At 32.5% G+C, this 122382-nt stretch overlaps 16 protein-coding genes and 1 pseudogene across 23 annotated transcripts; 8 read left to right on the forward strand and 9 right to left on the reverse strand.

Annotated features, from left to right (window-relative positions):
- Positions 1-6540: 6540 nt before the first annotated feature.
- On the reverse strand, positions 6541-7346 carry LOC114408745 (MFP1 attachment factor 1-like). Its single transcript, XM_028371897.1, has one exon. The coding sequence runs from the start codon at positions 7257-7259 to the stop codon at positions 6774-6776; it is 486 nt and encodes a 161-aa protein (XP_028227698.1). The 5' UTR covers positions 7260-7346; the 3' UTR covers positions 6541-6773.
- A 2693-nt stretch (positions 7347-10039) lies between these two features.
- LOC114408746 (WD40 repeat-containing protein HOS15-like) lies at positions 10040-16413 on the forward strand. 2 transcript variants are annotated; one of them, XM_028371898.1, is made up of 14 exons: positions 10040-10174; positions 10707-10852; positions 11331-11694; positions 11806-11900; positions 11985-12031; positions 12737-12887; positions 13056-13119; positions 13233-13391; positions 13489-13610; positions 13795-13869; positions 14215-14268; positions 14348-14421; positions 14771-14845; positions 16022-16413. In XM_028371898.1, exons 1-14 carry the CDS (start codon positions 10114-10116, stop codon positions 16239-16241), a joined length of 1707 nt encoding a protein of 568 aa, XP_028227699.1. In that variant the 5' UTR covers positions 10040-10113; the 3' UTR covers positions 16242-16413. The 2 variants fall into 2 exon arrangements, with proteins under 2 accessions (XP_028227699.1, XP_028227701.1); XM_028371900.1 differs by having other exon boundaries at positions 10098-10174; positions 11323-11694.
- A 1475-nt stretch (positions 16414-17888) lies between these two features.
- LOC114408747 (putative cyclin-A3-1) lies at positions 17889-20182 on the forward strand. Its single transcript, XM_028371901.1, has 8 exons — positions 17889-18322; positions 18401-18633; positions 18731-18806; positions 18927-19003; positions 19082-19115; positions 19215-19364; positions 19467-19601; positions 19689-20182. Exons 1-8 carry the CDS (start codon positions 18047-18049, stop codon positions 19752-19754), a joined length of 1047 nt encoding a protein of 348 aa, XP_028227702.1. The 5' UTR covers positions 17889-18046; the 3' UTR covers positions 19755-20182.
- A 3230-nt stretch (positions 20183-23412) lies between these two features.
- On the reverse strand, positions 23413-25777 carry LOC114408748 (putative cyclin-A3-1). Its single transcript, XM_028371902.1, has 9 exons — positions 25351-25777; positions 25003-25235; positions 24834-24909; positions 24667-24743; positions 24542-24575; positions 24301-24450; positions 24060-24194; positions 23769-23969; positions 23413-23641 (listed from the first exon to the last, which is right to left on the reverse strand). The coding sequence occupies exons 1-8, from the start codon at positions 25627-25629 to the stop codon at positions 23904-23906; spliced, it is 1050 nt and encodes a 349-aa protein (XP_028227703.1). The 5' UTR covers positions 25630-25777; the 3' UTR covers positions 23413-23641; positions 23769-23903.
- Positions 25778-28185: 2408 nt separating this feature from the next.
- LOC114408749 (putative cyclin-A3-1) lies at positions 28186-30839 on the reverse strand. The gene is made up of 8 exons (XM_028371903.1): positions 30507-30839; positions 30172-30398; positions 30006-30081; positions 29813-29889; positions 29703-29736; positions 29455-29604; positions 29220-29354; positions 28186-29131 (listed from the first exon to the last, which is right to left on the reverse strand). Exons 1-8 carry the CDS (start codon positions 30780-30782, stop codon positions 29066-29068), a joined length of 1041 nt encoding a protein of 346 aa, XP_028227704.1. The 5' UTR covers positions 30783-30839; the 3' UTR covers positions 28186-29065.
- A 1412-nt stretch (positions 30840-32251) lies between these two features.
- On the forward strand, positions 32252-35242 carry LOC114408750 (putative cyclin-A3-1). Of its 2 annotated transcripts, none has more exons than XM_028371904.1 (8): positions 32252-32667; positions 32755-32984; positions 33275-33350; positions 33468-33544; positions 33639-33672; positions 33761-33910; positions 34506-34643; positions 34721-35242. In XM_028371904.1, exons 1-8 carry the CDS (start codon positions 32446-32448, stop codon positions 34778-34780), a joined length of 987 nt encoding a protein of 328 aa, XP_028227705.1. In that variant the 5' UTR covers positions 32252-32445; the 3' UTR covers positions 34781-35242. The 2 variants fall into 2 exon arrangements, with proteins under 2 accessions (XP_028227705.1, XP_028227706.1); XM_028371905.1 differs by having other exon boundaries at positions 32254-32667; positions 34509-34643.
- A 1039-nt stretch (positions 35243-36281) lies between these two features.
- LOC114408751 lies at positions 36282-41461 on the reverse strand (annotated as a pseudogene).
- Positions 41462-43859: 2398 nt separating this feature from the next.
- Positions 43860-46824, forward strand: LOC114408752. 3 transcript variants are annotated; one of them, XM_028371907.1, is made up of 8 exons: positions 43860-44042; positions 44148-44374; positions 44485-44560; positions 44655-44732; positions 45574-45794; positions 45893-45959; positions 46045-46378; positions 46467-46824. In XM_028371907.1, exons 1-8 carry the CDS (start codon positions 43946-43948, stop codon positions 46543-46545), a joined length of 1179 nt encoding a protein of 392 aa, XP_028227708.1. In that variant the 5' UTR covers positions 43860-43945; the 3' UTR covers positions 46546-46824. The 3 variants fall into 3 exon arrangements, with proteins under 3 accessions (XP_028227708.1, XP_028227707.1, XP_028227709.1); XM_028371906.1 differs by having other exon boundaries at positions 43861-44042; positions 44461-44560; XM_028371908.1 differs by having other exon boundaries at positions 43887-44046; positions 44461-44560.
- Positions 46825-51657: 4833 nt separating this feature from the next.
- Positions 51658-55676, forward strand: LOC114408754 (metal transporter Nramp2-like). The gene is made up of 4 exons (XM_028371909.1): positions 51658-52278; positions 52491-52627; positions 52759-53411; positions 54967-55676. The coding sequence occupies exons 1-4, from the start codon at positions 51734-51736 to the stop codon at positions 55186-55188; spliced, it is 1557 nt and encodes a 518-aa protein (XP_028227710.1). The 5' UTR covers positions 51658-51733; the 3' UTR covers positions 55189-55676.
- An 11409-nt stretch (positions 55677-67085) lies between these two features.
- Positions 67086-70425, forward strand: LOC114408755. The gene is made up of 2 exons (XM_028371911.1): positions 67086-69022; positions 69896-70425. Exons 1-2 carry the CDS (start codon positions 67219-67221, stop codon positions 70003-70005), a joined length of 1914 nt encoding a protein of 637 aa, XP_028227712.1. The 5' UTR covers positions 67086-67218; the 3' UTR covers positions 70006-70425.
- Positions 70426-74106: 3681 nt separating this feature from the next.
- On the forward strand, positions 74107-79220 carry LOC114408756 (cytochrome b5-like). Its single transcript, XM_028371912.1, has 6 exons — positions 74107-74241; positions 74323-74367; positions 76076-76108; positions 76778-76929; positions 77948-77998; positions 78728-79220. The coding sequence occupies exons 1-6, from the start codon at positions 74202-74204 to the stop codon at positions 79061-79063; spliced, it is 657 nt and encodes a 218-aa protein (XP_028227713.1). The 5' UTR covers positions 74107-74201; the 3' UTR covers positions 79064-79220.
- A 1107-nt stretch (positions 79221-80327) lies between these two features.
- LOC114408757 lies at positions 80328-83353 on the reverse strand. Of its 2 annotated transcripts, XM_028371914.1 has the most exons (5): positions 82960-83351; positions 82526-82640; positions 81827-82444; positions 81534-81717; positions 80383-80823 (listed from the first exon to the last, which is right to left on the reverse strand). In XM_028371914.1, exons 1-5 carry the CDS (start codon positions 83034-83036, stop codon positions 80798-80800), a joined length of 1020 nt encoding a protein of 339 aa, XP_028227715.1. In that variant the 5' UTR covers positions 83037-83351; the 3' UTR covers positions 80383-80797. The 2 variants fall into 2 exon arrangements, with proteins under 2 accessions (XP_028227714.1, XP_028227715.1); XM_028371913.1 differs by having other exon boundaries at positions 80328-81717; positions 82960-83353.
- Positions 83354-84297: 944 nt separating this feature from the next.
- LOC114408758 (protein arginine N-methyltransferase 2-like) lies at positions 84298-86758 on the forward strand. Its single transcript, XM_028371915.1, has 3 exons — positions 84298-84637; positions 84812-85207; positions 86141-86758. The coding sequence occupies exons 1-3, from the start codon at positions 84361-84363 to the stop codon at positions 86452-86454; spliced, it is 987 nt and encodes a 328-aa protein (XP_028227716.1). The 5' UTR covers positions 84298-84360; the 3' UTR covers positions 86455-86758.
- An 883-nt stretch (positions 86759-87641) lies between these two features.
- On the reverse strand, positions 87642-90636 carry LOC114408759 (subtilisin-like protease SBT1.7). The gene has a single exon (XM_028371916.1). It carries the CDS (start codon positions 90189-90191, stop codon positions 87879-87881), a length of 2313 nt encoding a protein of 770 aa, XP_028227717.1. The 5' UTR covers positions 90192-90636; the 3' UTR covers positions 87642-87878.
- Positions 90637-100809: 10173 nt separating this feature from the next.
- LOC114408760 (transcription initiation factor TFIID subunit 4b-like) lies at positions 100810-108879 on the reverse strand. 3 transcript variants are annotated; one of them, XM_028371918.1, is made up of 17 exons: positions 108746-108877; positions 106997-107075; positions 106738-106873; positions 106534-106639; positions 105876-106402; positions 105642-105737; positions 104656-105546; positions 103649-103767; positions 103457-103544; positions 103224-103359; positions 103045-103100; positions 102909-102965; positions 102684-102824; positions 102473-102538; positions 102109-102361; positions 101409-101582; positions 100810-101284 (listed from the first exon to the last, which is right to left on the reverse strand). In XM_028371918.1, exons 3-16 carry the CDS (start codon positions 106774-106776, stop codon positions 101410-101412), a joined length of 2748 nt encoding a protein of 915 aa, XP_028227719.1. In that variant the 5' UTR covers positions 106777-106873; positions 106997-107075; positions 108746-108877; the 3' UTR covers positions 100810-101284; position 101409. The 3 variants fall into 3 exon arrangements, with proteins under 3 accessions (XP_028227719.1, XP_028227720.1, XP_028227718.1); XM_028371919.1 differs by having other exon boundaries at positions 106953-107075; XM_028371917.1 differs by lacking the exon at positions 106997-107075 and having other exon boundaries at positions 108746-108879.
- A 4275-nt stretch (positions 108880-113154) lies between these two features.
- LOC114408762 (LOB domain-containing protein 39-like) lies at positions 113155-114084 on the reverse strand. The gene is made up of 2 exons (XM_028371920.1): positions 113782-114084; positions 113155-113702 (listed from the first exon to the last, which is right to left on the reverse strand). Exons 1-2 carry the CDS (start codon positions 114014-114016, stop codon positions 113380-113382), a joined length of 558 nt encoding a protein of 185 aa, XP_028227721.1. The 5' UTR covers positions 114017-114084; the 3' UTR covers positions 113155-113379.
- Positions 114085-118522: 4438 nt separating this feature from the next.
- Positions 118523-119568, reverse strand: LOC114408763 (zinc finger protein ZAT10-like). Its single transcript, XM_028371921.1, has one exon. It carries the CDS (start codon positions 119446-119448, stop codon positions 118747-118749), a length of 702 nt encoding a protein of 233 aa, XP_028227722.1. The 5' UTR covers positions 119449-119568; the 3' UTR covers positions 118523-118746.
- Positions 119569-122382: the final 2814 nt, after the last annotated feature.

The following is a 122382-nucleotide window of genomic DNA, read 5'->3' on the forward strand; positions in this document are numbered from 1 at the left end:
AGGTAGACCATAAATTTCAAAGGGCACCTTCTTAGTTGTTAACTAGGCGACATGCAAAAAAAGGAACACAAATGTTTAAAAATTTATATACGGACTCAGCATGCACCGCGTAACAAATTGCCAACACAAACATATCATCGATGAGTCAAAAACCCATGTGAAACTAATGGGTTGAGCGTGAACTTATAAAAGCAAAACCACGAGCTCGTAGACTAGAGACTTCACTAATTAACCTACCTTCCCTTTGCATTCTTTCATTGTCAATCTTTTTTTATTATTATATATCCTTCGCGAGCTGCGACAAGGACTAGCTAGCACATACCCTTGATCACTTTTTGAGTAATTATTGGTGAAAAATTGAGTACTACTTGTAGTGTTTATTATAAAGTCAAATTGGAACAATTGAAGAATTTCAAAGCAAGGATACGCAAGTGAGAAACCATTATATTCCCACACGGGTGCCACCACAATTCTTCGAAAGAAATAGCACAAGATGGTTAAAGTCAAATCGTAATGCAATTTCTAAGGGTCCACGTGGAAAGCGCTTCACCGTCCTCAGCTGAGTTTTTTTTGTATATAAATTATCCAAACTAGTGGCTCCTCGTTCAGCCCAAGATACAACTAGTTTTGAAATACAAAAAATACCAAGAGGCCCTTAAAAATAAGGAATATTATTATTATTCGTCAAAGGGGTTGTTTTTTTGTGAAGAACACAGATGCAGATGAAGAAGAGCCTTTGGATTGCGTTGGTTACCATAATGCTTGTGTTGTCATCGCAGCTATGTTTGGTGCATAGCCGAGTTCTTCGATCGAAGGTGGTGTTAACAGAGGTAGCTGATGATTGTGTAGAATTGAAAGAATCAGGTTCTTCTCTATGGAGGGATCAGTTCTTTGTTGTTTCTTCTGAAAATTCAAGCACTCGTGTTTCAAAACGCAGCTTGGCATTTAGACTAGCTTCTGGACCCAGCAAAAAAGGACCTGGACATTAACTAACTACTTTAAATTCAGCACCTATTACATTTTTTTTCTCTTTCGATTTTGATTTCTACAACAGTTTTTTTTCTCCATGTTATATGTTCTTTTTGTTTTTATTTTTTAGAAGAAAAACTTCTCCCCCAGACATTGATCTGATACGTGTATGTAATTTGTATTTTGTTGAGTTCTTGCTCGATCATAGTAAAAACAAGGCGTGACACAATACATGTTTGATGTTTTTATCATGACTGTATATGCAAAACGCCTTTTGTGTATTTGAGTTATTAGAAATAATTTTTTTATAAGAAATGTATTTATATTTTTTGGATTAATTATTAAATTGATCGATGTAGAGAAATTATAACCGTCCACGTTTTTTATTATATATTCTAAACATGAGGGGATGGCGCAGGTTGTTATCTTAGTATCTGTCAGCACAGTAATTACAATTAGGGGCTCATAAAGCATAAGACTAACCGAGGACACGAGAAACCAGCTTCAACTTTTGATCTTTTGTTTGGTCTATCATTATTACTATTAATTGAAAGTCAATTTAGATTCTGACTAATCTGAATTTAGTACTCAATGAACTCAATTATAAGGTCAAAGCTTTTTTCCAATTACTATGAGACTTGATACCTTGTTAAATGGAGCCAAATTCCTAGACACTTCTATTAATGAGCATTGATTGTGATGAAAATTAAAATAAGAGAGAAAATAGTACTAAAACCTGGTCTAACAAAACCCTTACGGAGGTGTAACAATCAACTTTTGAGTTACACTGTTTTCACTGGGCAATGTCAAGAGTGTCTCGAGGCTACAGACAATTTACACACCTAATCAAATCTCCTGAATTCAAGTCAAAGATAAGATCATCTCTGAATGAGAGTCACTGCCTCAAAACTTGACCTTGCATGGCTGCTTGTTCGCTGTGTGTGTGTGTGTATATATATATATATATATATATATAATAATATCACACGGGACAATATTTGGTGTTTCTACATTGGCTGGGATATGAAAAAGACTTCCCTTTTTAAGATCAATGTAATACTTGACATAAGGGAAAATGGATACGAGCTATAAAGAGGGGAAAATATATAGGTTTTGATTTCATATCTTTAGTGAATTACTTATAAAGAAACTCACTAAGGTCACTTAGTAACAGGAGGTTAATCTTGTTGTTGTCGTTGTATAGAAGAAAATAAACTGAATTATTAGTGAAATAAGTATGAAGAAATGAAGAATTATACGTCCCCAGAATTTTACACTGTTTATTTTAACGTTTTTTACAAGTAAACTTGGCAGACCTTGGGGGCTTACAATGTGTCACACTAGCTAAATCAAATACTACAAAATACAAGTAATTAGCATGTTAAGTTGTTAACTGAACCTTTGGCTCCTTTGAAAAGAAAAAACGGAACCTTTGGCTTTGGCAATGATACAACGTTTACCAAAAACTCGTTCCAAGCGTCTTATTACACGGCATCAGCCATCAGTTTTCTTAATTATCTCTTTTTATTTCTCTGTTAAATTAATAATAATAACTTTCCGTCCATATATATGCGTTCTTATCTTCAGCTTAATTGCGCACAAAAGGTCGCGTTATTACTTTAGTATCAAGCATGCATCAGCGATTACAATTAAGGAAATGATTCATTCACAAAGCATATGACTAATAAGTAAAGCATACAAATTTTGTATGTATAACTTTCCTGATGAAATTTTCTTAACATTTAAAAAAGAGACATGATAATGAGAAGTGCTCGAAATTTACCAAAAAGTACATATCTATTGTATATATATCATGTTTACTTTGTGATTCTTAAGCAAAAAAATGTTTTCTGTTATTACAATCAAAATAAACAATGCCTACCGTTATTCAATTAATAAGTCTTATTTTAGTCTAATTTGTTTCCAATGGTGTCTATTTTTTAAAATCAATGTTGTCCACCTAAAAGAATATTAGATTTTTTTTATGTTGCTTTTCCGTTGATTTAACGAAACAATGACTAAATGGTATTTTAGTCATTGTCCTTAGTTCCCTTCATTTCTATGTTAAATTAATAATTCTCCATTGAAATATTTTCAAATTTTTTAATGGTTTAGGTTTGGGAAAACGATTATTAGACACCCTTAGTTGTTTACACCTCAAAAGAGATAAAAGGAGAAAGAAAGATAACCAGTAAATATTATTGATAATGTATTGTGACAAGAATAAACAGATTGAAAAAAATTGAAAAATATTAATGAAATATACATGATACATGTTTGTATTTAAACGAGTGTCTGAAAAGCATTACTCTTAATGTTAAGTTTGATGTACTTGTGAATATAAATTTTTTGACACCATTCAATAAAATGTTGTCATATCATTAATTAAAAGGATATTTTTTAAGAGTAATTTTGTTCACTACAAATAATAGAGTGCTGTACTTATTATGCGATATATGTAAGAGATCGATGACGTGTCAAAATAAAACTTTTAATCTAATGTGAAGCTCCATGTAAAAGCCTAAAAGGTGAGAACTGGCTGTAGTAGCATGTGAGAGTCGTGTAGTAGTAAGAAATGTTGGGTAGGGAGAGTCTTCAAAGTTCAAAGATGCTATGTAGGATTCACACAGAGACAGACAGGACAGTAACTTGGCCGCCCATGTCGCCGTAGAAGAAAAACAAAAACCACTTTCTCTTAAGTCCTAACACTGTGTTCGCTAGTAAACTTGCATTAATTGACGTTACCTCACCTTCACCTATCTCTCATGTCCAAGAAGCTGTCACGAAATTAAATACTACTGCCTTTTAGTTTAGCAATTAATTCTGAGTGTTTACTGAAGGGCAGAATTCGGTGAAAAATTTAACTCGAGGGAACAAATTGAGGATAAACGCTTTTTTTTTTTTTTTTTTATCTATGCATCATTGGAAAATTTTGCAAAGTTGCAGTGGGTGTATGCCAAAATTAATGGATGATAGAAGCGAAACCCAGGCAGGCAATGTTGCGTTACTATGAGACAATAGCAACCAAATACACATTAATCCTTTATTACTTACTATTCACCAATCCTTGCTCACTCATCAGGTAACGAAGATAAGAACTCCTTTCAACCACCTTTTTCTTGCCTACATAAGTTTTAAGACCATACCCAAAACCAATCGATTAAAGGATCATATGTCCAAATGATTTTAGAATGCATACATAAAAATTCATCTTATCAATGTTTCCTCTCGTTGCGTTAACCAAAAACTGCAATCAAATGAGTAATGCGGATGAAAATAAAGATAAATACTAATACAACTGAGCCACACATCTTCAGAGGATGAAAACTTATTAGAAAATCCACATAAAATGTAACAATACGAAGGAAAGATAAATCAGGAACATAATATCATGGACTTGGAACACAGATACTGATACAGAGCATTGAACAATTATTCAGCAACGTATCACCACAAATTGAAGTAAAGAAAAGGATAATAGGGCAATAAAAAAAATTGACATATAATCGAATGAATTGGTTTTTTAAGGAAACAACATTGTTGGTTGTTGATTAGAAAATAAACGTAAATCCAAGATGCTGTATTCTCATGGTCAAAAGACACAACCTCTATATAAGAGTTACCCAAAACCAATATGAGTGGCAATACTTTGCTATCGACTCACAAAAATGAGGCACGGAATCATAATTCAAACGCAGATAGCGAGTAGCATAAGATTAAGATTCAAGCGTTTACATTCAAATCAAGGTACTAAACACCACCACATAAATATCTATCTCAGCTTTTCAGACAGGGAGCATAAGTAACTCTACAGTCTCTAACCAATGCAACGAGGACTACTATCGCCTGAGACGACAACAACAAAGCCTTGGATGAGATAGGGTATATCGATCCCATGACATCATTCAACTTGGTGAAAAAACTTGGGAGGTAAAGATAAAACCATGACAAGCCAACAATTTCCATAAAGTTAATCTTCAATTGTAAAACCCCATTCATCTAAGATATAAGTTACAAATATCATTTTTACATGAGAGGCTAATAGAATAGAACCTTATGCCCAAAAAATGCTGGATCTTTTCACTTTGGGCTCATAAAGATCCCAAGGCTAATAAGACATCAAACAATGCTATGACGTTTCGACAATAAAAACAGAACAAAGCATAATGAATGCCTTGCATGCAAACCAGTTTGCTGCTCCTTTCGTAACAGAAAAAGAATAATGAAACAATAAAGGATATGAAGCACTTTCAGTTCTTAACCGAAGAATCAAGACTACATAGTATACAGTAAGTGACAACATACATTCTACAATTTAAAGATTCCTTATTTTCTTTACAAAATAGTAAAATACATGTCATCTAATAAGAAAAAAACTCAGTTTAGGATGATGACCCATTACAGCTAAGTTTGTATTTCTACTGAAAGTATAAGCTCAGAATGCAATAACTAGTAAGTAGTAACTAGTAAGTAAGGAATTAATAAAAAATGTGTCCACAAACAACCCACATCATATATAATACAGATGATAGATTCTCACTACATCTCCATAAAAGATAAAAGATTATTAAAATATGAGATGCCTTCTCTAGTTCTGACCACCAGAAGCTACCAATACACGATAGCATAAAATGCTCTAAACAAAATATTAGCCAAGGTAAATATTTTATTTGGATAGGCAAAACGGCACTATGTCCAATCAGATTCTGATCATTGGCACACATGGAAATATAATAGCTCAATAGGAGAATGTTCACAAGGTATAGACAGCTTCTGTATACACGCAAATAAACAGTTATCAAAGCATATATAAAAGCCTGGAACTTGCTCAAACATACTGCACAGGTCACTCCAAGATCCATAGACTTGGCAGACAAAAAAATAGAAAGTTGAAATTCCAACTAATATAAACAAAGAAATTTCTTTCAGAGAAATGCCTGATAATTGAAAGTTGAAACCAAAGCAGTAATAGTAGATTTTAAATCATAAAATTAGTGAGTAAGTAAGACCATGAAATTGGAAATCAACAAGGGTATGGCCCATATGGTCAGATCACCTGAAACAAAAAAAAAGAACATACATATAACAATGGATAAGAAATCGTAATTGTTAAAAAAAAATACATATAACAATGAATAATAAAGCATACTTATTCTCCAAATTGAACATTAATTAAATGTAGTCATAGGCCCAGCCTGCTCTTTAAATCCCTAAGCAAAAGCAACACCATTACAAGGATGACATATCATACCAATTAGGGTGTGTAGTGTTCGTAAACATTTCAAATGTCGTTGAATGGGAATCCAGCAACTTTTTTCAGTCACGCTAAACTTTTGGAAGGTGGAAAATGGAGGTTGAGACCGCTAAACAAACACACCCTCAAATAAATGAATAAATAAATAATAAACTCTAGTTCTAATATACCGGGATGCCTTTCCTTGACTTTACAAAATCCTCCCTTTGAAAAAATGTAATTCTCAACAGTCCTTCTTAACTTCTTTTTCCACTACTAACGTGATTGATGTGTTCCAAAGCAAGTAATAGTGACTAAATCAATGGTAGCATATAACATCAAGGAACTAAAGTGAGAATTCACTTAAAAAAACAAGCAAACAAACAATAATTACACACGCGCAATAATGTTTCCAGGCAAGCAATAAAACAACAAGATGTTCAAGGGAATAATTTATAATGAAGATTGGCAGCACGAGAAATAAACAAAGTTATACAAATGGAACATCATAATATTAAAATATAAACCCTCAAAAGGGAACCCTAATTTAATATACTATAATCCCGAATGATCAGGTTTCGGACTCGGCGCCAGCGGCGGAGTCGCCATCTGCGGCGGGGGCAGGAGCAGCATCGGAGGCAGGAGTCCCGATATCGACGGCGGCGGAAGCGGTGGTGGATTTGGCCTTGACGGTGTCGAGCATCCGTTTGCTAATCTCCTTGGAATAGACCTGGAGGATCTCGATCCCGTCGTTGTCGGAGGCGGCGGAGCTGGCGGCGACGGAAAAGGCCTCGTCCTCGATCTGGCGGGCGGCAGTGGAGGCCTCGTCGGGGGACATTGTCCCGTAACGTTTGGAGAGGACGGAGGGGGAGGATAGGGTTTCGATGAGGCGAGTGATGACGGCGTCGCGCGTGCGCTGAGTGGGGGGCCATATGCTGAAGGAGACGCCGGCGGGGCCGAGCTTGGCGTCAGCGGCGACGGGTTGGTCTTGGGCGGGCGGTGGCGAAGAGGAGTCTTGCTCCGATTGGGGCGCGGGTGTGTTTTCCGGGTCGGACATTTCGAGATGGCTGGATTAGGGAATCCTGCTATTAGATTGGAGAGGCAGGGCGTAGTAGCGAAACTTTTGACCACGAATAAATATATCTCCTCATATTCTGAAATTTATTATAATACATAATTTAAAACGAGTAATTAGATATTTTTATAATTAGATATTTTTATGACCTGGTTACTTTTTTTATTTACTGATACTCGTTTACTTAATTTGATAAATCCTTCTTTTATTTGAATAATTCCAATTCTTTTGCTTCTTCTTTCATGTGTAACGAGCAAAAAACGACCTGAGAAAGAAACAAAGAAACTATCTCACAAAAGAAACAATTGACATATCAGCCAACAAATGCAAAGAAAGAAAAGCATAAGGAAAATAAAAAATTCTACGACCAAAAGGAAAACTCCTCTAGCGTAATCGGTCAAGGCATCAACCACATAGTTGGCTTCTCCAAAAACATATCCAAAGAAGGAGAAGATTGAGGACAAACATTTTGCATGGAATGGATGGCAGATTTAAAATCTGACTCTATGATGATTTTATTGAGTCCCCTGGAGATAGCTAGTTGTTAATCATTTAAAATAGCTATCAATTCAAATTGCATGATAAGGAACAAACCCACAAACTTGGAATATCTGAAAATGAAGACCACCCCATCGACATAGGAGAGAATGGAGCTAGCAGATAAAGCCCCATCATAGTTGAGCTTAACCCAACCCTAAGACTCACAAAAATGTTGGTGACAATGTATCTCCCTGTAGATATCACACCTATCTCAAATGTCCATTCATTAGCAAAAATCCATCTATTCCTTCTATCCCAGATACTACTTAAAGTAACTCCAAAATAAATAAGCCAAGGAAAACCATGGAGTCATCGTTAACACTGATGGAAGGGGAAACATGGACAAAGATTCTAAGGCAGATTGATGAGGGCAACATCTGGTACAAGTGCTCCCTTTCCCGAGAACCACCGCTGCTGAATACTTAATGTGATTTATATTTTTGAGACATTTTATTTTTTTATTAGTTTTCATTGAATTCTTTAATGGCAGGAGATTTGTATGAAATACTCCCTCTTTTCATATTTATAAGACACAATCAATAATTTTTTTATTTCTTATTATAAAACTTTGTTTTCATTTTGTTTTTATTATGTATTAATTATTTTTTAACTATAACACCTTCAATTGTCTTTTTCTTTTTTCTATGAAATCCGAAAAAGATAAATAAATTTTCAATAAAATTGAGGATAAATATGAAAAAAATTATAATTATAAATAAATTTAATATTAATAATTAAATTAACTAATTTTTAATAAGTGTAAATTAATTAATTGTATCTTGTAATTAGGAATAGAGAGATTATAACATTACTCTTTCTATTTCTATTTCTCACTTTTATGATTTTTAATGAACTATGGATATTTGAGACGGATAAAATGGCTATAAGCAATAAAACTCTCTAGATATTTATTTAGGACTTGAATTTGAAATCATTGATTAACTCATGTCAATTTAATAATTTTATGTAATTGATCAATGTGATTTTTACTTTTATGTTTGGTTAGAATTAGAAGTGAAATTTTAATAAAAAATTTAGAAGTGAAATAGTAAAGAAATAAATGTGAATGATAAAAATACAATAAAAAAGATTATTTGAATGAATAAATAAAATAAAAATTATCTCCATTTATTTGCAAGTGAAAGAAACCTAAAAAATATAAACAATATAAAAAATATTTTATATTAATTAGAAACATAATTTTTAACACAAAAAAAAATGATTGTTTTAAAAATATCTTATTTTTGTTTTAAAATAAAAAAATAGATACAACATCCAACTACTTATTCTCCTCCATCCAAACAAATAAAAGTTGTGCAATCTCTCTTATTTCAAAGTTTTGACCACTCTCGCATGCTTTTTTGAAATTTTTAAAAAAACATCATTTATCTCATAATTGTTTTAATCTAAAGATGCTTAATTATGAAATTTATAAGCATTAGATTATTGAAAAGTAGACATAGATAATACTAATTAATATTTTTAATCTATTTTTAACTATATAATCTCATATTTATATAGTCTTTAAATCTCTTTCATTAAAGTGTATATTCAATTCATTCTTGTACTCCTCTTGCATACTCCTTGCTCGTGCATCATCCCTTTTGCACCCACAATCACTCCACCCTCCTCAGCACAGGTAATTATATATTTCCTTCTTTAAGATATCCAATCCAAACACAGTGTCAATTACAAAATTACTTTTTAAAATATATTTTCTTTTTCAAGATTTAGTAATATTATTTCCTTATTAATCCTAAAATTGAAATTATTATTTTCTTATTAAAACTGGAAAGCTGTGAATGGGTCAGCCTGAAGAACCAAACAAGAGTAAAAATTACGAACAAGGAGAAAGAAAAGTGAAAGGAGAGAGAGAATAATGAAAAACAACCTTTCCTCCTTCTTGTTTGTAGAGAACATACCGAAAACTTATTTTTGGCTACTAAAATCTTAAAAGTGTAGTCAGAAATAAGTTTTTGGAATGAAAAAAAACGTGTCCTGAAAATTAAATTTCCAAAAAAAAACTATATAATTCCAAACAGGTGCAAAAAGAAATTTATAATAAACACTCGAAGGATGGGCTCTGGCTTAAAGCCCAAATCTGATGGCGAAATTAGAGGTCAAGATGTAAAATGAAAGCCCAATGATGTTGACAAAGCATGAAGTTGCTGGTTCGGGTTGTAGTGTATATTTGATTTTATTCCGACCCGAGTATCAAAACCACCTCACCACCTGCTGTGTCTTCCTCTAATATGTGCAGTTTTCTCTGCAGTTGACACTTGAAACCACAATCACAATGATCTCAATCACTTCTACTGAATTGAACTACTTAGTCTTCCGTTACCTCCACGAATCAGGCTCGTCCTATCCCTATTCATTTTCCTTTTTCGCACATTACATTACAATATTACATTACATGCTCATCAATATCAACATCTATTACGGATTCTTAGTTAGGAGTAACTCTTCATTTTTCTTTCCATTTACATCACTCTCTATACCGAATTTTTTTTATCCTCACTATCCGCCAACGTCTTTCTCTCTTTAGACCGCATTATTATTATTCCAAAACCATGGTTTCTACAAAGTTCGTAGATTCTGTAATGTTTGCGATATTAGGGCTATTATTATTCTTTTCGCTTCGCCTGCTTAAATGATTACATATCATATCATTTTTTCCTCTAATATGATTTTTATTAAAGAGGAAAATGTGACGAAGATAACGTGATTCCCTGCCTGTTTGAAAATCGATCGTGGATGTGATTTTTGATATCAAAGTGAACACTACTGATTTTAGATTCTGCGTTTTTTACATCATGAAGATTTTTTAGGTGGAGACCGTGTTTCCAAACAAATTCTGAATTTCTTCTGATGGCTGCTTCGTTTCAGGTTTTACTCATTCTGCATTTGCATTCGGGTATGAAGCAGGGATTGATAAAAACAAAAATGATGATAGTGTGGTTCCACCGGGTGCTCTTGTTACTTTCATACAGAAAGGAATTCAGTATCTTGAGCTGGAAGCAAACTTGAGTGGTGTAAGCATTTTTTTGTTGTTGTTGTCTATGAAGCACCAGACACGACAGAGACATTTTGACACTGCTAATGTCTAATTATAGGACATGGGGACACCACATACCAACACAAATAGAGAGATTCTAATGAAATGAAATATGAGTAACATATAGCAAAATATCTAATTTGATGGTATATTTATCTTTTTAAAACAACCTTCTATGTTTTTTCTAGTTTATTAGGTGATTGCTTAAGTGTTCAAGCCAATAAAATATAGTTTTTAAATTGGACACCTAGTAAGATGTGTCGAACAAGTGTCAAGGTGTGTTGGTATCGGAAATGTGTCCAACATGCCGACACTTTGGACAAGAGAGGTGTCCGTGCTTCATAGGTTCTTGTATTGTATGTTATTTGATGTTCATATCATTGTTGCTAACATGCACATAATGAATGCATTGGTTGAGGACCTTAAGCTGATTGGTGTTTGTGTTAGGTCTCCAGAGTGATGCTGACATGGATGAGGATTTTTCATTTCTACAACCTCTGGATCTTATCACAAAGGGCCCGACTGAACTACACAATATAGTAAAAGCCAAAAAGGAAAATCTACGTCAGCATAAATTTGAATCAAATAAAATAATGAATGACTTGAGTCAGGATGACTCAAGGAGGGAACGAGTTCAGGAAACAGACAAAGAGATGAAAGAAAAGGAAAATGAACACAGACTGGAAAAAATTAGGTTAGAGAAAGAGAAGGAGCAACCAAAGCTTGAGTATAAAGAAACACAACACATTGATCAAAACCATACAGAGAAACAAGAAGATAAGATTACTGTCGAAAATCTAGAAAATAGAGCACAAGGAGGTAAATATTGATGTATTAATGTTTTGTTTATCTTTTCTTTCCCATTGGCTATCGATCTTTTTCAATAGCATATTATTAGACAAGGGACAAAGTAAAACTTTTATGGCATAGGGGCTGAGCCAATGGAGATCTCACAGAGCTCTATGTTGTCGCCTGATGATACTCCATGCAGTGATGTAAAACTTTTGAAAGGCCATACATCAGAGGTTTGGACTCATCTTTTTTCTTATCTTTCGCATAGGTTTTCTTCTCCCACTGTGGTTTATTGAAATTTATTTCATTTGTGGCAGGTTTTTGCTTGTGCTTGGAATCCATCAGCTCCACTTCTTGCGTCTGGGTGAGTACAAGCCACTTTGTAAAGAAATCATATTTTTTCTCAAAAGTATCTCCTCCCTGTTAATCCATTCTATTTTGAATTAAGATAATAGTTTTTTTTCTCTTTCCGTTCATTTTATTGGCCGTCCTTTGTTCTTCTATTCATGAATTGTTTTTAAACCATGTTGTTTACTTGTTCCATACAATTATCTTCATAATAGGGATGCACAGAGTAATACTGTAGCCATCCAAGAATTTAAAATTTAATTTCTAACTGCTTATAAGTCTAAGGAAACAATTATATTAATCGACCATTGGACATGGTCGGCTGGTTATGACAAGCATTCTCTTGATTTTTAAGTTTTACCATGGGTCTGTACATCAAATTGATTGAAATCCTCAAATTTAAATACTTTGATTTGATCCAGTGTTGAAACCATATTTAATTCTTCTTTTCTAGCATAAAAATAAGATGTTGTATTTATATACACTATAAATTTAACCTGCTTAGAAAACTTAGAGTATGACAGTGTAATTTGGTCTATAGGGACAATATAAAATGTTATCTATCATAAATTAACAGTGCAGTAAATATTTTCTGTACTAAAATCATCTAAATGGTGAGGTGGCACAGTTTCTGACGCTAGTGTTATCCTTTTTCTTATTTTTCTCTTGACCAATTTAAGTTAAAAATTTGCCAATATGTTTGTATTATTAACTATTCCAGGTCTGGAGATTCAACAGCTCGAATTTGGAAAATTGCTGATGGAACTTGTGACTCTAGTGTGCAAAATGAACCAGTAAATGTTGTGGTGCTGCAGCACTTTAAAGAAAGCACCAATGAGAAAAGCAAGGATGTGACAACACTGGACTGGAATGTAAATCTTTGTAGCATTATTGTGAATTAATTTTACTCTTTTATGTGTATCTTGATATGTAATGGGTCCTGCATCACTTAGCTGAATACTATGAATTCTGTCTTTCCCCTGTGTTTCAATCTTATGCCATAGCTGATATCTTTTGCTATGCTTTTTATTACAACAAAGGGGGATGGAACACTGTTGGCAACTGGTTCCTATGATGGCCAAGCAAGAATATGGAGTATAGATGGTGAGCTGTTAAGATATTTTATTTACGAATATGCATTTCTTGGCATGAGATGTTGTGACTTCGGGCCTTTTATTCTTTGCTGTTAACTCAAGTTTTGTTTTGAGGTTCTTTAGGGGAGTTGAATTGTACACTAAACAAGCACAGAGGTCCAATCTTTTCTCTAAAGTGGAACAAAAAGGGGGATTATCTTCTTAGTGGAAGTGTGGATAAGACTGCTATTGTATGGAATATAAAGACTGGGGAATGGAAACAACTATTTGAATTTCACACTGGTAAGTTTTTGTTTTTTTTGTACATCTTCTGGTGAAAAAGCTTGTCCTTTTCTGTATGGCTGTCCTTGTAATCTTAATTATCAGAAAATTGTTTCAGGCCCAACTCTTGATGTTGATTGGCGAAACAATGTTTCATTTGCTACATGCTCCACTGATAAAATGATACATGTTTGCAAAATTGGAGAGAATAGACCAATCAAAACTTTCTCAGGGCATCAGGTATCTCTTCCTTGTCAACCAGTTTGCTAATGGATTTTTTTTTAATATTCTAACTTTTAATTGGAAAGGAGACAATGACTTTCCATCACAAAACAGAATAATATGCTCATTTATAATCTGCTATGAGGGTATTCAGTTACAGTTTTAATCATTGCTCAAACATTCTGAAATGCTTTTGTTTCAGGATGAAGTTAATGCCATTAAATGGGATCCATCAGGTTCTTTGTTGGCTTCCTGCTCCGACGATCACACTGCAAAAGTAATCAACAGGAATTATCACTCGGGTTCACTTAGTAGTTATATAAAACAGAGATTCATTAGTGGAGTGCAGATATACATTTTCTTTTTAAAATATAATGGATATATAGTATAGATAAGGGTTTTGCAGAAAAAATTTGGTGGTGTAACTTCAGAAAAAAAATCTATTAAATTTAGTGTTTTATAAGAGTATATAACAAGCATTTCTAGGAAATATGACTTTTTGGTGCTTTTTAGGACAAAAAATATGGATAAGAAACTGTTTCTGAAAGTGTAAACTTAACTATCATTATGCTTTTAAGTATTTGTGAGTGTCCAATTGACTGTTCATGAAACTATGATGCAGATATGGAGTCTAAAGCAGGACAACTTTTTGCATAATTTGAAGGAACATGTCAAGGTTTGGAGAAATGTTGCCATGTGTGCTTTTTCTTTCTATTTGCATTTATTCTCTTTCTAAGAAAGTAATGATCCTTTAGGGGATATATACAATCCGATGGAGCCCTACAGGCCCTGGTACCAACAGTCCCAATCAGCAGTTAGTACTAGCAAGGTAAATATGTCAACTATAATAGAATTGGCTGTAATAGTAAGATATGAAAATGTGGCTCCTTGTGAAAAACCTTTTGTTTTGAAACAATGGTTTTGTTAACTTGTGCCCTAAGGGTAGAGCTTCAGAATTAAAAATGTATATTATTAAATGAAAAGTACAAGCATTTGATACTTTTTTTTTCGAAGTACTTAAGGTACATAATAAATGTTACACTTGTACTCGAACTGTGGCCCTAAAGTTACACATTAACAAAACCCTTAAAATAATCATTGTCCAATATATTTGAAATAAACAAAAAAAATCTGTTTTGTATTCCCCTAATACTTTGGCTTATTTTTCTTTTAAGCAGTGCCTCATTCGACTCAACAATAAAGCTCTGGGATGTGGAACTAGGGAGTGTACTGTACACCTTAAATGGCCACAGGTGCAGAAAATAAATCAATGTGCTTTACTAGCAAAATACACACACTCATGCTTATGGATATTTAAGAATCGATGGATGCATTTGTCAATGCTAATATATGATAATTAATAGGAAATGACAGCTGAGGAATTGATGATTTATAGGCATTTTGCTAATTAATAGTATTATAGGAAATATTAAGCTAAAGAGAGAAATAAAAGGAATATTGATTCATTGAGAAAAGTTGAATTTGATCTCAATACAAAGAAGTCTATAAATACAATTCTGTTGCCATGTTATCAAGACCAACAATAACTGAAAAGATAACGGAATAATTGTAATCTAACGATAACAAACTGTAATAACGGATTGGATGGTGTTATACTCCCCTATACAGTTGGACTGTGTGGATGAAGATATCTAGGAATCCTATCTTGGACATAAGCAGCCTGAACAAGCTGCTTAGCAGAGCTTTTGAGGATATCTGCTTATTGGTGTTGGGATTTAATGTGAAGTAGTTATAGAAATCTAGAGTAAACATGTTGACAGATTAAATGGCAGTCAGTATCTGTGTTTAGAGTGCTGATTGATTATCATAGAAAACCATGACTATATATCAGTAACTAACTCAAACGATCTAAGTAGCTACTATAGCCATAACAATTCAGTGGTAACACACACCATGGCTCAGTACTCGGTATTTGCTGAAGAGCGGGACACCAAGGGTTGCTTTTTTTTATTTCCAAGAGATCAATGCATCCCCAAGAAAAATGCAGAATCTTGTGGTCTATTTCTTGGTCACATGGCAGCTTCTCAGTCCACATCTGCTAGTGCAGATAACTTTAGGGAAGAACTGGCTTGGAGAAGGAAACCTGGTGGACTGAAGCAGAAAGACGAAGAATGAAGGAGCAGAAGCAAGGATAAAAAATCTTCTGATACCATATTAAGCTAGAGAGAGAAACAGAGTATTGATTCATTGAATTTGATCTCAGTACAAAGAAGTCTACAAATACAGTTCTGTTGGAGGGTAATCAACAACCGACAATAACTGGATTCTAACAGTAACCAACTGGTTTGTGTGATAGGAAATGAAGGTCTAATTTTCTACAGCGTAGAATTTAAAAATTGTCAATGTTCGAGCATATTTATATTATATATTTAGCATATTAATGCATTGCTTTCTGTTGTATCACTCAGGGATCCTGTATATTCCGTTGCATTCAGCCCTAATGGAGAGTACCTGGCCAGTGGCTCCATGGATAGATACCTGCATATATGGTCCGTGAAGGAGGGCAAGATTGTAAAAACATACACTGGAAAAGGTGGGATATTTGAAGTTAATTGGAACAAAGATGGTGATAAAGTTGCTGCTTGTTTTTCAAACAATATAGTCTGTGTTATGGATTTCCGAATGTAAAGTATAGGGTAGGATTACATACTGCTACTATTCATCTGCTAGGCGCTAGTTGTTCAGCTTTTTTTTACAGGGCTATTTGCTACATTTCCCTACTTCCAATTTACCCGGTTTTACTTGGTGTTCGGTTTATTTACCAGACGGGTATTTTTATTTCAAAATTATTGAGATGGTGTAGGATTTGAATTACTTATTTAAAAAATTATAAATAATTATTCATTATTAGTATTATTATTATATCAAATTTGTTATAATTTATTAAAATCTTCTTTATACTTATTTTTTTAAAATGTTAATCATGTTGATCTACATAAACAGTCAAATTAAAATTTATAATTAAGTTTATTGAAAAATAAATTATGTCTTACTATAAAGTATATTTTTAAATAAGGTCATGAATGTTATATGGAACCTTAAAAATATATTTGTATTATATAAGTTAGTTTTAATTCTTATAAAGTCTTAATGTATATATTTTTATTTTTATCTTAGTGTTAAATATTACAAATTAGGTTTTTAAAATAAGTTTGTAGGTCAAATCAGGCTTTTATGTAGATCAAGTTTATGTCCTTAAAAGGTCTTTTATGTGTAAACAAGTCAGACTCATATTATATTTTTTTAATTCAGGTCAAGCTAAGGCATAATAAAACTTAGTTTGACTCAGTTTCTTTTTACCCTTAATTGAAATGATATGTATATTGTGTCATTTGGTTGTTGATAAATCGCGGTAGACTTGAACATTTTTTTATGTTAAAATTATATAGGAAATTTTATCAAAATTTTAGTAGATTTGAAGTATAATGTATTAAAAAACTTATTCTACTAAAAATGTTTTTTTTGTTAGTATGACTTGCTGCTAGGTTAAATATTATTTTAGCTGATTTTGTGTGCACAAATTATGGTTTTGGTCTTGGGTTGAGACAAACATGACATTTTATGATGCTATATCACAATGGGATCAAGTATGGAAATTCAATAATTCCCTTTGCCCGAATGATTAATCAATCAAAAAATCTTAAACTTCTTTTTACGTGCATCTTGGCTTGATAACCCAATTCTTTATGCTAATAATTAACTTAAAATTCATATTAATAGAAATTTTTACTGATTGATTATATTTTTTTATATAGTACACAACTTTTAAATTCATACTACATATTATTTGACATTGTACAAAAAATTAGAACTTACATCATTAGCGCTATTGATAAAATTTCACAAAAATTAGGTGAACCTTATTAAAACAAGTTTTTTTTAGAAGTATAAAACAAGTAGTTATATGCTTATTTATTTAACTAATATTATTTATGAAAATAAATTTATTATCTCTATTTTATGTTACGAGTTATTTGTAAATTAAAATAAAGAAATTAAAATAGTATAAAACATATATCACACTTTCCACTTAAGGTTAGCATATTTTTTTATTTATAAAAATAGTATAATATTAAATAAAATAATTAAATAATTTAAGTTACAAATAAAAAAATTATTAGAGTGTTTTTAATTGGATGGGATGGCGGAAAAGTAGCACGTCCACCCGCCATATGAAAAATTCTCTTTCATTCCAAAATAAATCCTAAATCTACACTACACATCTCAATTTGGAACCAAACATTCTGAAAATTTTCAAGACACGCCAAACCATTTTCATTTTCATTTTCGAAACCGCTCTTTTTCTTTCTCTATCCATTATACATAAACATGACAGCACTCTCTCACTCACCCAACAACACTTCAACTCCATCTTCTTCCATCCATTTGCTCTTTCACAGTCTGTTCCAAATTTACAACACACAAGGAAGAAGATGGAGACTCGTGCCGCCGCAAAGAGAAAGGCAAACGCCGCCATCGTAGTGGTTGTCGAAAAACAACACCCCAAAAGACAGCGGGTTGTGTTGGGTGAACTTCCCAATTTGCAAAACCTTATTGTCTCCAAAATTCAAAATCCGCGCAAAGAAAAACTCCAATGTCGGAAGAATCCCAATGCGAATAAACCATCACCCACAAACAACACCCTTTCTTCCCCTCAGCTCGACGGATCTTATGTTTCGGACATCCACGAGTATCTTCGTGAAATGGAGGTAAGTCTGATTCTTTAGTGTTGTCGCTTTGTTGAGGTTGCTGGATGTCTCAATTTAAAAAATTTATGGTTTGATCAGATGCAGAAAAAGAGAAGACCAATGGTTAACTACATTGAGAAATTTCAGAAAATAGTTACACCAACCATGAGAGGAATATTGGTGGATTGGTTAGTGGAGGTTGCTGAGGAGTACAAGCTTCTCTCGGATACTCTTCATCTCTCTGTTTCATACATCGATAGGTTTTTATCAGTTAATCCAGTCACTAAATCAAGACTTCAGTTACTGGGTGTTTCGTCCATGCTCATCGCTGCGTAAGGCTTCACTTCCTGTTCTTAATTTTGCAATGCTTGTTAATTTTAATCTGCTTAAACATTAAAATTGCATTTTTTGCTTCTTCTGAATATGCAGAAAATATGAGGAAACGGACCCACCAAGTGTGGACGAGTTTTGCAGCATCACTGATAACACGTATGACAAGGCAGAGGTAAATATGCAATGCTATTTTTATTTTTTGTGGGGTACAAATGCCAAATTACTTTCTTGTTTGTTATTTGTCAGTTCTTTTCTCCTCACTTTGGTTTTCATGGTTATTGGTGATATATAGGTTGTGAAGATGGAAGCTGACATACTCAAGTCCCTAAAGTTTGAAATGGGAAATCCTACTGTAAGCACCTTTCTAAGGTAAGGACTTCATATTGTAAAATGTGAATATTTAGCCTCTGTCAAAATGAAGCTAATTGAGTTTAGCTATTGTTTCAGGAGGTATGCTAATGTTGCTTCTGATGTCCAAAAAGTAAGTTGAACTGCCCTTCCTATGCTTCTTCATTTGCTTAAGAGCTTTATTGTGTTGTTTACTAATTGTTTTTCTTTTTCTTTTTATTGTTATTTTCAGACTCCAAATTCGCAGATTGAACATTTGGGCAGCTATATTGGTGAGCTAAGTTTGTTGGACTACGATTGTTTAAGATTCTTGCCTTCTATTGTGGCTGCCTCGGTTATATTTCTTGCCAAGTTCATTATCTGGCCTGAAGTGCATCCTTGGGTTAGTATTTTTTTTTCCTATGCATATAGTGATATATTTTGATCTATATAAGAATAAACATACCTGTGTTTCAAGGCACTTAAAGTTGAGAACCTATTGCAGACTTCTTCCTTGTGTGAATGCTCGGGTTACAAGCCAGCTGAATTGAAAGAATGTGTCCTTATCCTGCATGACTTGTATTTGTCAAGAAAGGCAGCGTCCTTCAAAGCTGTTCGGGAGAAATACAAGCATCAAAAGGTGATTGTTTTTCCATTTTGTTTGTTATAATATTCTTTAATTCTCATTATGACTAATTGACTGACTAGAAATCTTCTACTGGAACAGTTCAAATGTGTGGCAAACCTGCCTACCCCTCCATATGTACCGAGTTGTTACTTTGAAGACCAGTGATACAGTGAATTCCTTGATAAATGGTCGAATTGACCATTGTTTGCATGGGCATGGGTTAGAAATTTGATGCATAGGTTTGTGTCGTTGAATTGCAAGGGCAGCAGGATCACATTAGATACGAAAGTTCAATTGCCTTTCCTGATGAACTATCAGGGACAAGGCCTTTAAAGAAGGATCAATTAACAAGATCTTAGAATGTACAACTGCATAGTTATCATTGAGGCATAAGGGTGTTACAGTGCTTCTTCTAGGCAGCAAACAAGGGATCTTGATCTTATAGGAGACAGAAAGATCTTGAGATGCAGAGAAAGTTCAAAGAGTTAAAAAAGAGATTATTCAAATGATACTGTCCGATTGTATGGGTTGCGTTTGTTTTGATGCAGATTCTAAAATAATTTATTAAAAGTGGGTGTTTGGGTTGGGACTCACATTCACGGCTGAAGCTAGTTTTTTTGTTCACGTTAAAGACGTGGTAAATGCGGCTCTAAACATCAATAAAACATGCACATCCATATAAAACTAATAAAAAGGCAATTAATTTGTATTTTAAAACTTTAATTTTGTCTAAGTAATATAAATTACATAATTTACTTAAATTTATTGCAAGCTGATCTCCGATCGATTGAGTCATTGGTTTAGGTGAGTGCGGGTTGGGTGGGTTGCATCGGTATGTACCCAAAGTGCCTTTGTTTGTCTAAACATTGCCAAACCTACCATTAGTGACAACAACACATCACGATCCCAATCACAATCCATTAAGTAAAAACATTTTTGTTGAAGCAAAATAGAAATGAAGAGAAGAAAATGAATGTTTGAGGGTTCGAAGGAGTCAGATGATGTGAGATTGCAAGGCTAGAGAGAGTAACACGATGTCATAGGGCGTTGCGTTCTAAGAAAATGTTAACAGTGTTTCTATAATTCAATCTTTTCTCACAAGATTTTCTATTCAATGGACTTGGGATGTTCGCAAATGAATGTTAAGTGGAAATCCAAACACACTAAGTTCTTAGGGTTTCGGAGACTACAATCGGCACATGTTTGGGTTTGCACTATTAGCCTATTAGGTAATATTAGTATAATATATATGGGTTTTACTTTTTTTTATTATCTAAGTTTGGACAGGTTGGATTTCGGTGAGTTTATAAAATAAAGTCTAAATTATGTTTTTCATTCATGTAAATATGCTAAAGTTTGGTTTTAATTCTGAAAAAAAAAAGTGTTTTGCTTCCATAAAATTATAATATGTCATTTTTTAAATTTGGAATTAAATTCAGTTATATTTAAACTTATATGATGTTCTTTTTTATTTTAAAATTTAAATACAATTTTATGATAGTTAAAAACTATCACAAATTATAAAAAAAAATATAAGAATAGGATTTGTGACGGTTAATAGTCACAGATTGCAAGAAAAAATTAAATAAAAACACAAGAATCAGATTCAAAACCCAGATAGAACAAAACAAAAGCAACATTTAGTTTAATAAGCCTATGTATTCTCTGTATATTCCCACACAAGACCACTTCCCTCCTAAATGAATCCCCACAAGAGTCCACGTGTTCCATCGAGGCGAATTTAGGTTGTTAGCCTCCAATAGTCCCATATTATATATATATATATATATATATATATATATATATATATATATATATATATATATGTAAAAGTCATCTAGTATTCCATCAAAACAAGATAAAAATAAATCTTAAGTTATTTAATTAAGATTTTTAAATTTTTTTAATGTCAATAAAATGCAGTGATATCCAATTAAATTTTTTTACAACTTCAATTTTTTTTATCTAAGATATAAAATCATATAAATTTTGATAGATTCTTATTGATTGGATTTTTGTGACCTTTTAATTGTATTCAATCCATTAAACAATCTTACCTAATTTCTTGAGACTTTGTTTTTTTCATCCTAGACATTTTTTTTCCTTCCTCTCCTTTGAAAACAATAACATTGGCAGAGTAACCTCTTTCTTTCAACTTAACATGTTTTTTCTGGGAAAAATGTAAATTATATTAAACCCGAAATGATACAATAATAAACGGGCATACCCCGCAACTAGAGAAAATCAAAAGTTTCCCTAATACAAGAAGGTCTATATTAAGATGCTAAAACAAATGCAACAAGTGCGCTTTGTCTATACATAAGAAACTTAATCTTGCTAATAACCTCTATTACAGAAAATTGATAATCTTCGAAAATCAGCCTTGTTCCTAGACATCCAGATGCGATAGACTGTAATTGTTATAGCCAGACAACATAATTTTTCTTAAACACCTGATGTGGATCTGCCCCTAATTAAAGAGTCATAATACGCTGTAAAGAAGTGAAACGCCTGCGAAAAAGAGCCAAATCACGAATGTGAGTCCAAACTTGGAGAGATTTCCTGCAAAAAAAAGAACAAATGAGCATTTGACTCAGACTCATTTGAACATAAAATGGCAGAGGAAACCCTTATTCAAAGAAGTAATTTTATCAAGAGTAAGCAGCCGATTAGGTAAACAATTCTTTCAACTTTTATTTTTGGGCTATTGCTGTTAGGTTAACGGGAGTAATTGATATAAAGAGTCAATAAAAAAAAAAAAATATAATCATTATTACGGCGTGGCTGGAATTTTGTTCCCGTGTACTTGTGGCTGTGGCTGTGGCTGTGGGTGTGACTGTTAGTGAATTTTACACAACCTACCGTGACGTTTAAAATATAAAGTGTAACTGACAGATTGTGGTTCGATGGAAATTGGTTCAAATAATAGTGGAGTCTATGTATCTACAATGAAAGGAAAAGAGAATTATGAATCTTTTGGAACATAGTAATTTTCAATATTTTTTAAAAAATTTATTAAGTGCTTTAAAATCATACAAATTCACGTAATCTTTTTTAAATCTTATGAATTCATAATTTATAAATTTCTTAAAGTCCAATCTATAAAAATCTTTGAAAAACTTATTAAAAAATATTATAATCCTAGAAAGTCTTTTAAAAATTATAAAACTTTTTTATACAAAAAACATTTAAAATTCTAATTGATACATCTAAAAAATTTGAAAATTCTGTGATGGTAACTGCCCTTAAAGTTTCTAAAGCAAATATGTTCTTGATAGAATCATGCTAGATTTTTTAATCTTGTTTGTAGTTCACGAATATCTAACTATTCGATTAGAAAATATCAAACCATTTTGGAAATAAAAACTAAATTGAAACACTTATTAAAACAATTCGATTAATCGAATCATTTTTAGAAAGAGGTTCAATTCGTTTAAGTTGTTTAAAAAGATTGATCCATATATGGTTAAAAAAATGAATAACTGAATTAAAAACTAGACCGAACCTAAAAAAATAAACTGTTTTTTAAAAAGCCAAACCAATCCGCTTTTATAAAGTGGATAAAAAAGGAACCAGTTCAGATTTTTAAATAAAATCCAGTTTTTGCCCAGCCTATAATATACATTATTGCTCCTAAACCCATGCATTCTTCTTCCTCTTATCGCAATAACATTGAAAATTTCTCAATCAGACTAAATCTAAGATATACCAATGAGGCCTGTAGAAAAATAGAACGAGAACATTATTTATTTTCATTGTAAAAATTATAAAGATTAGTAACTTCAATGTATAGAGGAAGGCAGAAGATGATGTTACAAAAGAATAAAAGCTAACCACAAAGATATTCATGTTAATTGATACGGAAGTTAGGAACTACCAACAAATCTGATACCTGATCATAGTTACAACACTTAATTTAGTTCCCTAATTTTAGTACTTTCTTTCCTTCAATACACAACTTGATAATAGAAGACCTTTGCCATTGGTAGTCCAACTATATTAGATTATCGTCGAACAAGCAGCTCGCAAAAAGCATCAGTGATTTGAGATCCCTGCAGTTCAAAGCAATGAAACTGTTAGTTAAAGGTGAGGCAAAACTTCAAAAAAGCCCGGCTTCTCTACCCGAAACCCATAATTTGAGAGATAAATAACAAAATGTAAAAGATCCAGAGCATGTACCTATCCAGATACGTTAATTGCCAAAATGCTGTTAACTTTTGCACAGATTCTAAATTAATAGCCATAAGAGTAAACTACTTCAAAAATAGTCTATTTGTCAACATGAGTTATATTTATCAAGAAACTCCCACTGCATCACTGATCTTCAAAGTAATAACTTGGTACAAATGGAGGGGAAGGCAGGTTTGCCACGTATTTGAACTGTTCCAGTCAAAGATTTGAAGTCACTCAATTTGTCATAATGAGAATTGAAGCATATCATAACAAAAAAAAAAATGCAAAAATAATCACCTTGGGTTGCTTGTATTTCTCCCGAACAGCTTTGAAGGACTCAGCCTTTCTTGAAAAATACAAGTCATGCAAGATGAGGACACATTCTTTCAACTCAATAGGTTTGTAACCCGAGCATTCACACAGGGAAGATGTCTGCAATAAGTTCTCAACTTTGAGTGCCTTAAAATCGGGTAATAGCTTATTCTTTTGATGAGAAATATATAGCACAATCCACAAAACAAAATATGAAAATACTAACCCAAGGATGCACTTCAGGCGAGATAATAAACCTGGCCAGAAATATAACTGACGCAGCCACGGTAGAAGGCAAGAATCTTATACAATCATAATCCATCAAACTTAGCTCAGCAAGATAGAAGCTCAGAAATTCAATCTTCAAATTTGGGCTCTGAATATTAAAAAACAAAAACAAAATATTAGCAAACACAAATAAAGCTTTCGAGATAACTAAGAAGAATGCGAAGATAAGTTCAACTTACTTTTTGGTTCTCAGAAGCAACACCCAAAAACCTCCTGAAACAACAATTACACCCAATTAGTCAAATTAATTTCATTATAAGGAAAGCTAAATATTCGGATTCACATTCACATTTGCAATATATACCTTAGAAAAGTGATTGCAGTAGGATTTCCAATTTCAAAATTTAGGGCCGCAAGTATTTTAGCTTCCATCTCTACAACCTATGTTATCACCAATAACCATGGAAACCAAAGTAAGTGGAAAATAACGAAGCAAAAAAAGAAGAATAAAAGAACAGCATATTTACTTACCTCTGCCTTTTTATAAGTGTTATCCGTAATGCTGCAGAATTTGTCAACACGGGGTGGATTAACTTCCTCATACTTCCTGCATATTAGAAAAGAACGCAACTGTGAATCTGTGATGCTTCAATAGATTAAGGAGAGAAAACCATTGTAAAAGTTAAAAGCAGAAGCTTACGAAGCAATGAGCATGGAAGAAACACCGAGCAACTGAAGCCTCGATTTGCCCATAGGATTAATAGACAAAAACCTATCAATGTATGACACAGATAGATGAAGGGTTTCTGAGAGAAGCTTGTACTCCACAGCAACTTCCACTAACCAATCCACCAATATTCCTCTCATGTTTTCAGTAACCACGTGCTGAACTCTGTCCATGTAGTTAAACATTGGTCTTCTCTTTCTCTGCATCTGAGAAATGGTAAAAAATAAAATAAATTTAGACACCCAACAATATCAACAAAACGACAACCTTTTCGGTTTGGACAAAATGAAGATTGAGTAAACATTAAAAAACCAGAAGTACCTCCATTGCACAAAGATAGTCGTTGATGTCGGAAACATAAGGTTCATCAATGTGGGGGGAAGAAAGGGTGTTGTTTGTGGGAGATGGTTTCTTGACATTGGGATTCTTCCGACATTGGAGTTTCTCTTTGCGCGGACATTGAGTTTCGGGGAGAATAAGGTTTGGAATATTGGTAAGTTCACCCAACACAACCCTTTGCTTTTTGGGGTGTTGTTTCTCAACCGTGACTACTACGGTGTCAGCGATTGCCTTTCTCTTTGCAGCAGCCCGAGTCTGCATCTTCTTCCGGTTGTGTTGTGTGTGCTGTTAATTTTTTGGAACAGAGTAAAGAAAAGATTGAAGAAGATGGAGTTAGAGTGTTGGGTGAATGAGAGAGAGAGTTGTCTTGTTTTTTACAAGACCAAATTGCGATTTTTGAAATGGCGTCTTAATTTTCAGGGTTTGGTTTCATTCCAAATTGTTTTGGATTAAAGGGGTTATTTTCAAATGGCGGGAGGGCGCGCTTCTTTTCCGCCATGCCGTCCAATTAAAACCATTCAAATATATTTTAATGGGCTCATAATCTAAACTATTTAATTAGTTTATTTGATATATATTTTATTAAAGAATCAGTATTTTAATTCATATGTAATTTTATATTCATTAATATTTTTAAACAAATTAAAAATAATTATAAAATATTTAGAGTAAAATTTAAATAAAAACAATCAAAATATAAGTAGACTTTTTAATTTATTAATTATTTATTTATATATTTTAAAAAAATTCCATGTTAACAATGTTAAATAAAAAAATATATTTATAATGTTAAGAAAAGTGCTTTTATTACTTTCATATATTTTAATGAAATAAATAAAAAATACGAATTTTGATATATTTAAAATTTTTTATAATTTAAATAAAGTTAAAATAAAAAAAACTGCATAGAAATAAAAATAATAGAAAAACTTTTATACTTCTCTCAACACTAAACAGAAAAAAAATATATAAATAATGAAAGATGGAACAAAAGCTTAAGAACAATATTCAGTTTAATAATAGTATAATACAGCACACGTTGAGCAAGCTGAAAGACCAATGGAGTCAAGTTGAAACCAATACAGCACCATGTGAGAGGTAGGGGAATGAGCACACTTTTATTTTAATGATAAAGAAGAGAAATGTATAATACTAGCTCTTTTTCTCATAAAGTTTTATAATTTTTTATAACTACTGATAAAAGGAAAGAAAAAAATGTTAAATTACATGAATTACTAAAAAATAGAGTAAAAAATATTATACTCTCTTTTCCCCCAACACTTAAACTAAAATATACTCGTAGCTCTTTCATCCTGAAATATACCTATGAATATTTTTGAGGAGAGTTGTCTATGAAGTTCTTAAACTTAAAAATCAGTTTATGATCCTTGTTTAAGGAGAGGTTAAGGTCATAGACAACGAGAAATTACAAGACTATCGCGTTAACTATAACCCGACCAATAAATAAATAAATGACTAGTGTTCAACTTAGTCAGTCAGGAAACAACAACACAACTTAAAGGCGTAAGCATTAACGACAATCTTAAATCAACGCTTAATGGAGAGAATTGCCAATATCGTGGTTATCTTATTTTTGGATATCGTGTACAGATTCTTATCACGGAGTAGGAAGGGAAATACCATAAAGAAAAAAGTAAACGCCGATCGAGCCACGTCACACCTTATGCATGATTTTCTTTCATTTCCTTCTCACTTTGAACTGATAGGTTTGTGTTTTTACTTGTTCTATAGGGGCTGGATTTTCTAGAGATGTATATAATATAGGCATTGCTATATATTTCCTCTACAAAGCATTTAATAGAGTTATATATAATATAATTGATTAGAATCTGTTTCTTGTTAGCTAATTCTTCTAAGTTCTAACCATGACTCTTACACCAACAGATGATATCAAATTCATTGAAACTTTTGATCAATTAACAAACTGGGCAATCATATTTGCAGAGGCAGGACATTACTTTTCTCTTTAAGAAGCAAACAAAGATTATTATTGATATCAATCAACAAGAATGGAGCACAAGATAAAATTTTCTGGAAGAGAGACATACAACGGGAACACAGAGCATCTCGATAAAATTTTCTATCGTTCAGGAAGAGAGACAACAACAATTATGTTTGGAGAAAGATATTTATGCTTATTTTAATTAAGAATAAGAAGAAAAATACGATTTGACAGTTATTCACTTATTTGTTGGATATTGATGGTAAACAACTAACCCGTACTATTTGTAAATGCCGTTAGCCCTTGTTTGTGCCGTAATTATGCATCTCTCATACAAGAAATCTGTCATTCATTTATTGATCAGGACCACAACTGACGTAAAAGTCTCAGACCATAGTATACCTATCCCAACCGTATTTAGTTTGTCTCTAGTTTTATTGTTTACTATTATATTTTTGCAATGCATTTGATTTGTTGTGTTTAACTGAAAAAACTCTACCCTCAACTTTTAAGTGCATGTTTGAAAAAAATTCACGTCACTTCTGGATTGAAACAACACATTGTTGCTTCTGTATCATTTTAATGTTTTGATGTGGTTTTCTTGCCTTAAGGTGATCTGCAACATGTTTTCAAACACACTAAGTTTCCTTGTCACTATTAAGTTTATGAATTCCTTAATCGAGTTGGGACTGGTTAAGCTAGGATCCGAGTACCATCAAATGTTTAACAAGGCTCACGAAATAATCCATGTGATACTGATAACTTTCACTTGACTCATTCTTGTCTCAAGTTTACCTCTTTCTAACACTTGATGATTAATATCTTCAAGTTTGTTTTTTTTTTCAATTTCAATCTTGATCGCAAACATAAACTTGGCAATTTTATTAGCTCACTAGAGTTTCTCAAATAGTTCATCAAATTTCACCTCATTCTCGGAGGAGTTAATGTGGATTATATTAAACTACATTTCCAAATTAGAAGAATTCTAAATTTACACCAACAAGATCAAGATCCCTTCTCTGCTTGGAATTTGTTGACAACGACATCTCTAAATCCCAAGATCAAGATCCCTTGTATTCTGCTTGGAAGCAGTGTAACACCCTTGTGCTTTCTTGGTCGAGTTGCCCAGTCTCCCCCACGAGATTGCAACCAACATCATTTGGATCAATGTTGACAAAGATATCTGGCAAGATCATAAATACCATTTTTCACAAGGTGACTTTGTTCAAATCCTCCAAATTCAAAGTGATATTTTTTATATTAAAACAAGCTGATATGTCTATTACCAGCTACTGCACCTCATCCTATGCCGTAATTCTCCAAATGCACAATGTTGTTAGACTGCCAAAATTTTTCGGCAGAGTCCAGATCATGATTGTATCTTGTGTTTCCTTCAGGGCCACAATGATAATTGTGCAGTAGTACCATATAAGATCTTGTTAATTGGGCTCTTTCCTTTTTAAAGGCCTTTCCATGATTGTTCAACAGGAAAGGCAATTGACATTGGTATTTGACCTGATCCTTCTGCCATTGCAATTCAAAGACACAAACCTTGCCCGTCAATTTTTTAAGCCAGGCCATTCAAAACAATGGCTGAACAAACCACACTGTTCAACACATGACATGCTTGATCAAGCATGATTTAAAAGATACCAAGTTCCATAAGAGTAGATCGCTTCAAAAAGTCTTCTATTTTTCCAAATGAATTTTATCTATCAAGAAATTTCCAGTGCATCACTGTTCTTCAAAGTAATAACTTGGTACATGTGGAGGGGAAGGCAGATTAGCTACATATTTGAACTGTTCCAATAGAAGATTTCTAGTTACTCAATTTGTCACAATGAGAATTGAAGTATATTTATGACAAAAGACATGCAAAATTAATCACCTTGTGTTGCTTGTATTTATCCCGAACAGCTTTGAAGGATGCTGCCTTTCTTGACAAATACAAGTCATGCAAGATGAGGACACATTCTTTTAAATCAGCCGGTGTGTAACCCAAGCATTCAGACAAGGAAGAAGTCTGCAATAGATTCTCAACTTTGAGTGCCTTGAAACACGGCTAAGAGCTTTCTTTTAAAAAGAAGAGCAATATATCATTATCCATAACCTAATATACTCACCCAAGGATGCACTTCAGGCCAGATAATAAATCTGGCAAGAAATATAGCTGATGCGGCCAAAATAGAAGGCAAGAATATCAAACAATCATAGTCCAACAAACTTAGCTCAGCAAGGTAGCCAATCAAAAATTCAATCTGCAAATTTGGAGTCTGAAAATAATAAGAAAAAAAAAACTTAGTAAACAACACAATAAAGCTTTTAAGACAATCAAGAAGTGTAGGTAGGGGAGTAGAGCAGTTCAGCTTACTTTTTGGTTCTCAGAAGCAACATCAGCAAACCTCCTGAAGCAATAACAATATCAATTAATCTCATTTCAACAGAGACTAAATATTCACATTCACAATATAAAGTCCTTACCTTAGAAAGGTGTTTACAGTTGGATTCCCCATCTCAAACTTTAAAGTCTTGAGTATGTCAGCTTCCATCTTTACAACCTATAAATAACCAGTAACCATGTAAACAAAAGTGAGGGAAAAAACCGACAAATAACAAACCATAACATAATTTGGTATCATCATAAATAATAGACTAGTAAAGCATATTTATTTACCTCTGCCTTGTGGTATGTGTTATCAGTGATGTTGCAGAACGCATCAACACGGGGTGGGTCAACTTCCTCATACTTGCTGCATATTAAAAAAAAAATGCAATTGTTATGCTTAAGCAGATTAAAGAGAACAACTGTTGCAAAATTAAAAAAGGTGCCAAATCCTTACGCAGCAATGAGCATGGATGAAACACCTAGCAATTGAAGCCTTGATTTACTAACAGGATTAACAGACAAAAATCTATCGATGTATGAAACAGATAGATGAAGGGTATCTGGGAGAAGCTTGTACTCCTCAGCTACCTCAACCAACCAATCCACCAATATTGTCCTCATAGTTGTCGTAACTTGTTTTTGAACTTTCTCCACGTAATCAATCATTGGTCTTCTCTTTCTCTGCGTCAGAGAAACCAGAAAATCTTAAAATTAAGACATCCAACAACCTCAACGAAACGACAACGGTGTCGATTTGGACAAAGTTGAAAATTAAAGAACCAAAATTACCTCCATTGCGTGAAGATACTCAAAGATCTCGAAAACATGAGATTCATCGATCTGGGGGAAAGAAAGGGTGTTGTTTGTAAGAGATTGTTTCTTCGTATTGGGATTCTTCCGACATTGGAGTTTCTCTTTGCGTGGATTTTGAGTTTCGGGGACAATAATGTTTGGTAGATTGGAAAGTTCACCCAACACAACGCGCTGTCTCTTGGGGTGTTGTTTTTCGACTATGACTATGGTGGCGGCGTTTGCCTTTCTCTTTGAAGCAGCACGAGTCTCCATCTTTTTTCTTGTGTTTGTGAATTTGGAACAGAGAGATAGAAGAAGACGGAGTTGAAATATTGGGTGAGTCAGAGAATGCGTTTACATGTGTATGTATAATGGGTAGACAAAGACAAAAGAGCGGGTTTTCAAATGAAAATTTGGCGTATCTGAAAATTTCAGAATTTGGCTTTGGTTTCAAATTCAAATGCTTAATTTAGTTTTGGGTTAAAAGAAAAACTTTCATATGGCGGGGAACAGAAGAGAGCGCGCTTCTTTTCCACCAAGCTGTCCAATCAAAATTCTAAAAAAATATTTCTTTTTAAGATTAAAAATAATTTTTTATATATTTTATCCTTAATAAATATTTATTCATTAATAATATTTTATCTTGGATTGAATTTTTAATTAAATAATAATTATATTTTTCTGACACTTATTTTAGTTTTTATAAATTAAAGAATTTTATATTTATTTATTTATAATTTTTTTTTTATTAGTTAGGATTAAAACAAAATTTATTAATTTATCAATAATAAAACAAAATATTAAAGATAATAAATAAAAATTTTATTTTATTAAGAACTCAATGTAAAATATAAATTTATTAGAAAATAAATATAAAAATAAGATATTTATTAAGAAAAAAATATTCAACAAAAAAAAACACATATATACTAGTTTAGTTTCCTTATTTTATTTTAGAAATAGAATGTAACGCAGAATTCAGATAATATTCATAAATTTATTTTCATAAATAATAGTTAAAGCAATCACATATAACTAACTTCATCACCTGTATTTCATGTGCACACAAAATTATTATAAAAATTGAGTTAATGATCATATGAAAAAACTTTACATAGGAGAAAATATTAAAATAACTAAAAAAATAATCATGAAAAAATTCAAATGAAAAGAACATGCAAATGAACACAAAAAAATTATCCAAATATTTGGGTTGACCCTAACACCGATTATTTAGGAAAATTAATAAATGACATTGATTAACATTTTAGGTTAATTTATTTTTTTAAGCAAGATCAATAAAAAATAGACAAAATAGATCATTTTACACATATCTTGTTTTGTTAGTAAAGAAAAAAAATCTTTTGGTTATTAAAAACAAAATTTCATTAACAATTTCTAAATTGAATTTTTTTATTTTCACTTTTGAGTTTTTTTTCTTAAAATGCGGATAATTACTTATTTTAGCCTTTAAAAATACTTATTTATTTCTACGTCGGAGAAGAAAGAGCACGATTAAATAATTTGTGGAAGCATCAGGTAGATTGGAAATATGTGCATAAATTATAACTGTAATAACAAATAAAAATTAACTGATATAAAAAAATGCAATTGCAGACTGAGAGATTCAAGATATTAAGATTTTTTTTTTGTCTTTATTAACAACTATAATTAACCTAAAAAAAACAACTAAAATTGAAAATTTGAGAGTGCAGATGTTTTAACTTAATTTAGTTTTGGGCGTTAGTGATGGCGGAAAACGAAGGCGCCAATGGAAATGAACAAAATTTCACTGAAAACTCAGATTTTGAATGAAAAGGGAAAATGGTGAAAAGTTTTCACAACGCCCGCTGTGGCATTCAATTTCAAACTGTTTTCGACTTTTATAAAATCTCAATGCCTCATGCCGCCGCGTGACTGACAACTAGAAGCCGAGATGGAGTCACGCGCCGCAAAGAGAAGGGCCAACCAACCCCAAAACGAACCCCTCACAAAACGACGCGTCGTGTTGGGTGAACTTTCCAACTTGCCCAATCTCATCGTTCCTCAACCAGCGGTCACTGACAAGACCCTCACTGTTCACAACGGTGTTTCTGCAGAATCAAACGTTAATGCTCCTATTGTTTCCGACATCTATAACTATCTTCGTACAATCGAGGTAACTTGTTTGGTACTGTGTTTCGCTTTGTTGTTTGTGTGTGTTTCAAATTGTACTGATTCTGATCTGATACATCTTGTATTTTAGATGGAGAAGCGAAGGCCAATGGTTGATTACATTGAGAATGTTCAGAAAGAGGTTACAACGATCATGAGAGCAATATTGGTGGATTGGATAGTAGAGGTTGCCGAAGAATACAAGCTTCTCTCTGATACCATTTTTCTCTCTGTTTCATATATCGATAGAGTTTTGTCTATTAATCCTGTCAGCAAGCCGAGGCTACAGTTACTGGGTATTTCTTCCATGTTCATTGCATCGTAAGTTTTAACAAACTATTCATGATTTTACAAATGTTGTGTGTGTTTGTTTTCACCCTAAGAAGTACTGAATTGCTTTTCCCTCTTGGTTTCGCATTGAGATTTTGTCAAAGATAGTAAATGTTTAGTTATTGACTATTGTTCAGAAAAATGATTTTTTTTTTTGGGTATAACCAAGTGGTATTTAGGACTTTCATGATTTCTATTTATTCCTTATTAATTTTGCAAATGCTTGTCTAAAACAATCATGTTGTTCTGCTGATCTGCTAATGTTCATTGTTAATATACAGTAAGTATGAGGAAATTAGCCCGCCGCATGTGGAAGAATTCTGCTTTATCACTGACAACACGTATGACAAGGCAGAGGTAAATAAACTGTTTTTATAGCTATGAAATTAATAATTATGTTGTTGTGTTGAATTGGACAATTTTATTTTGTTAACGGGCCCTTACTTTGGTTCTCGTTGTTGTTTACAATTTAAGGTGGTGAGTATGGAGGCTGACATACTTAAGGCCCTGAATTTTGAATTGGGCAACCCCACTGTTAAGACCTTTTTAAGGTAATAATGATGAGTTCTATTTGTTTTATTATTTTCGTTAATATGAAACACCGATTATAATTGAAATGACAATGGACTAATTGTGTGTATGCAGGAGGTTTACTGGAATTGCCTGTGAGAATAAAAAGGTGGGTTTGATTTTGAGGTCTGCATGCTTTGGTTTTGTCACAAGCTTTTGTAAAGTTTTTTAAATTATTTGTTGTTTTGTACTTTCAGGCTTCAAGTTTGCAATTTGAGTTTATGAGTTATTATCTTGCTGAGCTAAGTTTGTTGGAGTATTGTTGTTTGAAGTTCTTACCTTCTTTGGTGGCTGCATCTGTTGTATTTCTTGCCAGGTTTATCATTTGGCCTGATCTGCAACCTTGGGTACGTATTTGTTGTTGGGGGGTAATAAATCTCTTTCTATAATAGAGTTGTCAAATTAAGGCCTGTGGTTTACGGCTTCTTGAAGTTGTCGTAATTATAGTTACTACAATCTTATGATTCAGAATTTGAATAGTAAAGTATGATTTCATGCAATTCAGTTAGTCATTGATTTGTATCATGAGATGAGTTTCAAATAATTATTTTGGATCAAGACAATTTTGTATTATTGACACAAATCATTTGATTTAATGTTTTGTTATTTTTTTTTTTCATTTTTTTACTTTTCTTTTATCAATTCTTATAAAAGAAATTGAAATGTAGTATAAGCTTAAATTTAAAGAGTATTTTTTTAACTTAGTTTATTTGTCATCCACTCATTTAATATAAGTACTTGATTTGGTTATTTCATTGCTTACTTTCTATTCTAAAAGAGGTTTCACAAAATCATATGTAACTACTAATTTTATTTTGAGTCCTATGGTTAAGTTGTTTTATTTATTTTTAATTTAAAATTATTACTTTCAACATTATATATCATGATCTATTAACTTGGCCATTCATGACTTGAATTTCAATTTAATAACCTTGGCTGTAGCAGACTTCAGACTTGTATGAATGCTCTCGGTATAAATCAGTTGAGTTAAAGGAGTGTGTTCTGGTCTTACATGACTTGTACACGGCAAGGAGGGGAGGGTCTTTCCAAGCTATTCGGGAGAAATACAAACAGCATAAGGTTTTTATTTTTACTTGCATTTCTTTGACTTCCAATATGGCCAACATGAATGACTTGAATTCTTTATGCTGTAACAGTTTAAGTACGTAGCAAACCTGTCTGCGCCCCAAGTACCTAATTATCTATTTGAAGAATGATGCAGCTAGATGGAATCTGCGGTCTTTTGAAGTGGTCCAATGTTTGATGGAATTTGCTCTCTCTTGCACAAGAGCATGCTAACAATGGGTTTGTTAATTGACTTCACAATGAAGTCATTTCAATATAGAGTTTCAATTTTGGAGATTATACGGTAAATGGCAATGAACTTGATTGCCAAAAATTGTGTCAAGACACTCTAGAATTTGTTTAGCTAGTGTAAAGTTTCACTTTAATATTAACTAATTTGCAGCCTGAAGTGTACAATTAAACTAACCTTCAATCCATGACGTTAATGTATCTCTTTAGGATAAAAATGTAAATGCTTCTGGGTCTGCCCCTAAGCAGTTGCTGTGAAAGCTAGTTGCACGCTGGCTTTATGATAATTCTTTTGTATAATTTGACTTGTAAATTAAGTTGTCAACTAAAAACAGCGTACAATCCTTTTGTCCTTGGGGGTCTAAAAATTTCCTGATGTGTCATTAATCTTATTCATAATTAGTAAGTTCGTAAACACTTTCAGAATCGGGCATGGCAATGTATATTTTCCTTAGTTCGTGCACGCTTATATGTTTAGCCATTTACAACATGTGAAGTATGACTTGAAAATGGGAGTGATTGGAACAACACGATTACACCAAAGAATTTCACGCGCGTCGGCAATGGCAGTCATGGGTCATAGCATGAGATATTCACAAATGATGTTCATCTATCTATAACTTCTACAATGTCTCTTTTACTATTCACTTGGTAATTGACACATTAAACCCTCACTATTTAATTGTTGTAGGATTTTACAATGTATATTTTGTCATTCAACAAGAAACTACAATGCCCTTTTCACTATTCATAGATTTTTTTTAGTTTTTAAAAATTTCAATCGACTTTCTGATTCACTTGGAAAATATGAGTTTGCTATTTTTTTTATTCTAAATCAACGTAGAACTTTGCTGAGACAAATATGAAAAGAGACTTTTATATAATAATTTTCTTTAACATAAGTAAGTTTACTATGATTTAAAATCATTTTATTTTATATCATATTAACTTTTTATTGTTGGAAAATCGATAAGATTAAACATTGGAAAAATTTACACTACACCAACCAATAGATCATTAACAATAACACAAATGAACACGATATATACTATCCTTTAATTTCAAAATTTTAAGTTATGAGTTTTCTTTTTTACTTTTATGTTACTCGATTTTTTTTATTCCTATTTAATGTGAGCTTTCAGCTCACTTACATCATCTGTAATCTAATATTTTATGTTAAAAAATAAAAGAAGAAAACCCTTACATTGAGCACGTAAGAAAGTTTCCAATTAATTAGTTATTCTTTGAGTGATGTAATTCATGCAATCCCATGGTATCAGGTAGAGCCAAACCAGAAGCCGAAGAAGGAAGATTCTGCAGTACATGGAATCCCAATCCCATGGTATCACGTAGAATAGAACCAAACCAGAAACCGAAGCAGGAAGTTTCTGTAGCATGTAGGTGTGCGCAACTTCCAAAGCCGTGCGGATCCCACATCTTAAAATTTTAATGCATAATATCTACAAGTCATAGACATTGAAGCCAAAAAAAAAAAAACAATGACGCATTGAAAACATTCTATTTCATCTGGTGTTAATTAAGGAAATGAAAATACATGTTCAAGTTTTGCCTTCTTTCTCTGTTCAACAACTTTCTAGTTTTCCAGAGACCATATATCATGATTGATGTTGATCTTGATTGTTCAGGTATTAAGATGTTTGACCGGGTAAATTGAGAAAAACACTGTTCAAGAGTTGCACTTCCCTTGTCTCTGCAATCGATAAAGTTCTACTCCCTGCACGTAGTTCAAAAATCAGTATACAGCACCACAATGGCTCCAAACCTATAATCTCGACGACTATATTAATTTCATGATCTGATCATCAAAATACATATACCCAACCAGAATAGAAGAGAGAAACGAGATCAATGACCACTAGGGTTTGTATTGCATAAGTCAACTTAAATTACAAGAATGTAAAGAGTAGCTGTCTAAAGTATCCTTAAATGAAAATAAATAACAAAATCAAGCCACATTATCTAACTCCAGTAAGTACCTAAAGGATTAAGATGCTGCCAAGAGGACGAATTGGTGTGAATAGCTTGTCCAAACTGGGGATGTAATGTATTACTAATGCCAGCGTCTAAACTACTCCTCGGATTCATTTGGCCATTCAGATCCATGTTTGCGGAATGCAGAAGGGTCGAAGTTGGTGTTAACATATCAACAACCGTGCAATGATGTGATTGTTGATCTCTGAGTTCCAAATTAAAGAAGAGGGATAAACAATTTTACTCAAATTTAATTAGTAGGGTGTGACAAACGGATCAATGCCAATAAAAATTATAAAGTACCTGACAAGAGCAGTGTCATAAACATTCGCAAAGTTCAGAGTCTGGACATGTAGTGGATCACCCTGTGGAAACCAATCTACTGGGTTCTTTGAGGCTCTGGAAATAAATCCATTTACATCTACAGTTTTTGCAGCATGTACCTAATCATAATAATTAAATTATAGTTGCAAGTTGCAATCCATAGTTCTAAGTTTAATAACATGATCACAATTGTTGTAAGTTGTAACCGTTGTAATCGTGTGCCATGCATGATTATAAATAGTACCCCGCCTCCCCCCAAATATTTGTTTTAAGAAATACAGTTATAGTTATTAGAGGGGTGTTCAACATACATTTATATGTTCATTCAGGGAGTGTAGGATTTTAAAATATTATTTTAACATATAGATTTAAAGATTAGATATAAATATTATCATTTATCATATTTCTTTATAAGATTTTTATGATAATATAAATTTTAATGGATTTATATCATAAAAGTTTGAATTTTTTTTTTATAAATTTGTAAGATTTGAAAGGATTCTCTAAATTTTTAAAAACGCATTCAAAATTATGAATTAGTAAAATAATAATGATGAGATTTGAAAAAAAAAACTAATATAATTTTTTTAATCTTTTAATAACTATATTGATTCTAACTTTATATCCTCCTATATTCACATTTCTTGCAATAGTATCTTAGACATGTCTAAAATTATACATTAACTTTTTTATTTTTTTAATTATAATAATTATTTCATAATAAATCTAATGATATGTTTAAATAGGGTGTATTAATAAACATATACTAAAAGGAATAGTGAGGATGGAAAATTAGTAGAATAAATACTAAGTTATGTGGATGACAAAATTAGGAGTGACAGTCACGAAAACATTTTATCAAACATGTGATAGACATAGTATGTATAAGAAAAACATGATTAGTCTTAGATATACAACAAATATTTATTTAATTTAGAAAACAAAGAAAAAAAGTATAAAGGAGAGGATATTTGACATTTCTTACTTCAAAAAAATAAAAGAAATATATATGACACATATCTTAAAGAGTATTAAAAAGAGGAGAAAGTATATCTGATGAGAGAAAAAAAAAGTCTAATAACAATTAGAAAAAAAAAAAAAATCTAACAAAATCTTAAGTGTTTAGATGAGATTATTTGATAAATGTTTTATACTGAAAAGTCTTATGAGATCCATCAAAATCATTCTTAAAAATAATTAATTTAAATTTGTATATTTTTGAATACCCAAAGACTTTTTATAATTTATAAGAAAATTTAATTGAATATCATCAAATTTTGTTGTCTCTCTTAAAAATCTTAAAAGTTTTAATTAAATACTAGAAGATTAGGACTCTTTCATAAAAATCTTTTAAAATTCTAATTCAATACACCCAACATCTAAATTCTAAAGGAATTGTCTAGATAACCGTGTTAATAAATTCTATTACAAATCTAATTTAAGTCTTATAATCACTTATAAGAGAAAAAAATAAAAATTAAAAAATAAACTTTTCTCATAAACTAAAATAAGTTAATTTGTAAAAAAAAAAAAAAGTTAACTTTTCTAAAATTAATTTTTAACTTATGCATAGAATAATTTTAATTTATGAAAAAACTTTATTTTTATTTTTTATAATAATTTTATAGCATATGAAATATATCATGCATGATCTTAAATATTACTTTATTTTTATTTATATATCCAAAATAAATATTTTTGTGTATAGAATGATGACAATGAGGTTTCAAACTACTCAAATCTCTTACTACAAGACCAATCCTAGTATGAGTTTATATATCCAACATATCTAAGCAGAAAAAATATATCAGCAAATTGAACAAACTTCTTGTTGGTAAGATTTTTTAAGAATACATTGGAACGATGGTGGTTAGGAATTGTTATAAAGCTAGTGAGCCTAACCATATCTTTATATACCTGTGGAGAATGAGTGGCATGAGAATTGTACTCCTCCAAAACACACTGTGCAAGCCAAAAAATTTGTAAGTTGTCTTTTAATTTGAAGACATTTCATAATTTATTAGTATGATGTACATAAAAATAATAGCAGGTTAGAAGTAGTAGTAAATTTATTGTGTGGCTACAAGTAATGGTAATTAAGCAATTGGAGTATTGGACTTACCTTTCGCAGTTGCACTTGTTTTAGAGTATCCCGAAGGACATATTCACGATATTCAGCCTCGCTGAGCGTTGTGATCTCTGAAGGATCACCTTCAAATATCCTAAAAAATAGTGTGAAACAATGGTGAATTAATTATATTCTCTCATCAACATACCAGAATTTGGTTTTGGTTTTGATTTAATTGATTTGTAAGCAATGATAAATTCAAAGGAACCTTAGTCGCTTCTCCATCTCTTCCAATTGAGACTTGCAAGTGAAAATTTCTCTTCGAAGATCCTGAAGCTCGCATAAAACAATCAGTCGAACACAAATATATAAGATCAATTGAAGCTGGAAATAGATTTATCAGATTATACACAGTGTTTGTTAACAAATACCTCAATTTGGGAATCTGAAGTCATTGAGCTGCATTACAACACGATAAAATTGTAAATAATCAAATGCCAAACAACTTCATCAGTAAATAATTAATCAAAAATACCAAATAATACCTAGGGGCTTGACATATTTGACCAGCTTCATCTTTCAACTTACTAAGCAACTTTTGAATGTGCTACAGAGACAATGAAAATTTTAAATTTCAAAGTAATACTTCTAATTAAAATCGATGTTCAGTTCAAAACCTTATGTGATGCAAGACTAATTAAAGTACCTCTTTATTATGCATCCTTTAGAGTTTCACGGCAACAAGAGTTTAAATTAAGCCCACATGGTCGATAAATCAAAGGTGGCAACATTAGGATAAACTGATTAACTAGTATCAGGTATCAGAAGTTAAAAATACACAAGCTCTTACCTTCCGTGTTCACCCTCCGAAAGATTAACATATCGTTCTAGAATTTCTTCAATGCTTTAAAACATATATTTCAGAAAAATAGCGAGTCATTAGATTTTTCAATAAAGAACAAAGCTTTTGAAATAGAATAGACAAAATCAATTAACGAATAATCTTCTAGATTAACTTAGATTTAACTCCACCTAATCGAGAAGACAAGTAAAATATAAAAATAAAAATGAAAAGAAAAAGATATCCATCTTTAGCTTAAATTAAATATCTTACAAAATTAATTTTATAAAGATACCTTAATTACTATGTGCTAAATTTCGTAAATTTAACTCATTTTAAGATCTGAGATGTCCGATCTACCTTCATCCAACGGTTAAAATTCAGCAACTGTATATGATTGCATGGAAATTTTGACAGCACCGAATCCAGTTCCCACACACACAACACAACACATGCAATAGAAATAAGCAAACCTTTTGTTGCCAGAGAAGAAAGTGGCTCTTCCTGATGGGGAAAACATGATGAGAGCCACATCAACATCACAAAGAACAGAAAGTTCGTAAGCTTTCTTGATGAGTCCATTCCTCCTCTTGGAGAAAGTGACTTGCCTATTGGTTGTGTTCTCAATCTTTTTGATCGGAAGCTTCACTCTCCCCATATTTCACCTGTTCTCACCATAAATAAAAAGCCTATCAGATAAATATATAGGAAAAGGAAACACAACCCCTCATAAATGAGAGGTTGAACCAAAGGCGGTGAAAATAGAAGAAAACAAGGGAAAAAGAGGAAGAAATGCAGGAGATAGGTTTTGTCTGTATCGGGCCATTAATAAAAGGTGACGCAAGAGGGTTAAGAGATCGCGGTTTGTATGCAGATAACTTGAAGAGCATATTAAGCACGTAATTAATTTCTATTAATCTTGAATCTCCCTGTTAACATGTTTATTTTCTTACCTTGGTGCCTAGTGCTGCAACATGCATCTCACAAAAACCGATTTAAAAGAGGTGGTGAGTGTCAAATCAATGAATATTGCAGCGAAGAGGAGTGGAATATAAACACCACTTTCAACTTTTTTATTATCACTTTATGATATTTATGCTTCTTTCACTTTCTCTTCTCAGGTATTAAATAGGATGATGAGTATAGCTGTCATAAATACGAGAAGAGAGAGAATTTGTCCCGAGAAAACTTGCACAAGAAGCTGTAACACTAGCTAGTTCATGCTGAGAAGCAAAGATCAACAACTTTTGTTTTTTTGTTACTAGTTACGAGTGAAGGCCATGGCAGAGTTGGGTAGATGCCAAAAATGGGACTGCTTGAGAGGGTGAAAGGGACAAGCTTGCGGTGGTTTAAAGCGTGATGGAAGATGGAGGACGATTGCGCGTAAGTAATGGAAGATTTTTTTCAAATAAATAAGAGTTACAGAAGAAGTCATTGCCACGTCTTCAATTTTCTTGTTTTCTGTGATGTGTGATGCTATTCTCAAATTTTCGCACTTACCGTGCGTCTCGCTGTTTGTTTCAGTGGGGCCGCCTATTGGTAGTGACTTCCCTGGGTTTTATAGATTTTGAAGGGAGTGAAAATCATGATGCGGTGAATTTTTTTTAAATTACGGGTATTTAATCTTTTTTTGGGTGATTTTTAAAAACAATTTACTAAAAAGAATTGATCTTCAAACTATTTACTTGTGGAAATTTTTTGTCACATCAGATGTGAGTGACATGAGTTAAAATAACATCATCAGTTTATGTTTTGTTATAAATAATATCATCTTAATTTATATCATTCTTTTCAGTGGACTTGTCAGACCACATGTCATGCCATAGGTTCTGATAGCCGAAAAAAATAACAAAATAGGATGATATCACCCACTACATAACAAAAGATGAACGGTTGACATAGAACAAGATGATGTGACTTGATCTCATAATCTCCTTTCAACCCTATTTGTGTTTCCACATCTATTGATTTTCTCACTTTTTTCTTTTTCCTACCCACAACTCTGCCTTCCATTCCTCACCCAACAAAACTTAGGACATGTTTGATAATACAAGAAATGAAAAATTATAATTTATTTCATTATATTTTTTCTTTTATAAATTACTTAAACAATGGAAATGATATTTTAATTCATTTCATTTCAATTCATTCTACTCAATTATATTCTGATACACTTTGTTCTGTTATTCATTATCAATCCAAACATAATCTTATATTGATTGTTTGGCCATTATTATTTATTTATTTTATGTTACAAATATTTATTTAATTGAAAAATAAAAATATGTGAAGTTGACATGTTGCTTAATTGTGACGTCACTATCAATTTTGTTCCATTTCACCACATTATATTGTTGAATAGAATTTTTTTTAGCAGGGTCTATACAATTTTTCTCTCCTTTCACCGTATACCAAATAACTAAAATTTCTCATTTCAATCCTACTATTGTTCTTTCCCATTTTATTCTCTCGCAAATCCAACCAGCCAAATGTAGCCTTTTAGAGAAAAGAAAATAAAGTAAATAAAAAACACGAATTGACTTTTATTTATCATTGAATCATTATTTATATTTCCTTTTTTCTCTATTTTATTTTATTTTAATTTATTTAAAAACCAATAAAGATTGATTGAAGAATAAATAGAATGTTTTGTAAATCTAAAATCATTGATCTAAACATGCTATCAATTTAAACAAAAATAAAGTTGAAGTATGATCAAAATGAGTTAATTACCTCCCACCATTAAAAAGCTTATGTGTTCAATTTATAGATTTATGTCCATCATAGAATTCAATTCAAAAACCTTTTGTTTTGGATACATTTTTCATTAAAAAACTTATGAGTTCAATTCATTCTTAGATCCATTTGGTTTTGGCTTTACTCAAACTCTCTCGGTAGTGTGTTTTCTGAAGAAAGGAACAGAGGCACAATAATCTAAAACAAATTATGCGTTCAATTTATAGATTTATGTCCATCATAGAGTCCAATTTAAAAATCTTTTTGCTTTGGACGTGTGATTTGAAGTTTTAAACCTTTTCACTGTAAACCTTTAAGTTTTAATTTATTAAATTTTATAGTATTTGTTTATTTAGCTTTTAACTTTTATAATTTCTCTTATCTTCTCAATCCGATTTGCTGCATATTTGCAGCATGTTTCCCTATTTCTTGTTTGTACTTGCAAAAAATATCTTAATTCTAGGTCTATGTATTTTAACGACAATTCTATAATTGTGATTTGCTACTTGTTGAATCTTAGGTTTGTCTACTTTCCTTCATTTTAATTGTGAGCTGAAATTTCCTGTATATTTGTAACGCATTAACGTTGCTCGTTAATAACTTCAGTCGAAAACTTTTTCTAAGTTGATTAATATTTAGTTGGTCAATTAATTTTCTTATATTGGACCCATGGGTAGGTTGTAAATAGTGCACTCTTATTTTTTTCATTAGTCATAACCGAAAAACTTGCAATTCTTTGTGCCCACGACCACTATCGACACACACTTATACACATGACACATGATATATGAACCACGGTCCGCTAGCGGTGGAGTGTTTGGAGTAGGACACATGATATCTTAACACATGACATGACATGACATATTTTAACGGTTTTGCCCCCAAACAGGAACATTAAAAAAAAGAATTGCAAAACGGATATGGAAAATAATTAAAATTATAATAACGACCACCAAATGTTCAACATACCTGTCATTCAAATACCCGTCAATCACACCAAAGGGTTATCTTCATTAAAGAACAGTGAAACCTTCTAGTCTCAACTAAAGTAAGTGATCTACTCTACACACACTTCCGTTTCTTTTCATGCTACCTTGAATTGAATCAATGGCTCTGTTACACCGAGCCATGCGCACTATACCATCCCAGCATCAGCGGTGGCAACATGCTTGGATGCTGCCTCCTCTCACCATTTGGATTTGTGGCATGTAATTTTTCATCTTCTTTATGGTTCCCTCCCTCCCTTGATCACTCTTTCTCACATATTGCCTTTTTCTTTTCTTTCTTTCTCTATGTTTCTGTTTTACAGTTTCAATCACACTTCGTTATGGTTATTACGGCGATTCATGCATCCTGCTTGGCCCTGCCTCGTCCCGTTTGATGAAGACCAGTTCTGTTTTTGTGAAGCAGCTTCAAGTGTCAAACGAGGACAATAATCAAGTTATTCTCCATGCCTTCAACGAGGAGCCCGAGTTAAGCTCCCAAACTAATTGGACAGTGTCAAATTTCTTCCTTGTTGAAGCGTATAAAAGCAAGGTAACATTGTAACAAGGTTAGGTATGGTTTGGTTTAAAGCAGTTACCCAGAGAATGCTTTTAAAGAAATTGATTTTTCAACTTCAGGTAATTTCTTTGTGGTTAAATCAGGGCTCCACCATCCGTATGAGGTGGGAAGCACACACTACTAGTAGTTTGGATCAGCTACATGGGATGGTGATCAAAGGTTAGTTGAGGGGAAATCTCATGGCTATCTCTTCCTTTTCTTTTCTGTGAGTATGAATTTCAGGTTTGTCCCAAGAACCATTCTTATTTCGCAGGAGAAAAGAAGTTTGAACTACTACAGCCTAAACAAACGAGCTTCCTCAATGCAATTGCTCTTCGCAAGACTGTTAATGGTAATTGATTCTAGAGTTTCGCTACTTTTTACCTAAAAACTGAGTGAAAGGCTACCTTAGTAACATAAGCAATTAAGCATTGGCTACAATTTTGAAGCTTTCCATTAGAATTTGGATACTTTGACTCTGCAAAATCAGTTTGTAAAGTGAAAATAGCTCAAGCCGTAAGCATTACTTGAGTTTTATCTTTTAGTCAATGAAACCGGATTCACCTCCTCACACCTATCGGAGTGAAGGTGTATGAGGCTGCATATTAAGGGTGGTCATGGGTATCTGCAATTAAGGCGGCTTAACACTTTCTATTCCAATTCTTAGAATTTGATGAGGATTATTCTCCACTTGTATACATTATTTTGACTATATTATTAGTTGGCGTGAAATCTCTAATACACTTTCCTCATGACACATGCTGAGAGCACGACATTTGCAAGTGATTTGGAATGCCTAATAGGTCCGATAACAATTTTAGAATAAACTTTGATACCATATTAAAATTTTAATTTAGGTTTAACCTAACTCAAAAACTAGTTCCAGAAGTGAGGGTTGACCCCATTTACTATATATTGTTTTAATCATATTATTAGTCAATATAGGATCTCTAACATTATTGTGTGAAGTGCGTGTATAGTTGATTTTATTTTAAAGAAATAATATCACTTTTGTCTAAAAGCTTACAGCAATTATTATTTCTTCCAAAACAAAATTGTTACCAAATATGCATCAAGATCTCTAATTCTATGATTTTACGCCAAATTATCTATGATTAGCATAGGGCTAATTAAGTATATGGAAATTTTGAAAGAGGCAGGAACATAATCTTGACTTTTGTGAACATTGCTAGGTAAAGAAGCTGAATACAATGTTGAGGAAGATAATATATACCACATTGGGGTTCTAAACATGAATTCCAGGAACATAATATTGACTATGAAAGTTAATGTTTTGGCAAAGGTATATGATACCACCAAAGGCAAGAAGATGTGCTCTACTGCAAATGGATTCTGTAGACTCAGTTTTGTCTTCCCTAATACTCAGTATGTTATTCTTACGGCAACTGGCAAAGTAAGGCATGGCTAACCTTGTCTGACTCATTTATCTTTATGGATCTTCACCAAAGTAATTCAACAATACATGATTACATTTGCATCGATTGATTACAGGTTGATGGGGGATCGTATGTTGAAATTTCTTTTCTGGCTCGTGTGTTGACCTACATATTACTTTTAGGTACAATGATTAAAATTTCTCTTCTAAAGCCTTTGGTTTAATTATACTTTTTGTTACTAAAGATGACCTATTTTTCTATGTGTAGGAGCTCTTATGATTGTTATTTATCTGGTTCTGAAGTTCCTTGAAGTCCATGAAGGTGGTGATCAGAATAGTCATGCGGCAGTCGACGTCACATACAGAACAAGTAATGTAGTTGCAAGGCAAACCGAAACTCAGCCCTTGATGCAAGTGGAGACAAATCCATTGACATATGGAACAAATGCAAAAGATGATGAAGAAGAAGATTCAGGAGCATCCAGTAGCTCTTCAAAGGAGTTATATGATGAAAAATTGTGTTGCATTTGTTATGATGAACAACGCAGTAGCTTCTTTGTTCCTTGTGGACATTGTGCCACTTGCTATGACTGTGCACAGAGGTACCTCATTGCCGAATATTTTTGTATGCATGCTTTAATTTACCAATATACAAATTTCATGACATTCACATTAGAATGCATTTTGCAGGATTTTAGATGAGGAGAGCATAGTGTGTCCTATATGCCGAAGGCTTATTCACAAAGTACGAAGATTATATCATAATTAGGCATATTATAAACATGTGTCTTATAGTGATTTGATTTGCGGGATCATGTAGATAGTGGGGAAAATTTGATAGGAAATTAGCATTGGGAGTGGGTTTGTGAGTTGTTATTTTCTCTTGGCGGTACTTTTTCCCTACCTCAAATGTACTTCCATGACTTTCCAATTTTTGCATGAAGCTGCAGGGGAATGAGTTACTAATACTATGGCTTGGGCAGAGTTCATCTAATTAAGGGTAACTATAAGCAACCAATAAAGTGACTTCTCTTGTTTATTCTTTGGATATTTTGATATAAACTTTAATTTCTTACCTCTTACTCTATTGTGGACGGCCTATTGCAATAATTCATTGGTGAACGGGAATGAGTTTAACCATATCTCCAATGGTATTTCTTATTCCATCATCAAAGCTTTTTTTAATTACCACAAACATCGTTTTCTTTTAAAATCAAAATCTGTCATTTTGTGTAAAAATATTCTACCTAATATATCATTGTCACCTGATGGATAAATAATTTTATTTCTAAAGCATGTAATCATAAAATTGATTTAAGATTCATGCGTATAAAAAAATATAGATAAACTTTTTAAATAAATCTCAATATTTTGAAGAACTAATCCTTAATTCTTGACTAAGCCATACTGGGATAAAAAAAAAAAAATCTAGCACCTAATAGTCATGGGCACTTGAAGTCATTTTATGTTGAAAATAGTATCCTCACCGATAAAATCCTGACACTAATTAAGTAAAAGGAATGGAAGCAGCTACTCTTCAACCTTTTTCCCTATAAACTGTTGAGCTTAAATTTACTAAAACAATTGCTAGTCTGATTGCTGGAATCAGGATCGAACCACCACGATACATAAACCATAACTATTTTTCTAACTTGGGGACATAGTGTTTTGACCCAAATTAAATCGCCACAAGAGCCAGCTGGTGATAGGAAGTGATTATATCAGCTTTAAAATTATGGATAGAAAGTTCACAACGATGTGTCGAATTTTAATCTTCAATCTTGAAAATAAATATTCCAAGCTAAAGTGCTTCAAGTGGTTTGCCAAAAGGGTCTACAGTGAAGCTCCGTGTGTGGTTTGAAATGGTGCTGCAACTGTTCCCATGGACTATTACATGCCAATTTTTCACTCCATTCGTTCTTTCATCTGCCAAGGGCTCCAATATTGTTCTCAGTGGAGAACAAATGTCATTTTCTCTCTTGCAGTCTCATAATACACTCTCACATCGCAGTCACAGCAACCCGATTTTAGATGAAGATTTTCTGAATTTGCAAAAAGCTTTTGCAACTGAATAAACCCATGTGCTTGGCTTGGAACAATCAATAAGAGAGAATCACAAAAGTGAGCCGGTGAAAGTGTTTCAGGATGGCCCACTTTACTTTCTTATCAAAATCTGATGGCTCATGCAGATACTAATTAAGAGCTAGAAACGAAATCGCCAAAATCAAAACTATATATATAGTAGCACGCCCTGTAGCACTTTTTGGATTTAAGTTGGACACTCTTCTAAAAATGGTGCCTATCGGTTAGTGATGACACACGAATATTTTCAAACAACACCATAAAGTGCTGAGTATCAACTAGGTTATGTTTTCAGTTCAGCACGTTGTTGCGCTTTCTTGTAGCTTTTGGAATTGTTCTCTTTAAACAGTCTTGTTGCAAAGAGACAATTAAGTACAGTGCTATACCCCAAAAATGTTCCTTTGTTGGGATGTATGAAGATAGAAGAACACTTCCACTTGGGTCCTCCATTATATAGATCATTAAGATTAAAATTTAGTAAGTAGTTAAAAGATTATAACTTTATTAATAGAGTATGCAACGCCAAAGTAATAAATAAGAGAAATAAAGGATATATTATAACAGAGTATGCAATGCCAAAATAATTTTAATAAAAATGACAAAATTAATTATTTTTTTAAACTATATATTATAACCTTAAATTAGAACCTGATCAATTTATGACTGGTCCAACATCCAAAGTTTTTAATTAGAACCTCATAATGTTCTTACGTACTACAAATTAATATTATGTGGTAATTGATCCTCCTGCAGATTGCATTATTGTTTTTCTTTGTTTAGTACTTTTTTGAGATGATTTTGCGCTGTTACAATGAACACTAACGTTTACAGTTTTGCAGGACCATATATATAATCATGCCGAACAAAATGAGGAGAGAGAGAATGAACAGCTAGCCAAATTAAATTTTAACTTCTCAGGTAGCTGATGGACCAAGGGGTGGGTAAACGGGTTCAGGTATATGGAATGATTCGTGGAATCTACGGTCCGTGCGATTAACGGACCAGTTTTTTAAAATAGTTTGTGGTTATGTAATATTTGTAGGTCACCCCATTTAACCCGTGGACTGTGTGGGTTTAGTTAGCGGGGTCCACGGGTTGCCCATAAGCCCGCTTAATCCATGATTTGAGAATTCCACCAACCACAGCACCTTAAAAATCCAGCTTAATCTAGATCTTTCATTGTTGGTGTGTGATATTTTGAGCATCTAAATTACAACTATGGCTTCCAAATCGGCATTTAGTATTGGCTCACAGGTACTTAACAAATATTGAACTAGGCTTCTTGGTGATAATATGCAAGCCTTGATATATACTAAAAATTAGTTACTAGAATTTGATGAACAAGGTAAATAATGTGCAATAATTGTTGTCTTTTAATCACTTAATTTGAGTTGATTCTAATATTTATTATGATTTTGAATTTTAGAAAAATAATATGAAAATGTGAATATGGAGAAGACTCAAGCTACTTCAAATATGAAATCATTTGTTGTTGGAAATGTTTAAGTTTCATATTTTGGATTTATTGCTTGGATTTTTTTTGTTAAGACATTATTTATTTTATTGATATAATTGACTAATTGTTGATATTTTATTTACATTTGTGTTAAACTTAATTTGATTGTGTTGTATTTTTATTGAATCAATTTATTAGATCCCTATAAAAATGCAGAATGTCCGATCACAAAACGGAAAGACCTTACACGAGATCGATCCGCTTACCCATCCTATTGATGGTATACTGCGTGTTATGTTGCCACTTACAAAATGGTCTGGCAAAAGTAGTTAAAGATTCTATATGTGAATTTAAATCTCCTACGGTTATTTTTTTCCATTTGATGAATAATCTTCTCTAAGAAAATCTACTTATGCTTACGAGTTAATTAGTTGAATAATTGTAATAGGATGAAACTCCTTACACAATATCATTGACGCTGCCAAGCAATGCACTACTAAAAGATGACACCTGATAAAATATTAAAAAGTTATATGAGAACAGAAAATGCAAAACTCATCTCAATACAGTGTAAAACAATTGAAATTAGCAAAGGACTGCAAGTAAAAGTCATTTTCATAAACATTATGCACATGTTATAAGACAACAAAAACGTGGACAATAATATTAGTCTAATTTGTACGAAAATTAAATTAAATTTTAACCAAGGACTCTTGCATCATGGGACAATTCACTAGTTTTGCACCATTAATGCAGGGCCAGTGCTGCCGCAGCTTCAGTGTCGGTGCTTGCGCATAAAAGACTTTATTTTATTTTATTTTTCTTTCTAAAAATTCTTTTTAAAACCAGAACCATAATCCTTTTAATTATTTAATTTTTTTAGAAAAACTGACCTGACTTGCTTAATTAAACTGGAGATTAGAGGCTTCAAATATCCTTACTCAAAAGTTACTATTCCATGATCGGATGTAATGCAAATTTTTATGTTCATAAAATTAATTTTTATTTATATTTATATACAATGCAGGAATGTCAAGACAAATCACATTAAATTAATTAATGAATTTATGTGTTTTTTGGTACAGATGTATGATTTTATGTGGGATGTTCATTCAAAAACTAAAATTATAAGAAAAAACAAAAGTTTGATTCCACGTGATTGCCACACGCCCATTAGAGATCATGAAAAGGATTGGATGAGAACCAAAGGGTCGATATCCTGTTACGTTTCTTGGCTAAAAACGCCCAATACCTATTATGAATAGACTTAATAGAGCACGTAACACTCGCTTAGTTGCTACTACATATACAGGGGTCAAAAGTCATCAATATATTCATTTTCAATAATTAATATAAATAATTAAATATAGTGACATTTAACATTTGTCAACACAAATCTTTATTTTTTTTTAATATCAAATGCATATATATTACTATAAAAACAATACAACAAACACAATAATATTAATAGCTTTATGAGTTTTGAAGAGTTGTTCTTATAATACCATTTCATAAATAAATTAATCTTCTTAACGACTGTATATTAGTAAAATAAAAATAAAAATATTTATCTTATTATTATCAATACATTCTGTTGCTACTTTTAATAAATACAGTAATATTTTTATTTTTTAATAAATATTTCTAATACATTTGTTAACAAGGTGTAATAAATAAAAATTAAATAATTGTTTTGCATTTATGAACAAGCAAATACTACTTTTTAACAGTATTTATTTATATTTAAAACTAATGTTGTTTTGATTAACTATTGTTCAATAAATAAAAATGACAAATTTAAATTTATAATTTTATGTAGACATTTTAACAACAAGAAGAAAAGATTGAAGCAATTCTAGGAATATTCTTTCTCAAAGATTCTTTTTTTATATATAATTTGTTAAAATTAATTGAAAATCATGAATTTTTATATATTTTACTTTTCGTTTAATATAAATCAAAAGAATAAATTATTAAATAAAAAATAAAACCTATTAAAAATACTAATTTTTAATAAATTCTAATTAATCATAAAATAAAATATTTTTGAAGAAGAGTCTTAGAAAAAGGATGCCACTGGCATTTCTCAAAATTGATTAAGGGGACTTTCATTTCATGTCAGGAAGAGCTGTTGTAAACTGCTCACCACAAAAGAAAAAAGAATGATGTTGAAATGCGGATCGAACGACGGAGGATGCAAATGATTATCGGAAATGACGAAAATAACCCTATATCCGTGACGTGTCGCTGCAGTGTTAGTTAGAGTCCATGGGTTGCATCTAGGAGCGGAGCAGAGAGTAACTAAGTCCACGAGCAGATGGGTACGATAGATCCGTATAAATAGGCGCATTGAGTATGCACACGTAGCAGCAAGCCACCGCAAACTGGCCGGAAAGTTAAGTAACAGATTAGATCAACGATGAGTGCTCCGTCGCGAGAAGAGGAATCGGAGGCGAACCGGCTTCTAGAAGAAGCAGCATCATCATGGGAGGAAGAGGTGGCATACGAAGCGGGGGAGAAGATCCTGGTGGCGGATTTGGAGTTTGACAGGGTGGACGATGGGAGCGCTCCTCCTCCTTTCTCGTGGAAGAAGCTGTGGCTGTTCACTGGGCCTGGGTTCTTGATGAGCATAGCGTTTTTGGATCCGGGGAATCTGGAGGGGGATCTCCAGGCTGGGGCCATCGCGGGCTACTCCCTCCTCTGGCTCCTCATGTGGGCCACCTTCATGGGCCTCTTGATCCAGCTTCTCTCCGCCAGGGTCGGTGTGGCCACGGGCCGCCACCTCGCCGAGCTCTGCAGGGACGAGTATCCCAATTGGGCCCGCCTCGTGCTCTGGTTCATGGCCGAGCTGGCCCTGATTGGCGCTGACATTCAAGAGGTTATTGGAAGTGCCATCGCCATCCAAATTCTTAGCCGAGGCTTCTTCCCTCTCTGGGCTGGAGTTCTAATCACTGCTTCCGATTGGTATCCTTCCGCTTATCACACTCATTTAGCTCGTCTTTCATTTAACTTTTTCTAAATATGATGTTAAGCGGTTGTTGGTTAGGTTTGGTTTCATGTTTTATTATTATTATTATTGTTGTTGTTGTTGTTGTTGTTGCCTTTGATTAATTGCTTCCTGGTGATGCTCCAACGTGTTTTAACTGTGGTTTATTATTCTCTCTGTTGTTGAACAGCTTTTTCTTTCTATTTCTTGAGAACTATGGAGTGAGGAAGTTGGAAGCTGCTTTTGCGGTTCTCATCGCTGTCATGGGTCTTTCTTTTGCCTGGATGTTTGGTGATGCTCAACCTAATAGAGAAGAGCTTTTAATGGGTAAATTTCATCTGGTGATGTGGTTCGAATATCACTTTTCTATGTGATTCATCTTTCTTCCTATCAATAGCTTGCTCTTCTCACTGGTATTTCAGAAATAAAAATATAACTGTATTTGTTCCTTTTGTTAGGTATTTTGGTTCCAAGACTTGGCTCAAAAACAATTCGTCAGGCTGTGGGTGTTGTGGGTTGTGTCATTATGCCTCACAATGTATTCCTGCATTCTGCTTTGGTTCAGTCAAGGAAGGTTGATCCTAAAAAGATAGGTCGGGTACAGGAGGCTCTCAACTACTATTCAATTGAGTCATCGGCTGCACTTGCAGTCTCCTTCATGATCAATCTTTTTGTCACCACAGTTTTTGCCAAGGGTTTTTATGGAACCAAGCAGGCAGATAGCATAGGATTGGTCAATGCAGGGCAGTATCTTGAAGAGAAGTATGGGGGAGGAGTCTTCCCTATTCTTTATATATGGGGGATTGGGTTATTGGCAGCTGGGCAGAGTAGCACCATCACTGGCACATATGCTGGGCAATTCATAATGGGGGGTTTCCTCAACCTTCGTTTAAAGAAATGGTTGAGAGCATTGATCACTCGAAGTTTTGCAATTGTGCCAACTATAATTGTAGCTATTGTTTTTAATAGATCCGAAGGCTCATTGGATGTTTTGAATGAATGGCTCAATGTGCTTCAGTCAATGCAAATTCCCTTTGCTCTAATTCCCCTCCTCACATTGGTCTCCAAAGAGCAGATCATGGGAACCTTTAGGGTTGGGCCTGTTCTTGAGGTTAGTTAATTATCTCCCTGTTCTTTCATTTTGTTGGTTGTTAATTATAAGATAAGATCTCTCTGAAGCAAATCCCCTCATGATTCAGAGTTATTTTTTTTTAAACTTACTAGATTATTTGACAACAGTAAGGGGACAAAAGTAAAGTTTTCCAATGTTTCAGCTCTGTCTGTGCAGCTAGAAATCTCTATTTCCCTGGTTAAGAACGGTTTTGTCACTCTGTCTAGTTTAGCAGCCAGAGTCAATTTGATTATCAAATCTAGATTTATTTAAGATGACTGTTGGCTATTCAACAACAATCTATGCCTGTTTTCTGGGTAAAAATAGAAACAGATTTGCAGTAATATATTAAGAGATTGTAACATGATTGATTCTTGACGTCTATATTTGCTTCTATCCCTTTTCTTGTTTTGCTGTTTAGATGCATTCGATTTTAATGATTTTTGTGTGATTATCTTTGTTCATAATCAAATACATATGTGAATTCTCTAATCGTAGGTGTTAGTAAATGGATTTGTATTCCTGTAGCAGAATTGATCAGCAAATTTGACTTTAAATAACTTGGAAGATTTGTTTGTGCAAAGTGTATCATTGACCAACTATTTTGTTACTAAGCCATGAATTTCTGCGAACTATGGGTTACTAGGGCATGACTTATGTTCATGAATCACATCTGGATACGTTAATAGATGGGACTGACTTTAGAGTTTGAAGTTTTGAATGGTTCAGTGAGTTTGGGTTTAGAAAAGCAACAAACTAGTGATCCTGGAAATTCAATTTGTTAGTAGCCCAATTTGGATAAATTCTGCACAAGAACTTACAAGATAGTACTCATAATAGATAAGGATGTAAAATAAATCAAAATTTTCTCATAAATTAAAACCAACTTATATGCCTTAACTATCTTAGGAGCTTTCTCATCTATCTTATCTAAAAATTAAAAGTGTATAATATGATTTTACCTTATGGGAGAAGTTTAATTCATTTTACTTCCCTAATTTTTCTCTCACAAGTGCTTATGGAGAAATTTATGGTGTTTGGAATTCTTTAGTTAAATAAAATATGTGAGTGATTATTGGTCACTTTCTCGAAGCTAATTTTACAAAATATAGATGCCAATGCATGTGCCTTTTCTGACAGCGATTGTTTCTCATTCCATGAATGTTTCACTGGTACATCAAGTGAAGGTGTTTGAATTTCAGTTCATACTTATATAGGGGGGAAATTGTACCGATCCTTGCTTGAGTTCTTGAGTCCTAAAGTTTTAAGGAATTGTCTCCTAACAGTAAGGAAAATGATTGCTGCACATTGATTTCCATTTGCATAACTGTTATATAATTTACATTAAAATCCTGCACAGGGATTTGTTCCTGTACAGGATTCACATGCTTGTGGTCCTTTTTGTGGGAATTGGGTTGATCTAAAACTAATTTACGTAAAATTGATGAGCAAATACTATATGTCGATATTCATTCAGTAAACTGATTTCAATTTATCAAAATCATCTGTGTTTTTTCTTTCATACTAATGTTTGCTTATTTTATTTATTTTGTAGAGAGTAGCATGGACTGTTGCTGGACTGATAATAATAATTAATGGATATCTCTTGTTAGATTTCTTCGTTTCTGAGGTGAATGGCATCTTGCTTGGTCTTTTAGCCTGCTCCTGCACAACAGCCTATATTGCGTTCATTGTATATTTGGTTTCACAGAGCGGTATTCTTCCTTCTGCTTGGGTTAATCGTCTTCCCAAAGGATTTTCTTCTTGTGGGAATTAAGTCCATAAAATTCACACACCATGAAAAATCTGGAAATAGTACGGCAAACTTCTGCTAGACAATTTTGCATGAGGAGTTTTCCTTCATACACCGTAAAGTTTATAGAGTTTCTCTAACCTTGCAACCTGGATTAAGGGAATACAAGGTCAGATAGTGGAAAGCACCTAGATTTAACTGCTCTTCAATTTTGCAATAGCATTACAGAGTTTACCTCCCATGTGTAACAAGATGGAGATATCTTAAGTAATGGAAGATGTGGAGGGAGCATCTTTACAACTTGCAGGATAAATTACCGATTTACCGTCCTACGTAGTTGCCATATTCTTTTTCTAACAAGTTGTGAATTGTTCCATTATTCTTTGATGTAAACAGTTTGTATTTAACTTGGACGAACTGGCACACGTAGGTAGCCAGGCAAGACAGCAGACATAAGTTGTAGGGATTACTCAATAGTGCAATGTGGAGTAAATTTACTTTTATCATTTCTATGCTTTCTAGTTAGTTATGATCTCAACTCACGTGAAGGTGCTACTCAGTTGATGGATCAGCAACACACTAACAAAAAAGTAAAAATGGAAGTTACGTGCATATCTAGAGAGTATCTTCTTATATTTCCATAAAAATATCACATTTTTATCTTTCTTCATGGGAATAAAATCATGTGAAAACATATTAAAAAAGAAACCCACAATATTCCCAAGAATCAGCAATACCTGGAAAAATTTCTCAAAATAATTTAAAATATTACGTTCTCATGTTTACATTTCTGGAAATAAGTTTTTGATTTGTAAAACAAACACATTCTTATGCTTTTGATATAAATTGAATGGCTTAACTTAACTTTTGGTTTATTTCAATCTATCATTTTAAAAATTGAGTTCTAACTTTGAATTTTTTTTTATAATAATTATCAATAAATAAGAATAATAATAATAATAATAATAATAATAATAATATATGACGATACAAAATATTTATATAAATCTAAAATGATTAAGTGCAGTAGCCTACAAGCTGTCTATAGCATGTGCCCAAGAATTTATCTTTGTGTCACAAAGTCATGGAGCTTCTCGTTGAGGAGGGACTGGTGGCAGAGGGATTTTGAGCAGATCTTATGCAATATGAATCTGAAACAGAATCAAGAGAACCAATGGTGTGGACTGCTGACAGCTCTGGCCTTTTGTGGGTGAGTTGGGCCTATCGTGCTTTACTGGACTTACAGTATCCATCGGAACATTCTGTGCTCTCTGCCATATGGAAATTGAATGTGGCTCCCAAAATCAAGTTTTTCATCTGGCGGATTGCTTTGAACAGGGTTGCTACAGGAGAACTTGAGAAAGAGGGGTATACATATCACAGAGGAAGAGTATAAGTGTCCTTTTTGCTTTCAGGTTGAAGAGTCTATTTGTCATATCCTCTTTGAATGCCCTTGTTCTTCTCTTATTTGGAGTCAGTGGTATTCTATAAGGTTGGTATTTTAACAGCTTTTCCGTGGACTGTTGAGGCACATTTTAACCAACACTATATGCCAAATGAGTCAAGAAGAACTAATGATAGATGGCAGCTGGTATGGTGCGGCTGAAATTCATGTATTTTTAAAGAAATTCTTGTTTGATGGAGGACTTCTGCTACCCTTTCTCACGGTGGCTGTGCATCAAGGATTGATCAGCATATCTGGATGTTGTGTGGGCCGCAGGACATGTTAGCGATAAGTGGAGCAGGGCAGCACGTATCTGAGGGGGACATAAGTATAAGGAGGGACATGGTAGGGGAAATCCGTGAGATGGGGTACTATAGTGGAGGCTGTTGGACATGTTGCTATTTTGCTTTTTTCTTTACCAATACATATCGAGGATAGTACCATGGCTGGGTGTAATTAATTGGAAAAGGGTAGCATTAAGGAAATGTGTATAACATATTGGTGCTGTTGGACTAAAAAATCTTTGAATATGCATCATACAAAATGTATATGTTAAGATTTCGTCTTCATAGGGAGCACGACTGTTATTTTGATGGCCATCTTTTGTAATCTTCTGCACTTCTCGTGCTCTTTTACATATATATATATAATCCTTTGTTTGCCGATAAAAGAAAACGGCATGCGGTTATTGATTGGACTATGAAGAACAAAAAAAAAAAAGGTAAGTCGAAAGTATATGGGAAAGGAGAAATATTATTTGTAGGGTAGAATATTATTTTGATCTATTAAGTTTTTATGTTTTTTATTTTATTTTAATGTTTTATGTTTTAAAAATTTTATTTTAATTATTTTTATCAGTTGATGCTAGAATGTTAACAAAAGTGTCTGACATGATGTTGACATGTCAGTTAATTTTAAATACACTTATGATATAACACAATAACTAAAATGTTAAAATATTATTACTTTTTATTTTTTCTATTTTGGTTTTTTTTGTTTTAAAAGATTATTTTAGTTCTTTATGTTTTTTGAAAAATTTAATATTGGTCTTTTTTGAAAATTTAATCTTTTGGTAAGAAATCTGAATGTTAGATTTTGAAACGTTGGATGAGGCAGAGGTTAGGGTTATTCTTCTCAAAATAAAATACAATGTTCAATTCCGAATTGAAGATTAGGGTTTGTATCTTGAAGGGTAACTGGGTAACTTGAAGCTCGTGAAATAAGTTGGTGATTGAAGGTCGACTTTGAAGGTCTAACAATGGAATCACATGCATCTTGTTGCAAGTGCAAAGGGAACTCATTGAGGGCTTCAGAGTCTGACGGATTTTCTCTACCGTTGAGGGCTTTTCTCTGCCATTGCAAAGTAAATGTTGTGTTGCGTACTGTTAGAACAGACACCAACTTGGGAATAAGGTTCTAAGGTTACAAATTCTTCATTATAAGATATTTTTGGTAGAAGCCAATAGATCAATAAAGAGGGTAACCAAAACCAACCATGGTGTTGATTTCTTTATGAATCTATTGGTTTAGTATCATGCATTATAGGAATGGACAAATTTTTAAAAAAATTATCATAATCGATATTTTTTAAAAAAATTACAAAAATTGATAAATTATTCTTTGATATACGATTTTAAAGCATGATTTCACTTTTCATTTGTTTAAAATATTTTTCTCTAAAAATTAGAATCGTATGTTAAAATATGATTTTTAAAATAATTAAAAAAAATATGTTGAAATCATATGATAGAATACGATTTTAACTTTTAATGATAAAAAATTTAAAAAATAAAATCATATATACATATATAATTTCAGTGTAACAATATTTTAAAAAATAAAAATCATTCTTTGAAGCACGATTTTTTAATAATGAAATTATATTTTATAAAGTATGATTTACTCATTTTCTTAATTTTTTTAAAATATATTTATTATGGTAATTTTTTTTAAAAAAAATACCCCGTAAAAGAACCGATACTATTACTAGTAACCTTGCACAGCAATTCATTTTTAGTTGACAGCTAAAAAGCACAAGGAAAATTCGTGGAAGAAACATCACAAAAGGGAAGAACAACAAAATCACAATTCGAAATAATATAAAAAATCCAAATAGAGACCTTTCTCTTGGTACTGATAGGGATACCTAGTCAGAGCATCTGAACTTTGACCCTTGCAATTTCTTCTATACCATCTACGTTTCACGCGGTCGTCTGTTGTGTTGATGTTTTCTAATATTTGTTAGATTGACTCTTTGATGGTCAAATCAATTAGATCTCCCTATCTTTGAAAATTAGAGGCCATTACCAAACTCCCAACATATAAACCCTAACATTAATGTTTCATTAACCCTAACAAATAAATCAACACAAATTACTTTTTTAAGATATAGCTATTTTAAATTGAAAAATGTACTTCAAAGAATAAAAATGTGTGCAATTATTGATTAAAAGATTAATAATTAAATATTAATATTTATAAAATTAAATATATGTATAACAAACGCTATAATTAATTACAATTTTTATTATTAACTTTTTAATCAATAGTTATTTGTACACTTTATTTTCACAAACGCATTTCCCTCATTTTATTTCTGTCGATTATTTTATCTTGTACCGTTGTTTTCTACCCACTGAACATACGCATACACATTTTTTCACTCATATAATAACAAATTTAAAATATATATAAACAAGCTCACAGCAGTACCAACATATTCTTTAATTTATGGATTATACTTTATATTAATATTATATTTAGAGAAAAAAGAAAACTAGCTGGTGAAGGGATATATACTCCTATAATTTCAAGGTGAACACAAGCTTACAATAATACGGACCAGAATTTAAGTGACGTGCACAAAATTTTCCTATGATTTTTGTTTTGTTTGTATATCCATATATACAATGTTTAGGGAAGGAAATACTCTTTTCACTTTTCATGTAATATATGATAATTGCGTCTACTTCGAGCATCCATAAAGAGAGTTATTTAACAAAAATATATTATTTTGATGTGTTACATTTGATTTTGAATTGCTTAGATAAATAATTATTGTTTTATCAGTTGTTTAACTTTGTATTGAATATAGAAGAGAGAATGAGGAAATTTGTAAGTTAAACAACTAATTGTTAATAGAAACTCTCATTGAAGAGAAAATTATTTGAGTCGCTTAAAATTGAGTTAAGTTGTTTAAATTTGAGGTAATATAAAATGAATTGCTTATATGAAGACTATTGGAAATGCTCTAAGGGCCGTCTTTTGATTTTTGGTTGAGTAATTAATTAATTGACTCTATAATTAATTTTAGATAATTTTTTACATGATTGGTTTCAAAAATTGAAAAGTGTAAAATTAATTTTAAGTCCAAAATTGATTTTGTATCAAAATAATTTTAGATAGTTATAACATTGAATAAAATATCCAAGAGGAATATTAAAAACACAATTTCTAATATATTTCTTAAAATACAATATTTTTAATTGATTAAACTTTATTGAAAACAATAATTTTAAGCTTTAAATATGATGTAAGACCCATAATTTTTTTATTATTTTTAATAAATTTCAACCAATTATAAATAATATATTAAAAAAAGTGTATTTCAAGTATTTCTTAAAATTTTGTAACAACTTTTATTTCTAACTTATTTTTATAATAAAAATATCGAAACATAAATCACATTAATTCAAAATCTATTTTAATCAAAATTAATTTTGGAAATGCTCAGTCAAATTCAAACACGCACTAGCCCAAATCACTCCAATGCTAGGAAAAGAAAGAACTGCGTCAACTCAAGGACAACTTGTATTTTAAGTTGCACATTATAGCAACCACCCGAATTTCACTTTCTTAGATAAGGGAAATTCGTACCGAATTATACCTACTTTTCAGAGAAAAAGCAATGATTTGTTGTTGGTGTTCGTAGAGCATCTCTAGCAAAGAATTTTGCTGGATTTTTTCTATTCGATTTTCTGGATTATGTAACCTCTTGCTCCGTGTAAAATCGGTTGTTTTTAAACTCATTGATTTGTAATGTCATAAAAAAGTTTATTAGGACAGTCAGATATAATTTATTTTGATAAAATGTGTTTTAAGTTCTTCATCAACTAGTGAAGTGTATTTTTTTAAAAAAATTACAGTATGTTTTGAACATACAAGAATTTAAAAATATAATTTACAAAAGAAATTATGAAAATACATATATTAAAATCAAAACAAAAATATTTAAATCACTACATAAAAAATTTCTAAATTTTATATGGACCAAGATGTCATTTAACCCTTCTTTTAATCATATTTTTTTTATAATGTCATATCATCTTATTTTAAACATTTTTTTTTTGTTTTAATCAACTTCACAATATTTATAGTGTTGTGACATTGTCTCGTAACATAACAGTCCAAATGGATCCGGTCACAAACAACTTATGACACTTGGAGTGTTACGCTCTTAAGTAAAGAGAGTTGTGCTTTAATTATTTATTACTTTTAACCTAATGGTAAATGCTGGATCCAACACACAATGTATCATATTCTTTTTATATTTTATCATTTATATTAATTTAATTTAATATGTTTAAATGGCAGTGGTTAAATAATAAATATATAATATATTTACTTAAAGAAAAAATTATTTTAAAATTTAAAATACATAAAAAATAATGTAGATTAAAAATAATAATAAACTTTATATTAACTACAATTTGAAAATATTGAATGTTTGTAGTAAATGTAGATTCAGTTCACACGGATTAAAATTAATAATTAAATACAAGTTGATGGTTTTTTATATTATTGATAACTAAATTGATAATTTTTATAATAATATCTTGAAAATATAAATTTGCATTAATTATTATTTAGTGATTTATTGTATTTTAAAATACATAAAAAATACATTATTTTAGTTATCAATAACTAAAAATAACATTTTATTACAATATATATTATTGTTTATAAATATAAAATATAATTTATATGTTCAAAAATACTTGTTTCTTATAAATTCTAATTATATTATATTTAAAAATATATGTTTATTATAAATTTTAGATATATAAATCAATGTGTATTCTATATAATACAATACTAAAGTATTAGTATTTATTGTTTGTCTTATGATGATTGTCTCCTTGCTGTAATTCTGGACCTTTCAAACTCTTATTTGTTTTAAAATAATAACATAAAATTTGTATTTTAATTAAAATTTATATTTTAATTTAAACTTGTAAATAACTTGAATTTGAGAAGTCAAAGAATCAATTATGTTGGTTTTAATTTCTTTTTCTTGCCCGTCCCAATTGTATGTCAATTGGGACCAAAGCACAATTTCAACAGTTGTATTATATAACACACAACAAGCACAATAGTAAATATAAAATAAAATAAAAATAAATTTAATGGGAAAACCGCCTTCTTTTAGTATAGAATAAAGTATTTTTTATGGAAATCAATGTTGATAATCTTGCTTGAATTAAGTAGGATGGTTATGGAAGAAAAACTCTAGTTTCAAATGTTTGATGTGTAAGAGGTCTAATTCAGTTAGTTAAGTAGGTGAATAAGTTATTATAAATCTCTTAATTCTATTTTTGATTTTTACCTATTAAAAAATATTAAATACTTAAACTCAAGACCTTTAATTAAGTTAGAATAGTTTCATGTTAACTGATCCACAATGGTAAAAAAAATCATTTTCATTAATACTGGGTAATTAAATGTTAGTTAAAAAAAAAAAGAATTCTGAAAATTGCAATGGAATAATAGGTAATAGGACGTTGGGCCCAAACATGTCTGCAGCATTGTATTATTTTTGTGAACAGGCTCATATCATAATTGAAAACTTTGCTTTAGACCACAACATTTGGGCTGCTTTACCTTTTATCTCCCAGATAGGAAAACAAATATAGTCGAGCTGTAATGACGCTACTATACCTTCATGTCCTTCATTTTTCTTTTCTTTTTAATCGGTACAAGTCTTTCTTATCAGAAAATACTTAAATTAAATGTTTCCCTATGAATGAGGGCGGAGATGATCTTTCTTTTCATTTTAAATAAAACAACGTTTTAATGTTAAAGGAAAGACTTTTTATTTTCTTTTAATCACTTTTCTTTTGTGTGTGTTGGTTATCTTCGATCTTAATTGCAATTTGGGTATCATTTTTCTATGAAAACTTTAAATTCATATATGAAGCTAATGAGTTTTAAGTCATTAGAGATGCCTATAATATACCTTAGCCTTGCAATATGCGCTCTCTGTGTTATCCTAAACGTTAGCTCACAAATTCTCAAAATAAAGAATAGATAGACTTGCATCCAAATACATTTCCCTGCTTAGTTAAGCTAGCCTTAATTTCCAGCAGAGTTGTTTAGCTAATTCATCTAGTTTTCAGTATTATCAGACCCAAATAAAAAAAAAACAAGCGAAACTTCTTTAGCATGACAAGGGGACCATGTGGATTTGGATTTGAACGACTTTGAAACCGTTATATCCGAGCAAAACATGCTGAATTCCGCATAGTTTGGTGTGTCCAGATTACAAATCCAGTCCCTTGACATCATGAGCATAGAACTGTTATTATTATTTATCCACGTTAATGGTACGAACAAACAATTAATAAACTAAGTCCCCGCCTCAATTGTTTTGGCATAGTTAAACGAATCTTTGAAGCATGATCTGAAATAATATTCTTAAGAAAAAGATAAAATCTAAGAAACATCCTTTTTATGCTTTCCACCTATGGCAGCCGCATATTCTTGAGACCACCACCACTTGTACTTGAATCATGTTTTTAATCCATATTCTGCTTTCAAAGAGTTATGGTGTATAATTTTATTTGAAGGTGGGAATTTAACAATGTGACGGGACCACATTCTGCTACTGATTTGAAGGGGATTGTTTTGCCATTTGAAGATGTGGTCCCTCACCTTTGCTTAGTAGCTTAAGTGCTCATTTCTCTTCACCTATTAAATCTTAGGCGGTCAAAATATTTAACTGGAGAAATCAGTTGGAATTGTGGGCTAAGGTTGGTGAAATCCCATAATCTATTTTCAGTTTAACTTAGACTTTATACACATTTCTGCTTGAAATGGTCTTTATAGGCATAGGTGGAGCATTAGAGCTGTTGAAAAATGAACTTATTTAGTTGACTGGATCAGCTGGACAGCATGATGATAAATTTGCATAGAAAATAAGAAAAAGCACCACGAGTCTACACTGTGTGCAACGTATCTTAAAATTTTCTTGCTTACGTGATCCCCTTTGTCGCATACGGACGATAAACTCTTATTGTGTGAGAAAGGGTGTACAAAAGTAAGAAAAATTAGATAAAAAAAACTGAAGGTAAAAAAGCTTTTCATGAACTAGTGTTTCATTTGAAAAGTTCTGTCGGGTTATCGACCAAAGAAAAAGAAATTAGTACTGTCGGGGACGTTTAGCTTCCAACAAGAAACATAGATCATGATCGGGGAGAGGAGGACCACCTCGCACCGCACCAAAGTACTTAATTATAAGAGAAACATGACACAATAAAAAAGAGTCTATGTAAAAAATTTATAGAAATGTGTTGTATTCTGGTACTGTATGGCTGTATGCTATATCTTTCCCCGTCACTTTTAATTTGTTCCTTAGTTCTGCAGGTTTTGTATTGTGACTGTGTGTGTGACTGCGAATTTGATTAAATATCTGTATTTTTTTATCTATAAGAATTAAAAATATGTATTAAAGAATTTATAATAATCATATTCTATTCAATCAACTAAATTAAATTGTTTGAGATATTTAAAGTCTTGTATAATATTACTTTAAAGGATATGTTTGGCATAAGGTATTTAAGTTGTTAGTCATTTATGAAGGGATAATGATATTAATTTGCTCATGATTAAATTTAATTGTACATTTTCTTAAATATGGACAAGCAAGCTATGGACAATTAAACCCTCGGATTTAAGTTTTGTATATAAAAAAATAATTAAAAAGAAAAATTATATTAAAATTGATTAATCAAAAATAATTTTTTTATTAAAAATGATTAATCAAATTTTTAGATAAAAAGTTAAACATTAGTTGTGAATACTTTGCACCATTATCCACATGAACCAAAATAATATGAACAAGAAAATGGGCCCGGAGAAGAGAGTAGTTGATGCAATCATATCTCTCAAGGACATTGGATGAAAGATTCCAAGAAAATTGAACCAGAGATGCAAGATAAGGTCTTAGGGTTCTCATGAGCCTTAAGGTAGATTTCGGGTTCATGGGCTAAGTATGAGTCCACTTATCTTTGTGCATAATAGATTAAAGTTTGATTATTTTTTGACTTTGTATTTAGGGTTTCATAATGTAGGTAGGGTACCCTAGAAATGTAAGATTTTTTAACTCTTGTATTTTAAGGCATCAAGACTAGTTTTTGTATTATAGGTAGCTTTGTAATTTCACATACGTTGAGTGAATATTTGATGTGTGTGTTGAAAAATAAATTTAATTGAATTGGGAGAAGCCCAATTCAATTAAAATTTAGAGGGATAGGTAAGCATTTGTTTGCTACACCTCATTGCCACATCATATAGTTATACTTTGTGCATATTCTTCATGTTTTACATACCTCATGACACCTAATCACACTTAGTGGAGAATCTTGGACTTGATCTTGAATTAGTGGGCTAAACCATAACTAAAATTCATTAATCATAATTAGTAAAATTTTGGCTCCAAAATTTGATTCCACAAATTCAATTTCAAATTTAAGTGAAATTTGAATAAAAATTCAAATTTTGCTCCAATTTTGTGACATTTAGGCTATAAATAAAAGTCATGTGTGTGCATTTTTTCAACTTTGATCATTTGAGAATTATAATTCAAAGTTCATATCTCATTTGAGACATAAAATTTCGTGTTCTTTCTCTCCTTCTTCCTCCCCTCATCTTCTCTTCCTTCAAGCTCTTATCCATGACTTCTTATGGTGGTGAATTTGTGTTTGATTCATCTTCTCCCTAATGTGACGTCTCCAATCATCTTTCTCTCTTCTCCATTTCGTTGTCATTAAACTTCAAGAAACAAATGACTCCATTAATAAAGAAGGTCCAAGATAAACTTCAAGAAACAAAGGACTCCATTAATAAAGAAGGTCCAAGATCTACAAGTTTCACGTGAAATTATATCTGTAGTGCATGTTAAAATATCATTTTTTTTGCACTATTATGTTCAGAAAAAAGCAGCGATAAAGTCCACTAGTTTAATTCTTGGACAATTTGCTTCCCAAAAATTGCCTCAGTATTCTGTTCCTTTTTATATATATATATACAAAGGTCGTACATAAACTGAATTTTCTTTGTTGTAGGTATTCAAATCACTATTACACATAATCTTTAGTAATAATTTTTGTCCAACAATGAAAATATTATTAAAAATCTTTAGTAACATTAAAAAAATACCATCAAATTATGAATAATTATTATTAATATATTTTTGTAACATTTTATTCAATATTGTGTATACCTATTATTGTTAATGTTTTTTGTGATATTTTTAAGTTTTACCAACACAGACTATATATAATATTTGATAAAATATCACAAAAATATATATTAGTAACATTTATTCATAATTTGATGATATTTTTTAAATGTTATCAAAGATTTTAATAATATTTTTATTAAGGGTAAGACAAAAAAAATATTACTAAAAATCACACATGTAACCATGAATGCACCGAAAGCAAAAAAACATTAACAATGAAACAAGTTATTTATTATTATAAAAGAGACATAAATTGTCAAATTGATATTATATATTCACAACTTAGTGAACTTATTTAATCAACGTACGACTGAAAATAAATGTTGTCAAATGATCACATTGTTGAAAATAAAGAATGTGCAAATTTCTCTTTAATTTTTTAACCAAAATATTACATCATATTTGAATCTTACATAAGATCTTTAAGGTATGCCAGCGTGCATCATAATTGGTATTATGATGAAAAGTTATACAAAAGTAAAAAAAAATATTGTACAAAAAATTATTACTAAGTATGCAAAAATGATTTCTTTTTAAATTAATAAACTGAAACTATATACTTATCAATTAGTATAGGGACGTTATTCCTAACTTAGCAAGTTTCACTCATTCAAAGTTTGGTTATGCATCTACTTTAAATGTTAAGTAACTAAGAAGTTTGTCATCTACCATGAACATATTTATCTCCTGTGAAAAACAATGTTCATGCCCACCCCCCAAAAAAAACCGGAAACAAAAGATAAGATAATTGTTCTAATAATGCTTTATTGGATGATGAAAGCCTCCCATATTTATGCGCCTCTAGCTGTAACTTAGCATTGAAGCCCTCCTTTCTTTTCCCTCCATTATGTCAAGCTTGAATCCTCGTGGCTGGTTTGGTTGTAGGGAGGAAAAAAGAAAATTAAAAAATATTTAAATTAAAGTAGAAAAAAATGTGAGATGCATATCATATTTTTTTTTTTTAAATTTCTCTCTTTCTTTCCTATTTTTCCCTAACCAAACATATAATCATGGTCCAAGATCTTCTTATAACGCGAAGAGCAACCTAACCTAGTAGTCAAAGAAATCCCCAATCAACTGAGAGACAGCTATGAAGTCCCAAATGAAGAAAAAAAGAGTGACTCCCATTCCCAACACTCCTTGCAACGTGGCGGAAGGTTCCTGCAGGGGTCACCTTTGCATCAAGCCTTGTTGTTTCTTCTGCAGCATGAGAGAACCAGACGCATCTCTCAGAAGGGCTGGAATAGCGACCTGCTTCAGAGAAATGCCTCAAGCTCAGGGAGAGAATCATCATGAACACGTGTTGGTGCTGAGTGGACTATGGCACATCGCAATGAGCCAACCCAACGACTCAGAGTTCCCATCCCTCGGCATATTCAAGTGCATGGCAAGTCTAATCCACAAAGGCATAAACGACAGACACTGGCTTCTCACAAATCAAAACATATACATACCCTATTACGCTGCTCACATCATTGGCTCTTACACAATGAACAAGGAGGAGTTTGCACAAAAAGCCGTGCAATCAGGTGTGATACCCCCATTATTGGACTTGCTTAGTGGGAAAATCAGTTGGGTTGAGCAAAGAGTTGCTGTTAGAGCACTTGGTCACTTGGCCAGTTACAAAAGCACTTTCGAATCAGTAGCACAGCACGAACAAGAAGTGGTGAAACTGGCCTTGAAATTGGCTTCAACTTGTTTACAAGTGGTCTATGTTGACTTCGTAGCTTTGAAGGAAAACAAAAGGCTCGAGTACCACAGAAACTTGATGACCAGAGGGGTTGGGGATTTGGAGATGGAGAATCGCAAGGCAGAGGAATGGGCTAGCCAGCTTCAGTGTTGGTCTCTTTACCTTCTGAATTGCTTTGCTTGCAAAGATAGGTCTTTGGATCTCATTTGCAAAAAAGTGTTTCTCAAGGACTTATGTGATATGTGGGGTGGGTTGATAAGTCACACGTCACCAGCAGGGGTTGGACTGATAAGAATCTTGTGTTATAGCAAAGTAGGAAGGAAAAACATTGCTGAATTACCAAAAGTTGTGAACACTCTAGGCAACCTTTCAAGATCTTCAGATGATTGGCAGTATATAGGTATCGATTGTCTTCTTCTGCTTCTCAAGGACCCAGATACGAGGTACAAAGTTCTTGATGTTGCTGCTTCTTACCTTGTTGATTTGATTGAACTTAGAAGCCTTGGGGATAAATCCAACGTGGGTGAGACCATCTCAAAGGTTCTCCTGAATTTGAAACCTAACAGAGAAAAAGTTGGAGCAGCATTATTGCAAGAGGTGGTGGATAGGAGGAACAAGGAGAAGCTGCTCTCGGAGGAAAAGTTAGAGGAAACAAGGGTTTTGGTGAGTTTGATAAAGCAGCAAGCGAACCACATGTTCAGGTTGGGAGAGGTTGAAGAGGCATTGTTGAAATACTCTGAAGCGCTCGGTGTTTGTCCCTTGAGGTTTAGAAAAGAGAGAATGGTGATATATAGTAACAAAGCGCAGTGTCATATTCTTCTTAAGAACGCAGATTCTGCGATCAGTGACTCAACGCGTGCTCTTTGCCTGTCCAACCCAGCAAACACTCACAGGAAAAGCCTTTGGAGGAGGTCACAGGCATATGATATGAAAGGAATGGCGAAAGAGAGCCTCATGGACTGCATAATGTTCATTAACATGACCATGCGTGTGAAGATTCCTTACCACGCAGCGCGCATGATCTCCAAACACATGGAGGCCACGTGGCTCTTTGCCACTGCTCGCTCGAAGGTGGAAAAAACAACGCAAGAATTGAACCAAGTTGGCGGGGATAATGAGAACGGTGGCAACCATGAAGAGCAACCGCGTGATCATAAGGCGAAGATGATGATGATGGAAAACAGATACAACAATCTCTTACACGGTAATTAATTAATTAAGCCCTTGCTTGCCTTGCAGGTTTAATTCATAGCATTACTATAAATGTTGGAGCAAATTTGTTGACAAAGTTATAAAATTAATCTCCTATTTATCAACCACTTTTGATATAATTAGAGCATAGTAGACATAGGTCACATATATTGTTGTTACTATATAAATTTCTTTACTTGAAAAGAAAGTAATAAAGTAAATTAAAATAAGTTTATTATACATTAAAATTAGCTTATAAAACTAATACCAAGTGACATAATTGATATATAATTTAATTTATTATGTGATGAGAAATTTAATCTTTAACTCATAAATGAAAAAGTATCTATTGAAACATGTCAACCTCTTAAATATTTGGTCTTACATTGAAAATTAAGTATAGATTCAAAATTGATTAAGTTAAAACAATTTGATATATTTTAAGTTAAACAAATATAAAGAGAAAAAAATAATATAAATATGATAAAGTTTATGATATGATAAAAAAAAATAATGAGAAATAATGATGTGTTATTTAAAATAAATAATAATTCATGTATCATTACACTTTAAATAATGTATCATCATTTATTTTTTACCATCCTATTAATAACTTTCATTTTTTTTTTATCTTTTCTGTTTATCACATTATAAATCTTATAATACCTTTATTTTCTCTGGATATCATATAGTATCATGAGTGTGCATGGAATATTTTTCTTACTCTTTTATACACTCTCACTCTCAATTGGGTATTCAAGCTCAAAAGGTGCAAGGTAGCTGATTTGAATTTTGAGCGTATATGTGTCTGTATATAGGCTTTAAACTTTACATCGTTTGCGTTCGTGAGGGTCAAAATCACTTTTGCCGGGAACTACTTTTTCAGGTCTGTCAACCATTATTGAAGAACCTTTTCACGCAAAAGAAGCTGGTAGGAGAAAGATGGAAAGGGCGAGAAGGAGATTCAACAAAGGTGTTGTGGCTGGACCAACGTAAGTCAAATTAAATGGCTAGCTTGTTAGATGCGGAGGAAGAGAATCTTGTGCCACCTAGCTAGCTCCCAGATAACTTTCGTCACTGCCCACTAGGTTAGACATATACATATAAATACTTTATCAGTGGCAGGTAATTAGAAATCCAACTAACAAGGCTCTCTAAACTATTTTGCATATTCAAAGTGGTAAATGATGCATGATGGAATAGCCAATTATAAAAGAATGGCGTGACCGATATAACCCAGCATCAGGCAGGGAAATGGAGAGGACCACATCTCCATTTTTAATATAATACTATATTGTAACTCATTGCTCGAATTAAAAATACCCAACAACAATATTAGTACCACACAGACCAAAGCATTCCCAGTGTTGATCAGAAGTTCGTAACTTCGTATATGAATTGCAAAAATTTAATGGAGTTTGAGTCTTGAACTTTTCTTAAGACAGCAAGAACCCGATGAATTTTGTGATTTTATTACAATAAGGTATGTTGCGTTTGTTTTCTTGTTTAGATTACGCCAAACGTAAGTTATAGTATAACAAAGCTTTTCATCTCGCATAACGGAGCAATAGATCGAACTGGTGCACTATATAGTTCTAAACAAGTACACAAACATACTATTAGAGATATTCAAAGTGTGTTTCTGGTTCCACCTTAGATCAATGAAAATTCATGATTTTGTTTTTGAAAGGAACCAGATTCGTGATAAAATACTACTTAAAAAGTGATTTTAGATAAATATTCATATGTAATTAATTTCACATTGAAAAATTAATTTGAGTTCAAAATTAATTTGAGTTAAAATAACTTTTGATACTTTGTGTTAGATAACAAATTTATACTGAATTTTATTACTAAATTTTTCTTAAATTAATTTTATTTAAAATTAATTTTTTAAAGATTTATTCAAATAAGATATAATTCATACAACAATACGCACAACATTAGTCTTTAATCTCCCAAGGCTGTTGAATAAGATCTTTAATCTCATAAATAAGCTTTTTTTTTATATAAAAAAAAGGTATAAATAAACTTCTTTCTCATGCAGATGCATATCCACTACAACACTATTCATGGAATTAACAGCATTAACAACATCCAGTTTCACACTTGACAGGCCTATACCCCAACCTCCAAGTATGTGGGATTCCTATCTTCAAAGCCCAAAGCTCAACACGAAGAGAGTCCTCAGGGCCTCCAAAATTGGCAAACCCAAACAGCCATTCCCCTTGCGTTCCACGAATTACACCACCTCCTCCCATGGCATTATTATAAATTTAAAATTTAAAATATAATTACAATCAAAGATGTTTATTTATTGTGAGTTATAGTTAAAATTGAATCTATGTACTATGAACTTTATTTATACAAAAAAAAAATGTTCCTTTCTTATACATAATTTTATTTTTTAAGTATATAGTATAAATATGTTCTAAAGACATTAAACAGCCAAATATTCTTTTTTAATATTTAATATAATTATATATTTAAGACTCAAACTTAAAGTATTTAATTAAGTTAAAATAATTTCACGATTGATCTATCATCCACACGTTAAAGTCATATACAAATACAAGTTAAATTAAAACATTATATACAAATAAAAAATATAAAGAATAATCCACTTTATATTATAAATTAGAATGTATAAATGAAAGAGTGAATTTTTTAATTCAATATTTCTTTCTTTTTTTTCTCTCTCCTTTTTATACATGCATTCACACATTAATCTTCATAATCATCTCAAAATACCTAAATTTTATAAGTATTTGAACTTTTTTTTTAATGTCTCTATGTGGATTTTAATCTCTATTTCTAAAAAAAAATTTATACCACAAATAGTTAGAAACAATTAATAGTTGTCAATTTTCAAAACTAATTTTATATCACAATTTAAATTATTTATCACTATAAATCTAAAATAAATTGAAATATTTAAATAATCTATTAATAAAAATTAAAAACAACATAATTAATACATTAATATAAAACAACAATACAAATAAAAGAAAAATATAAAAAGTACAAGTTATTTTAGTCATATATTTACTCTCCTTCATAGTGAATATTTTTTAGACCTACTTAAAATTAGTTGGTCCATCTCAAATTTTTAATATCTCCTTTTATTTTTTTTATGTTTTTTTATTAATAGGTTATCTAAATTTTAAATAAAAAAATAATATTAAAAATATATATCATGTTTTAAATAATAAAACATTGAAATAAATTAATAACATATCAAATAAAATCATAAAAAAATATTAATTAATAAGTCAACTTAATATTATTTATTATACATTTAAATATTTTTAAAAAAATTAAAAAAAAACATAAAATAATTGTAATTTTTTAAAAAAAAAGAATTTTATAACTTCAAAGTCATAAACCTTAAAAAAAAAATAAAAAAGATTTTTGTAAAACCCAATTTTTTTTACAACTTTAAAATCATAAAAAAAAGTTAATTAAAATCATAATAATTTTACGACTTTAATTAAAAAAAATATTACAACTTCTAATTCAGAAGTCGTAACTCCTATTACGACTTATTCCCTTTTAAATAATTTTTTTAAAAGATATTCCAATTAGAAAATTGAGCCCATGTGATAAAAAAGTCCCTAAAATCATTGAGAGTAGAGAGGCACGCCCGACCTGGATGCAGATCACGTTGTCTTGAGGTGTGACTTCGTGAATCCATTCCCTCCCCAAGTTGTTCATAAGTAGAGGTACATTTAACTTCGAATAATAAGTATCTCACACTGATTGTCACAAGAAATTAGCATTTTGTCAAGTTTGATGCGTCCAAGTTACATGTTTCTGTTTGTAGACCGAACAAAATATTGCATTCAATCGGTTGATAAAATGTTAGAAAAGGTACATAAAATTTACGCTACCAAAATTTGACAAGAGTCTCACGGTCACCCGTATAGAGATGGATCTGGATTCTGGATTCCCTCCAAGTTCTGTTTTATATATTCATGCAATAAAATTACAAGTTTACAACTATTGAATAGAAATACAACATATTAAAACAAACCATATCAATTAAAAGGACAGTAACCTCTAAATTTTAACATTTTATACTGCCGTTAACATTTAAAATGAGTCAGTGATAAAGTAGCGAATTAAGATTTAAGTAAAATATATACATTTTAATGTTTAGAAAAATAATTATAAAAAACTAATAAACGACCGAAGCTTAAGGTAAATAAATAGTTGAAATCAACTTTTCACTAGCAATTTAACTCCAACTTAATTGAATGGGCTAATTACAAGAATGATCAAGTTTGATGATCAATTGAAATGAAATTGGAATTTAGGGATCCTTTAGATTCAACATCAGCTATGCTCCAATCTTAGATTATTGGTGAAGAACATTATGAAAATGTTTAGACAGTTAAACAAACTTTATATTGTTACAAAGTGCTTCTGGACATTACAACTAATCTTGATTTGGTCATCATTGCAAAGGATCGCTGAACCTTAACAACTTAACAAGACCACAAGAAGTTGAGTATTTCTCATCACAACTTTTTTCTATAACAAAATTATTTCATCACTTTGACGAAGAAAATATGTTGGTCTAATTGGACAACCTAACAAATAAAGTACTTGTTAAAGAAAACTGTCTAATTCTTCTCAAAGAATCAATTTAAACCCTCTAATTAGAGTCTATTAGTAAAAGAGGAAAAAAGAATAAAAACGGCTATATTTTCCCTCCTGAAAAAAAAAACTCATATAAGTTTACCATTTAAATAAGTAATACTATTAGTTATTGTAGCAACTATTTCTTGATGATGGTACAAAAGTTAAAGAATATGCGGTTGAATAAAATGAAAATACATTTAAAAGTTAAAATATGTAAAAGATATGATTTTTTTTTAAATTAAATATTTATGTATTTGTCGGAGTCATAAATTTGTTTTTCTTGGTGCCATCAACCACACATTCAGGTAGTCACCCAAGGGAACTCTATGAAGTGGACTTGCGTGTTGGGTCCAAGTCCAGCTTGATTAGTCTTTGAGTCCATATGGCCTTTCATTTTCTACACTCGGCATGGGCCTAAGAAAAAAACCTTTGTTTTCTACACTGGGCATGGTACAAAAGTTAATTAATTCACACTCATTCTTCTGTGATTTCCTTTAACTCTAACTCTAACTCTAACTCTGTATAGCCAGAAAGAAAGAAAGAAGGAAATGGTTATCACAACCTTCAACGGAACCGGCGTTGGATTTGGTACGCTGGTTTGGGTTTCACGATTTCTGCATATTTGGAATCTCGAATTCCTATCTCGAATGCTAATTTTTCTTTTTTCAGGTTTCGGCATAGGTTGCGGTTTCGGTATAGGATGGGGTTTCGGAGGTCTGTGCCTTATTTTCGAACCGTTTTAGACATTTCTATACCTTTTGCAATTTAATTTCAGTACGCAATTTTGATCCTCGACTCGTTGATCTTAGAATTGAGTCTTTTTCCCCTGATGTTTACTTGCAATCTTTTTAAGCTGTTGCAATCATTTATTATCCAATTTAGTTGTTACTTCCAATTTCTTTTTTACTTTTTGTTCTAATGTTAATCTTGTCGTTCCAGATGAATTCGTTAGACATGCTTGCATAATTGATTGTGTATTGTTATTTGGCAATTATTGAGTCTGGATAATAGAGATTAGAGAGGAGAGGGGAAATGGAGTGAGACGGAAATGTTTTAATCTTCACTCTTAGTTTCTTAGTGTAGAATGGAATGCGGCTGGCCAAGCACTTCTAGACTTATAATTTTGGTCCAATTTGGATTAGCTTCTTTCTAGCCTACGTGTCCTTTTCAATTGAGATAAATATTTAATTCTTAATTTATAATAAAAATTCATAATTATTAAGTGTTTATGGAGAAGTTAAACAATGGAGCTTTTGAAAAAGTTAAATAGTGTCAGTTGACTTTTACTTATGCAAGAAGTTCTAATTCATTTTATCTCCTTGGTTCTTTATTTTTTCTTCATCTATTAACATTTGGTGTGAAGTTTATCCAAACTCACTCTTGGTGCATTTTCATACCAGAGGATTACCCATTATAGGCCAAATACAGTGACGTGGAGTGAAGAATATCGCACTCCACTTTCTACCATCCATCCTTTCCTCCCTTCTGTGATTCCAAGCAAGTGTTAGTTTTCATTCCAAAATTTTTACCAGCTTATCTTCAGCTAAACCAGGCACGCTCTTCTCAAATTCTATCTATCTACTTTCCTTAGTCAAGCCTTCCACAAAGTATTAGTGTTAGTTTCCAACCTAGTGGACTTTAGCCTCTACCTATATTAACCATTTAATTTATGAACAAAATACATTTTCTTCTCTAGATCTCTTCACTTTGTACCCTAGATATGAAGGTGATTAGGCAGGTTCAGTTGAAGGCACAGTCCTCCGTAGGTATTTTGCAAAGGCATCAGGAAATTCGGGGACCTGAAGAAGCAAGAAACAAAGTATTGTAACTAGGTGGAGTGCAGAGGCAGAATATAGAGCAATCAATGAAGACGCTTGTGAACTGATCTGGATTAATAGGTTACTTGTTGAAGATTTATCTATTCCAATTCAAGGACCTTTGAAACTCTTTAGTGACAGTAATTCAGCCAAGTGTCTAGTTCATAATCCAATTGAACATGATAGGATGAACCATGGAAGGATTGACCGAAACTTCATCAAATCAGAAATTGAAAATGGGTCATTTCCAGAGCACTACATTCCAACAAAATTAGGGGAAGCAGATGTGCTCACAAAGGCCTTGTTGATATCTAAGAGGCTAATGTTGGCATGCTGGGAATGATTAATATCTATTCCCAAGCTTGAGGTGGACTTTCGGCAGTCAACTATTCTATTTGTATATCATTCCTGTAATTTTGAGATTCCTAGTTAGTTCTGGAAATATCCTATTTTATAGTATTTCTTTTTTTCTATTTCTTCTTTCCATATAATATTATAATGTATCTCTACTCATATGAAAAAAAATACAGAGATGAAATAATTTTCTCATACTCTGCTCATAATTTACGTATCTGATCTGTTTGCTGTCTTTATCTGTTGCACAGGTATGCCATTGAACTTATTGGGTCTTGGTGCAGGTACAGTACAATACTCATGAATCTTGCTTCCTTTTGTTACTTAGTTTTAATTGTCAGTATTTAATGACTCCTACTATGACGTAATGTATGATGTGGGTTGCATTTTTCCCCCCAAATCCTAATTTATACCCTCAAACCTCTCCTTCAAATGTACCAGTTGATGACGTAGCAAATGTTTCCTAATATCTATCCTTCTGGCTTGGTTAGTGCTAATATCTAACCTTATGGGATAGGATTTGCTTGTCATTTCCTATTTTGTCATTTTAGTTCTGCTATGGTATAAGTCTTTGGTATTTCTTTAATACTCTGCTTACAATTTTGTTTGTACTCGAAGAAAGTTTTAACTAGTTCTGAAGCAGACAATTGTCATTAATTTGGTCTCTTGTTATGTTACGTTATATTACCATGAACAGATAGAGAGATGTAACAATCATTTTCAAATTTGTTTCTCTATTAGGCGGTATTACCATGTCAATCTCACATTGTTATAACGACAATAGCCAGTGAAAATGATTGTGCATGTTAAAGTGTTTTTAATGGGGGGCCAAAATTGAAAATATTGTGTTATCTACGAGGACTGAAAATTTATATTAACATTTTTTTTATAAATCAAGTATTATGAATATGACCTATCATATGGAATTGGGTGTATTGGATTGAATTATGAAGGTGGAGGCTGTGGCGTTGGAGTAGGACTTGGTTGGGGGTTTGGTGCTGCCTTTGGTAGCAAGTATCGGTCCTCACGGGTCACATTTCAAGGAGTGGATTTTGATAGGAAGGAGAAAGTTAACAGCACGGAGTTGTCAAAACCCAGCACCGAAGTTAGAGGTTCACGGTAGCGTTTGTAGTATGTAAATTCCTAGTTGGCCTATTGAGATAAATTGAATTTGTAATAACAAGAAGCCTGTGGAGATAGCAATTGTGACTTCCGAGTTTCGATTATTGTCCTTTCAAATCGTAGCACTACAGTTCTGGTTGCAGCTCTCATTTCTTGGATAATGGTTGCACTTGGTAAACAGTTTGATATGCACGCTTCGTTTGGTGCAAGAGAAATAAGCGGAAATAGAGATGAGATAGGAAATGGTGTATTTGATGGTGTGGAATTTGGAAATAAGAAAGAAAAAGTGTAGTACCGAACAGTAATCCTTTTTTATTATTATTCGTAATAATCAAAGACAAGTGTCAGGAATTTACACTCCCTTGATTAAGTGTATAAATTTGTGACAGTCTCCCTTGATTAAGTGTATAAATTTGTGACAGTTTTTTTAGAGGTTAAAAACAGTCATGTATTGAAATTTTGGTGATTTTAAGTGTTTATAAGTGAATTTATTTTGAGTTCTTTATCTTATATTAATTGATTCTTAATGTTACATCAGTAATTTATATATATTTTGAGTTCTATTATTTCCTTAAACTTTTATTATTCTTTTAAGCGATGCATAATTATCAATTGATAAAGCAACTTTACATTATGCAATAAAATATAAAACTATATATCTTTTAAAATATAGAAATAAATCCAAGGCAAGTAAATTAATTAAATAGAATTATCTCTATATAGCTGCGAAATCTTCTAGACGACGATGCTATGGAATTAATCATTAATAGAGCCAGTTAGATCTTCCTATCCATGTGGTGACTGGTAGTTGATAACCCCCGGAGGAAGAAAAAACGTGGTAGTAGTAACTGAAAGTGCAACTTATCTTCCACCATTTTATAAATTTTGGCACGTATCTTATTGTTTCAAACTAGAACATTTTTTTCGTGTGTTATATGAACTACGCCCGAACTCATTAATTAGGCAGCATGGCAGAACGAAGGGTTTTCACTCTCTCACAGGTTGCCCAACATAAATCCAACAAAGACTGTTGGCTGGTGATCAATGGCAGAGTAAGTAGTGCATTCTTAATTTGTGTCTCATACTCATAAAAAAGGATGAATTAGTAACCAAGTTTAATAACACAAATTTGTTTTACCTTGTTAATTTTGAAGTCTTCAAGTTTTAGTGGCAGATATTTTTAAAGATTAAATATAGATTTTTCATTATTGTTATTTTTATTTTTTTTAGTAATTAAGATATGATTTCTAAAAATTAACTAGTTCTTGCAAGCTGGAACCATGTATATATAAAAAATGTAATTGATAGAGGAGATTTCACGGAAGTTGGTGTTCTTGCGGCTAGATTGTGCCTAATGAAGTAAGAGACCTAGCCCAAAAACATTTAAGTGAGAAAGTGCAATTTGTCCTCCATGTGGTCTAATATTGGCTTATATTGGCGTTTCACCACATCCGAACAACCTCGATACTCTCGGGACAGTTTCCGGTATCCCATTTAGTTGTTCTTTTGGGATCTTCGGGTTATGTATCGTGGGCAGTTATATTTAGATCATGTTTTAGGGTCTCGTCTCATGTTGAGTCGAAGATGGTTAGCAAACTTTTAATGGTCGGTCGGTTATCGAGTGATAGCATCAAAAAATCCGACCGACAGGCAATGGAAGGGGTACGATTTGTCAATTAGATTTGTAGGCAGAGATTATTCATTGATAAAAATGGTGAATACTTCACATATATGGAATGAAAAAAAAAGGTTATGTCAATTGATTGTTTGAATTTTTGTAGGTGTTGGACGTGACAAAGTTCTTGGAGGAACACCCGGGAGGAGAAGAGGTGATTCTAGAGGTAGCTGGGAAGGATGCGACCAAAGAGTTTGACGTTATTGGACACAGCAAAGCAGCACAAAATATGGTCCTAAAGTACCAAGTGGGTGTCCTCCAAGGTGCCACAGTTCAAGAGGTAGACTTGAAGGATGTTGTGGACAAGGAATCCAACACCAAAGAGATGAGTGCCTTCGTGATCAAAGAGGGTGCAAGGTCTAAGTCCCTTGCTTTTTACGAGTTCTTTGTTCCACTTCTTGTAGCTGGTCTATATTTTGGTTACCGATGCCTCACTTATTAGCTCATCTTATAATTGAGACTCGCTGTCTGAATGTTTATTGTATATTTATATTCGCTTTTAATTGAGACTTGAGTGTGTGATTGTTTTACTCATTTTCTACTTTCCAATACACTTTCAACGCAAATCTGTCTTTATGGTTATTGACGTTTAACTTGAAGTGAGTATTCAAACACGCCCTTATTTGGTTCAGTTTTTAATTTCTACCTTCCAATACACTTCCATTCATAGGATCTGATATTTTCCGGAATTGAGCGCATAGTTCAGATGTGTTTGATTTTTCGATGGAACACAATTTAATGGATATAATTAACTCAACATAAAAAATTTGTTCCTTCCACGTTTTGCTCTCCTAACACGTAATCAAACAGACTCAAATGTCTGCTTGATGGAGAATTGCTTTTTTTCTTTTTTTGAAGATGGAGAATTTCTTTATAGCAGTTGATCTAATTATTTCATATGATTTTTTGTGTTTTTTTTATTTAACACAAACTAGTACATTGTCGTGTTTGTTAAAAGAAAATCTCTAAAAAGAATAAAAATAAATGACTTTCTAAAAATAAAGCTAATAAAAATACACATTTGTACATTTCAGAATTCAGAGTGTCTCTGTATATAAAACATAACCTGTGCACAAGTTTATTTACTATCCAAACTCACACGTGAGTAATAGAGAAATTATGAAGTAATCTTGGACCGTTACCTATAATGATATAGGATCACTTAATTTTTCATGGTAGTAGGGGTCAAGCGCATTCTATATTCATTTGTCTTGATATTAAGAACTACTATTTATTTAGGATAAAATGTTTTTTTTTCTTCTAAAAAAATTAGCTCTAGTCTTTTTTTCTCTCTCTATTTTAGTCTTTCTAATTTTTAAAACTTCACTTTGGAGAAGGCAAGATTAATAATTCTTTCATATTTGAGCCCTCCAATAATAGTATCTTAACTTCCCTTAGCTCCTGACTTGGTATTGCAGCTAGTTAATTGACTGCCCTTTATGATTTATTCCAGAAAAATGGAGGCAATCACATAAGATGATGGATATTTAGATACGTGTCCTACCCTGAACTAATTCCATCATTCCACGAGTGTTGGCTAATTGACAAGGACAAAGATAGGACCTGTTTAAATAAACTTTTTCATAAACACGTACACAAGAAGAAAATTAAAATAAATAAATAAAAATAACTTTTTCTTCAAGTTAAAATTAATTTATGTATAAATTAAAAATAAACTTTTAAATAAGCTAAAGAACTTCCACAAATTAATTTATTTTATCTTATGAATAAACTTATTTTATACATGCAAAAGCTAAAATCTTTGGTACACAACACAGTTCTCGCATCAATAAGACATCATATTCGTTACAACATTATGTGCATTGACTTCGTCATTTACATCTTGTGATATAGTACAACAGCGAAGAGGGAATACTCTTCAATCTTCATGAGACCATTCTGGAATAGGTGAATGAAAAATAGATAGCAAAAAAGAAAAAGAAAAAAGTAAGGAAATGCTACTGCTAGGTATAATGGAAGACTCAAGTAGTAATATCAAAGCACTTGAAATGTTATATCGACACCATGTATGCCAGCGAGAAACCAGATAAAAAACTCTCGCTTGCTTAAGCGACAACATAGATCATATGAACTCGAATCAAAAGATTGTTTGTCCATTCCCAATTATGCCTGCCGCAACCAGAAATTGATAGATAATTTATCTAAATCTTCCTTTCTACATCGTGCAAAAAGCAATTAAAACTGCAGAGAAATCGAAATTGTAAGCCAACATATACTATTGCAAGAAAGGGAGGAGGACAAAGGAAACGATAAAAGTAACAATTGCAAAGAGAATTTAGAATTGACATAGCTTCTCAGTATTCCTTGGCCTGTGAGGCATATAGACAACGCTTCAAACAGTTACCAAGTACTATAGACCAAGACATAAGCACAACTGCACATGGATGCACACAGAACACCCCTTGGTAGGTGAAAACAGCCAACTATAAAATTTCTTAGTGATAAAACTTTAGAAGGGGCAATCGTGACAAAATCTCACCACTTCACATTCACATTCACATTCTGTATCATTCTTATATGATATTTGGAAGTTCCCCCGACAGTATGCATAGCGCATAATAAAGTTCTATAAATTCAAAATAGCTTCATTTCTATATGTGAAATATAATAGCTGCAACAAAATCATGCACATAAAGAAAGCATGAAAAAGCAAGAACAATGATATCATGAAAAAGGCTTCACGAACAAAGGAACCAGGAAAAACTAAAATGGGACAAAAAAAGTTGTATAACCAAAGGAGGGCGGTAAATGCAAAGCATCATCAAGAAGGCCCTACAATTATAGGGAAAATAAGAAGAAGAAAAACGAGGGGAAGAAGGTGAAATTCCACCAATTTCAAAGTGCACGCATTTCAGCAGACACACTGACACAAACTAAGATCAGGAGCCTACCAATAAAGCAAAGGAGAATAACAGCCCATACAGCCATTTGAACTGGCCGATTGTATTGCATTTGGTATTGAGATCTTTGAAGCTGCCTATGGAGAGCCCCATACCACCCCTGGAGTTGCTTATCATAACATTCATCACCATTGTCAAGGCAACTCTTACTTCTTTCATAGTATGCTTTGATGCCCTTTATTTGGGAACAAAACACGAGGTATTAATACTTCAGCAAAAGCATTAAAAGTACACAAGCAAGTCTCCGTTAACAGAGTAAAAACAAAAGCAGCTAAAGAACAAACCCCATTCAATCCAGCTGGTGCTAGCAGTGCCTTATCCACTTCTTCACAAGGATTAACAGCTTTCAGCTTTCTATAGCCATTCTTAGGCCACTTCAACTTAGAGATGGTTTCCATGGAACCAAAAAATCCAGAGAGACTGGCTACCTTATGCATAGGAGTAGGACCAGAAGAACCATTGGAGGAACTCGATTGTTGCACATCGTCAGAAACAGTGATTTTCCAATTACCAATGTCAGCATCAGCACTAGCTGCCCTGCGATGCCCATGTGACTTCTCCGGTGCTGCTTCGGATGAACCCCACCCAGATGAAACAAGTAAATTGCTTGAATAATTAGTTTGCAGACTTTCACAGTCTCTGCCAACACATTCAATGAGACCTTTGCCCCCAGCAGCCGGTATTCCAGAAAGAAACGACGCAAGCTCATCTCGTTCTCCTTCATCTAGACGCATCCAAGGCAGAGACGCCTTGCTGCCTGAATGAACAGATTCTTGTAACGAATGTTCAACTTTCTTAATCTTGCCACCGATGGCATGAATAAAATCCCGGTGCCTATTTCTCGCATCCTCACTTGAAACTTTGCTATAACTTGACCTAGCTGCCCGTTCAAATTCCTCTAACTGCATTATCCATCCAAATGCAACCACATGCTCGTTACGATGATACAAAAAAGTGAAAGTACATTTTCTAATAGAAATTACCTGCCATTTAGCAGTGCCAAGGGTAGTTTGTAGATCTCGGCGGAGTTCATCACAGTTCCATGGGCTGGACGCATCTCTCATTGCATGAATCCATGTTCTATACGTAGATTCCATCCTTGAAAAAACAACCATAGCAAATCAATAACAACAAAATCTGAGGAATACATTTTTTTAAAGATTGTGCACCCAAATGAACTTAAAAACATTAAGCCTTTCAAATTTCAATCTTTGAGTTAAATTGGGAATAAAAAAAAACAAAAACAAAAGGGAGGATAGAATTTGGCAAGTGCGTCTGTTTAATCCAAAATGGAATTACTTGGAAATATTCTATTATATTATCCCTACATTTCCTTGGGAAAACAAATTGAAGATTAAATAAAATAGGAAAAAGGCGTAAAACAAATGGAAAACCTAATTGGAAGAATGATAGGTACCTGTCTGCAGATTCCTGAACTTCTTCCGCGGCGTTAAAGAAAGGATCTTTTTCCCATCGATCAAAACTCGACGCCATGAATATTGAATAACAATAATATGATAATTAATAATAATCGGAATCTGGAGAAGGAAAGAATCGATGAATCCGATGTATGTAATCTGTGTTGGGTTACAGGGGAAGGTGGTGAATTAAATGATGGATCCGATTAGTTGGAGCCAAACGTAATTACAAGAAGAGAAGTTCTTATTTTTCTGTGTTTTGTTCTCCCAAAATTATTTTGAGCAATTGCGATTTGCAATGAACGAAAACTATGAATGATTGGATATACGGCACGCGTGAGATGATGTCCGTGTCAGCTGGTACGGCGTCGTTTCCTACAGTACCCTGGCTATCATTAGAAACAATTCGTGGGATGAAGAAGCTTCCACCAGAGTAAATGACCGATATAGTTTTTTTTTTTTTTTACAGATATATTTAAGGTCATAATTTAACAACTTAAAATTGTTAAAGTCATAATAATCATTAGCACAATATTTTCTTGAATATGCATCTAACATAAAAATCAATTCATAAATTAAAGAGTCAATCAACACACTCAAAATTTTATAAGTAAAGTTTAATATATTTAAGTATGTTTATATTTTAATATTTGTCTCATCCCATGTATTAGTTAGGTAGAAAAAAATGTCTCACAAATTTAACCTTTAAGATGTTTAATGCTTTATTTACAACCATTTATCACTCTTCCTAAGATCATCTCTTGAGTAAAAAGAATAAAAATCACTGCAGTTGTTACTCACATACTCTCTCTCTCCAAATTCAAGTATAAAACAATTAATTAAATTTGGTGTTAATTAAGAAGTTACTAAATATTATTTAGTTTTACTAATTACAATTAAAAATATTTTTTAACTAATTTTTGTTAAAATTTGATATTAAAAACAAAATATTAACCATTTCAAAAATTAAAATGGTTAATAAAAAATTTCTATGAAACTTTTGAAAAAAAGTTATCGAATCATATCATTTCATTGTATTAACCATTTCAAAAAATTGTTCAAATTTTTTTTTTATCAAATCATGTCATTTCATTGTATTAGTTTTTCATATTTAGTATCCAAAAAATATTTTATTAAACAATTTTCTACAAAATCTGTTTTAATGAGAAGATAAAAGTTTTATTTTTTCGAATTTAATTTATTTTTACTACAATAAAAAATATTATAATATTTTTATTATTCCCGTAATTTTTTTATTACCTAAATATTTCCAATGTGATCCAAATAGATTTTAATCTCGGGTGATGAAAAAATTTTCCCCCTTATAAACGGTGAGTAAAAGTAAGAAATGTTGAGGTTTTAGTGGAAGGCGAGGGTTTGAGGTGCGCAAGCAAACAAAGATGAAAGAAGCGGATGAGCAACTATGCGAGGCGGCCATTAAAGGTGACACGAAGAAAGTGAGGTCTCTTATATACTCCGGCGCTGACGTCACCCACTTTGACGGCGATGGCCTCAATCCTCTGATGCACGCCGCAAAGCACGGCCATGCACCCGTCCTCACCCTCCTCCTCTCCGTCGGCGCTCCCTGGAACGCTCTTTCTCCCTCCAACCTCTCCGCCGGTGACTACGCCATGCAAGAAGGCCACAACGAAACCTTCGAGCTTCTCCTCAACGCCGGTACACTTATTCTCTCCACATTCTCATTTCAAATTAGGATTATTGGTAGGAGTTATAAGGTTGGCTTGGTGGTTGAAGAGAGAAGGTGCTAACAAAAACTAACAAATTAACAACCAACATTGGTCTTTAAAAAAAATACTGGTATTGGAATCTGATTTCATTTCAATTTGTCAGGGATCCAATCTGAACTGATACTGGGAACAATTGCGAGGAAGGCAAACAAGAACGGCGATTCCGGTCACGATTATTTGGAAGATAGGGTGAGTTTTAGCGAAGACAAGCTTATGGACTCTGAAAGCAAGGCTGTGATGATGGCATGGGAGAATCCGTTGATGGAGGCTCATGCTAAGGCGGTTTGTTCCGGTGGTGGCCACGTACTCAATATTGGGTTTGGTATGGGGCTCGTGGATTCGGCCATTCAGCGATATGCACCTGCTTCACACACCATTGTTGAGGCTCATCCTGAGGTTTATGAACGCATGCTTCGCTCCGGTTGGGGCCAGAAGGAAAATGTCAAGATTGTTTTTGGACGATGGCAAGATGTTCTGCCTCAGCTTGAAACATATGATGGTAATTGCTATTCGTCTAATCTTTATCTTCATAAACGTCAATGCTTGATTGCAGCATTACACATACTATTACAATTGATTGGATATTCTTCTCTGAAAAACATAGCAATGTTATTTTATACCCGTAGTTTTCTAACTTATTTTTTTAGTCCCTATAGGTGGAGTTTTTAGTTCCTAAAGTTTATATTTTAATTTTCAAAAGTTTCCTACCATTAAAATCATTAAAATTCTTGACGGAGTTAAAAAAATTTAAGGTAAGGACCTTTTCGGAATTAAAATCTAAACTAGAGACTAAAAAATTCACTTATTAAACTTTTAGGACTAAAAAATCCTCTAACTACAGGGACTAAAAATGATTAGTCTAGAATATATAGCACTAAATGGTTAATTAAACATTTGTTTTATTTATTTGTTTACTTGTATATACATTAAATTAAATTGTGTATACAAGTGGGGGACCCTCATGATCTAGCTTTTTAGACTGTTAGACTTAAACTAAAATTATGAGATGATATTAGAGCCTATTCCAACAGATGTTGTTGGGTCTATCAGTTGGCCACCTATTATTGGGCTGATATTGAACCACCCACAAATGTCCTGCAATCACCTGTAAATGTCCAGTTCTACAAACTTCACATTCTAGGCGTCTAATGTTAGGTGTGAGATGGTGTGTTGGAGATCCTATGTTTACTAGTAATATAACCAAAATAGTGTATATAAGTGAGGAGTAACCCTCATCCTATGAGTTAGCTTTTATAATTATGTGACCTTAACTCAAACTCTAAAAGAGTCTGAGTCTACTAGCATCACAATCATGCAATTCATATAGCTTATCTTACCTAGTGGAAAAAAACTTCTTTGTTATTATTTTTGTATTTGTATCTAAATCTGGATTATGTCTTTGATATGGGTCATTGGCGTGAATTTTGTTCAGGAATATTCTTCGACACCTATGGGGAGTACTACGAAGATCTGAGGGAGTTCCATCAGCATCTCCCGGCATTGTTGAAGACTGGTGGTATCTACTCATTCTTCAATGGCCTTTGTGGCAGTAATGCATTTTTCCATGTTGTTTACTGCCATTTGGTATCTCTTGAGCTTGAGAATTTGGGGTATTCCACACAATTGATTCCATTGCCGGTTAAGGATTGTTTGGGAGAACAAGTTTGGGAAGGTGTGAAACAAAGATATTGGCAGCTCGATACGTACTATCTTCCTGTCTGTCAGGCCATAGAGAACCCTGAGTGAGGCAGGAAATGGATCTCCTGCAGCTTAGAAAGAACTGCACCCTGTGCAGTTACAAATTTCACCATCCATGCAAGTTTTTTTCTCTCCTTTATATATTAAAATTAAAGGAATGGTTGAAATCTCATGCAGTTTTATTTTTAACTGTAGAGGATCTTAATCCCAGTGATGTATGGTTTGATTTTAATAACATCGTCAATTATTCTAACACGCCATGTGTTTTTGCTTGTGTAACGTATCAAATGGAATTGTAAGAATACAGTTAGAGTCATATTGAACTTTTGAGCTTTATTTGTAAATTTCATTACATTGGTTGTCTTTTGAATTTAGAAGTCATTGGCTAACCAACATGGTTCAAGAAAATGCATTATACACGAAGGATTTCATTTTAAAGTGTACACTTAATAACTTAAGTATTATTTTCACGTATAAGGCTACAGCTCGTCTCTCTTTCCAATAAGCCAAATGAAATTTCCCTTTTTTTTTCATATGTTAAGCTTTTCTACTTGAAGTTAGGCTAACAATCTTTTTTTCTTCTTCTTTTGATACTTTAAGTTGGGGTAACAATCTAATCAACCCAGTGGATTCATATGCTAATATCATCCATCTTCCGAAGTCTTAAATCAATTAGGCAAATGAATTATTACTGGGCATGTTTCCAATTATAATCGGACTAAAAACAGTCATTTGTAGTTACTGAAGGTCGTTTTATTGGGATTCTGACGAAAAGATGGCTCTCTTTTTATTCTGATAAAGATAAAGCTTATCAATTGTTTAGAGATTGTTCTTTGCCTGAAATTTCTTGATTAGTTTTCTTTTAAAAAAAAAAAAAATACAAAAAATGGGAGTCTAGGGTGGTGATGGCTTGGATGGAAATTGCAAAGAGCATTAGAAGAAAACGAGAATATGTTCAACCTGTCAAAAAGACTCAATCTCAAGCCTGCTCAGTTCACCAAGTGGCTAATGAACACGGGATCTTGAAAAATTATTTCATTTACTTAATTACTTTAACCTATAATAACGACCATATTGCCATATAATTTACACTGAAATTAAACTTCGGAGCACACCATTAGAAAGTTCTTGATTAGGTAAATGTCTATCAGATCATGGCAAGTGTAGTTGTTTTATTGCTCTTTGGGGATATAGATGAATAACCTTATAACCCAAGTGGGACTACCTATTCCGCATAGTGGGATAAGAAAGAGCTTACTGTCATTTATTCAGGTACACCATTACCCTGTTTCTTTTCTGTACAATCATTCTGTACTAATTTTCAAAGGAGTACAGCAAAGAGAAACATAACATCAGTGCCCCTTTTGCTGCACCAAAAGCAGAATAAAAACAAAGAGATACAATTATTCATGAAGACGAGCACGTTTGCTTGCAACAGGTAATTCAAAGTTAGGGCTTTTAAAAATCAGAGTCTAAGTCCAGCTGAAAGCAATGGGACTAGTAACCTTATGTTTCCCATCCGACCATTCCAGATAAGCAAAGCTGTTTGTTCCAGAAGGCTTTGACGAAGACGTGAACGTAACTGTGTAGTTCTTCTTCTCATTAAGTCCCCCGAAACTAAGTGTTTGTGGTTGAACCATAATCTTCACCGAGGGAGACTGCGACACCGAAACTTTATACGTTGCCGGGGCACCCACGTTTGTTAAAGTCCTTGTATATTGGACAGTGGCTGGTTTGCGAGAACCACCCTTTACTCCATAAGCTGTGTTGAAAGGAACAGCAAAAGATGGGTAATTGAGATCTTCCACTCTGTAATTGTTCCTTTTGCTGCAGGTGAAGTCTCTTCTTGCAACAAGCTTTATTTGATAGGAACTGTAGTTTAAGGCACAGAAGAAGCTCAAGTAGTCATCCACGGAAGTATCATACACAAGACCAGGATCAAACGCAGCCACTGGATCAACGTGTCCGGCCCCATAATCAAATGGCGTAGCCGGTAGCCCGGTGGCGACATCTTTTATGGTTTGGCCATTTTTGTAGGTTCTGTAAGCTGTGGTCATGAGGGCAGACCTTATAGCTGCAGGGCTCCATTCTGGGTGAGTGCCCTTAAGAAGGGCAGCTAAGCCAGTGACATGGGGGCAGGACATGGAAGTGCCTGAAATGATGTTGAATTCCACATGTCTGGTGTCTTCAGTCAAGCCAGTTGGTCCAACTGCACCAGTCCACCCAGCTAGGATGTTGACTCCTGGAGCAATCAGGTCTGGTTTGAGTATTTTTGGTGTGAGCACATTTGGCCCTCTTGAGCTGAAAGCTGCCACCACTGGGGATGGTTGAACCCCTAATTGGGTGCCACCAAATCCAAGCTTAGCTGTGGGATTGGGAGATGAGAAAACATACTTCTTTAACTCATTGCTTGATTTCTGGCCCAAAGCTGCTGCAGGGAGGAGATAGGAGTCAGCAACTAACTCTTCCCCATAGTCTTCATTGTTTGATAGTATCATCCCAATGCCTCCAGCACTCTTCACCACCAAACCCTTTTCCACCCTAGCATTCCCTCCTCGGTCACATATCACGATTTTTCCGGCTACTTTTTCAGCAATCAAAGTACCTCTGGTGCACAGATTTTGGGATTCATCGCTTACATTTGCAGCATAAACAATTGGCAGTGGAGAATTGGGTGGGAGTTTGCCATTGTAAAGTGACACCCCTGTGTACATCTTTCCATTTCCAAGGGTGATATAGGCAGGGAAATCACGGTCTATAGTTCCCGCACCCACTGTGGTTAGCCATGGTGCCACATTAGACAAAGTTGCTTGACTAGGCCCACCATTTCCTGCTGAATTGGAAACCAGTATTCCATGGGCAGTGGCCGCAAAAGTTCCAATTGCAATAGTGTCTTTGTAGTAATCCATCAAACCTCCCCCAATTGACATGGAAAGGATGTTGACACCATCTTCAATGGCCTTGTCAATTCCAGCAGCTATGTCTGATGTAAAGCACCCTCCAAGCCAACACACTTTGTAAGTTGCAAGTCTGGCTTGTGTGGCCATGCCTCTTGCTGTCCCATTAGCAAAACCAAAGAGGCTTGCTCCTACAACTGCAGAACCTGCTGCCGTTGTTGAGGTGTGACTTCCGTGGCCATCATCATCCCTTGGTGACTTTGATTCCGTCTTTTCGTCGATGGGTCCAAAGGCTGCCTCGTAGCCCCTCGAGAAAAACCTTGCACCAACAAGTTTCTTATTACAGTTTGATGGGTTGAAATTCTTACCTCTCTCACACTCACCTTTCCAGCTACTAGGTACTGGCCCCAGTCCGGTGTCGTCGAAGCTCTTTAGTTCAGGCCACACACCAGTGTCTAGCACTCCGACAATCACATCGCTTTGTTTGCCAGAGGCCAGTGAAAGAGTGCTGTATTTGGCCAACCCCAGAAACTCTGGTGTTCGAGTTGTGTGAAGATCATATCTAACTTCCGGGATGACGGAGAGAACACCAGGTTGCTTTGAGAGCAACTCTGCTTCTTGCGTAGTTAGCCTTGTAGAGAAGCCATGAGCTACTTTTTTATATGTGTAGAGCATCTCTGCTGAGTCTGATACTGATTTTAGTGATGAATCAAACCAGAGGAGATGGTCGTTAAAACTCTCTGGCATGTTGAACTTGTCCATGTGAATTATGTATGTGTGTTTTGTGTGATGGGTTTTCTTTTCTGCTGTGGTGTTTCTGATAGAGAAAACTAGCAGCAAAGAAATCTGAAGGGACTTGAATATCAGCATATTCATCTTGTCCACCATTAGAGTTCTTAGCACTATTTAGTCTTGGGCTTCTTTCGAAGTTGCTTCAGAAATGCAGCGATAGCAGCTGGTATTTATTATTGACATGGAACTATGAAACTGTTGAGGCTGCGGGCCTATCTGAGATATCTTGTAATAATTGCAATGGAATTAATAAAAGGGAATGAAAAAAGTATGGCTAAAATACAAGCAATGGAACACGTTCAAAATTCATTTGTGCCACTCACTCATTCTATCACTCTCTACCAATCTAAACTTAAATATGAGTTACAATCGTCACTGCATTGATCTCACTCATTCAATTCATTTCGTTATATGATAAAAATGATCATATTTCAATTAAATTTAATATAGTTTAATGGTTGGATGTATAAGTATAACTACACACGCTGCAGTTTCCTGTGAAAATGCATAGGATCCTGATAAAATTCTTTTATTACAAACACTTTCTATTTGAGTGTTTCTTTTAGAAGATTATATATAACAACAATGTGAATGAGACGCAGAATCGTGTTGTCAATAAGCCATTAAATATTAGATACTTGTCATCAGCCATATCTTGTGCAAATTTAGTGTGTGTGAATTGGAGAACACGTAGTTCCAGATCATTGATCTATCTATATATGTAACGTAGGTACGGTGGATTTACCATATCTCTTTTGCCATATATATCAATATAATTCCCTTTGTTCCAATATTTGTTATACATATCATATTTGATATTTCACGTTCTTTGAAAAACTTTGGAGTATACTTATATAGAAAGAAAAAGAAAGTGGGAGACAGTCAAGTTTATTTCTCAATGTGCGTGTACTATCTCAGCTTAGTATTTTTTTTTATCAGTTATCTCAACTTACTAAAAAAATATTAAAATACACACACACAATCTCGACAACATCCAATATATATAAATATGGTATATGCGGTATATTTAAAAGATTAAAATTATAAATACGGTATATATAATTAATTCAAAAGAATTTAAATTTATTTTTTTAAAAAAATTATAATAACACAAGTCATTCTTTTAAAATAAAGTAAAAATTACATTGATATCTCTTTAAATTTTATCATTTTTTCTATTATCTCTCATTTTTCTACCCTTAGATTAAATCACTTTAATTATTAAAAAATATTACGTTATATACTCTTACAAGAAAGGTTGTTGTAAAAGTTAAAAATATATATAATTTTGTACAATCTCAATCAATTTTAATGGTTTTATTGAAATTTACTCAAAAAATAGTGTTTCAATTTTTTCAAAATTTATTTAGATTTATAGAAATAACTTATAACTTGTATAATTTCTTTTTAGTTTATTTTAATTAAATTTATAATATAAATTCTCATATAATATGTGTTTATTCATAATTAAACTTTTAACCTAAATACATTTTTAATCATTATAAAACCGCAGTCTCTAATCAGTATACAACGGTGGATTAAATCGAGAAATAATGACGACAGATTATAGGTATAGTAAGAATAATATTATTAACACACTTTTTAAGCAACTCTCAACATTTTTTTAACTCAATTTTATTACTGAGCTATTTTCCACACTTTTTTTAAATTCTTTTTTAGAGTGAAAAATATCTAGCTAAAATATATATTTGGTCTTTTATATAATTTTTATTCGATTTAGTCTTTTATATTTTAGAAGTTTCATTTTAATTCCTAATGTTTCCAAATAACTTTAAGTTAGTTATTGTTGACCATTGTAAACGTGAACATAAACATACACATATTTTTTAAAAGGAACATTTTTGTCCATAATATTTTTTAAAAATGTTTAATTTGTTTCTTCACTTTTTAATTTTGTTTACATTGAGGGACCAAATATTTAAGTTATATTTTAGTTTATAATATAAAAGTAGAAATGCAAGCTTTTCTGCTCAGTTAGTGTTTTCCTAGTATTTTCTAATCGAGAGAGCAACTCCATTCAATTTTTTTTAATCCTTTTCTGTCCAGTTAGTGTTTTCCCAGTGGCCATTCGACAAAAAAACTTTACTACAATGATTCTTTCATATATAAGTGTACTGTCCAATTAAAGAGAAACTAAATGGCAATTATTCCCTTGCTTTGTTGACAATCAAGGAAGAGCATGTCCAAAATGGGACACTCCCTGTTTCTACTTTTTCTTAGAGAAGATTCGAAGTTCAATATTAAAAAATTCATCTTTTTATGATAGACTTCTTTTATTTTCTTTATAAGATGAGAAAGACTAAATAACAAGTTAAGACAATATTAATTTATCTTTTATAATATAATAAATTTAAATTCTTCGCGCGCACACATATTCGCTACAATTATATATTTTTACTATATTTCATACATATTTTATGAACTTTTTTGTTAAATTAAGTTAACAAATTTTCTCTTTAATTAATTATTTTATTTATAATTAATGTTTAATATTTTAATGGTAATCAAATGTAGTAACAAGATATTTATTGATCACTATTGAAACAATATTTTAATAATTAAAATAATTTTAATAAAAAAATCTTTGTAAGTTTATGTTTTAATTTGTATCTATAAAATAATTTTGGATTATTTGAATCAATCTTCTTTAGAATATTTTAATTATATATATATCAGTACAGTATATGAGATGTTTAGATATTTCATTTCTACCAACAAATCCACTGAGATATTGCTTGTTATAGTGGAAGAACCACTCAGTTCCGCAGGCCCTCTAAAGCTGAATTAGCATATCCTCCTTAGACCTTAGGTGACTGCTATTTACACTATTCAAATTTCATATATTATCGCACCATCGGCTAAGGATTGAATGGTGCAGTATTATCAAATGTAAAGATACTTTATGCATTATTGTGGAGTGGACCTACCACCTACCACTTATCAATGTTAATTATCCTCACAGGTTAAATGCCATGCATAGGATTTGTTGGATAAATAATTTGATTAAGTATTTATTTAATAGATTTTTATTATATGAGAACTTATATTATAAATTTAATTATGAAAGTTAACTTTATTAAGAAGTGCATGAAAATATGTTTAAAAAATCATAGAAGATAGTATAGGTTATTTTTGTAATTAAGCTTCGCAAAAAAATTTATTTGTCTTTAACTATTCACGTTTTCTAGTAATTATTCGAAAATTTCAATACTTAATGGTGGTTCAAATCATTTTATCTTCTAAGTAAGTCAAATTTATTATTCTTTAAACTTCAAAATCATTTCAAAATTAATCTTCATTAAAACATGTCTAAGAGTATAATTTCGTTGACATACTTTTCCTTTTGTATACATACAATTATGTTCATGTGTATTTTTTCAATATCAACCCAAGGCGAAGCATATCTGAGATACTTCACGTTAATTATTTTTGTAAGCTAAGATTCGGTTGGGCACCTGTAGATACTTCAAACTTCACGTCAGTATTTTATAGGGAGAAAGGTGAAATGAGTAGAATTAGAGACTTTTTTTTTACCTTAATTAGGCTAACTTATAAGATTCTTATTGAGGCATACTAGTGTTTCACGTCAATGTTTTACAAGGAAAAAGGTAAAATTCCTGTAAAAAAAAAGGATAAAGGTGTAATGTGTAGAATTTGTTTTAATAAGTTTGCTAAAAATAGCAATTTTAAGATTCCGTTAAATAATGGTTGATGATAAGTTAAAGTGAAAGCTGGTAAATAAGATTGTGGCGGATAAAATTCACTGAAAAACTAGCTGGTAAATAAAAGATGAAAGCTAGTGGCACGAAGCTAAAACGTTAGTTTATTAAGTTATAAATATTTGATAATATTAACTGTTAAAGTAACTTAAAAATTTAAAATGAAAAAAAAAAAATTATGAACAAACACTAAAAATTATTAAAAAGTGAAAAACTAATATTTTAAAAAATATTATTCAAAATAATATTTCAACAAACACCAAAAACTATTAAAAAAATTTATTTATTGAACAATCAAATAAATTTTTAAGTTAGTAAAAAATCTAAAACCTAACTTAAATATCTTGTCAAATATAATGTAAACAGTGTATATTTTATATTATATTGATATTTAATTATAAATGTCATACATACAGTAAATTTATCATTTTTATAATTATTTAATAGTTATATAAATGTTAATTTTTAATTAATTAACAATGTAATTTTTTTACATTATTAGTGTATAAAAGTTAAACTAGACATTTTGTATACAAATATAATTTTTTAATAAATTTTATGTGCTACAAGTTGTGAAGGTAATAAATGAAGTTTTAAAACTGATAATAAATGATAATTTTTTTAAAAAAATGATAATTGAAGTGGACAGTGGACTACATTTTTTAACCCACATTTCATGAACAAGCCAGCCCTCTCCCCACTTGGTTTTGGTGGAGCAAAGCGAGGTGAGGTAGGGTAGGTCAATTTGTCAACTCAATATAGCATACTAATTAGCCACTGCGGATTTCTTTTTAATGTGTAAGTGTATGGTAATTAATAGAAACCAAACAAAAAAATAAAGAAGATGAAGATTAGGTGGAAATGTGCAATTTTACTGACATCATGGGCGGTTTCAAGGCCCGGCTACCCTGGGCAATTGCCCAGGCTCTGGCCCAAAGACATAGACAGGAATTTTATTATTTTTATACAAAATGATATTTTTTACAATAAAAAATATAAAAAAGGGGGGCATACTTAGTAGGTTGAGAAGTGAATTGTAAAAGTGAAAAATTATTTGAGTTGTAAGTTGTAACAGCATATTTTGGGCTATTATTCTGAAGACCGAGGATTGAACTTGTGGTATACGGGCTCTTAATGGGCTGTATTAACGTAACTGCAATACTAGCACATACAAGTCGTTCTTCACGTTTTTCAGAGCTAAGATGCTCAAAAAGATAAGCTCAAATAGTTCCAATGCCTTCTTATTTTATTTCTTATTCTTTTTTTTATTTTCCTTGCTCATGGAAATGTTGTCTCAAATCATTTTTTTTTAATCCACTAAGATAAGTCTAGTAGTGAAGGGTTGAAATAGATGCATAGGAATTTAAGTTTGTTCTTCATTGCTATTATGCATTGTTTTTTATAGTTGTATTCATGAAAGGATAATTGTAAAGATTTACTTACTTTTTATATCAAAAAAATCAATTCCATCTTGTTTCCTTTCTATTTTTTTTTTTCTTTTTTCCTCATCATCTCACTTATTAGTTATTATATTTTCTTGAAATTGTTTAAAATTTTGTGAAATGAAATAACCTGACTAATTGTTTAGTAATTTGCTTCCTATTTTATTTTCTCAAATAATGGAATAAAAACTTAAAATTTTTCTCCACTTTTATCAAAGAATATTCTAATAATAATTATAATTTTATCTATTGCATGACATTCTATTTGGCAGGTCACTGGATATCCTAATGTGGCCTCAGTCATCAAATTATGGCATTACAGTGTACAGATAAATGGCAACTCTTGGTTCAAACTTCAAACAGTATTGTGTGATAATATTATTTGTTATCCAAACAAAAGTTATGTTACTACAAAACTCCCGTTTCCGTAAATTCACGTTGATTCAAAATTAATTTTACAAATATATATATATATATATATATATATATATATATATATATATATATATCCAAACGCACACTAATAAGATGCTTGTGTTCAATATGACATTATCCTCACATGGATTTAGTAAAATGTAGAAATATACTCTGCCAATTGGGTCTCTGCTCTGGTTACTTTCTAGCTTGTCTGTCTCTCTGTTTCAAACAGGGATATCGCGGACTTAGGTCACGCACGCCTTATGTTCTTTTGACTGGAAATGATTCCTAATTTTCTTGGCACTTTTGACATGTTAACAGAAATTGCGTGCCTTCACCACTTATCCATATTTTATGAATTTGCTATCTTTAAATTTTTGCCCAGGCTTTATAATTTTTCTGGCTCCGCCACTGACTGACATGGTGTAGAAAAAGCAAAGCGGTTTTTTTAAGAGTTATTATAAAAATTCTATCAAAATAGACTTAGTGTGATACAATTACCGGATAGACGAGACGTAGAGAGATCACTTTTATAAACAATTTATCTAAGGGGTCTGATTTTAAATATTTGTCTTTTTAAAGATGTTCTATCATTGCTGCTGGCGAAATTCTTATTCCCCTTATTTTATCATTCCTATTGGCGAGACTTACCTGCTATCCCCCAAAGGGTTCCGCCAATACCATTGGCGAGATACCCTTGCTTAGCAGCATTGGTGTTTTTTTATTTTTTATCAGGTCAAATTTTATATTTTAAAAACAATTGATTATTTTTTAAAATAAAATAAATTTATTTTTTGGCTAATTATTTTACCAAATATTCTTATATTTTATTTTTTTTATTTAAGAGATAAAATAATTTAGTTAAAATTTAAAATAAAAATATATAGACTCAAGTAAAATATAAAATAAAAATGTTAAGATTCAAGTCAAACATAAAATAAAAATGTATGAATTCAAGTAAACTATAAAATTAAATCCGGAAAATATTAGAGAGAAAAAACATATAAAAAATTATAATGAAATATGAATTATTAATTTAGGTGCAATATAAAAATTAATTATATTAGAGAATAAAAAATATTTGAAATTGTTAAAACATACTTAGTAAATAAAAAAGAGTTGAATTTGAATTTTGAAAAATAAAAAAGTTTAATACAAAAAAAAATTAAAATAACACATGTTATTTAAAATTATTAAATTAATATATTTACAATAATTTAACATTTAAAGATAAACTATGCTTTTAAAAAGGTTAAAAACAGATTTTTTTTTCTTCAAATTTTCACATATTTTATTTTATATATTTAAAAATAACTAAGAAGATGTACCCAAAAAATAAAAAGAAAAGAGACGGAGAACAAATTTATGTCATGAACTAGTCCAACGTCTCAGCTACATTCATTTATTCATTTACCATATAAATAATAAATAATATTTTTTTATTTAAAAAATTTTGTAACAATTTATGCATTCTCCACTATCAATATATAACATTATATTAACTTATAATATTTTTAATTAATATTTTCTATATTTTATCTAAGGTAAATATTAAGTAAGAGTGAATATATTTAATGCTTTAGAAATATAAAAAAGTATTAACATTTATTTATTTAATTAATAAATTAATTCAAAAAAATGATAAATCAGTCAATATTAAAACAATCTTATAAAAATCAAATTATTCATAAAACATTTGCTCTCTCCCATTACGCATGAGTTAAGCATGAAATATAAAAAGAACTCATATAGGATAAACGTCAATGTTGTTGGCAGAAAAAAAAAAAGCTTAAGAAAAAACGTCAGGGTTGCTGGCGAGAAAAAATAAAACATAAGAAAAGACGCTAGTGTTGCTGGCGAAAAAAAAAAGACGGAATAAGAGGAATACGCATTTCACCAACAGGAATAAGGGAACACTTTTAAACAATAGACCCCCTGAGAGGCAAATGTTTAAAAACAGACCCCTTAACTAAATTGTTTGTAAAAATGACTTGCCGTACACCAAATTCTTTAACTTGCTATACAAAAGAAATTGGATCAATTTGATCTGTCCGGTTGCATCATACACGTCAGGCTGGACTAAAAATATATAAATTCAAAAATCATCAATTCTATTTGGTCCAATTTTTAATTTTTTTACATGTAAAATATAAAAAATAAAAATAAACCAATTTGACCCGATTCAACAGGCTATACCGAACTAACAAATCAGTGATCTATATAAAAATCGGGTCATGCTTAATCTAACCCATCTTCACGCTCTATTTCGTCAAACCAGACACTAATTTTACACTCTTTTTTTTTTCATATCTCTATTCATTTCACCCTGATCTATCCTAAAATGAAATTAGGAACAACATTTAGTATTTTCCATTTTTTGGATGACACTCATATATAATAATTTCTGTTTCCTGAAATGAAATTCCTTTCAGTTTTTTTTTCCTTCTCGTAGGAGGCACATAAGAGTATCTTTAATGATGTTGATATAAACAATTCAATTTTTGTCACCTAAATCTTAAGCAATTCAATTAACTTTCTTTCCAATAAGTATTTTTACTAATAAGTTGATTGACTTACAAATATTTCTCTCTCCAATATTTAATATAAAGTTAAACAACTCATAAATAATAATTATTTATATAACTCAAAATAACTTTCCAATTTTAAATAACTCAAAATCATCTGTCATATAAATATTTTTTTTTAAAACATCTCCCGTTATAAATGCTATGAGTACGTAAGGCCTTAACAACATATCAAATGTAACAGACGAGGAAATATTATTTAATTGGGACTCGAATCCCATGTATATATGTTTAGACATCCAAAATGAATGCGGAACAAACTTTATTTATTATGGTTCGGAATTAAGTGATGTAACAATTAAACGTTGCTGAGTTTGCTATTGGGTCCCCCCTTACTGCAAGAAACTCGACAAAGCGAGATAATCCATCAAGACAAAGCACAATCAAAGTTGAAGGGGGCCTAAGCACGAAGCAGTATACCATCATCTGGCTAAACAACAAATTCAATCAATTCTCACATGCTGGAGATTTCCAAAAGCAATCATTCATGAAATGAAACAGTGCAAATTAATGTTGGATTGGATTCGCTATTGGTTCAGTTTCAATCATGAATTGATCAATATCACCAAAAGGTGCTAGCTAGACAAAAAATGAAAGAATATCAACACCGATGAAGGGAAAAAAAATAAAAATCATTAACAATAATCCTGTGTGGGGTATCTAAGCTATGGCCATCTATCAAGAAAACGACTTTTATTAAGTCTCAGCCAAATTACATGTATTTCAATATCAAACCACAAATTTATTACTTTATATATGGATTAGCTTTTGGAGGCAGAAATAACACATAAGAATATATCACTGCTGACTGGTACATTTTTAAAGAAAAATAAATATTCACACATGAACCTATGCACTGCGAGTCTGCGACTAAGATATATCAGAATCCACATAACACACGACCTTTAAGATATGAAATTATATGGTAGCTGTTAAGTCGCATTCCCGTACCAGAAAACTGACAAAATCATTGGGAACCACTTTTAGAAGTCGTTTTTTGTTGAATTTTTACGTTCTTCGGGGACCTCCCTGATTAGAACAACCAGCAAAGCTCAAGTGTATACGCATTATAACATATATATCATTAACTAAGCACATGCAATACGAAAAGCGTTTGCAATTTTGCATATGCATGCATGGTCGCGTGGACGCGCATTCATGGCGATCGAATAATAGTTATCTTTACGTTGCTGGTTGCTTCGTATTATGTGACACTTTCGAATGATACAACCATAAAGTCACTCAGCAAACGTTGTTGAGGACCCAAGAGTTACAATGACATTGGATCATGATACATACTTAAAGAAAACTATTTTTTTTAAACCGTTTGTTGTTAGTTAATTTATTAGTTTTTTTAAAAAAATGAGGATCTATTATCTTTTTTTTCTTTCTTAATTATCCAACTAACCTTACATTTTAAAAAAAACTGTATATATAATCAAAGCAGACATGGTTTCACAACTACCGAATTATTGACTGCAACTCCTGCATTTGATGCACTAAGCAAAATAAATAAATAAATAATTTACGGATGCACTTTTTATATGTAATTACTTTCAATTTTTAGCTGTTTAAATATCTTGTGCTCATCCTAAAAAAAAAAAAAAAAAACATATCTCGTGATCCTCTTTCTCTCTATCGAGAGAGATTTTATTATTAGAAAGTGAAAAGAATAAATACAGACCATTAAATAAAATTATATAAGATTAAATGAAAAGATAAAATTATGTGACTTTTTTAAGTAATCATTTGGTTATTAAATAGTAACTTTAATTCTAACCATTGTATAGGAGAGATTTATTATTGTCATTCTGTACAGATTTATTAAATAGTAGTAGAGTTTTATTATTTTAAAACCACTTTTTAGTAAACTTATCTTAACAATAATTTTGAATACAATTGATTATAAAAATAAATAATTATACATATAATTGATTATTAAAATAACCTAAATTTTGCAGTTACCTCAAACACCCTTATATTACAGCCCTACCGAGCTAGATAACACTCTTACAGCACTCCGAGCTCCTCCAGTTAAATGACACACAATCCTTGGGCTTTTGGTATATTGTAAAATATCTAACTATAAATCTAGTTAAACAAAACTAGACAACTCAAACCAAAACTTATTTGCCCTATCTTTGCATGAACTGGATGTAAATCGTTACGTCTTTGCATGAACTTACCCTCCGAGCAGGCAAGACATGCTTAAAAAAATATTTCGTTTTTTTTATTTCTTAAAGGATTAAATTATTTTTTTTTATAACAAATTGTAATAAAAATGTATTAAAAAATAAAAGAGTATTTTTTATGTAGTTTATTTCTTTCAACTCTTTCACTAATTCAAATAAGTAGAGAGAATTTCCTCTTATGCTTCCTCTTGTTTCTATTCGTCCAAGCATCACATTTTTTTCTACTTTACTTTTATTTCTATCCTTCTTATTTCTTTTCTCTACTTCACTCAATTTACAGAGCATAAGTAATTGAAATTAATTTCTCAACCGAAGTGCGTGTCTCAAATAAATTCACGTGTTAAAACTCGATCCATTTAATAAACAAGCCAAATCTCCAGCTTATGAATCTGCTGAACCGTGCTATATAAAGGTTAGTACTTCCCAAGCTAGCTTGGTTCATTCCCTGCCTTAAAATGTATAGAAATGTAGATCAAAAGTCGTCTAAAAAATAAATAGTTGGAATAATACAAGATACATACATACATTTAAACACGTAATTTTACTGACATCTACACAATTTCGACCATCCGATTATATTAAGTCCCATCTCATTCTCTGCTAGCACACATTGCGATTCTTCCAGAGATATGAGGGATGACTATTGTGAAACAAGCATTTTACGTCCAGTTGGGCACCTCTAGGAGAAATTGTAATGTTTGTTAAAACTCAAAAGGGAAGAAAAATTAATTTAAGGTCTCCTTCCACTGAATGTGTAACAAATCTTTTTCACACACCTGCTGATGTACATCACGTTATCTACAGAAATTTAAGCTGTAAAATTAAAAGTTCAAGTCAATCCAGTGCACCACCGCTACTAAATATTTGGAGATAAAAATAGTACAATACAGAAATTTGAGCTGTAATATTAAAAGTTCAAGTGAATCCAATGCTTTACCTTATTCAGTTGAGGTGTCAGAATGAATTCTCTCATACAATCGATATAAGAGTGATGATTTGGACATCTGGGGTTCCCTCTCCAGGACTGCAATCACATCCTTGACAGATATGCTTCGAGCTATGCTAGTTTGAGGTGTTGTGGCATGACTTCTCCCAAATTTTCTACCAGCCCCTGTTGGCATATAACATCAAAGGGATAGAGCATCAACTAAAAAGTTGCACAACTTAATCAGACAATGGTGTACACATAGTATCTTCTCTGGAAACCAAACATAATTTGCTCCTCCAGTGAAGGTGGAGGAGTAAAGTTTAATGAAGTTATAATTTTACAATACAATTTTATGCATATTTGGATCAGCAAAATCAGTTTATCCAACTCAATTGGAGGAACTTGGAGAACATGCAACATTGTTATAAATTGTCTTATAAAAAGTTGGTAAGAGGAGGATATTCTTCATTTGGTTAATTATATTTACCAAAACATTTGCAATCCAAAAAAAGGATATTAGCCAAAGCTTAGTTCTTTCCTTCTATGTGATATATCCTGAAGTCCTATTTTTTTCCTTCTCTAAATTTTTTGCCTCAAGAATCTCAGTTTGCTGAGTGGTAACGATATCTAAATTTGAATGCCCATCTAGCCATTGAGTTCTCAGTTCTTACTCAGGAGGAATGATAGATAAATAACAGAAGAAACCCACCAGAAGTTGGACCTTTTTTCTCCCTTGCTTGATTATCTTTTGTACTCCTTCCAGATGTTGATGAAGATCTGTGGCTCACATCTTTAGCTGGCTGAGAACCAGATGAAGCATCCATTCCCCCTCCACGTTTCTTCTGTCTGGCTTGCTCAGCCATAAGTTGCCACTTTGACAGCATGTCGTCTCCCCCAACAGCAGCTCGGGCAGCAACATTAGCAGCATTTGTCCTCATCTTGTCATCCACTTCTTTGTTCACCTGCAGAATATTACTGATCAAAGATAAGATTTCCCATGTACCTAAAGATGAAATATGATATCTAAAATGAGATAATACCTTACTACCAAAAGAAAAAAAAAGTGATAATACCTTCATTGCTTTAGTGCGACCCTCATCCTTCTCCTTGTCACCATCAATCCCAGCATTACAATCTACCTATAGTTAAGAATATCATTACAAGGTTTTAAATGATAAGCACAGAGGTTGGAGAAGCAAAATTAAAAAATGTCCATGCATAGAAAACATGCATGGACAAGGCTTGTCATTAAATCCCCACAGAATTCCAAGGAGTGGAACCCACATCATTTAGTTTCCGCAGCTTCTCTGTTTCAGCCTGTTTTTTCTCCCATTCTTCCCTTGCCTTCCTATTCATTGTTAGGATTTGCTGCCGGACATCTGAAGTGACAACAGTCCGATGTCTTGTCTTCTCCAAATCAACCCGCTGGTAAGGAAATTATCGGAAATAAGAAATTTTATACATTGATGAAAAGACTATTCATGCAAGCAGTTAGAGAAAATAACTAACCTGTTTTGACATTCTAATCACATTACTTATTACTCCTCGCATTCTTTCCTCCACACACTGAACATTTACTTTCAGACATAAGATTACACACAACCCCACTACTGCAATAAAAATTGAAAAATTGATTGAATCTCACCAATGACAAGCATCTCTCCAAATCATCACTCATACTCTTCAAGCCACACTCAGTTACTGCCACAAGTTACAACATAGAACAGCTATTAGACTTTCTGGGGCTTAGTACGACCCAGATTATTTCAAAGTATGGAAAGAATAAAATCAGACAGACAGGGGTTTGGCATAAATAGGACTAACTAATCTCAATCAATTTTCTTTGCAATGGAGCTTTCTGCAAAATCAGTCTTTCCTCCTCTTCTTGCACAACTCTGCGAAATGCTTCTGAAGCTCGACTGTCCTCCTTGGGCCCAGAAAATAATTGTTCTTCCTCCTCCTATAAAAGAGAGAAACACAAACAGAGTCAAGTTTTAAAATAGAAAAGTACACATTTCCAACTTATACAGTTAGTTCAACCTGATAAGGTATCATACCCTAAGATCAACACCACTAACAGCAGTAACATCATTAAGCTGTTCAATGCTTGGCTCGAGAGATGCCCCAGACACTTTTTGTTTCTTACTGTAGAATAACAAAACACACGTGCACAAATCAAAATCAGCGAGAGATTAAAAACCTAACACAGAAACAAGTAAATCATGAAACAGCAGAATATGACATATCACCTTGGAGGAGGAGGTGAAGAACCAAGTGCTTCAATTGGTTTCTTCTGGCCAGGGGAAGGTTTTTTCAGAGGTGTCCTTGCATTTATAACAGATGTATTTGATGGGATCTGAGAGCTTAACTGATAAAATACAAAAGGGACAAGGAAATTAGGTATCACCAAGTATTAAGATATCATTAGAAACACAAGGCTTGCTCTATGTTCAGCATGATATTTAATCTAGGTGTTTTAGGGGGAAAATTGCAAAAAAAATAAATTAAATTCATGTTTCATAATAGCAATGCTCAGAAAAGTGGAAGCCCAATGATATTTTTAAAGGGAAACTAAACACATAATTATACCCTTGTTTCTCTTCATCACAACTTGCAATATCTTTGATGTTAAATGTTAATAATGATTAATAGTATGCATCTCAAGGCAAGAGCAATTTCACAAGTGATATGTTGGTTATAAAAAGTCAAATCTAAGTGCTAGTCTATTGGGTTGGGTACTAGGGAGATTCCAGCAAAGAAAAACGATTTTAAAAACATGACTTTTTAGAGATGTCTTCCAAATATAGGAGACTTGGACATTAATATCAGAGTCAATAACACCTAAATAATGTACACACAAGCCTCAATACTAAAAGTCAAATATTACAAAAAGTTACTCAGAATTATAATAATTGTGAAGAAGTTTTTTTCTAGAAACAATATAAGTAAAGGGGAATATATTGATTACTTCAATACTGAAAGTCTAATATCACAAAATGTTTCACAGAATTATAATAATAGTGAAGAATTTTTTTTTCTACAAACAATATAAATAAAGGGACGTCATTTCCTGAATTCAAATCACTGAAAGACCTCAGTGTTTTGTAAATTTATGGTTAAGATGACTTCATTATATTGTGCTAATAAAGGATGCATCATGCCCATGAAAATAAAAACAAATTTGGATACTATTTGATTCCCAAAAAGTAAGCAATTATATCTTGGACAAAAACATGCATATTAGTTTCTAACTTACAGTGGCACTGGGGTCAAGTTGAGATACAGAAGGGGAAGAAGAATTGAGAGGAAGCAAGCTAGAAGATGTTGTATGCAGCATACTTGTGGATGCTGGAAGGCCTCTTGAAAACTCCTCCTTTAGGGTGCCTTGATTAGACACATTATGCCTGTGTTGCTGCTCTGTAGACAGGTCATTAGGCTCCTTTTTTACATATGGAACAGATGAAAACGAGGCTGAATTTTGTTCTTTGTTTGCTGATGGTTGCCAAGAATTTGTAGTTAGTTGTGATGCTGTATTGTTTACCATAGGGGACACAAATCCACCAGGCATTCTCTTGGGATCATTGAAAGAATTTTGCTGGTCAAGTTTTGTTAAACCAATCAAACCCTGTGTTGTCCCACCTAATTGGTTTGGACTGATGCTCTGATGTGGAATTTGCCTCATGTGTGAATCAAGAGGTTGTGGTCTGAGAGATGATGTGGAACTACTGGTTGAGCCCGAAAAAGGGTTATAATTACCACCACTGCTACCATATGCTGAAGGGAAATGTAGATGCTGTTGTTGCTCCTTATTAAGGCCTTGTAAGTGAAGTGAGGATCTTTCCATTTCTTGACTAACAGCATTAGAACTGGATGATGGTAACTGATTTAGTTGCACTCCTTCAGATTCTACTTGAACATCCAGTTTCTGAGATTTTTTAGCATTAATTTCCATAGTTGGATAGGTTGGTTCATTCTTTACTTGGACGGCTGAAGAAGTATTATTAGATTGATCTGCAGCGGCATTCATACTTCTCTGATGCAGCTGTGCTAATGCATGGGGATCATTAAATTTTGTTGCACCTGAATTAACATTTGGCATCCTTACAGGAGGATGCTGCTGCCCAGCGGGTCCTGGGTTGGATCTTGTCTATAACAGTATAAAAAGACTATGCTTAGCATAACCATGACATCGAGAATTAAGAATCCATCTCTAACACTAAACAGATCATGCTCTCTGCCTACCTGTAATTGCACTTTTGTTAATGCTAATCTAAGCATCTGATCCCCTACAATACCTTTCATAAGCCGCACAAACTGATCTTTGGGCATTTCATCTTTCTATAATAAATAGAAACAAAATTGACAACAAAAAATTAGTAATATGGCTAAACAGCTTAGCCTACTATCGAAACTTAAAAAATTTAGCCCAAAAGAGGGGGAATGGACATGGTAGTGAAATTCGTTTGAGAAACCAACCTTCAATTTATTAAATAAAGTTTGAAGTTGCATGGCTCTGTCTTTGGGAAGCTGGGGAATCAACATAGGGAGCAACATGGCAAATGGTACCTGTTTATTCCGATTGACCTGACTTCCAGGCTGTTCATTGACGGTGGCCTGTTGATTACTCATCTGCTGCAGCTTTGCATACTGAGATCCATGATTGGAATTATGTGTGTTGACTGCCTCATGGTTGAAGACAGGATCTTTTTCAGAATTCTGAATTCCATTTGTTTGAGAATTTTGGTGGGGAGCTTGTACAGTATGGCCTTGAACACTTTCATCTTGAGATTGTTTCTGAGACGAAGGGAGATTAATCGCATCCTTGGAAGCAACATTATGTAGTTGTTCAACAAGAGGTTGCTGTGGCTTCTGCTCCATTTCAGATGAATGTCGTTGCTCTTGGTGCTGCACAACTTTAGGCTCTTGATTATGACAGTCACTTTGGTTGTCATGGCTAGAAGTTGGCCACTTCGGTAACGACTGGCTCAATGAATTATTGCTTCCTTCAGACAAAAATGAAACAGTCATAGTGGCATAATGCAGGTGCAACTGAGAATTTACCAAGCAAATACAAAAATCACAAGAAAAAACAGTCAATATGATTTTCCTATACTCCTAAGATTCTGATGGGTACCTGTGTCTGAACCAGACAGCTGAGAAGTTGAAGTATCTCCTCCTATGTCTCTATTTAATGCAGCCTGAAATGCTTCCACATCTGCTCCTGAATGCATACTTTCATCCTGTGGACATCCGAACACAGTGACAGGATAAGTTAAGCCCCAATTCAGTAACAGCAAATGTTTTCTGGAAAGAAAGTATAAAGAAGGGAGGAGAAAACCTCGTCATCTTCCAGAAGCTTCACTATAGATGGGTCCATAGAATTTTATGCACTTATCTTGGTTGTTCTTTCTATCCAACAGCACTTCAGAAATTATCTTTACACCATATCTTACTCATACAGGAAGCAGCTGAACCTAAATGGAGCAATCAACATATGTATTAAGCTGTAGGCATTTTACTTTATTTGTTTTACTAAAACAAAATTAGAATTACATGATTAACAGAATCCTTTCACTGCAAAATGAGGAGTTCCATACAGTCATGTTAGGGTGGTGAGGGCTTTAGATGTCTGGGGCCTAGGACCAAGCACAGCCTGGCTTAAGCACGTTGTTGAGCCTAGACAATCCCACGGGCCAATGGTTTAAAAAAAGTGAGGAATATATACTAAAAAATATAAAACAGAGAAATATGTTCAGTGAGAAAAAGAGAAATAAAATAATTTTTTTAAAAATATTATAAGATTCAATAGAAGTCCAAAGAGGTGAATTTAATAGGGTCATAAATAATGAGATATATGTAAAAAACAGGTCCAATTATGCCTATTCCTAATCCTAAATAGAATGGAACAACGCAGGATCTATATGTAAACATAGTATCTATTTAGATACGCTCGAATGACCCCTTCTTATAATGAGAAAGTATATAACCTCATTTCAGTCGGGTCCGGTAAACTTTAGCCATTCAGTTTTTGAAACTGCCTCCAGCACCCCCTTCCTTACAGTTAAGGTACGAACTTTGGGCATGACCAACTCCCATAGTTTGATAGGCAGTGTGTACAAGGTCCAGTAATGAATTCACTGCCTTATGGCTAACAGGTGACTACTAGCAATTTCAACTTCATGCAAGCAAGTTGCAACCTACGATCTGAACTAAGGACGAGTTTTTGAAGTAGTTGTATAAACAACAATATATTATATTTCAGAAGTTCATTATTGTACGTGGCCAATTGTTCAATATTCAAAAGCTTATATTTATATGTTGCTACCTGTTCAAATGTTTTGATTGTTTATAAGTATTTGCTTGTGAAGAGATTGGCTCACATGCATTAAATTATTTTGAAGAAAATGTTTCTTTTGATCTTCAAGATTAATTTCCTTTGTAGAGCCTTATGCGGTAGTTGTTTTTGAGTTGAAATATTTGACTAAGTCTCACATACTCTCAACGGTTTTCAGAGTGTTATGTTGCTGTTTTATAAATTTAAACAGCTATAAAATCTTGAACGTGCCTCTCATATGATCTGATCTTATCTTTCTTTCGGAACAGAAATCCTACTCAACAAAAATATCGGATCAGATTTGCAATTGGAAAACATAATGTTCAGGGAATGTTAGATAAGTTTTATCCAGAAATTAGAAAAAACAGACAGGTTTCATTTTCTTCTTTAAAAACCTGTTTCTTCTTTTTACGTGAGTATTTTTCCTGGGCACATATCTGATAAGAATGGTTCCTGTTGTTCTGCTACCTTAGCCTTGGCTAAGAAGAGTCTGTTAAATCTGGAGATTTTTGCACTACGCAAATAAATCCTTAAGGATAGTGTGCCTCCACACGTCTCAGACTTTTGCCACTCATACTTTCACTTCACTGATCAAATTGTGTTATTACTGCTTCCGGATTTCTACTGTGTTGCTGTTGCGGTTACTGCTCCAAGGCATTTCCAACAGGTCGCCCTCGTTTGCTCAAGATTCCAAACTCAACGCTGGCGACTAAGCACCATATTTGTGCCCGTGGGACCTAACCCAACAAGTTACATGACAACAGCCATGCAGCACCAAAGGTACTCTCTTTCAAGAGAAAACTTCCATTCCAAATGTGTGTTTGTTTTATTCACTCACTAAGTATCGTGTTTATATGCAAGAATTAAACAAGCAAGATAAGCTAGTATCGATAAACCGCGTCCGAGAACAGACTCTGGCTAGTGACTACAAGTCAGCACAGAACTATTGTACACAGTTACGATTTCTAATTGCGATTTAGGAATCAGTTCAGAAAGAGAAAGAGACACTAACCTTAGAAATTCGCTATTTGAGGACGAAAACAAGCATCTGGATTCTACTTCCATTTATAAAATATCAAGTTAACAACACATGAACCAGAACACCGTCGCTACAATTCGAATTCCATTGCTCACTCGATCTCGCTCTCCATATAAAATAAAATAAAAATTCTAATGAAATATTCGGCCCGCGTCACATGGACCAAATGATCTTGTTGATTGCTTTGCCCAATTGCTCCTCACACCCCCTATATGTTGTTATTTAATAGTATAACGTTTAATCGTACTTTTTTTATCTTATTTTGTCGAATTTTATTCCAATAAATTTATTTGGTGCATTTTATCTCCTACTTTTTGATAAATTTGTGAATTTTATCTTCCATCATTTTATCTCTAACATAATTACATTTTTTATTTCCAACTTTTCTTTTTTAGCAAATTATGCACCCAACTTTTTACTTTTTACTAATTTTACCCTAATTTTTTTTAAACAAATTTTACACTCAACTTTTGCTCTTATTAACCAACAGGTAAAATTTGTAAGTTTCTTAAAAATTTTACACTCAACTTTTGCTCTTATTAACCAACAGGTAAACTTATTTCAATTGCGTATGTTAACCACTTGAACAATCAAGGAGAGATCCAAGGGATGCAAAGCATGGACCTTCCCGACGGGGATGATCAAAAGAAAAATTAAAATTAAATAAAAAATAATTATAAAAGAAAATATATGAAAAATATTTTTTTTAGTTGTTATTCGGTTAATTTTTTAGTGATGAATCATTTTTAACTAGAGAAGAAATAAAGAGAGATAGATTCTGTGGGGAAAAAAAGAGAGAGATAAATAAATTATAGATAGATGAACAAAATAAACGAGAAATAGAGTAAACTAAAATTATAATGAGTTACACACTTACACCTTTAAAGATGCTTTTTAACTTTAATCTTTATCCTTTTTTTTTTATATTGTTCTTCCAACACAATTTTGTTTCAAGTGTAATCTTGTTCTCAGCAACATCTCAATAAAGAGGAATAACAACAGGATTTCTAATCATTTTTCACAGTGAATATCAGTCAAATATTTTTTTTTTATCAATTTTACTAACATTAATTCCTTAGGTAGATAATATAAAACAGAATAAATTTATAGTTTTTATCATAATGAATATTTTTTCTCGATATTTATTTAGCTGCTACAGCTATTGTTAATACAATCATTCTTTTATGTAGGTAAATTTTATTAACCTCTTGGGCCGACAATTTCTACTGTAATGCCATCGATCTATCGAGATCATAAAATATCTTAATTTTCAAATGAAACGACCTTTTTTCTTCATTTTATTTTTGACCTAATGTCTCCAATCTCCATCAGAGGATTCAATTAATGACATAGCATATTGATTATTTTGTCTCCATATATGAAAATGAAAAGCAAAACAAAGCACAAACTGATCCTCAAGAATGCTTGACACTCCCACACTCAGCTGTGATTAATTAGCGGTGAAGGAATTAATTAGTAACTTGTGGATAGTATGGGGTCCATATTGAAAAGACAAGGTTTGAGACGCGGCGAAGGTACTGAATTGGAGAAAGTAGGAGTATTTTATCTTTTATATAAGCCAAAAAAAATCAATATTTTTTGTTTGTAAATATAAACAAATGTGAATTATTTTTTCAATATATCTTTTATGGGATTTTATGCTTAATATAAGATCTAATGAAAAATATTTTTTATCCATAAAAACAAAAAGAAATTAAGTATTTTAATATTTTTAGTAACTTATACATCATATTAAAATAATTAAATTAAATCCTCTCGACTAATGGAAGATAAATTAATAAAATTAATTAACTTTCTTAATAAATTTGAAACTAGTTTTTTTTTTATAAATGAGAACGGAAGAAATATAAATTGTCATATAATATTAATTTCTAAATTAGGTATTTTAATATTCTTAATTAAAATTAATGCATCAACATACACAATAAAAATCTAACATTTTTTTATAACAGTCACACTAAGGTTCAAATATATAACCTCATACACACTAATACTATTCCAGTAATCTAGTCCCACCACACAAAAACCTAACATTAAGAAGTAACATAAATTATCAGAACAAAAAACTCTAATTTGAATTAAATTTTAACACCAAAATCATCTGTGTTGTATTTTGTAAGGTATTTCAAAAGGCTCTCATTCTACATTTTTTGATCTAGCTTACTCTTTAGTGTTTACATTTCAACTTGTTTTTTAAAGTTAAACAAGCAGGTAATAGAAGATTTATACTTATCAAAAGAAAATGTGTCTTTTTGTTGTTGCTTTAGGCTGTTTTTCATTTCTTGCCAAAGTACTCTATCTCTATGTTAATATGGTGGCTTTTGGCGTGGAACCCACTTGTAGTGGAGGAAATCCATGGCTGACGTGCACCGCACCATCACGTGGTCTTGGTCTCATAATCCCATGGTTCAAATTGCCACCTTCCACCATTTTTTACCTCCTTTTCGTGTAGATTCCTCAAATATTCTGACACATGCGGCGTAACGTTAAAGTAATGCATCCTATCCTATACTTTTTTCTCAATGCGTGCCCCTTTTCTAGTTTTCTGCCTACGACTCAAACAGACTGTAACCCCACCCTCAGCCTATGTTTTCTTTTTTTACCGTTCAAATCTACGTACTATATATATATATTAAATCGAAATTTACGGCATCAAATGAAAATTTGAGCTAATCTTATGACATTTAAGATGTTTTGTTGATTACAAATTTTACTTTTTTCGTCTCTAGTTATAAAATTGTTTTTAGAATTTTTTTTTTACATTTTTTTAATTTTTAGATATATTAATTATTTTTATATATTTTTAGTTAATTATTTTTTCTCCAAACATTAATAAAAAATAATTAATTGAATAAAAAATAATTTTAAAATAATAGAATAAATAATTAACAAACTGATTAATTAAATTAATTTTCTTAAGAGATATAAATTAATTAAAACACCTCATAATTAATAGCAGAAGGAAGGGTGAAAGAGTCAAATATTGGAAGAAAAAAAATACTCTAATTCTCATTCATGTGTAGAAACAGAATCGGTCCTCACATGGGAGGCACCTGTGCAGGTGTTTAAAACTCGCACATATTGCGCAAACCTCGTCATGTAATTGTACGGTCCAGACTATGCCCTTGCACGTCAATGTCATCAAATTTATTAAGTTTTTCTTAAAAAAAGAACTAGGGTGTTCACAAACTAAAAATAGAAAAAATATTTTAAAAAATGAAAACGAATATAAATGAAACTGAAAATTTTTATAAGAGATTGAATCATATTTTATACTTGATTTTGAGAACAGCTTCAATTTAAATCAAACTTATACATCGGTCCACACAGTTGTTCATGTATCAGTAGAGGATTCCACGGGCAGCACCTGCTTCTTCATTAAAGAGTCACTAGGAATGCTGCCAAGATATTAGTATCTTTGGTTTCAATATATTTTTGTTATCATTATAAGGTTTACATTTTTTTATATGTATTCATGAAATTATCACAAAAATTACATTTTTATTTATTGAATTATATGGATTTGATTTTAAGAACTGACGACTCACCACATGTTTGGATATATGTTAAAACAATATGATTGACGTTAGTTTAGATCCTTCCCAATGTAGTTTCCATCCTTTTATTGTTTTGGACGAAAATATTTGAATAAGTGTGTATTTAAAAGGAAACCAAACACGCCAGAATTAAATACAAACTAAACTTATATATAAGTTTATATTTTTATTTGTAAATTTATTATATCACTCATGTTTTTGTTTTTATTTTTTATTTTTTATAAAATTATGAAATAATTCATACTTATTTATGAAAATGATCCAATTCAAACTATGTAAGATTTGGTTTCATCAAGTTTAAATAATAAACCAAATAGATTGGATAATGAATTTACAAAGATGAAGTGATAGATTGAATCAGATTATATTTTTTATTAAAATTGATCCAATAATTCATCGAAACTCGTGATTATTACAAGATCATGCATCTCAACAATTATTGTTGCTTTCTTAACTAGGAATGGATTCTCTCCCCTAAGGCCGTAACATTATCACTACATAAAGAACTTCACCCTTTAATATATTTTATTAATATATTTTTATTATATAAAATGTGGAAGTCTCCAAGATTTTTCTTTTAACTTAGGAGGATTCTTTCTCATTCTCAACTATCTCATACCTTGTTGCTATAGTAAAGATTCAAGAACAATTACTAATTTATACTCGAATGGAAGAACATGACTTGAACTCTTAATTTTAGTTAGTGGGTTTATCACTCAATCCACTCACATAAGAAGTCTCATTTTTGTGTATGGACAGATCGAAGAAAAAGACGGGATAGGGAGAAAAAGAAAAGAAAAGAAATGAGAGAAGATGATATATGTAATAGATGATGTAATGAGAAATGAAATTAAAAAAAGAAAGTAAATATATAATAATATTAGTATTGCCTCAAAAATTATGGAACTAGAATATCGAAAGGCATTCTCTTTAATTAGGTTGTTGTTATTCCAACTTAGCTTGTTCTTGCCCCGAGCATTCAAGGTACGTAGGAGAAGTGAATCTCCCTCTCCGCTCATAATCAAATAACTAGACGAACAGATTCAAAAGCTTTTTCCCATCGTCGCTGCTGCAAATCTCTGATTCTCCAGAAACCATGGTCGACATAACCGGTGCTGTTGCATCGCTGCTTCTCTTCAAAGAATCTGACGCCAGAGACTGGAACTGATGAGAGAACATGCTTTCTGATGGCGCCACAACCTCCGACAGCGGCCGGAGAACGCCTCCGGCGAGCACCGTGTGGACGGCGGCCTGGCACACGTGCCAGTTACCGCTCAGCAGGAGTCCGACGGCACCGTTAACGGGATTAACGGTCCGTCCGCACGCTTCAAACAGAAGAGACTGAAAGAGCGCTGTAATTAATTGCATAAATGGCATGTCAAAGTAATTAAATGAATTGTGGAGAAAGAAAAACAAGAATAGATAGCGTACCGGGTCTGTTGTTTAGTGGGACGGAGGAGATGAAAAACATGAGGTCGCTACGGCCGAAGAACTTAGCCAGGAAGAGAGTTGCATGGGCCTGTGCATGCGGACAATCGATCCAGTTCAGGGAGGATCTCAGGCTGCACCTCTCGCTGCATCTTTTGCGGAGGACTCGGCAACCATTGCAGCTCATGCTTTTTCTTTTTTGCTGCCTCGGGGAATCTTTATCATAGAGGAAGACCATCACCACATCAATAAATAAGTTATCATCAATGCTACCAACTTTTTCTAGCACACACACTCGACTCAAATTTCATTCTACATTATTACCTCTCCTTCAAACAAACAAATACTACCTTATTCATTAAAATAATTAAAGTTGTTAGATTGATTATTTTAATTATTAATATCATAAATTTAAAGTTTATTCTAAAAATATTAGGAAAAACCCAAGTTTCATCATTTAAAAATAAAACCAAATTAAAGTATATAAATGAGGAAGAACCTTCACCCCTTAAGCTAGTTTTGGAATTGAGTTAAGTCTCTCACATGTATCAGGGTCATCCACTATTATTTTATTTACGTATTTTTTTTAATAAATCAAAACATGCCCTTTATTTTTAAAATTTTTGGGACAAAAAATTATTAGCATAAACAAACTTATTATTGGATTCTAACTTGAAATTTTAGTGATGTTTTAATATAAAAAAGAACTTAGTAAGTGTTATGATGCATACTAAAAATGAATATCTAAATAATTCACTACGGTTAGTCTAATAATGAGAAATTGGGCTATTTTGCACAAAGTACTAAGTTAAAATGTTGCTACTGCTATTGTAAAAAAATTGTATATTATTAATTGAACTAAATATTGGTAACTAGTTTTAATTAATTTAAGGCTTAAAATGGAAGGTTAGTATTTGTCTTGTCTTGTGTTGTTGGTTTTTTTTTCTCTCTCTCCCTCTTATTGTACCAGCCCATGTAAGTTTGCAATAAAATTTCCCTTCCTTCCTTGGACCAGCCATTTCGGCTTTTTAAACTTCCATTTCTCCAGCCCAATTATGGTCGACGTTCAGCTGGTCTTTGGGCTAGTAATGCAACCATTGGGCCATCTCTTATTCCAATGTAGAAAGTAATTGTTGGGCTGGATCTCCATCTCTGCTCCCTTAAAAAATATTATAATAGTATTAGTGTTGTAATATTTTTCTTCTCTTTTCACCGGTATCAACTACAGAAAATTATTTCTTACATCATCATACTCTAACCTAAAACCTTAAAGCTTAAATTTATGGGTCTTCTTCTCGTTTATATGGTGTTCAACCTTTCCACTTCTATCCGATGTGAAACTTTACCTCACACTTATAATTCACAGACTGTCAACAGGAATAAGAGTTGAGTGAATTTGATGAGGAGTGAAATTAGGAGTTCCTATTTGTTTGATTATTTATGTTAGCATTAAGTGTATTATATATTGGTGTTGTTGGGGTCGAATGTCGCAATTGAAAACGTTGTACAATGGGACTTCAATGGAGAATGTTGTGATGCTGCAATTGGGGTAAGAAATTTGGTCGTCCCCGTGAGAAGGAAAAAGGTAAACTGCCCTCATTTTTGGAAAGCTGGGTTATAGATGTACGTTTGATGGCCTGGTGGTTCGGACTAAAATTTTGTGACCACTAACGATAGGGATCATAACAAGTTAAATTTGGTTATTCAGGGATTAAAATTTACATTTTTGATGTATTAAGTCAAAATATTAATGTTCAGGTAAATATAGTAACTAAATAATTAAACCTTATAAACACTAAACCTTATCTCATAGTAGTAATTCATAATTGAATAACCGTCTGCGAATTTAAATAAAATCTGTGATCTATTTGTTTAATAATTGTAATTGAGATAACCATCAACCGCATAAAAATGTATGCGAACATTTAAGCGTGCAAGAATCATCTATTTTATTTTATGTTAAAATTCCTCTGTAGGTGTCACGTGTTTAGTGACGGCGGCAGAGACCAGCTAAATGCCAACAACTACGCTTCAACGTCACAACATCTTGACATCAATTTAGTGTCAAAAACAAAAAACAATGCGAGTTGCTGCACTTGCTAAAGGCTATGTAGCTAGAGAATCACACGTTTTTTTCCTTCTATAAGTGTGTAAAATAATCTATGTTACCCAATGAGCGCATTCGGTGCTTACTTAGTTTCACTATTTTTCATCATTCATTAATTAACGAAATAGGGTTAGTAACAGATTGTTATATATTCACATGCTCATCCAAATAATAAGAAGTTTGATTTAAATTTCAGTTTAAATCTTGATGATTAAAAACTAGACATTAAAAATGTTTTATTTCTTTTTATAAAAAATATTTTGTATTTTCTTAAATAAGTTCACTAAATTCAACTGAAATTAATTAAATTTTCAAAGTACTCGTAATTCATAATACAAGATGCGTTCATAACACCCATGCTTTGCCGGTCATTTTTTAATTAGTTGTCATTAATTATTATACCTTTGACCTCAAGTTTTACCATTTGCTCTGTTTCTGATAAATTAAACCCATGCTAACATTATATAGATATATACACACACACAATAATCAAATAAAACACCAGGGTTCGGGAGGAATTACACATTAAGAATTGGCTGTTTCATTGAATCGATCCCGGTTATGTAGGTTCCAAAAGACAAGGATTAATGTTCGTTGTATGATATGATGGAATTATGCAAGATTCGTGAATTTCCGGTGTTGTATATGTCTCATCTCCTTAAACAGCAATACATACGTTACTTTATATACGTAATCACTTTGTTAAGCATGGATTTTATAATTTTAAACATCTATGTGTACTAAAGCAATAGGTATTTTCTGTTTGTGTGGAAGTTATACAATAAGTGGTAGTGTAATATGCATTAAAAAAAAAGTAGTAGTATAATAAAAAAAATTACGCGTGTTTAAAGCAAGTACATTTAATCTGACCCTTTAATTTTTAAAACCATATAGTAAGTGTTACTTTGGCAACTGGGAAAGAGGGAAGAACAAGATTCAAAGAACCTGGGCAAGCCAATAAGGATTCTGCAAAGTTCATGGCAGTCGAAAAGTTAGGCGAATCTCCCGTAGCTAAAACAAGCATTCAGCCAAATTCATTAGACTTGATACATAGCATTTGGACGTGTTCAATGCACGTTCAAAATTAAAAGTAAATAAATCTTATTATTAATTTTTCATTCTAAAATAGCATACATGTTGATATGTGTGAAGTGACGCAAATCTCAGTCAACCAATCACACACCTCCTTAAGAACAATTACTCGACAATTACCAACTCAGTAATCATTATAAGTTAGATGGTAACAGAAGAGAAGGTAAGTCTCATTTATCTCACAACATAAACATCTTGATCCAACATTCACTTATTTTACTATCGGAATTTCTTATCTTACATCTCATTGGAGACGAAACTTGAAATATAGAAGAAAAACATCAACAAGTCAAACACTCGATAAAAAAACATTTTTGAAGTAGATTGCTAACATGTCCAAGATGTTACGTACATTGATTTCAATTTGACTCTAAAGAATGTTAACTCATGTGTTTTGATGGATCGAGAATAAGTTTTGATTGCTAACATGTCCAAGATGTATTCGAAAATAAGTTAACGCATAACATTATTGAATTATATGATGATACATCAAGTAAATGACAATAAAACTCCTATTATGGGCTTATAGAACAACACAACGATCACTCATGTCAAAAGAAGTAAAAGTTGTCTAACGTGTTATGCACGAGTTAGTTGATTGCCAAAAAGATTGACATTCCAGATAGATTTCCAGTATGAACACTAATAATGGGTCTCTTCGTGGACTTTTCTTCTCTAATGAACACGCAAAGGGAGACGGCATATCGATAGAGTTGAAACTTGAAAACCAAAATGGAATATGGTTCATTTTACGCGAATCTTGGAGTACTCCACCAGACTTTGGCATAAAATTGGGCACCTCCTTGCCCAACTAAAAGACGCACTTTCTTTTACTAATGTTTGGATACCGCGTGTAATTGCGGCATGACAAATGTGAATTGTGTGTGTCAACTCCATCTTAAAAGATAAGTATGGTAAAATACTAACTGGCATGTACAATAAAACGAATCACACGGCAAGGAATTTCAATTGCTTTTCTATACTACTACTTCTTACACCTTCAAATTAAAGGAAGCTTCAACACTCATTTCTGTTCATGCGACTGTAAAACGTATCACACCAACTTTGGCATTCAGCGATCGTAGGACCATTCAATAGGAATGCTATAAATTCAAAGAGCTACGTTGCTTTCTTCAACAATCCTAGAAAACAAATACAATGTAAGGATAAGTAATCCACCACGTGTCGTTATCATCACAGCGCGTAAAAGGCCAAATCCTCGTTCTTATCCGCACAACAAACACGAAACATCCCATCCACCCAGGCCCAGCTACCAAGTTGCTCATTTAATCAGTATCCACTCCCAATCTTAATCATCAAAGTTTGAAATGGTCATTTATTTTCGTAAAAGAAAAATTCAAAAAATTAGAATCGTGGACCACCAACAGTAAAAACGGTTACACGCCGAAACAGAAAAGAAACACGCGCAAGTGGCCTCAACTGAACTAAAACAAACTTGCCGCACCGTTCACGCGGTTCTGCTGTTTCATGATGTCTATTCCATTCCGCGGCATATTCTAGATCAATCACACTACTACGCTATGATGATAAAGCAAACTGAGAGAAATCAATTACATTCTTACAAATATAAATAAATGAATTGAATTGAATTGAATTGCCACTGTCAAAAGTACAATGACTACAATCTAAAAGCTAAAACTAGCGAATAAGGTCCAAGTACTATATATGTACAAGAACAAATTAATCTCAAATAACTTTAAAAAAGAAAGAAGAAAAAAACACTGAATATTTTTTGGATCTATGGATCATCAGTATTGAGGGATTTCAATCTTGGGTATGGTCAAATTGAGACGGGATTTCTTGGATGGATGAGGACTGGTAACCTCGTCATCAACGAAGAACCTTGTTGAAAAGTCCGGAAAAGCCGGGAGGTTCAGATCGAAATCGCGGTGGCTTCCTGTGTGAGTGGACCCCACTCCCTCAGAGGCGGTTACGGCGCTGTTACCGCCTTCGTAGTGACAACGTTTGTGTCCTCCCAAGGCCTGTCCTGTTGGGAACGTCTTTTGGCAGATGGAGCACTCGTGGGTCCTAGCACCGCCGTTCGACGCCGAACTCGTTGTCACGGCGGAGGAGGTCGAGTGGTGCTCGCCGCCGAGCTTCCGGTGGCTGGCCTTGTGTCCACCGAGTGCTTGGTAAGAGGAGAAGGCTTTGTTGCAGACCGAACATTTGTAGCTCAGTTTGGCGGCGGGTAGCGGCGCGGAATTGTTGTCGGAGACAGCAGGCTTGGAGGCGGGGACACCGCCGGCGCCGCCGTGAGCGAGCATGATGAGACAGAGAGCGAGGTACTCTTCCTCGGTGCATGAAGAGTGTTGCAGTTGCTGCTCCATGCGGCTACGCTTAGAACGCTTTCCTTTGGTCCACGGTGTCTCCAAGTAACTGAGGTTGGTTTCTTCAAAGGGACTAAACGATGGAGTGGCTGTTCTGGGTGATTGAAGAGCTTCCAGAGCCATTTGAAGTGTCTGCGCTTGTGAATCTGTAATAGGGTGTGATAGGAAATAAGAGAAGTGCTTGTTGTGGTTGCTTTTGGTGAACTTGAGTTTGGAGGTGAAGTGTGAGAGTGAAAAATGGGGTGGGGGGATTTATAAGGAGGTGAGGATTTGAGGGAAGTTGCGTGACAAGTGCTGAGAAAAGTAGGCGCAAGGAAGAGTAATACTATAATACAGGTGGAAAAAGAGTGGAGCACTTGTTTTAGTTAGAGTCATGAGAATAGTTTTCTTGGTGGCTAGTGGGACCTCTAAGTTGGTCAAATTAATTGCTACTAACTGCGAGTATTTATTTATTTTTAGCAAAAGAGAAATAAAAACAATACCAAGTGAACTAAGGAAGACCAGTTCCAATCCAAGTTAAAAAGTCAAAATCGGCAAAAACTAAATCAACAATTTCTCTATTTTTTAAAAACTTATTAAAAATAGAGTTGGTTCGTCCACAGCAGCCGGTAGGCAAGTGTAACTAGAAAGCCACCAACGACTTTTCTCGGTCAATATCTTAGGGTGCGACTTGAAATTTAATAGTTGAACGAAAGTGAGTCATTCATGCATCATTCAGGATGTATGCACTATCAACTATGCAATGCAAATTGCAATCCAAAATCCCGAGGGAATTGAAATGGCAGGAAGACAATTTTTAGCATATTCTTCTGATCATTTTTTTATTAAAATAATAAAATTTAATGGATTTTACATCATATTTAATGATTGTTTTTAAAAAATTTATAATTTTTAATAAATTTTAACTAATTAAAAAGTGTATTTAAAAACTAATATTTTCTAACACTTTTGTTAAAAAAAAATGAAAGGATAATTGGGACACCGCGGTTTGGTTTGTTACGAGGGAGGAGGATGAGGTATGAAGCGGCCAGATCACATGGGAGATCCTTTCTTGTTGTGGTGGGGAAAACAAGTGGAGTGAGTGTGTGGAGTAGACTTGGAGTGGGATGTTAACACTATTTTCAATTCTCTTTTTTTACGCCATTCAGACAAGTGGAGACTGTGAAGCACATTTATAGCTGTTCAAGAAGGTTCAAGAATATATGCAGAATTAATGTTGGCTATTTTCTTTTTTCAACACAAGGAGCATATGATCATTTGAACTTGTGGCTAACGTACTGCCCGAACCGAGTTCGGATTCGTCCAGCTCCATGGCTCCACGTACGTTGCTCGTAGTTTTGGGCTACATATACACAATTCAAACTTAGTTCAGCTAATTCAACTGAAGGCTTGATTGGACAATAATTGAATGGGAGTTTATACGATTAAACACGTTTTGGAGAGATAGTTGTTATGTTTAAGTATATTTTGGAATTAAATTATATTGTAATTATTAATTTTTTTCTTATATATTTTTTTGTGTGAATAATTGAAATTTTAACATCAATTCAGTTTTTGTACAGAAAGTGTTTAAGTTTGTGAATTTACATGTGCTTGGAGAAAAATTGTCGACAGAAAAATAAAATAAAGTCCAAGAAAGCAAAGTGGAGATTTAAAGTTGTTCGTTTAGTGCGTCTCTGGCACTCTCAGCGGGTAGAGCATGCTTAACACTAAGAAGTATGGAAAAGTCTTATATGTTTAGGTATGCTTAGCGCAAGTCACGTGCTGAGCCCATTATACTCGCTAAGCACTACAATCATGCTTAACGCAAAGGTTACGTGAAATCCAAGCTGAACTGTACCTATGAAGAGAGGAAGAGGAGAAAAAGAAAAGACACACAACTACACACAAAGTATTTAAGAGAATACAATTCCTTACAAAATGAAAAGATTAGAAGATGAAAAGCAGTAATCATTATGAGTTATTCCTTCCTTCCATTCCCTTTCTCAATTGTCCCCTTTACAATTCATTACCCTCGTGCAATTTTAAAACATCTCATGACAATGAGAGGCTAATATTCCTTTTGTTGGGAGCTTAACAGCCAACTACTCTTGGTATAATTACTCTTCTTATCTTTTTAATATTATTACTTCTTCATTATCTATTTCTATTCTTAATTTCATTGTCTATGGTTTGATCACCCGTATGCATGGTATGTTTTAGGGGTGACATTGAGAAGCGTTATTCTCTAATAGAATTGGAAAAGAGTATCTAAATAATTCATCTCTAGGGATATAATGATTTTATTTAGACTGTTATACATCTTTATTCTTAATGCAATTTAACTGTTTTACCTCTTAAAGGGATTTGACAGAGAAAATAGATAAATTAGGCTCTTTCACTTGAGAGGTCGTGATTAGAATATATGAGTTGATATGTGTGATAATTGACATAATTTTAAATAGAAAAAAAAAATCATCAACATTACATTAAGAATAATTCTGATAGACTAAACTCCCAACATTCGCATATTCTAAATTAACCTTTACTTTGGCTTTTCTCACAGTGTGAATTAATTAATTTGATTTTGTTTGTTTTTTTCTCTTGTTTATTTTAATTTTATTTTATGCCACTTTATTTTATTGTTATTTTCATAATCTTTTAACTCGGTTTATTTATTACTTGAAAATTATATATTCACCTATCTAAGTACAAACAAAGTTCTTGTAAACTGGATACTCGTACTTTCGTTTTAATTTTACTACTTGTACACATTGGTATGTTGGGTCACAAGTGTGAGGTGAAGTTTCACATATGACAAAAGTGAAAAAGTTTAGCACCATATAATTGAGGATAAGATTCATAAACCTAAGCCTTAAAGTTTTGGGTTAAAGTCGTGGTCCATTAGTGCGAATCTCCAGTGTTTGAATTTTTGTTAAAAAATGTATTTATACTTAATGTTCGACATTGTCTAAAAAATAGATATCTATGAAAAACAAACAATGACTCATGAAATTTAGTTTGGATATAAATCTCAAACTTCAAAATACATAATGTAATTCACTTACTTATTTTCAA

The sequence above is a fragment of the Glycine soja genome, chromosome 4 (assembly GCF_004193775.1).
Source record: "Glycine soja cultivar W05 chromosome 4, ASM419377v2, whole genome shotgun sequence".
Taxonomy (NCBI): Eukaryota; Viridiplantae; Streptophyta; class Magnoliopsida; order Fabales; family Fabaceae; genus Glycine; species Glycine soja.

Excerpts from the sequence above, each read along its gene's own strand:
- LOC114408745 (XM_028371897.1), bottom strand. The coding sequence starts at position 7,259 with ATGTCCGACCCGGAAAACACACCCGCGCCCCAATCGGAGCAAGACTCC.
- LOC114408746 (XM_028371898.1), top strand. The coding sequence starts at position 10,114 with ATGATCTCAATCACTTCTACTGAATTGAACTACTTAGTCTTCCGTTAC. Across the intron at positions 10,175-10,706 it reads CCGTTACCTCCACGAATCAG|GTTTTACTCATTCTGCATTT; the intron begins GCTCGTCCTATC and ends GCTTCGTTTCAG. Across the intron at positions 10,853-11,330 it reads TGGAAGCAAACTTGAGTGGT|AGTGATGCTGACATGGATGA; the intron begins GTAAGCATTTTT and ends TTAGGTCTCCAG.
- LOC114408747 (XM_028371901.1), top strand. The coding sequence starts at position 18,047 with ATGGAGACTCGTGCCGCCGCAAAGAGAAAGGCAAACGCCGCCATCGTA. Across the intron at positions 19,004-19,081 it reads ACTGTAAGCACCTTTCTAAG|GAGGTATGCTAATGTTGCTT; the intron begins GTAAGGACTTCA and ends CTATTGTTTCAG. Across the intron at positions 19,602-19,688 it reads AGAAATACAAGCATCAAAAG|TTCAAATGTGTGGCAAACCT; the intron begins GTGATTGTTTTT and ends CTACTGGAACAG.
- LOC114408748 (XM_028371902.1), bottom strand. The coding sequence starts at position 25,629 with ATGCAGACTCGGGCTGCTGCAAAGAGAAAGGCAATCGCTGACACCGTA. Across the intron at positions 24,910-25,002 it reads TCTTCCATGCTCATTGCTTC|GAAGTATGAGGAAGTTAATC; the intron begins GTAAGCTTCTGC and ends TCTAATATGCAG. Across the intron at positions 23,970-24,059 it reads AGAAATACAAGCAACCCAAG|TTCAAATACGTGGCAAACCT; the intron begins GTGATTATTTTT and ends TGACTGGAACAG.
- LOC114408749 (XM_028371903.1), bottom strand. The coding sequence starts at position 30,782 with ATGGAGACTCGTGCTGCTTCAAAGAGAAAGGCAAACGCCGCCACCATA. Across the intron at positions 30,399-30,506 it reads AGTATCTTCACGCAATGGAG|AGAAAGAGAAGACCAATGAT; the intron begins GTAATTTTGGTT and ends TCTCTGACGCAG. Across the intron at positions 29,132-29,219 it reads ATAAATACAAGCAACACAAG|TTCAAATATGTAGCTAATCT; the intron begins GTGATTAATTTT and ends CTATTGGAACAG.
- LOC114408750 (XM_028371904.1), top strand. The coding sequence starts at position 32,446 with ATGGAGTCACGCGCCGCAAAGAGAAGGGCCAACCAACCCCAAAACGAA. Across the intron at positions 32,985-33,274 it reads TCTTCCATGTTCATTGCATC|TAAGTATGAGGAAATTAGCC; the intron begins GTAAGTTTTAAC and ends GTTAATATACAG. Across the intron at positions 33,351-33,467 it reads ACACGTATGACAAGGCAGAG|GTGGTGAGTATGGAGGCTGA; the intron begins GTAAATAAACTG and ends TTACAATTTAAG.
- LOC114408752 (XM_028371906.1), top strand. The coding sequence starts at position 43,946 with ATGGCTCTGTTACACCGAGCCATGCGCACTATACCATCCCAGCATCAG. Across the intron at positions 44,375-44,460 it reads TTGAAGCGTATAAAAGCAAG|GTAATTTCTTTGTGGTTAAA; the intron begins GTAACATTGTAA and ends TTTCAACTTCAG. Across the intron at positions 44,561-44,654 it reads ACATGGGATGGTGATCAAAG|GAGAAAAGAAGTTTGAACTA; the intron begins GTTAGTTGAGGG and ends CTTATTTCGCAG.
- LOC114408754 (XM_028371909.1), top strand. The coding sequence starts at position 51,734 with ATGAGTGCTCCGTCGCGAGAAGAGGAATCGGAGGCGAACCGGCTTCTA. Across the intron at positions 52,628-52,758 it reads TAGAGAAGAGCTTTTAATGG|GTATTTTGGTTCCAAGACTT; the intron begins GTAAATTTCATC and ends TCCTTTTGTTAG. Across the intron at positions 53,412-54,966 it reads GGGTTGGGCCTGTTCTTGAG|AGAGTAGCATGGACTGTTGC; the intron begins GTTAGTTAATTA and ends TTTATTTTGTAG.
- LOC114408755 (XM_028371911.1), top strand. The coding sequence starts at position 67,219 with ATGAAGTCCCAAATGAAGAAAAAAAGAGTGACTCCCATTCCCAACACT. Across the intron at positions 69,023-69,895 it reads ATACAACAATCTCTTACACG|GTCTGTCAACCATTATTGAA; the intron begins GTAATTAATTAA and ends CTACTTTTTCAG.
- LOC114408756 (XM_028371912.1), top strand. The coding sequence starts at position 74,202 with ATGGTTATCACAACCTTCAACGGAACCGGCGTTGGATTTG. Across the intron at positions 74,242-74,322 it reads CGGAACCGGCGTTGGATTTG|GTTTCGGCATAGGTTGCGGT; the intron begins GTACGCTGGTTT and ends TTCTTTTTTCAG. Across the intron at positions 74,368-76,075 it reads TATAGGATGGGGTTTCGGAG|GTATGCCATTGAACTTATTG; the intron begins GTCTGTGCCTTA and ends TCTGTTGCACAG.
- LOC114408757 (XM_028371913.1), bottom strand. The coding sequence starts at position 83,036 with ATGGCGTCGAGTTTTGATCGATGGGAAAAAGATCCTTTCTTTAACGCC. Across the intron at positions 82,445-82,525 it reads TTGGCACTGCTAAATGGCAG|TTAGAGGAATTTGAACGGGC; the intron begins GTAATTTCTATT and ends TGGATAATGCAG. Across the intron at positions 81,718-81,826 it reads CACCAGCTGGATTGAATGGG|GGCATCAAAGCATACTATGA; the intron begins GTTTGTTCTTTA and ends TCCCAAATAAAG.
- LOC114408758 (XM_028371915.1), top strand. The coding sequence starts at position 84,361 with ATGAAAGAAGCGGATGAGCAACTATGCGAGGCGGCCATTAAAGGTGAC. Across the intron at positions 84,638-84,811 it reads CGAGCTTCTCCTCAACGCCG|GGATCCAATCTGAACTGATA; the intron begins GTACACTTATTC and ends TCAATTTGTCAG. Across the intron at positions 85,208-86,140 it reads TCAGCTTGAAACATATGATG|GAATATTCTTCGACACCTAT; the intron begins GTAATTGCTATT and ends AATTTTGTTCAG.
- LOC114408759 (XM_028371916.1), bottom strand. The coding sequence starts at position 90,191 with ATGGTGGACAAGATGAATATGCTGATATTCAAGTCCCTTCAGATTTCT.
- LOC114408760 (XM_028371917.1), bottom strand. The coding sequence starts at position 106,776 with ATGGACCCATCTATAGTGAAGCTTCTGGAAGATGACGAG. Across the intron at positions 103,768-104,655 it reads AACTTGACCCCAGTGCCACT|TTAAGCTCTCAGATCCCATC; the intron begins GTAAGTTAGAAA and ends GTATTTTATCAG. Across the intron at positions 102,966-103,044 it reads TGGAGAGATGCTTGTCATTG|TGTGTGGAGGAAAGAATGCG; the intron begins GTGAGATTCAAT and ends GTAAATGTTCAG.
- LOC114408762 (XM_028371920.1), bottom strand. The coding sequence starts at position 114,016 with ATGGTCTTCCTCTATGATAAAGATTCCCCGAGGCAGCAAAAAAGAAAA. Across the intron at positions 113,703-113,781 it reads CCCACTAAACAACAGACCCG|CGCTCTTTCAGTCTCTTCTG; the intron begins GTACGCTATCTA and ends AATTAATTACAG.
- LOC114408763 (XM_028371921.1), bottom strand. The coding sequence starts at position 119,448 with ATGGCTCTGGAAGCTCTTCAATCACCCAGAACAGCCACTCCATCGTTT.